A 144,179-nucleotide genomic window follows, 5' to 3' on the forward strand; every position below is an offset into this window, starting at 1 on the left:
TGGACTGTATGGGAAACTTTCTTTGGACTAAGATTCAAAGGGGAATTAACTGAACAAGGGGCTGTATTATTCTCTGAATAAATTTCCTTATTAACGGTGTTGAGCTCTAAATCGTCAAACTGTATATTTTCAGCAATAACTTTATCTTTTAGAGATACATGAGATTTTTAAGGCTTACCTAATCCTGATGCCCCTTTCTGTGATGCTTTCTTCAATTTGACAATCTTCTCAGGGTCAGACACTGATTCAGCTGGTGATTTTTGAGGATTTCTTCGAGTGTGTCTCACAAATTGAGCCAGAACTTCAATGTGGAGTCGCCAAAGGATGGTCTTCCTCTAGTGGAATCGCCAGATAGATGATTACAACCAAATTATGTACCCAGACCTTGTCTATCATCAAAATCTGGAACTGTGTCGTTCTCCCAGGGAAGTTGAGCTTCGATTCTCCTCTCCCCGGCAATGGCGCCAATTAATGTTATCACCCCAAGAAACTCTCCTAGGTTGTATCTCGGAGATGCTCAGGAACATTACAAACTCAACAAAAATTGTTGGAAAATGGTGGATGAATGAAAGAAATGTTGCATATTCAAGCTAGATAACCACTTCTACTATGCTTAACCCTAGACATGGGTGAACACCCCCAGACTACAAGGATTTAGACCACCAATTACTCACAATTTTAAAGAAAATGTGATGATGGAGAATACTGATCACACCAGTAGATGCACAGGACCCTGTGATGGCCAGCTGGAACCAGTTAAAAGGTCTGTAAATCTATTTCCTAATGCACAGATAGGATGACAGCTGTCTGGCATTAAAAAAATAGAAACCTGCATACATATTCAATAATACATGCTAAATTCTAACACAGAGGTGGGATGACAGCCCCTCTAATGCTAAACATCTACACCACATGAATAAATGCATAATAGGCACAACCTGGAACAAAGAAGAAGAAGTGGAAAGTGAGCAATTAACAGCAAAATAAGCTTGTATTAGCTGAAATGAAGACCAAATGCTGCAAGTATCACAGTAGTTACGGTCTCCAGAAGTTGAAGCTTACAACAAAATAACATTCATCCACCCTGTTTCATCTTCTATCTGGGTATATATGCAGGTTGAATACAAAAAATCTCTGCTAACCTATGCGTGGAGGGGTCATAACTGACCACCAACCGCATTTACAATTAGATATGGGTTTCTGATATGATCTGCTGTTTTAATAAATTCATTTGACATTCTCTGGTACTTAGGTGTACTCCTCGAATAGGTGGAATGTGGAATAAAAGACATTCCATGACTGATAAATGTGTTTATCTGCTCAAGGTTGTCCTTCTCGTCCTTCGGATGTACACTGCGTTGAATGCAGTAGTTGAAGCTTTAACTATGCAGAGAGCAGGTAGATCATCCCCTTCATCCTTAGGGAGAATTATACAGGTCAGGGGCACGAGAATAATATGGATGCTACATGAGCGGGACGGGAAGGCAATATTGGTCGTTGGATAAAGTAAACAGATGGCGGAAATCGACTCGAATTGGCTATCGGAAGGTATGGGAATAGGGATAATGCGGACAACCAGATTGTCTAAATGAACGGTGGAGATTAGATTACAGATCCCATCGGGGGGAAAACGCGAATGGAGGATCGTGGGCCATCGGATCGCAAGATGGACGATCAGATGGTCAACGAGTGGCTTCCATATGTGGATGATAACGCACGGGGGTCGTACAGGATGGCGAAAAGTGGTTTCCCCGCACCGCTTATTGGAGGCGGGCGGTTTCCTTATGCAGGGCGCGATCCAACAAATTCGTGACCCGTGGCGGAAATGACTCACGGGAAACTGCTTTCCCCGCTAGCTATTATGCATGCAGGTTCTCAGGGCGGGAGCAGTGAAAAGCGTCGGATCCTATGGGAAAAGATCAGACAGTGGAAGTAAAAGGCACGTGCTCCTTTAAAATTGATGTGATGGGGACAGAGCGCGGGTTTATGAATATGGTCATGTGGATTTAAACCTTGCGCCCGGGGGTTTGAAAAATATGGGTTTGGATAGTTATCGGGGTTTTATAATGTTAAAACAAAAAACACCTGGGAGCTAAACAAACAAGGCTTTAATGCCAAATGTGGGTGTAAAACAGGGTAGCGGGAGTTATAAGGAGAAAAGGGAAAATGAAGGAGGAAGCGGGAAAAATTGTTGCCAGCCTTATGCAACCAAAACCAGCACTGCCAAGCTGTCATTGACCCTCAAAAATGCTCAAACATGTAGCAGAGCTAACAAGTTGCATGCTCATCATGTGCTTGACGGAATGACTGTCATCGTTAGACCATGTTAGGTCAAGTCCTTGAGTAATTTTTTTGTTAGATGATGTGTCTCTATGTTATTTATCATTTCTGGAAGTGTCGTTAAGTTTTGGGCAGAGGTATGTGTCTTGGACATAAAGAAGAGGCTTAGACTTCACAGTCACTGTTACAAAACTACTCAAAAGAGATTGCATTCGGTAGGAAGCAAGCCTGTGGGAGTGACTATATGGTTACAGTCACTTTGAGGCCTTTTCATGGGAGTGATTGGGGGTTTAATCACTGAAAAAGAAAGTTATCTCAGGGGTTGGACACCTGGAATTGTTGGTTAGTTCCTGGTGGTCCTGTAGCACTTGAGTAAAGTGAGTGAGGTCTTGTTATGTCGGCTTCATTTCCTTAAGGTCATCTAGGAAGTTGAGTCATGTCATAGTAGCATCTCAACACATGTTTACCCCAAGAAAGACTGTGAAAGTGGGTAGACATGAGAGGAGGCATGTTACAACCATATAGGTGTCCAAAATAACAAACAACCTCCTCCTGAAGATCCTCCTTAGAATAATTGGCTTTACCCTCAGAATCCTTTAATTCCCAAATGGTGTTATCTCTTTTCCTTTGTGATGCATATTTATGAAAAACGTTAGTATTTTTTTCACCCACTTTAATCCAAATGGAGTGACTCTTGAGCTAGAATTCCCCCTCTTGCAGAGTTAAAATTATCCTCTTCCATTGCTCAATATCAAGGGTCAAATATTTATGAGCGTCAAAAAAGAAATCCATACCAAAAGGGTTAGACAATGACAATAGTTTTTTGTCAATCTCCATCAATTCTTTGATATTTTTTTACTTTTTTAACTTTCTCCCATTTTCGAACAACTCCGTTAAGGTCACTTAATTTCCTACACACCATGTTCATATGAGACATCTCTAGATTATAATCATCCTATAACCAAGTATAACGAACGAGATGTTCAAATTCAAAATCATGTAACCATTCCAATCACAATCCCCTTCCCAATGAAGAAAAATAGGATCACAATCATATATCCTTGCTAGAAAAACCCAAAATTGCATAAACCCCATCCTTTCTACCCATTTTTCATGGTCCAAGAATCAGTCCAACCTTTTTGCTATGCCAACCCTACTAGTGTGCCCATTCCTCCACGTTGGAATAAGAGGATCTGACACAATGTCAACAAAATTATTTACCCCAAAGAGGTCCAAAAATAAACTCCCCAAAGGATCCATTTTTCCTTTTGGACCCCATATATCCCCAACAACCATCATTATATTTAAATCACCAACAAGAATAAATGAACCCATTTTTAATATACTAGAGTTGTCAATTTCATTCCAAAACTCCCTTGTAGAATCATATGGAGCATATATGTGAAGGATATGAATATGAGACTGAGATCCCCTAGAGAAATCAAAGAGTAAAATACCTACAAAGGTAATTTTAGCCAAAAAAATAACAACCTTTGGATCCCACAAAGCACCCAAGCTACCCTGAAATTCCATGTTTGTCCGTCGCACAGAAATGCCACCCCAGTATAGTTTCAAGAAATAAAGTCTAGTCCTCTCCCACACAACCATAGTGGACGTTAATCATCATCATCATCATGGAGAATGGTAAATTCATCTCACACTTAATTCTATATTGATTTTCTTAGTAGGTTTGGAAGGGCATTGGTCAAGGGATGTGACAAGGAAATGTCTATCATGGTTTGTTAGTTGAGTATTTTCACTTGTGGTTTTGGAGACATCAATAAACGCTCTTGGTACCAATGGAATATCTAGCTTGTTTGAATTTCCTTGATATTTGAAAATGTATCTATGCAAAAAATTCCAGGTTGTTCCACAAGCTCATTCTAATTTCAATTAGATAGACAAGAATAGAAAGAGAAACTTCTAGACAAGTTACAAACTTATTCATATATGGGTCAAAAATTTAGGTATTTTCACTATAATTACAAGAAACCCTGTAGTATTTGTGGTATCAATGGTATTGGTAATTGTTTAAAAGATTATTTTATAAAATTCAAAATCAATATTAAGAATGAGATACATAACCATGTTGAATGTGTGGCCTCAAGAGAGCTAATAAAATTAGTTGTAAGGAATTTCAACAAAAAGATTCACAATTAGTCGTTAAGTGCATAAAAAGTGAAAATAAATTACTCAATATAAGTCTTCTTTTGTTACTCGTTTAAAAGAGATTATAAATTTATACTTAATTATATATCTCATTTTCAGGTGTACAAAGAATTGAATGGTAAAGCTAGTTAACCATTTGAAAAATGACTTCAAATATTGCAAAAAAGAATTTTTTAGATATAAGTTCTTTGTGTATATTAGTTTCAAAATATATATATATATATATATATATATATGAAATTTTAAGTTAGAGTTTATTTTAACATTATTAAAACAAATATTATATTATGATATTTTTTAATTGAAATATTATTAATTAAAAAACAAAAAATAACGAAAGAAAATAGTCATCAAACAAATTTGAATAATATTAATAAAATATATATATATATATATATATATATATATATATATTATTTAGTACAATATTTAGATATTTCAAGTATATATTATAGTGTGTTTATTTTTTTTACTAAAATGATATACTATTTTTAATTCATATTAAAATATTAATAAATAAAAAATTGTAAATTAAACCATTATAAATATATATTTTATAACTAAACAAATAAATAAAGACCAAAAACTTTAGCTGAAGAATTTTTTAAACATTCATCAAATTTATTAAATTTATTATAAGAAGGGAAAAAAACGCATTATGTAATGTTTCAATGCATTATGTAAATTAGAATTTTTTAACAAAAAAATCCAAAACCTTTAAATAAAAAAATTGAACTTATATTTTAAATTTAAATAAAAATGAGATACATTAAAAAGAAATGAATGATTTCAATTAAAAATGGCGAAATGTCTTTATATATAGAAATATAGTGTTCCACACACAATCAAGATGCATACCCTAAGGCCAAGAAACATTCTAAACGCTAAAACAACTTAAAATGAGGAACGTTACTCTTCAACACTGGTCAGTATTGAATCATCATTGGCTTACCTCAGCTGAGCTGTTGAATCATCATTGGTTGCACTGGATTCTGCTGAGTCATCACTAGCTGAGTTGAGTTGCGTTCTTGCTGAATCATCATTGGTTGCACTGGATTCTGCTGAATCATCGTTAGTTGATGTTTCAAAATTAGGTATGTTACTCTTAGCACTGGCCACAATTGAATCATCATTGGCTAAGTTGGGTCCTTGCTGAATCATCATTGGCTGAGTTCGGTTCTGTTGATTCATCATTGGTCGAGCTAGGCATTGCTGAATCATTATTGGTTGAGCTGGGTTCTGCTGCATCATCATTGGCTGAGCTGGGTTGTGCTGAATCATCATTAGTTGAGCTAGGTTCTGCAGAATCATCATTAATTGATTTGGGTTCTGCCGGATTAAGGGTTGGGCCTCGCTTCCACTATCTACATCATCAATATTGAACAATTTTTCCAATTCAACCAATGTTTCTTTCCGACTTTCTTTACCACCTTTGATGAGTTGTTGGATCAAATTCTTTGCTTTGTCATTTGGAAGCGTTTGAAATAATTTTACAAATTTTTCTCCCCTGGTTGTTATCAAATTTCCATTTTCATCCATAATGACCATCCATAAATAGGCAGGGTGCCTTATATCCCTTAATGTAGTAGAATCTAAAAGCATTTTCATTTCATTCAATTGTTCATACTTATCATTTATTTCTTTCATTCCTTGTTGTAAAATGTAGAAACGTGCCCAAAATCTCATAGCCTCATGCTCAGATAAATCTAGCAAAAACATCTCTTGCATTTCCACTTGTAACATCTTTGGTTGTTCCAAAGGCCAATACCTTTTAACCTTCGTATTTGTGTATTTTACAAAATCATAAACTTTCTTACCAAATTTTGGAATATAAATGATTTCAATGTTATCCTTCAACTCAGTCAACATAATCTTTATAGAATCTGTAAAGTCCTCTGGATCGAAAGTACATAAACAAATAATTTTTTGCTGATGCAGTGCCCTTTTCACCTTTTTCATGATCAACAGTAAAGAAAAAAAATAGTTAAGACTAAAAACCAATAACAGCCATTTTCCTCCTAATTTATACCGCACGAGAATGAATAACGAAGTTAAAACTTGAAATCACTAACATAATTATTTTCCTTCTAACCAAAAACAGATAATTACTGACCTGCTCCGACACCCTATCCAAATGCTTCAGAAGAAACATTAAAGGAGGCATATTCTTAATTTCTTCGACTTCTTTTTCTATTAATTCTTTACTTTTTTCTTCCGTAAAAGGAAAAGCTTCAATCCCCCATGTGTTCACCATAAGCAATAGTCCCATTGGGTTTTGCCCTGCAAATGTCCCGTTGCTTTGCAATATCCTCACATTATTCGGGTACCATCTGTCCAACCCTATTGGCCATCGTTGCCAACCCCTTGACCATGGTTTCCAACCCCTTGGCCGTTCTTCCCAGCACCCTTCAACGAGGAAAAACTTAGTTGCATTTGTCAGCTGCCACGGATTTTGAAGGACCAACCACGGAACTTCTCTTGAAAACTTCTCAGATGCATCCCACCAATTTGTATTGCTCTGCATTATTGGAATTGTTATAATTTCAAAATCAAATATCCCTTTGTCCTTCACCTCAGTATACATCTCCACTAATGACTGAAGAGGAACATGATAAGAGAGGTTGGCCGGCTGGATGTCTAATAAAATGGTTTTCCCTTTCACTTCGTCGACTCCGACCTACAATTTTTATATCAACAAAAACATAATAAAATCAATAGCCAATAAAGGGAATTTGAATTTTTTTGTTTTTAATGAAAAATTATCAACAAAATATAGAGTACTTGAATACCTGCGTTGGCGCACCCTTCTTGAAAAAGGCAAGAGAACTTTCATTTTCTCCACTTTTGAATAGCTCTCTTAGCAACTCAATAGGACTCTCTCGAGGTCTTTCTACCAATTGCTTCAATTTAAGGTACCTTCCGCATTTTTTCAGTATAAATTCCTCCATCGACTCGTCTTCTAAAAGTTCCCAACAAGAAAGGTATTTATCACCTTTTTCGTCATTGACAATCTCCGCGCTCAATGTCAGGAAACCCATGTCAGAGGGCCGCCTGCTAATGTCCGACGTCTCCTCTAGATCTAATGAGAGCAACTTTTGAAACAATGCTTCGGCAATACTGTCAGCAGGAGCATGGCCAAGAACTCTATACAACAATTTCTCAGGCAATTCATTAAAATGGTTGCCAAAATAAACTATTTCGAAATTTGTTTGGATATCATCTATATTCTCCTCAATTGAAGAGAAAAGAAGATCCTTTCGGAAATCCTCTTTGGCAGCATCAAACATAACAAGTAGCGGTGTGTTCAAAGGAAAATCAGATATATGGAATGGCTGTCCTCCTCTACCAGTGAGAATGCTATCAAAATTTGGCTGCAACTGTTTAGCAATATTCTCCTTATTTGATAAACCCTGAAGAAAAAGCTAAAGTGAGTAGAAAGGAAAAATAAAGTATGATTAGCAATTTTTTCCCGCATGATATGTTTTAGGATCTAATAAACATTCAGAGAGTGAACTATAACGTGGGCAAAGAAAACATATTTGAAAATGTTAATCACCTGCCCTGTATGAACTGCAAAAGGCCATGATGGGTCCCATTGTTTTTCAATTTCACCCCATCTCTCCTCCGACAACGGGCTTCCTCCAATCTTCACAATGTGTAATGTTTTCATCTTTACCATGCTGTCCATCCATTTGCCTTCCAACACACGGCAATTACGTACATCTAGAACTTCCAATTTGACGAGGCAATTAATATCTTCAGGGAGCTTCTTTAGCATCTTGCAGTCATTCAGTCTTAGAACTCGCAGTGATGAGAGATCTTTGAAGTCTGTACATAATTCTTCAAGAATCGCGCAATCTTCTAAACTCAAGCGCTCCAAGCATTTGAGTTGGCTGAAACTTTCTGGGAGCTTCCTTAGACTTTCACAACGATCTAGCATTAGGCTTCTTAAATGTGTAAGTTGTCCAAATCGATCTGGAAGTTTCTCTAGATGCTGGCAATCACCCATATCACAGTATGTTAAAGAGGAGAGGTTGCAAAACCCGTCGGGTAGTTCTTTTACCCTGGCAGATAAGCAGATTGTGTTCAACGACTTGGACTGCCCAATGCTTTCAGGAATACTACTTAGTTTCGAACAAGATAGATAAAGCCTATCAAGGGATGTTAACTTTCCTATGCCAGATGGGAGAACTTGTATGCTTTGACTGCTTATGACCAAATCTTTCAAAGATGAAAGTTTCTCAAGACTGTGAGGAAGAGTTTCTAGACTATCACAATTGTCCAAATAAAGTTCTTGCAATGATGTCAGCTTCCCAAGACTGCCGGGAAGCACTTTTAGACTTTCACAGCAGAACAAATAGAGTCTTTGCAATGAAGTAAGATTTCCAAAACTGCCAGGAAGTGCTTCTAGACTTGTACAGTAACCCAACACGAGCATTTGTAGAGAATTCAATGAACCAAAATCTTCTGGCAGGCTCTTCAAACCAGGACAGTATCTCATTTCCAACGTTCTTAAAGATCCAAGCGTTGAAATAGATTCCGGTAATCCCTGCAAACCGTTTACCCCATGTCCCAACTCTTGTCGCAATTTTTTAAACTTTGCATTCTCCAGCCTCAGTACTCGCAAATTCCTGACTTGCTGAAGACAATTGGAAGTGATTTTAAAGGCAGGCGAGTTTAATTCGAACTCGATGTGTCTAAGACTGGAGGGCATCTGCAATTTATGCAATGATTCATATATGAAAATAATAAGTCAAATCATTAAAGGTAATAAAAACTGCGGATGATACCGTTCTAAGATATTCGAAGAAAATTGGGAACTTTGAAGTGAACTTGCCTGACTTAGATCTGGTAAATCTTCTGGTTTGTAACATAAATGTCTCAATTCCTTGAACCCCTTTAACTTTGATAAATCAAAAGGAAGTCGGGAAACGTTCGCGCTGAAAAGAACCAGCTTTTCAAATACTCTTGTACATTTGCCCTCCACGAGTGTGAAGGGTCCGAGTGCTAGAACTCTTAAAGATCCAGACATTAAGTCCAGCTTTTTTGCGGGTATTTTCACTGCATCTCTGTTGTCGCTCGACCATATGCATTTGATTTTTCGAAGGTCCTACATTATTAATCGATATTATTGAGTCGATCATAAGAATCAAGATAGACATATTGTGAAACAAAAGCGTGTATGATATACTTTTTAGTTGAAAGATTACGTACCTCATCTTCTTTGTCTAACAACTCTTTTATTTGAGTTGCACTGGTCAATCTGAATCTTTCTGCCTCTGCCTTCTGGAGACCAATTGCCAAGATGACATCGTGTACCCTTGCAGTCTTTTTTGTTACGTCTTGGGTGACCAGCGCTCTTTTTTCTAGCATTTTCAGTTGCGACTCTCCCACAATATCTGAAAGTTCTTCCCAGTCCCAGTCTCGAAACAACAAACAAATATCGAGAAATGGATCTTTCAACTTCTCGTCAAGTTTGTCGTAGGCAAAGACGTAATCTATATCGTTCCCTATTTCACCCTTCCAGTTGTTTCTGCTGTCTTCCAACACTGCACTATAAGCTTGTTGTACATTTTCTTCCGAACTGATGAATCCTGCCACCACCTTCAGAAGCTTCGGGACTCCTCCACATATCTTGACTATCTACTTCAACTGGTTAGGAGGTAGTTGCTTCTCACTATCATCATCCATTGTTTTCTTGAAAAGATGCAATGCCTCTTCTTCCGGAAGGCTTTCAATAGAGTAGAATTCTGGTTTTACTCCACTTATTCTCACTGCATCTTTCTCCCTTGCAGTGAGAAGCAACCTCAATTTTCTCGCCTTCCCCATACTGTTAGGAAGAAGCTGTTCAAGTGCATGTCGGCCGTGTTCGACTTTTTCTGGAAGCAAAACATTGTCTATATAAATAAAAACTATCTCGTTCTCTAAAATGCTCTCAATTTGTTGTTGTCCTTCCTCGTACCTCTGGAACTCTTTTGGCTCTTCTCCCATTTTCAAAGCTTTTATTATGAATTTTTGTAACTCTACTATATTTGGAGTTGATGCTATAGTATCAAACAATCTAACATAAGAATATTTATATCCTTCTCTGTTTGCATCAAACAGCCGTGCAAACACAGCATCGGCAAGGGTAGTCTTTCCCATGCCACCAAAGCCATGCACGATTACTGCTACAGCATTTTTGTCACTTCCCATTTCTAGCCGTTCAATAACTTTTCTCAATGGATCTTCGATGCCAACTGTTGTAACAATTTTTGAAGGCAAAAAAAAGATCACAAACTTCGATATACTCCACTACAATAAAAATATTTAAAATAACATTTTTGCACAAATTATCACAATTTACCTGCGCCTTTAGGATATTTTGGATATTTTAGCTCTTGGCCTTTTCGTAGACGCATATCGATCTGGTTAGTTACATCGAATTGACATAAACCCATTTCAGCCTGCATATGGGTGTGCGTATCCGCTAACCTTTTCTGAAAATTAGCCAGCGCTTCTTCGTTCACAGTAGTGGAGATAAACCTGCATTAACAAAATTTCTTTACAAAGCATATTTCATAAAAGGGCTCTATGTCCCACATAAATCACAGACTAAAGAAGTATGTAAATTTATTTGAATTGGACGAGGAGCTGGTTCCCACGATCTAGACGACACTGGAATTCAGAATCCATTTACCCAGTGTTAATAATACTAAAGTGTGTTGAGTGAGTAGTCACCTGGATAATTTTGAAGCACCAACTTGAGTGCAACAATCGATAGAGGCTTCAACTATCAACGTTGTTGCTTCTCTGATTGAAGCCTCCATCCCCTTCTTCAACATAAGCCGTTGTTGGAGTTGTTGAACATGGTCGGCCAATATTTTCATCTGCTTCAATAGGTACAGACAGGCTTCTTTATTCGCAGAGACTGCTTCGTGTCGCTCCAAAATAGATGCCGCTACAAGAAAGCCTGTGGTAACCATGTGTGCCATTCCCATGCCGTTGAAAAAGCCCATAAGGAATTTCTTGCCGTCCACTGTTACAATATCTTTCTGAATACCAACAGAGAAAAGCCAGAGCACTTATGATGATTGAATATAAAGAAGGGTGAATATTGGCAAACATCAAATTCTTTATCTATCCCTTTTATTTCACCATTTCTCTGTTTCATAGCAACAAAACTCAAATTCGAATTCGAATCTATCCCTTTTATCTCACAATTTTTCCATTACTTATCTATCTATCCCTTTCTCTATTTCTCCAATCTATCCCATTTATCCCAGTAGTTATTCTTCGCACAAGGATTGATCCGGAGCATTACTTCATTCATTGCCTCTTAAGCCTTTCCACTTAAAAAAATAAATTAATCTTTAATACGTACCACCGCATTGACTCCTTCAGAGACCACTTCTTTCAATCTCAAAAAGTTTTTTGAAGCGAGACAGGAACCCACAACCGCCTTTGGCATTGACGGGTTCTCTCCCTTCTTTTTCTCCTGTACCAAAAATAGAAGAAATGAAAACTAATCCTCTTACATGTTTAATGTAACAACATAATAAAAATATGATTTATAATAAAAATAACATAATAATAATAATAAGTAGAAATATAATTTATTAAGCTAAATTTAAATTTTCTAAGCTAAATTTAAATTCAAATATTAATAAATAGAAATTATCTAAACCAAACTTAAATTCAAATATGGATCACTGCCATTATAGTCCCAACATTAATATGGATGGATGTTATTATAATCTCAACATTAATATTAATAATTTATAAAGTCGGTTGTATTGTTTTTTTAAGTTTTCAAATAATTAGGGAGATAGACCCTTTTTTTCATCAGTCGATCTCTAATTTTCGTCTACCTTTTTCATCCTTTGATGATATATGTCTCGTAGTGTGAGAAAGACATATGTCCCTATCTTTGGCTGTGAAGCATCCTCCATATTGCATGATCGTTGTATCCACAGATTTCTACGCCAATAGAACACAAGTTGTTCGAATTTTCGAGGACAAGAGCTGAAGACCGCCAACTGGGAACACTAAAACCACTAGCTACGAGCAGAAAATCGCCTAGTAGAAGCTTATCTTCTTCTTTAACAGTGAGTATGACCCGCCCCAAGTAAATATCTCTCCAGATAGTTCCACATGGCGTGATTTCTATGAACATATGCCGAGACGTCCTTATCGGTTGCCTACTACAAAATGGCCAGCACGATCACTAGCAGGAGGGAAATTTCAGTTGTGCAAAAGGAAAGAAACAAGAAAATTGTGACAAAAATTCAAGATCTAGAAACCTTATTTTCTTTATGAGCACTCATGGTGCAAGAGCGCTTCATATCGAAATTATGAGATTTATCTTCATCTTCTACTTCTTTTTCTGTTTCTTCAGCCTATTTGACGACCTCTTCGGCTTCCTTGGACAACATGACAGACAACGTCAATTCTTCATGGGGTTTCTTGCCTCCACTGAGACCCCATGGCAGCCCTCTCTTCCACATGAAATCTATCAAAGATAGCCTTCCCTCTCGCAAGTAAGTCAACAGGCGACAATTTATTAATTAAGAAAATTGCTTCATTTGCATTTCGAACAGGGGATGTTGCAATATTTTACTAATTTTAGTTGTTTGTTTGAGTAATTTGCAGGAGGGGTTTGTCCAAAATTTTTCAGCAGCAAGTCGTAATCATTCATGTGTCTAGCAAATGTGAAATGTGTGGAAGACCTCGCCAAGCCAGTGAAAAATCTCAAGGGCTCCCGTAGCTGGGAACTCACAGTAAAATCATCATATAATAATCAAAGAAGTCGAATGTCAATATTCTCAGCAGGCTCAAACGAATCCATGAAAATACCTCGAAAGAATTCCCATAGATCGAAGATGGGCAAGAAAAATGGTCGTTTAATTCCCACAAAACTAGACAACCTATGGTTATCACTTCCCAAATAAATAATATACAGTAGACAATACAGAAATTTACAGATCCATACCCAACATATAGTGTTGAAAGTTGTACATAGGGCCCACCCCTGCACAACCACTTTTTGGTCAATTGTAAATCAGGGAAGATTTGAACGGAAAACCTTTTCATTTCCACAAAAGAGGCAAAGCAATGATAAGGTAATCTCATTTAGCTCATTACATAATAGTTTTTAAGGTGATTCCATTTAACTCGTTTAATATTTTTGGGCTCAGACTGGCTCTCAAGTCTAGTATGGTAGAGATGTTTTAATGTAATGTAATATCCTACAAACATTTTAACTTGTCAAAATAAAATAAAATAAACAAAAATAATTAATAATTATAGTTATAATTATCAATAAAACATTTTGATTGGGTCAAATTACATGAAAATAAAAATAAATATTATAATAATAATAATAATCATTAAATTAATAATTATATTAATAATTAATTATAATTAATAATTAAATTAACTTAGATTTATTTAACTATGGATTTACCAAAAGTCTAGAGAAATTGAATCTCTTAATATGCAAACCTCTTATTTTAAGAAGAAATTGAAATTGGAAAATAAATTAGTATTATATCATAATATGAATTATTTAAAAAAATAAAATTATATATATATAATTTTCAAATATATTTAGGCATATAGGCTTTTCTTTTGAATCAATTGACCTCTGATTTTCGTCTACACTTCTTGTGTTTGTCTGACATATGTGCATAGATTTTTACGCACCCTTCTTCTCTCCACTTGTAGTGCGCACCATATTTACGTCAGAGTCTTTTATGCTGAAGTTCCAAGAGAGTCAGTTTGAATTCTTCATGGCGTTTATGGCACTGAACATGAGTTTTATGGTGCACAGTCACATGAGGAAGACTATGTTGATGGCAGCGATTGTCAATTCTGGTCTCCTCCGATTTTACTACATATACAAGACATCTCGAGTGCATCTTAAATAAACTCGTGCGTAGTTTTTGTTGTCGAATTGTGGTTGCTTTTCTCAACGCTTATCTGAGAAATTATTCTGCAACTTTCAATGACCTTCTCATTCATCCCTCGCATGCCCCAGTAAAGCTTGAGTGCCCGCATTCTTTTGTCCTGAAAGTTGAACATAAGTTAGAAGAATCTATGTTGCGTCAAATAGTTTAGTTCATCTCTTCCATTCAAGCATGACCATGTGGCTTGCCCATATCCATCTCTTGCAATTGTTGTGGGGCTTCTCTATCTCAAAAGACTTGCAATATCACAGTAGATAGCCCTACATTTTTATTTAAATTTGAAACTGGATTTGATTTATTTCACACATGTCTATTCTTCTATACCTCTATGTTATTTTATAAACAAGAAAAACATTACACATATTACGAGAGAAAGATTACAAATGGCATCCCTAGGTCTGTAGGTTTTAACCCCATACATAAATTACCTGCATACGAATTCTAAAACACAAAAAATAAACAATAGCAAGAGCATAACACATAAAACAAATATACACAAAGATTTTCCTCTGGATCCCAAAACTGGGACTACCATATTGATTTTTCATTATGTTACTTTCAATGTTACAATACATATATATACATGCCGAAGCATCCAATACCATGGACCGAAAACCATCGCGCCCAAAACCATGTGCGAAAAACATGTACAAAACCACAGGTAGGTTCGTCCCACCTAATATAGGGTACAAAAAAAATTCCCCAGGGGGCTGCCCCGAACCCCATAGAGGGGGGCTAACCTCCCCCATCAAACCCCCTGTGATCCCTTGCTATGCAATCGGCGCAACAAAGGGGGGGCTCCGCCACCCTTATAACCCCCCAGTTAACTAGGCCATCCAGTCATGGAAATAATATAACACAACCCAACATTCTCTCACTTGTTGTTTTCTTTCCATAGGGGGCCACAAGAGAGCTTAGTCATTTATCTAACCCTGCAACACCCATTGTTTCTCTATACCAAGAGAACTTCTTAGAGCTCATATATTTTGTCAATGCATTTGCAGTATTCTTCAAAGTGTCCACCTTTACCAGTAACACCATTTTGTCTTCTATCATATCCCTCACAAAGTGATATTGAACATCAATGTGCTTTGTCTTTGAATGGTAAGCATGATTCTTTCCCAAGAAAATTGCACTTTGGCTAACACAGTCTATATTTATAGCTCCCTGTACTAACTCCATACTTGAACACAATCTCTGCACCCAAACTGCTTCCTTTCTTGCATGAGTGGCTTCCATGTATTCGGCTTCTATAGTTGATAGTGTCACTACAGATTGTTTCTTACTCATCCAACTGACTGCACCTCCAAATAGGTTAAACACATACCCACTTGTAGATCTTCTCTGATCCAGATCTCCAGCCCAGTCTACATCAACAAAGCCACGAATATCCAAAACTCTCTCCAATCCTGGTCTTCCTTGGTAGCACAAACCATAATCACTAGTGCCATGCAAATACCTGAAGACCCGCTTCACTGTTGTCCAATGATCCTTCCCTGGTTTTGACATAAACCTGCTCAATACTCCCACTGCATGTGCAATGTCTCATCTAGTATGGACCATCGCATACATCAGGCTACCTACTGCACTTTCATATGGAACACGGGAAATGTCCTCTTCCTCTTCTTGTTTCTTGGGACACTGTTCAACAGATAACTTTACACCTATAGGAATAGGAACCTTCACCGGTTTACTATCCTGCATGTTAAACCTTTGTAGTATGTTATGGACCATCGCATACATCAGGCTACCTACTGCACTTTCATATGGAACACGGGAAATGTCCTCTTCCTCTTCTTGTTTCTTGGGACACTGTTCAACAGATAACTTTACACCTATAGGAATAGGAACCTTCACCGGTTTACTATCCTGCATGTTAAACCTCTGTAGTATGTTCTCGACATACTTCCTCTGGTTTAACCAAAGCTTCCTCTTTGCCCGATATCTTTTAGTTTCCATGCCCAAAATATAGTTTGCAGCACCAAGATCTTTCATGTCGAATTTGGAAGACAATTGGGTCTTCAAATCCTGGATAATTTCTTTGTCATTTCCAACCAACAACATATCATCCACATATAAGACCAGATAAATAACACAGTCACCAATTAATTTAAAATACACATAGTGATCTGCTTTGCTTCTGGTGAAGCCAAGTCCCCGTATAAATGTATCAAATTTCTGATACCACATCCTTGGTGACTGTTTTAACCCATACAAAGACTGATTTAACTTGCATACCAGTTCTTTCTTACCCTTCACCAAAAAGCCTTCAGGTTGCTTCATGTAGATCTCTTCTTCTAAATCCTCGTGAAGAAATGTTGTCTTCACATCCATCTGTTCTACCTCAAAATCAAAAGCAGCCACAACAGATAAAAGTAATCTGATAGAAGCTGCCTTGGCAACACGTAAAAAAATATCACCAAAATCAATTCCCAGCACCTGGGAATAACCTTTTTCTACCAACCGAGCTTTGTATTTCTCCACCTTTCCTTCTACATTTGTCTTTTTCTTGAACACCCATTTGTTGCCAATGGATTTCCTTCCAGCCGGCAACTCCACCAGATCCCAAACCTTATTTTTGTGCAAAGATGTCATTTCATCAACCATGGCCTCTTTCCAAAGTTTTCCATCCTTTGAATCTAGTGCTTCCTTCACAGTTATGGGATCATCATCAATAATAGATAAAGAAAAATTTGAACAGAAAGCAGATGGACTATACCTTTCTCGCTGCCTTCTTTCTCAAATTGATCTTCTCACAACTGGAGTTTGTGGCTCTTCATCTTCTAATTCCTCTTTTGCTGTAGAGTCTGATTCATCCTCCTTAAGCTCAAACTCTATCCTTTCAGGTTCCTTTGGTTGTAATTCACGTTTAATAACATATTTCACCTCTATGAACACCACATCTCGGCTATACACAACCTTCCTTGTTACTGGGTTCCAAAGCTTATAACCCTTTAAACCATCCCTATACCTAATAAAGATGCACTTTTCAGATTTACTATCCAAGTTTGTTCTTTTCTCCTTTGGAACATGTACATATGCATCACATCCAAATACCCTCAGATGTGAAAGAGTGGGTTTCTTACCAGTCCATACCTCTTGTGGAGTATTATCCTCCAATTCTAATGAAGGTGATCTATTGACCAGGCAACATGATGTCTCCACTACCTCTGTCCAGAATTCCTGTCCTAACCCGGCACCCATTGAACATGGTTCTTGCCCTTTGCATCAACGTCTTTTTCATTCTTTCTGCAACTCCATTTTTCTCAGGTGTGTATGGAGTATTCTTCTGTCGTGCTATACCACACTTCTTACAAAATTATTCAAATTCCTTCTTGTAAAAATCTCCACCATTATCTGTCCTCAGCACCTTTATCTTCTTTTCTATCTGGTTTTCCACCAGAGCCTTAAATTCTTTAAACTTGTCAAAGACTTCAGATTTCTTCTTAAGGAAATATATCCATGTATTCCTTGAGAAGTCATCTATAAATGACACATAGTACAAAACTTACTCAGTGATGGAACCTTCACAGGTCCAAACACATCATTGTGCACAAGCTCTAATATCTGTTTCGTCCACTTACCACCAAGGGGGAAACTCACCCGATTCTGCTTCCCATATACACAATTTTCACAGAAATTAAAACCTAGAGATCTATTAGTCATACATTCTACCATACCTTTACCATGAAGTATTCAAAGGCCCTTCTCTCCAATATGTCCAAGCCTTTGATGCCATAGCATGGTCTTTTCTCCAGAGACCACTAGATTTTTTTCTCCACTTTCAGGAACCACGAAATTGTTGCACCCATCAACAACAATTTTACCTTGCATCTTGTACAGAGTTCCAATCTAAACTCCCCACATCAATACTAGTGCTCCCCGAACCATCTTGTAGGTATCCTTCTTGAACATTGTTTTTACACCTGCATCATCTAGCTTGCTTATAGAAATAAGGTTTCTGGCCAATGGAGGAATATGTAGAACACCAGGAAGCGTTCTAATCCTTCCACCTTGCAAATTCAACTTAACTTTTCCACGACCAACGATTTTAGCCTTCCTTTCATCCCCCAAGAAGACATCACCACCATCATATTTCTCATACTCGCAGAACCACTCTCTATGGGGAGTGAAGTGAAAGGATGCACCTGAGTCAATCAACCATGCCTCATGATCTACATGTGTACTTGAAGAAACCAAGTACACATCTCCACCTTCATCTGAGGTGGTTTTTGCCTCTGCAAAAGGAGCATCATCAAATCCCTTTCCTTTGTCAGGAGCTTTAGATTTACAATCCCCTTTGTAGTTCCCTTCCTTTCCGCATTTCCAGCACACCTTTACAGGTTTTCCTAGAGATTTAGATCTCCCACTAAATGAATTATTTTTGTTTATGTTCTGGGACATTCCTCGTACAAACAAGGCATCACCATTTTGGCTCTCCATATTTTTCCATCTCATCTCCTCCGTGAGTGAGGATGAGACTATTTCATCAAACTGCAAGGCAGTTGCATTGCTACCTATTGCAATAACCAGACTATCCCACGAATCTGATAGAGAACACAACAAACTGATACACTTATCTTCATCTGAAATTTTAATATCAACAGATAATAATTGACTTACCACAATATTAAATGTGTTCAGATGCTCTGTCACTAAGTCTCCATCTTTCATCCTCAGGTTATATATCTTTTTCCGTAGGAATAGTTTATTCACCAGAGACTTATATTGGTACAAAGTCCCTAACTTGTCCCACAAAACCTTCGTCGTAGCATCCCCTGGTACATTCAATAATACTGAATCTGAGACACACGATCGTATTGTGCTCTTTGCCTTCTGATCCAACTTCTTCCATTCTTCATCGGACACTCCTGTTGGTTTAGTACCAAGATCTACTGCGATCCACTAATCTTTGTCCACCAACAGATCCTCCATCTTGAGTTTCCACAACTCAAAACTTTGACCATTAAATTTCTCGATCTCTATCTTTCCATTGCTTGCCATCTTCTTTCACCACCAGAATCGATCTCGCATATCTCCCACTAAACAGGGTCTACCATAGGCCTGAGCGAAACCCCTCAGCAACAAAGGCGTTCCCTTGAAGCCAAAACAGCTCTGATACCAAATGTAGGTTTTTAACCCCGTACATAAATTACCTGCATACAAATTCTAAAACACAGAAAATAAACAATAGCGAGAGCATAACACATAAAACAAATATACACAGAGATTTTCCCCTAGATCCCAAAACCAGGACTACCAGATTGATTTTTCATTATCTTACTTTCAATGTTACAATACATATATATACATGTCGAAGCATCCAATACCATGGACCGAAAAACATCACGTCCAAAATCATGTGTGAAAACCATGCACAAAACCATAGGAAGATTCGCCCCACCTCATATAGGGTTCAAAAAAAATTTCCTCGGTGCGTTGCCCTGAACCCTGTAGAGGGGGGCTAACCTCCCCCATCAAACCCCCTGTGACCCCCCCACTGTGCGATCGGCACAACGAAGGGGGGCCTCCGCCCCCCCTCTAACCCCTCGGTTAACTAGTGCAACTAGTCATGGAAATAATATAACACAACCCAACATTCTCCCACTTGTTGTTTTCTTTCCGTAGAGGGCCACAAGAGAGCTTAGTCATTTATCTAGCCCTACAACAACCATTGGTTCTCTACACCAAGAGAACTTCTCAGAGCTCATAGGTTTTGTCAATGCATCTGAAGTATTCTTCAAAGTGTCCACCTTTACCAGCAACACCTTTTTGTCTTCTATCATATCCCTCACAAAGTGATACTGAACATCAATGTGTTGTGTCTTTGAATGGTACGTAGGATTCTTTGCCAAGAAAATTGCACTTTGGATATCACAGTTTGTTCTTATAACTCCATGTACTAACCCCATACTTAAACATAACCTCTACAACCAGACTGCTTCCTTGCTTACATGAGTGGCTGTCATGTATTCTGCCTCTGTAGTTGATAGTGCCACTACAAATTGTTTCTTACTCATCCAACTGACTGCACCTCCAAATAGGTTAAACACATACCCACTTGTAGATCTTCTCTAATCCAGATCTTCAACCCAAGCTACATCAACAAAGCCACGAATATCCAAAACTCTGTCCAATCCTGGTCTTCCTTGGTAGCACAAACTATAATCACTAGTGCCACACAAATACCTGAAGACCCGCTTCACTGCTGTCCAATGCTCCTTCCTTAGTTTTGACATAAACCTACTCAATACTCCCACTGCATGTGCAATGTCTGATCTAGTACATACCATAACATACATCAGGCTACCAACTGCACTTTTATATGTAACACGAGACATGTCCTCTTCCTCTTCTTATGTCTTGGGACACTGTTCAGCAGATGAATTTACACCTACAGGATTAGGAACCTTCACTGGTTTACTATCCTGCATATTAAACCTCTGCAGTATTGTCTCTACATACTTCCTCAGGTTTAACTAGAGCTTCCTCTTTGCCTGATCTCTTTTAATTTCCATGCCCAAAATATAGTTTGCAGCACCAAGATCTTTCATGTTGAATTTGGAGGACAATTGGTCTTCTAATCTTGGATAATTTTTTTGTTATTTCCAACCAGCAACATATCATCCACATACAAGACCAGGTAAATAACACAGTCACCAATTAATTTAAAACACACACATTGATTTTATTTGCTTCTAGTGAATGCAAGTCCCCGTATAAATGTACCAAATTTCTAATACCACATCCTTGGTGAATGTTTTAACCCATACAGAGACTTCTTTAACTTGCATACCAGTTTTGTCTTACCCTTCACTGCAAATCCTTCAGGTTGCTTCATGTAGATCTCTTCTTCCAGATCCCAGTGAAGAAATGTTGTCTTCACATCCATATGTTCTACCTCAAAATCAAAAGCAACAACAACAGATAAAAGTAATCTAATAGAATCTACCTTGGCAATAGGAGAAAAAATATCACCAAAATCAATTCCCAGCACCTGGGAATAACCTTTTGCTACCAACCGATATTTGTATTTCTCCACCTTTCTTTTTGCATTTGTCTTCTTCTTGAACAACCATTCTCTGCTCAATAATAACAAAAAAAAGATACAAAACCTCTCTAGTCATAAATACAATCAACAACATGCCAAGACACTCTCTCCCTACTCAACAATGCATCTAACTATGAACCTGAGCAACAACAATAACTTTGCTCAAAACCCAACAACACTCAATTACACTCTTTTCTCATCAATAGCATCAAACCCTAGCAGCAGCTTACATCTCACTACATCAAAAATAGTAGTAATACATACACATGACAATAACAATATACTCTCAAGACAATAGTGTCATCTGCAACACTTTGTCCTCATACTCACTCAGCCATACAAACACTTTCACCCTTGCACATAACAATTAGATTAGTGTTTCATTGGATCAGACTACTTCAAGCTGATAATGATCTTTGCTCAAACATATTCAATAGCTATAATCACACTTCCATTTCCACTAAATGATACATATGCATTCGATCTCAATACACAAGCGATCAATCACACCAACAATCTTTCAAACACACAATTGAGTCAACATTGCCATCACTAATCCAAGAGATAAAAACAATGTTCAAAACTGAAAGTGTCCGACAAAGCTTGGAACCTTTACGACTTAATAGAACTCAACAACCTAAATCCAACGCAACTCATATCACTCAAATCTGACATCAGATGCTCCCAATATTGCGTTCTGATCGATTTGGGAAACAACAAAAAATTTGAAAAATGGTTTGCAGGGATGCCTAGTCAGTAGTCTGTACACTAACTAGGCCATGACTTGGCAGGATTAATGGGTCCTTGATTGTCTAATGGTTGTTTGACATTTGGCATCAACTAATTAGTTTAGGCGTGGCTAATTTTCATTGGTTGAATGTTTTTTTTTTGTCGCCCAATGAGTGAGTGCCACGTGGGCCAACCAGTGGCTGCCACGCTGCCTCCTCATGGCTGACCAAAACTTTGTATGAAGGCCGAACAGCCCCCAAGGAATCACACACCAGACCTCACATCGACTAAGCAAGGCCTCCGCCAACTCTGCTACAATGGTACTTGACCTATATAGTTGCACGATTGTATTTAAACTTTAACCGTTGGCATGTTTGGGGGTAGGGTCGGGGCTAAGCCCCAACCCTAGTTATCATGCCCAAGAGAACCAAGGAGCGGGACCATGTTTCAGGGCTTAGCCCCAGCCCCGTGGTAACCACCCTCCATAAAACACACTCGACCCATGGTTGAAAATGGTTGGTGGATGAAAAGGGGGCCAACCTAAAAGAGCCAGCCCCAGGCCATATGCAAGTATACGACCACCAACGGAAGAGGAGGAGGAGCTAGCAGCTAGGCGCTTGCAGCGGGGGCCAGCCCCGATCCATATAGCCACCACGTGACCTCACCGCCAACATATGGATAGCGTAGTCCTCAGTGTGAAATTTAATCTCCAAGGCCCGGATTTTATGGAGCACGATATGACTGCATGTCAAGCGATTGGGGGCCTAAAATTGGTCCTGACCCATGGTCTCATGGCCCGATGTGGCTGTAATTTTCGGAATTGGGGGCTTGATGGCAAATTTATCCGTCCTACAATTTTTCCTGCTAAGCGGGAATGTAGGCAAATTGTAGGATCACTAGTCAAAAAATTGGAGAAAAGAGGAAACAAGCATAACTTTCTCAGTTTTTCGCCAAATGAGGTGCAAAAAGAACCAAAATGGGGGTTTTTGACTATTCTGGATCTATTGGAGACATATTTTTATCATTTTGAGCACTATAACATGATGTAAACACATATTTTGGAACATAATGAAAGAGGCCCAACATTGGAAGTTGGACCAGGAGATGTAGCCCGGGATGGGTGAATTCCTTCATCGTTTGATGTCTTGTGTATGCTATTATGGTATTGATGTCTTATTTATTTTCTACAATACTGAGATAAAAATCATCTTTTATGTGTTTAGTAAATTGATCCTCTACCTAAAACACATAATTTTCACTTGAAAATTTGTTAAAAATCTTCAAGTTTACACATACATATCATTTTGGTATCAGAGGTCAAGGTTTTTGTTAAGATCTGATTTGTTTCCAAGTGTTTTCTGATGCTTACAAGGTTGAAGCTCAAGATAGGAGAGGGAGAATTGGTGGATCCAAGCTCTCATATTATGTCAACGAGAACACAAAAACCTCAAGCTTCAATAGTCATGGCACATGACGAAGAACCTGAAAGGATGTCTGACAATGAGAGAAATTTCAAAAAGTATTTCTTTGAAATGTCTGAGATATGGAAGGTTTTGTATGAGGAGAGGAATTCCATGTTGCAAGGAAAAATCTCGAAACCTCATGGAGGAAAAGGAGACAAACCTCCAAAAGGGAATGGAGGAAATGGTGAGAAGCCACCACCTTCACATCCATCCTCACCTTCATCTTCATCCTCATCTTCTTCTACTGCTACTACTCTTTCAAAAACACCTCCAAGTTCCCCAAGGTGTCATGATAAAACTCCTCTGCTTAAGCTTGATATTAAGTTTTAATTTCCTATGTACGATGGAGTGGTAAATGCAAAGAGATTGGATAATTGGATTCGTCAAATGGAAGTGTATTGTAGGATACAAAGAATCAAGGATGATAAAACCAAGATTCAACTTGCTTCTCTTAGATTAGAAGGTGGAACACTAATTTGGTGGGAATCCAAAACTCAAGAGGACATCAAGAAACATGGTAAAGTTTTATCCTCTTTTAATGATTTTGTTGTTGCAATAAGAAGGCAATTTTATCCATTAGCATACATGCAGAAAGCTATTATGGATTGGCAAAAATTTAGACAAGCTAAGGGGCAAAATGTGCAATCTTATTCTCAAGAATTTAGAAAAAGGGCTTTGATTTTGGGTATATATTTGTCCTCAAAAGATACTTTTCTCAAGTACAATGGATGATCGCATAGTTATTTGAGACACACAATTCTCATGTTTAACCCTACAAAACTAGATGAAGTTTGTGTACATGCAACTCATTTAGAAGAAAGAGGGAAGAATGTTCCTCAATAGGGCAGCAAAAATCCATTTAAGAATGGTGACAAAGGAAAGGGGGAATTCAAAGGAAAAAGCAAGAAGAATGCTTCAATCAAAAAGGAGGGAGAAAAAATTACATGTAAACATCGTTCCAAAGAAGATCATGATGAAGACCACTGTTGGAAACTTCATCCTAAAATGAGACCCAAAAAGTTTAACAACAAAGGCAAATAAAAGACTACTACAACTACCCAACATGATTTCGGATCTGACTCTGGGCATGAAACAAAGATCACAACCATGGGATTCAAAAGTAAGGACTGTATTGCAAGTACTAGTTCTTCAAGTAGTAGCCTTAATGAAACTCAACATGAAAAGGAAAGAATAGAGCTTTCCCACATTACAGTCATTTCAAAACATACCAAGATAGATACAATGTTTAATTGTGGTTCACAAGCAAACCTCATTTCTCAAGACACTGTCAAGAAATTGAATTTGGGAACAACTCCTCATCCTAAACCATATCCTTTAGGTTGGATATGTGACAATGCAAAATTGCATGTGACAAAAAGATGTAGATTAATATTTTCATCACTGCAAACTTTATAGATGAGGTAGAACTTGATGTCATTCCACTTGATATTTGTGGTATTGTTTTGGGAAATCCATATCTATATGATAGGAGAGTCATCTTTCATCGCCATGAGAAAAAATATCACTTGTTTAAAAATGGAGTTGAGTACATTATTAGATCACATAACAAGAAGTTCAATTTATCTCTTGTAAATGCTAGACAAATGAAGAGGTTAGTCAATGCTAGTAAGAACTTTGCACTCTTGATTATCAAACCCAAAGAGAATGTTGAAATTGAAGCTTTCCAAGGATGTGATGCAAAGTTAAAATATGATTTGTATGAGGTTGTTAACACATATGATGAGATGGTTCAGGAGCCCAAGGGACTGCCTCCTAAAAGAAGTATCCTACATGAGATCCAATTGTAGCAACATTGTCCTCTTCCAAATATTGGCATGTATAGGATGTCAGTTATGGAGAATGCAGAGATTAAAAGACAAATACAAGATTGCTTGACAAAGGGGTCATCAAACCAAGCACATTGCCATGTGGGTCACCAATTGTGTTAATACCAAAAAAATATGGCACATGGCGCATGTGTGTATATTTCAGAGCCTTAAGCAAGATAACGGTAAAGAATCATTACCCTTTTCCTCGAATTGATGATTTGATTGATCAATTGAACGATGTTGTTTATTTCACTAAGTTGGACTTGAGGAGTGGTTATCATCATATTATGATTGTTGAAGGAGACACATGGAAGACAACTTTCAAAACAAAACAAGGTTTGTTTGAATGGTTGGTTATGCCATTCAGGCTTTGTAATGCTCCTGCAACATTCATGCAGATTATGAATGATGTTTTAAGACCTTTTCTTGATGATTTTGTGATTGTCTACTCAAATGATATCTTGATATTCAACAAGTCTTGTGAAGAGCATGTCATGCATGTGAAACAAATTTTAGATGTCTTGAAGAAAGATAAATTGTTTTTAAAGATGTTAGGGTCCCACCCTAACCCCCTTATTTATGTAATGGGATCACGTCATAGTCAAGAGTCAATAAAGCCCATATTAATAATTGTAAGTGGTTAATCCACAATTAATGACGGAACCACAGTTAGTTGCAAATGGGCCGTAGTATTAGATAGATGGTATTAATAAAACCCACGGTATTGGCCCGTGGTATTGCATGTATGAGTCATATATAAAGGATAGAGACTCCCTGCGAGGAGCATCGTGTCTTGTTTTTGTAGTCGAGCCCTGCTCTATTGGAGGTTGCCCCCTCGAAGAGGCAAGTGAACATTACTCTCTGAATAATAAAATCATTGCTATTCTGTGTTCTGGGTATCTTTTCTTCGCATATTTTGTATTTGGGTATCATTTTGCAGGTTAAGAGCATAACAAGTGGTATCAGAGCACTTTCCAGGGCCGGTGGGATCTCCATTTCTTAGCAATTTTTTTTTTTTTTTTTGGCTAGAGACGTGTTCCGGCGTCTTTAATCCACGGGATCTATCGTTGAGCGCATAAACCTACGGATTTGGGGAGGCATGCACGCAGGAAATACAAGAGGTGATCACGTCTGTTGGACTCCCTTGTAACCCCTGTGGGTACCCCTTCGAGTAGTAGCGCATTAGACAGAACCGTGCACGGATTGTCTTCCACGTACCCTCTGGGTATATTGGAAGCCCCCTAGGCTCCCTTGAAACCTCGCCATAGATAAACCGTCGGCCGTCTTGTGGCTACAGTACACCGAGAACAGCACTCGGGGAGATTACTCGCCCGTACGATAGGGTAGTCGGGTTGTACGGCTAAGGGTATGGTCGATCCTCCTTAGTTAGAGCCCTGAAACATTGGGTCGAGTACTACTGCCAGACCCTTATGTATATTGCGATCTATAGCACCTGACACTCCTCAAGACCATAGTTCCCTTTTTCTATCAGGGGATCACACAGCATCTCTTCCAGACCCGCTTGTGCAAAAGGGTGCAGCAGCAGCAGACATCAGTCCCGCAGTCTCGAGTTCGCAGATCAGCCATTCCGATCTATTAGATCCATCAGATCCGCAGAAGCAGTCTGTTCCGCCATTCAGATCTCTCAGATCCACCAGATCGGAGTCGTTGTGAAGGGTTCCTATACCGGGGTATAATTCTCGCAGGACTTTTGGCCACATTGACATTTTGAGGATTTGGCCACTGCAGTATTGATAAGGAAGGAGTAAAACTCTGTTAGGAGTCTTCCGGGGTGCTTATTGATATCTAGCCCATCAGAATCAGGACGACGAGCTGAGCACGGTGGTACCATTCAATTATTAGTGAAAATTTCTAGGCGGTCCCAAATTTTCATCAAGTTGTTGTATGGTAGAAACTAGAGCTCAAGCGATGGCCAATGAAAGGATCGACAAACTTGAAGAATCCATGCATTCCCTCACCCTTCAGCTTAACGGACTAAGTAGCCAGGTCGCGCAACTCATCCCGAAGGACAAGGAGCAAGCCCACGAGGAGGCGTATAATGGCAATGGATACAATGAGGGTGAGTGTAGCCACTCTCCTCACGTTTGGCACACCCACCAACCACCTAGTCAGCGACCTCCCAAGTTGGATATGCATAAATTTGACGGTTCTCACCCATCGACATGGATAGCACAAATGGACCAGTATTTCAAACTGAATCGTATCTTAGATGATGCGACTCAGCTTATGTTGGGGAGCATGTACTTGGACAATGAAAGGTGGCAATGGTGGGAATGGCATCAACGTTGCAATGGACCTTTTAGGACTTGGACCCAATTTACAAAAGCTCTTCAAAGCCGCTTTGAACAGGAGGACTCTTTTTTGGGTCATCTTACTAAGCTCCGACAGACTGGTACAGTGGATGAATATATTACAGCTTTTGAAGCCTTAGCCTTCTGCACTTGGGGTCTCTCAGATGCGTTCTACACGGAATGTTTTATCAGCGGTCTTAAAGAAGCCATCAAAGCTCAAGTCCTACTGCACCACCCTCCCACATGGACGGAGGCTTGCAAGGTAGCTCGTAACATGGAACGTGCATTAGGAGCCCAATACAGTCGCCCAAATTTCTCTGCTAAAGGTCGCCCCCCACAGGCTCACAACACGACTCAAACACTTAAGGTCCAAAAGGTGTCACCTACGGAAATGGCCGAAAGAAGAAAGCAAGGACTATGTTACTACTGTGATAAAAAATACTCCCCAGGTCATAAATAAAAGGAGCCCAAATTTTTTCAAATAGATGCCACTGACTACAGCTCAACAGAGGAAGATCCACCACTTGAGGACCATGAGGCGCTAGAAGAAGACAAGCAACAGGACAATGTCCCTGACGAACCAGTTATTTCGCTGCATGCGTTGGCAGGTATTTCTTCCCCTCAAACTCTCAAAATCAGAGGTTTTATTAAACATCGCCCAGTAGTAGTTTTGATTGATAGTGGAAGTACACATAATTTCATCCATCAAAAAGTCGCAGAAGCAATGCATTGTTTTGTACGCGCAGTTTCTAACTTCCAAGTTCAAATTGCGGATGGAGGCACAATGAAATGTGAAGGCCGCCGTGAAAATGTCAAACTTCAAATGGGGGATTATCAGTTGAAAACCCACATGTTTGCCATACACATGGGGGGTTGTGACATTGTCCTTGGCGCTGAATGGCTCCGCACTCTTGGGCCAATCACAATGGATTTCCAGGAATTATATATGAGTTTTAAGCAGAACAACTACACACATACCCTCCGTGGACTCCAGGCGGGAGCCCCCTCTATCATCAGCTCGCATAGAATGGAAAAATTGTTAAAAAAGGGAAATCATGGAGTTGTAGCTCAATTTAATGCCATCCAGGCAGTCGAAACAAAGCCTCTGCCAATTCATCCTGAGATGCAACAGATTTTAAATAACCATCTGCCGGTCTTTGACAAGCCTCATGAGCTTCCACCCTCGTGAGGGGAACATGATCATAGCATCACCTTGGTTCCAGGGGCCCAACCCCCAAATGTGCGCCCATACAGATATCCGTTCACCCAAAACAATGAAATAGAAAAAATCATCAAGGAACTTTTAGAAGCAGGCGTCATTCGTCCCAGCATTAGTCCTTATTCATCCCGAGTGGTCATGGTGCTCAAGAAAGATGGGGAGTGGCGGATGTGTCCCGACTTCAGGGCCTTCAATAAGTTGATAGTCAAAGATAAATTTCCCATCCTGGTGGTTGATGATTTGCTGGATGAACTCAATGGGGCTCAATTCTTCACTAAGCTGGATCTTCGCTCAGGCTACCACCAAATTCGCATGAAGGAAGTCGACATTCCCAAGACTACTTTCAGAACTCATGAAGGCCATTATGAATTCCTGGTCATGCCATTTGGTCTTTGTAATGCCCCCTCTACTTTTCGGAGCCTTATGAACCACATTCTCAAACCATATCTCAGGAAATTTGTCCTTGTCTTCTTCGATGACATCCTCATCTATAGTTGCACTTGGGCCGCACATCTTCAGCATGTAGATCTACTCTTGCAACTGCTCCGCAAGCATAAATTATTTGTCAAGATGTCCAAGTGTTCGTTTGGCATGGCAGAAGTAGAGTATTTGGGCCACATTGTGGGGCATGAAGGTGTCAAGGTGGACCCCAAAAAGATCCAGGCAATGCAGGAATGGCCTCAACCTAAGACCTTGAAGAGCTTGAGAGGATTTTTGGGTCTCACAGGCTATTATCGTAAATTTGTCCGCAACTATGGTCGCATAGCGAAGCCCCTCACCCAACTCCTAAAGAAAAATTCATTCTTCTGGAATGAGGAAGCACAACAAGCCTTTACAGCTCTAAAAAATGCCATGTGTTCCACTCCAGTCTTAGCACTCCTTGACTTCACCAAATCTTTTGTCATTGAATGTGATGCTTCGGGTACAGGTATTGGGGCGGTTTTAGCAGGAAGGGCGACTGTTGGCCTTCACAAGCCAACAACTCAGTGGGAGGAATCTGGGCCAATCTACCTACGAGAAGGAAATGATGGCCATCTTACATGCAATCGAGACCTGGTGACCTTACTTATTGGGGCGACATTTCCAAATCCGCACAGATCATCACAGTCTTAAATATTTTTTGGAGCAACGCCTATCCTCCCCACAACAAAATAAATGGCTAGCCAAAATGATGGGATATGATTATGAGATCATTTACAAGAAAGGGAAAGACAATAGTGTAGCAGATGCATTATCTCGCCAATTTGAGGAGGAAAGTACTCTGCTAGCAATTTCCCTCCCCCTTCCAGAATGGATTGAAGAGGCTCGCAGGGAATGGTTTTCACACCCCGGGCTCTCCCAACTCATTGCTCAATTGCAGGTAGATCCAAATTCCACCAAGGGCTACTCGTGGCAGGATGATATTCTTCGCTACAAGGACAGAGTTGTAATATCACCAACATCCACCCTCAAAAGTCGCATTTTGGCAGAATTGCACTAATCTCCCATTGCAGGACATTCGGGCTTTCAGAAGACGTATGCTCGCACCAGAAGATCATTTTTTTGGACAGGCATGAAAAAGGACATCTTTACTTTCGTAGCAGAATGTGATGTCTGTCAACGCCAAAAAGGGGAAACTGTCAACACACCAGGCACATTACAACCATTGCTCATTCCGGCATCAATTTGGACGGAGGTTTCTATGGATTTCATTACAGGTCTTGCAAAGTCAGGGAACAAGTCAGTCATCATGGTGGTTATGGACCGACTGTCGCAGTATGCTCATTTCTGCGCCCTACCCCACCCGTTTACACCAACTTTGGTTGCTCAATCTTTCATGGATCAGATCTTCAAATTGCATGGCATGCCCACTTCTATTGTGTCCGACCGCGACCCGATCTTCACCAGTAATTTTTGGCAAGAACTCTTCAGAATACAAGGCACTCAACTCAAACTCAGTACTTCCTATCATCCGCAAACAGATGGTCAAACCGAAGCCGTCAACAAATGTCTAGAAACCTACCTTAGGTGTTTCACTTCAGAAAAGCAACACCTTTGGGTACAGTGGTTACCTCTGGCAGAATGGTGGTATAACACCAACTATCATGCCACCACCAAAATGACTCCCTATGAAGCAGTATATGGTCAACTCCCACCTTCACCTACTTCGTATCTCAAGGGATGCTCAAAAGTACAAGCAGTGGATCAACTCCTACAACACCGCGCAACCATGCTCGCCCATCTTCGAGAGAATCTTCATCAAGCTTAGAACAGCATGAAGCAACAGGTAGACCAACATCGCTCAGAGCGCCAATTTCAAGAAGGGGATCAGGTCTTTTTACGGCTACAACCATATAAGCAAACATCACTCAAGGACAAGGGGTGTCAGAAACTCTCTCCCAATGTTATAGACAATTTTGTGCCTTACAGCAACAGGCATGAATTGTCAATAATCCAAGGGATCCAAAGTTCCCTAAACATGATTTTCCTACCCCTAGAGGAACAAGGTCAGCAAACCAATAGCTCTCAGATCAGTTCTCCACCTGAAAACACTCAAAAACAAGCAATCCTGAAATCAAAGCAGGTGCTCCACTAGGCTTTTGCGCTGAAACACAACTCCTCCATGGTGTACCTGCGTTGCAAAGCAGGTAGAACAAAGGCCACCTGTGTTGAGCGAGATTGGACAAGTGGCACACTGAGTCATTGCTCTGGAATCTTCCAAAAATGACACTTGGATCAGGGATTTCGCCTTGTGATGAGTCAGAGGCTCTGTTTCTCCAAGTGGAAGCATGGTTCTCCAAGTGGACTCAAGAACTGAAGATCAACTGAAGAGAGAGAGGAAACAAGGCAGCTACACATCAGTTGCAAGCTGACTCATCCTTTCTCAATTCCTCTATATATTGAGATCTCTCCTATGAGCTCAGGAGGCTGGAATTTTGTGCAAAGTAATGCTATGCTGTTGGTTTCACTATAGAGCTATTGGGTGATTGCTTGAGGGAGGTGAAGAGGAGAAATTCTTTCTGCTGGGAGGTGTTGCTGGATTAGGATCTTCAATGGTTGTAACACTCTCCGAACCTTTACTTCTTCATTAATAAAAGCTATTGAGGTTCTTCTATATGCATTTGTTCCAATGATGTTTTGTGATAATTGTATATTTGGTTTATGCTAATCCGTGAATCAGTTATGATTGCATGCCTCTTGTAGTCTCCTTCTTTGTCATTTTGCAGGATCTCATTGTAGCTGGGCCGGCAAAAGAGCAAAGAGCTGGGAGCAAGCGGCCATAGAGAAGAGTTTGGATTCGACATTAAGCGCAAGGCAACGGTTAGTGCATTTATCCACTCTCTTTTGCTTTCATAAAGAAGTAAACCTTAAGTAGTTTTCTTTACAGTTGTTGCTGAGGTACTATCGCCCTTAGAGTGGGATAGGGTCATCCGAGTCGGATACTTTTCCCTACAACAAAATGGCGACTCCGCTGGGGACCGTATCTGTTTGATTGTTTGTAGTATTTTGCTATTCATTTCCTGAACGAAAGAGTACCAAATCGAAAAGCTTTTGACTATATCAAAAGCAAAGTAGAGGGCAGCTACTCTAGCTCATTTCTGAGCAAGTTCATGGTTTGAAGAGCTGATCTACAAGGATCCTTGTAAGCTCTTAGTGATAGCTTCATCCTCCTAATCATCCCTTTGAGTGTGCTTGACTGATTGCTTCTGATTTGAGCAAAAACTGTGCATTTTTGAGAAAATTGTGACCCGGAAACTGTGAAAACGCAACTTTCGTTTTCCAAAGCAGGTAGTACACAGGCTACCTGCTTTGCAACGTAGGTCCCGAAGGGGCTACCTGCGCTGAGAGCCAGACTGGCTGAGCAGCACCTACGTTGGCCCAATTTTGCCTAGTGCAGTTGGGGTTTCCTCCCTTTCTCTTGCCTGTTTTCACTATAGATTTGGCAGCCAGTTACCAGTCTTGTACCTGTTCTGAAACCAACCTTACTTGCCATCATTCCGCCTCTGTTATATAACGAAATTGTACTTGTTCTTTGTATTTCTTACTTCATTTACAATTTCCCATAACGAAGAGTAAACTAGTCTTGCTTTTGGCCTCTTAGATCTGAACCTGTGTTAGGCATTTTGCTGGTCTAAAGAGTTAGCTTGTTTGTTGTCCATAGCTGATTAGTCATTTTACTTTCGTCATTATGGTTTGATTTCATGCATTTCCAGTGATTAAGCAAGTAAATCTTAAGGTGTCTTTTGATTTTGGACAAGCTTGTTTGTTTTCACTTTAAATCGAAATCAAAGTTATATAACAACTTTCTTTTTGTAACCCATCTACATTAAGAAAGGGAAAAGAAAATACATGCATTGTGCATTTTGCATTTGACTGTTTGCTTGACGATTTAGGAAAAATTTGCATTTAGTGTGTGCTCTATGATCTGTGTGAAAATATTTGCCTTTCTTTTCCCTCAGTAGTTAAGGTTTTCAAAGTTGAAAGATTGAAAAGTTTGCTTCTCATCTTAGACTGCATTCAGGAATTTGTTACATACATCTCGTGGTGATCCTTAAAGGCAAACTGCTAAGCAAGATCAACATTAAAATAAATCCAATTTACATAACAACGCTTTGTAACATAACGCAAACACATAGAGGTCTAGGTAGAGACGTGTTCCGGCGTCGTTAAACATAGTGACTGTCGATCTCTACGAAGGTGGGTGATTCCTCCTGAGAGTCGGTGGCACTAATACGGACTTGTGCTCCCACGTACCATCGCATATATATTGGGAGACCCCTATAGGAACAAAGCCTTTATCCATAGGAAGTCGTGTCAGCCGCCCTACTAATCGCGATGCAGTGAACACAGCATTCACGAAGATCGACCACCCGTACCGTAAAACGTATTCTGTGGTTTCGCGAAAAGTTTGGCACACCCTCTGCCTAGAACTCCAGAGTAGTTTCTTTTGGCCTTTTTCAAACTCTATAACTGAAAAAGTCCATCCGAGCATTTGTCACTTCGGGCTCATTAAAACATCGAAGGAGACTAGAGTCATCTTTAGCTTTTTCTCGACTCTTAAAACATGAAAAAGCAAAGTTGTGTCTAAAGCGTCGTTAATAAAATTTATTTTAAATCGGAACATAATCACCTGTTATTCCCATGTTGATCTTTCAGTTGAAAAGTATGGAGCCCACCAACCAAGGAAGTAACCTTGGCGGAAGTCCCAATCCCTTCTCCTCTTGGGGAGATGTTGGTGCGCCTCATATGGCCACATTGTCACTTCCAGGATTGACAATTGGCCTACCCGTATGGCTCTTTTCAACTAATGTAGTGCAGATCACCACTAATCCTGAGCAGTCGAATCAACAGTCAGACCAGTCTAGAACTACCCACCAGCCTTCCACTTCTTACAATACTTCCTCTGATCCTTCATCTTCGCAAGGTAGAGCCGGCAAAAGTCAGCCTCCCATGGAGAAGAAAGAAAAGAAGAAGAGAGAAAAGAAGCAGAAGGGGCCTATGACGAAGGCGACTGGGGGCAAGCAAAAGACATCTGACAAAAATCCACACACTTCACCGACCGGGCCTAAATCACCATGTGTCATTTGCAAAGGGACCCACTTCCATCGTGATTGTCCTTGTATTCCCCGGATACTAAGGGACTGGTCCCCAAGGTTGCACAATCCGGTAGCATCAACCTCTGGTAGTCATGTTGATTGCAGTCCGTCAACTAGCGAGAGTGAAGGACGAAGAGGGAAACCAAGATCACCCTGTATGCTGTATGAAGGCGATCACGCCATCCACCGATGTCCATTCTTAGATGAGGCGAAGAGAGTTTTGGAAGATCGTCCGGTATCACCGTTACGACTTCCTCCTGGATACCAAAAACTCGTGCCTAATCCCTCGATAGTTGAAAATCCAGCTGGCCCGCTCAAGTGGTCAGCTAAAGTGTCGGTCATTGAGAATGAACCTGCTGAATCCAGACCAGACGAAAGTCTAAAGGTCGAAGCGACAGTTGACCCGGTTCTTCCTTCAGAGGTTTCATCCTCAAATGACTCCGTCATTGAAGACCCATCTTCAAATGACACCCTCACTGAAGAGGATAAGGATGACACCGTCCATATTCTTTTCATCAACACAGACTCTGATGAGCATCAGGGCAATGCGCCCATTCCTTTATTGCAGGAAAGAACATCGTCAGGGTCGTATCCGGCCGTGTATTCGGTCCCACCACCAAGCAACCTAGTTGTATCCTTTGATTGGAATCAACTAGGCAGACCCCGGTTACCAGCCAGTATCCCATTCAGAATCATAGTCCAAATCTACAGAATGGTGATGGCTGGAACTATCATTGATGAAGGGGCATCTGTGAGCATCCTTTCCTCTATTGCTTGGAAATCACTGGGTTGCCCGGCGCTTTTACCTGAGATAAGAAATCTATCAGGTTTTGATAAAGGAACCAGTCACCCATTAGGGATTCTCCCCAATGTTCCAGTTACATTGAAAGGGAAGACAGTTCATATGAACATCATGGTCGTCCAGGGACCCTTGGTTTATAACTTACTCCTTGGACGAGACTATATATATTGCATGGAGGCAATAGTGTCCTCGCTCTTTAGAGTCATGTGTTTTCCGCACGAAGGAAGAATGTTCAAGCTCGTAGACCAACTTTCATTTCCAGGATCACGCATCGCAAATAGTCAAATACCATCCCTTAACGGTTTATTCACTCAAGGAATGCCACCTCCCCCGGTTCTACTTCCCGATGAATGTGAGTAATTCGGAAAGAAAGAACTGGGACCTAGGGGGCATGCACCCTGGCCTGCCTTGGGCAGAGAAAACCTTGGGTATAAAGTTAATTTCCGCAGAAGAATGGACTAGTCCGTACCCCGTCCGAAAAAGGAAGAGAGGGTTGTTCTAGGATAAAATTATTTTGTCAAAGTTATGTGAGCGAAAAGATTGTCTCCCTTTGTCTAAAAAAGTAGGCTCTCCTAAGGAGGAGATCCATTTGTGGCAGCAAGTAGCCACCATCTTTGAATGTCAAGCCTCACCCATTAAAACAATATGTTTTGAAGGATAAGTAGGGGCAGTCTCCAAAGAAAGAGATGAAATTGCTGAAACAAGTAGTCACCATCCTTAGCAACCTAATGATAGACATCGCCGAAAAGAGAGTTTAGTTTGTGGCAGCGAACAAACCATTTTTCGGATAATAAGTAAGAGGACAGAATCTCGAAATTATACTTTATACCTGGGGGCATGCAAACCTTTTGGAGTTCAAGCACGGGACGACTATTTATTTTTTAAATTTTTAGGTCCTCCCTTTAAACCTGTAGGTCTAACCCGTTAAACTCGTAGGATTAGCCGTTTCCAGCTTGCATAAAGAAAGGATGAAGGGCAAAAGTTAAAACCTGCCAAATTGGAGTAATTAGTGAGGTATCGCTCCTTAAATAAGATTACCTCACCTAAGGCATTCCTTGTATTAAGACTGGTAAATCGAGCAGTTTTAGCACACAGTTCATGCTCGTTAAAAAATAAACGCAAGATTCGAGCAGTTTTTGTACAGAGTTCATGCTCGTTAAAAAATAAACATAAATTGTGAGCAATCTTTCCCTACAGTTCAAGCTCATCCAGAAAAAATGAACCGGTAAATAACCTTGAGAAATGTAACCTTTGATAGCCATATTAAAAGCCCTTGGTCGTGTTTATATGCCATCACCTCCATCCGTTCATTTGGCCAATCGTTCATCTCCATATGTTTGTTTACCCATTTTGAGGAACAGCTGCGAAGAGTGATTTCACTTAGCCATCCTTGTGACACTGCCGTGATTGGAAAATTCCAACCTGTACCTGGAATCTGCTGCTATCCCTGTTTATCACTCGTTCCTCAAAAGACGAGTCTTCTTTGAGCTCTTTTCACTGACTCGTAAAATATGAAAAGTTTGTCGAGTTTTGGCCTTCCAGCTCGTTAAAAGGACCGGAAGAGCTATCCCTCCTCTAGATTTTAATCTTTTTGGACCTGAGGGATTATTGCACAAAAAGATCGAGCGCTTGTTTTGTTCGGCTCGTTAAAGAAATCGAAAATTCATCCCTTTTGTATTGTTTTATACTTTTTCGGACTTAAGGGATTAGATGACGAAAAAGGAATTTTGGAGTTAACTTTCCGTACCTTTTCAGACTCTCTAAAAATGAAAAGGACCGAGTTTTCCTTGTCGTTAGACTCGTTAAAATGATTAAATAGCGACAAACTTGTCTTTAGACGAGAACGAGTTTCCCTATCGCTAGGCTCGTTAAAACATAGCGATGGGCTTGCCCGAAGGGCAGGTTATAGAACAAGCATATGTTATCCTCCTCAAGCTTGACAAAAATAAAGAGGTACTCGTCAGCAATGACTGGGGAAAAATTGGGAGAACCTCACAGCATTAATGGTAGCAAGTCGCTCTTGAACATGACACTTTGTCCTCCGTATCACATCGGGTTGGGTTGTTTCATTCACCGGTCTCATAACCATGGTCCTCGCCACACCATCCACAATTGGGGTAATGCTACCAATCCATCACATCAGTGTCGTTATATGTTCAAGAGATGTGGTTCTGCAAAGAGTCAACCGTGTCCCATCCACTGCCATACATTATCCTTCTTCCACTTCATGGCCGCCACCCTGAATCATACATCACAGTTTGTTTTCACCTCATCACAATCACTAGCTCCGTTCCGTGTCACTGATGTGGGATTCATTAACGCCCTCCTTTGACGGATCGCTCCTTGTCGACATCAGCTCATTATCCAAGGAGTTGATCTAGGAACAACCCCTTCAGTACTTTGAAGCTTGCATGCCTCAATGGCAAGTTTCTCACTTCCGGCGACAGGTATACATCAATGACCTTCGACCAGAAGATTTTGCATGGTGGTCGACGCCAAGTCCTTTATTCCCACCATGTGAATTGTACTGCCGTACCTTGAGGGTCATCATCCTTATCGGTGATTCCTCTCGCGTTTGTTAACGGTTTACATCATTGACCGGTAATCAAGCGATGTCTTTCCATGTTCGACTTCAAGAAATTCTCACATGGATCGACTTGTACATCGAGTGAAGATCGGAAGAGATTGAAGACCCCGGATCTAGTTTCATCCATTCGGGCTGCGATATATATTCAGGACATAAAGACATTTGATATGTACATCGTTACAGCAGATGATCATCCTTCTCAAAGGATGATAATTTCAGCAGAGAATTATCGGTCTACAATCAGACGATCGTCTGTTCTATGTACGAAAATGCATTTATAAAGCTGAGCATGGGAATGCCCGCCTCAGCTAGATCATGAAAATGTATGAAAAATAATGTATTGTATTGTATATTATTACAGGACACTTCTCAGCAGATTGAATGAACTTCGGATCCTCTTAATAAAGCATTTCACCCGATAAACGACCTCATACTTTAGGGGGCATCTGTTATAGACAATTTTGTGCCTTACAGCAACAGGCATGAATTGTCAATAATCCAAGGGATCCAAAGTTCCCTAAACATGATGTTCCTACCCCTAGAGGAACAAGGTCAGCAAACCAACAGCTCTCAGATCAGTTCTCCACCTGAAAACACTCAAAAACAAGCAATCTTGAAATCAAAGCAGGTGCTCCACTAGGCTTCTGCGCTGAAACACAACTCCTCCATGGTGTACCTGCGTTGCAAAGCAGGTAGAACAAAGGCCACCTACGTTGAGCGAGATTGGACAAGTGGCACACTCAGTCATTGCTCTGGAATCTTCCAAAAATGACACTTGGATCAGGGATTTCGCCTTGTGATGAGTCAGAGGCTCTGTTTCTCCAAGTGGAAGCATGGTTCTCCAAGTGGACTCAAGAACTGAAGATCAACTGAAGAGAGAGAGGACACAAGGTAGCTACACATCAGTTGCAAGCTGACTCATCCTTTCTCAATTCATCTATATATTGAGTTCTCTCCTATGAGCTCAGGAGGCTGGAATTTTGTGCAAAGTAATGCTATGCTGTTGGTTTCACTATAGAGCTATTGGGTGATTGCTTGAGGGAGGTGAAGAGGAGAAATTCTTTCTGCTGGGAGGTGTTGCTGGATTAGGACCTTCAATGGTTGTAACACTCTCAGAACCTTTACTTCTTCATTAATAAAATCTATTGAGGTTCTTCTATATGCATTTGTTCCAATGATGTTTTGTGATAATTGTATATTTGGTTTATGCTAATCCGTGAATCAGTTATGATTGCATGCCTCTTGTAGTCTCCTTCTTTGTCATTTTGCAGGATCTCATTGTAGCTGGGCCGGCAAAAGAGCAAAGAGCTGGGAGCAAGCGGCCATAGAGAAGAGTTTGGATTCGACATTAAGCGCAAGGCAACGGTTAGTGCATTTATCCACTCTCTTTTGCTTTCATAAAGAAGTAAACCTTAAGTAGTTTTCTTTACAGTTGTTGCTGAGGTACTATCACCCTTAGAGTGGGATAGGGTCATCCGAGTCGGATACTTTTCCCTACAACACCCAAATTCCACGGACCATGTCAAGTACTTCAGCGCATTGGAGAAGTTGCCTACAAGTTGGCCTTGCCACCTACTGCAAAAATCCATCCATTTTTCCAGGTCTCATGCCTCAAAAAAGTGATTGGGAACAATTGTAGAATTCAGACCAGTCTACCTGAATTGGACGAAGAAGGGTCCATCTGGCTTCAACCCGAACAGGTCCTAGACACACGAGACAAGAAACTACCCGGCCGCATGATTAAGGAAGTCCTCGTCAAATGGAAAGACACCTCTCCGGAAGATGCAACTTGGGAACCAGCCACTATTCTTCAACAGTTTCCGCAGCTTCAGACTTGAGGACAAGGCTCGTCTTAAGGGGGAGGGCATGTTAGGGTCCCACCCTAACCCCCTTATTTATGTAATGGGATCACGTCATAGTCAAGAGTCAATAAAGCCCATATTAATAATTGTAAGTGGTTAATCCACAATTAATGACAGAACCACAGTTAGTTGCAAATGGGTCGTAGTATTAGATAGATGGTATTAATAAAACCCACAGTATTGGCCCGTGGTATTGCATGTATGAGTCATATATAAAGGATAGAGACTCCCTGCGAGGAGCATCGTGTCTTGTTTTTGTAGTCGAGCCCTGCTCTATTGGAGGTTGCCCCCTCGAAGAGGCAAGTGAACATTACTCTCTGAATAATAAAATCATTGCTATTCTGTGTTCTAGGTATCTTTTCTTCGTATATTTTGTATTTGGGTATCATTTTGCAGGTTAAGAGCATAACAAAAGATGTCTAAATGTGAGTTTGGAAAGACCTCATTAGTTTATTTTGGACATATTGTTGGAAGGGGTGAATTGAATATAGATCTCTCAAAGGTCAACGTCATTGTTGATTGACCTAAGCCCACTAATGTAACTGAGGTTTTTCAATGGGGAGGAAAGCAACAAAAATCTTTTGATGCATTGAAGGATAGAATCATTACAATTCCAGTTCTTTCACTTCTTGATTTAAGATAGGCATTTGAGATTCAAACAGATGCAAGTGACTATTCCATGGGAGCAGTATCGAGGCAACATGGTAAGCCCATATGTTTTCATTCTGAAACTTTTAATGGTGTTGTTGACACCTAATCCTCTGTGGTTGGGTGAACCTGGAATGTGAACAGTCATCAGAAGATGAACTAAGCAGTCACATTCTTGTATATAAAAATAGCTACCTAATGTAATAAATTGAATCAGTTTTCTGAGTTTTATGCCAAACTGGAGTTACTCCTAGCCTGACATGGTATCAGAGCCTGGTTCTAAAAATAGTTGTAACTCCCTTCATTTTTGCCACTGCCTCTATCCTGAGTGCTGCTTTGCCTCTGTCCTGAAATAGTCTGCCACTACATCAGATCAGACCTGTCCGTCATATCTGATTTTCACACTTATGCCCTGTTGGGCATTAAATTGTTTTGTCAGGCATGTGCAGATTCTCCATGTGTTGTAATGCTCGACCTGACCTCTACACTTCCGCATATCCTCTGCTACATCAGAGGCCCACATCATTACCTTAATCTGTACCATAACGTCCCTATCTATGCTCCTGTTCTCAGCTTGGGCTTTTCCAACACCTGTCACCTGGGCTCTCTCTACTCGGCTTGATTCCCCCGAAACACTATTCTGCGCACCCATTCTGCCTTCAACGCTATTAACCTTTATTATGCAAAATAATGGAGATTCTTCTTAACAACAAAGCATTTTTCAGCTGTCACTGTCATCGAATAAGTATCAGTTTTTATCGTTCGACCTCCTTATGTACCTCAATTCTTTGTGCCGTTAAATGAATTTTTAAACTCTTAATCTAAGTCACTGGGTTCGACAGATTGAGAGCTTGAAGTTCGAATTATGGTGAATTTGAAAGCCGTCTAAAATAGCATCCAATATTTATACTAGTTCGGCACTGTCTTCAGCCTTTTCAAAGAGTAGAAAACAGATATTGTCTTCATTGTTTTCAAAGAGTAGAGGGTGGATACTGTGTTCAACGTTTTCAAAGGGTAGAAGATGGATTAGTGAAGTATTTGCGAGCGCCGAGGACCTGCAAGTTAAAACTGTTCTAATCAGGCATGCTATTGTTCCGTGCGTTTGGCTATACGATGTTTGTGTAGTGAGCAGTGGGGTTTTGTCCATATGTGTTGAATGGTATACACTTTGAAGGTCATTAAATTTGAGTGTCGTTCCTTTGTTGAACTCGGGTATATGCGTTGGACCTTTTCTCGTTTCATTCGTGCAGTTGAAGTTCATGTCGAAGTTCATCCATTACATCTGTTGTTCAGTATATATGCGTGTTGGTTGATTATATGCTGCAGTCAACGTTATTTGTATGCCTTATTGGTGTAAGGGTTATGCTGCATTTGCTTGAGAATAGTTCCATTCATATGCTTGTTACCTTGCATTGAACACCGTGTTGATGTTGTTGACTGTGTTGTATTGTATGCTGGAGAGTGTGAGGTATGTGTTGTTTATATCTGCAGTGAGTAATATGCCGAATTATTCATAATCTCACGAGGTATCGTGTGAATGGTATATGGTGCGTTACGATATTGAATGGTTTTCTTGTTTAAAAGAAAATGAAAGGGGAGGATATTTTATAAATTTTGGAGACATTTGAAGAAAACTTAGTGCATAAAGAATTTGAAATCTGTTGCCCTTTTGAGTACAACTTCACTGTATATCAGCAGAAAGTTTTTTTTTAATCAGTGTTTGGTCAATTTAGTGTCATCTAAATTGCTATTTATAATGTCAACCCGGGGTTCGTAAACTGATGAAGTGAAGTGTACTATATGTACTAGATAACCATTTCCTTAGTCTTTTGTCGTTTTTAGTTTTTTTTTGGATTTATCTTTCCCTAATGTGAGATGATGAAAAGGTGATAAAGCAAGTGAAATATGGATGATTATGGTGATCTCTAAGTGCTTTTTCAAAACTTAAAAGAAAGAAAGCTTTTAAATAACTGCAATGAAATCAATCCTTCAAAAGAAATAAAGACATCAAACAATGAACTATGACATCGGCCCAGTATCTTTGTTGCTAAATGAAAATGAAAGTGAAATCTACACTAAATTCAATTAAAAGTAAGAACAACTAATCCACACTATTTCAACTCTTCAACTCAAGCTTCCTTGTGAAAAGATATCATGAAATGTTAAGCAATGTGAAATCTAAAAGTTAAACTGCATAAAAGAGACTAATCACACTACTTTAACTTTCTTGACCTTTTGCCTTTCAGTTTAATTTACTCTGTGAGAAACAGTCATGAACAAGTCAAGCAATGTGAGATCTAAAGCAAACTAAATCAAGCTATAATGAGTGATATTCTGGTTCCCAATAAAGTTATTCAATTATAGAAAGGAACCGTTTAACAGATGAATAGCATGATATCTAAGAGCAGAAAATAAATTTACAACTTAAGGAAATGACAGTACTGGAAATCAAACTTCAGAAAACAAGAGTCAGCGACAAAGACAAGATGATCTCGTATGCCAATAGTTATGAAAAGAAAAGGTGAAAAATTGCCCCAGGCTGCCTAAGAAAACCTGCAAAAACACTGATCAGTGGTAACCATAAAAGAGCAGTAATGAAAATGTAAATCAACAGAAATCAAAAAGCTTTGTTATGTACAGCTAATATACATGATGAAATGAAATGCAGCATTTAAATGACAACTGTACAGCTAATATACATGAACAGGAAAAAGTAATGCAAGAGTTAAAAGACAAATGTACAAGGCTTCAATAAGCAGGGGCCCTCTGCCACTTCAACCGATTCAACGAACAACTACAAGCTTAAGTTTAAACCAGTCTTCTCATATATTAAACAGCAACATAAAAGTGCAGTGGGGAAATACAACAGCGTCAGATTACATTACCAAAAAGATTAACTTTTACAGCGTTCATGGATGCATTATTTATAAGGAAAGAAAGCTAAACAGATTAACTAAATCTACGCTATTAACCACGCTGCTAGAGACACGTAAATCCTCTTCAGCCCGGATCTAGGTAATTGTCATCATGTTTATTAAATCTGAGAGGTATGGCTGTTGGATTCACGCTATCAGGATGTCTTCGTGGCTAAGGACTGTGCCACGTAGCTTCACGTGCTAAAAAATAGAGCTACGCAGAGTCGTGCCACCGCTGAACACTTCCGTTGACTATCCTTTGCCCCTTGGTTGACCGCGGGCTTTTATGGCCGTGCTGGATGATCTGGAGGGACACGTTCCATGTCCTTGACTCCTGTAACTTTCCCATGTGGCTCATTTCTTGAGAAGACACCTGTAGCATGGTGTTTGAAAAAATGGCTGCAGAATCCTGTGCTGGCTGCAGAAACCTGGGTCAACTATGGAAACCTGTGTCGGCTGCGGGAACTGAGAAGCTTCCGCAGCTGTCTGAACAAAATTCTAAACCAAACAACAGTCATCAGCGTAGTTAGAAAACCATGTCAAAAGCTCTTTTTTAAACTAAAATACAATGATTTAACCAACCTGGTGGATGAAATGAGTGGAAAAGAAGGCTGAGAGGGTGTATGGGAAGGTGCAGGTTCGAGGCTCAACATACCCCCACTGTGAAGGTGTTGCATGTCCAAATGCAACCAAAACTTAGTTATTTTCCCTCAATTCATATGCTCTGAGGCTTCTGCAAGAACATCTAGCCCTCTTCTCTTTCTCTTTGATGCTAAAATGGTCCTTGGTTTCCTGACTAGACATTTGAACTTAAGATTAATCAATGCCCTGCTCAACTTTTTACACTTTTTCTTCAGCTTCCTGTTCTTCTTTTGCCACAGTCCTAAATGGAGCATGGTATTATCATGGACAATCTTGTCTACCTTACTCTGCTCTTTGAGTGCTTCGTTTTCATGTTTCATGTGCCTATTTAGGACTTCCAATTCAAACACTTCCTGTAACTTTAAAGACTGTACTTGTGCATCAAGTGGCAAGGTGGTGCTTGATCCTGCAGCTGACTGTTCCAAGGACTCTAGGTAGTTATATGCTTCTTGCTGGTTGGAATCTACCTCAGGTGTCTTTCTCGGCCTGAACTCAAATTCTGGTGAAGGAGGACTGCTTTCTCTTTCCAGCCGAAAAGGGCTTTCCTCACGTGGAGGACTTGGCTCAATGCTTGGCTGAGTTGGGGATTTCTCAAGTGTCTCTTTATCTAAATCAATAAAGTGAGACTGTTTTTCTTTGGTTTTATTCCCCTTCCCTTTTAGCCTAGTGCTCCTTCTTAGGTATGAACTAGTACTCTTTCCTTGTGCAGTTTGTTTTCCTCTTTGCTTTTTCTTGGTTATGGCAGCAGCTTGAAGATCTATTAATCTTTGTGACAGACATTGATAATCTTCTTCTATGGATTGCTCAGGGGATGGATAGGTTTCTTAATGGTTATTTTGCCTTTGTCCTTCTTCTGTTTCTTGTTTTTAGCTCCCTCCTCTTCTTCTTTCTGAATAGTTTCCTGAATGTCTATTGTAGGAGAGTCTTGGGCTGTAATATTCTTTTCTTTCCTTCTACTTCTCTTTGGAATTTTTGGGGAACTGCTTCCAGAGGCTTTAGTCAGTTCTTGGAAGTGGTTTCTTGTCAAAAACTTTTCCCAAGTATCCTTAGTGTTTTTCAACTGCTCTTCAATAAGGATTTTTATGAACCCGTGATGGTAAAGATGGGGTTCAATATTGCCTACGTGTTCTTGAACAGTAAAGAACATTTTCTTCAAGCTTGATAACAGAAAATAAGGCAAATTAAGGGTATAACCTTCCATAAAATTCATCATTAGCCTGGCATGATACATGTACATGGTGCCAAAACGACCCTCGCATGTGATAAATTTATGGACAAGTAATAACAGAGTGGACCATTCTTCTTTTATTGCATGCACAGGGATTCCTTTGGTAAATACAAAGGTATCCATGCCTGGGTTTTGTAGCATTGTTTTCCATATTTGATCTTCCACGCTTCTGTTTTTGAACCACCTTTCACCTTCTTGTGGAAGACTTGTTGCAGCTGCTATTGTGGCCTCGGTCACTGTAAATTTCAAGTCTCCTATCTCCACTGCATGTCCATTAAAGGACCTGGCAAAAGCTTTAGTCACTTCTTTATTATAGCCCATGAACTTTTGAATGAATCTCAGCCACTTTGCTTTCTTCAGCGACTCCTTTGTTTGAGGATAACCCTCCAGGTACTTTGGTCCCTCCGGTTCAGCTCTTAGTAGTTTTCCCATTCTCAGCTTTAAATTCTGACTGAAAATTCTACTGCATATGAAGGTTCAGGAAAAAAATGGGCTGATTGCGGGATTTTTAGGGTAACTGGAATAGCCGTAATCAAAGTTCAGGATGTATGTGGTGACTGGAGCCAGGGTTTGGAGCAAACTGTAGTGGATGTAGCGGAAATGGAGAACAGGGAATGGTATGCGTACCGAGGGAGTAAAGGGTAAGCAACAGTAACAAGTTTAACATCGAATGCATGCGGGAGTGAAGTGATAAATGGGCAGAATAACGGCTGAGTCCTTTTGAATCGGATGATTTTCGCACACGTCTCAGCAGACGGCTGCGGAAATTATGGTGAAGGAGAGCCGTAGTTCAGTAGGTCACGTCTCAAAGTACGGCCAATAAATAGAAGAGCGGTCCATAAATTTAGAATGATCATGGAACCGTTAGAAATGAATAGGGTGTGTGGAATGACGTCGGTGGAAGAGGAGTGGTATGGGCTTGTCGTATCAAATCATTGCATTTAGTGGAACTTGCCATGGTTTAAATAACTATGCATAATAATGACATTGAATTGTTATTTGGTAGAGATTTTTGATCATACCTTTGGAAGTTTATCATTTCTTGATTAAGGCTTCGGACCCATGGTTGTTCTTTGATCTTGAAGATGCCCCATGTCTTTGCTGCACTTGGTGATGATGACACTAACCTTTGACTGTGATTTTTTTGAAAACAGAGTGATGTTGGCTGTACAGACAGAGTGATGCTGGCTGCGGAAATCGTTTCTGGCTACGGAAACTGGTCCTAGCTGCGGAAACAGTTTCCAGCTGCGGAAACTAAGACAACACCCCTTTAACTGCACAAAGATAGTTAGAGAAGAACTAACTAAATAAAATAGTCCTGAGAGGGACTTTTATTGATGGAATGAAATGAAATGAGTGGAATGAGATGGAAATGAAGTGGAGTGAAGTGGAATGGAGATGAAAACGAGATGGAGGTGAAGTGAAATGGCAAGTGAGGTGGAGTGAAGATGGAAAGAAAGAGAGATTTTTTTTTGGAAAATATAGTGTCAGGTACCCCTGATTTTCACTCTACATTTTTTGTATAAGACTGCCAATGTATGATTGGTTTTCAGGCTTATACAAAAGATTTTTTTTTTTTTTTCTTTTTTTTTTTTTTTTTTTTTTTTTTTTTTTTTCAACTGAAAGAAACAAAGACTAGGCTGATGGAGGAGAAGGATTCCTCTCCACCAGCTTCATTGCAGAATTTTCTTGAAACATTTTCACAAATTCCTCTTTTGAGAGTGGCTTATGATAAATTTTCAATCGGTGGCCATTCACAATGAGAGGAGTTTGAAACTCATCAATCGTCTTGACTCGAACTGCTCCATTGCTAAATACTTTGTCAATCTCATATGGTCCAAGCCAATGAGTCTGAAATTTTCCTTTGAAGTCTTTAAACTTGGAATCAAACAGTAACGCCCAATCTCCCTTTTGAAACTTTTTCTCTTTGATATATATGTCATGCCACTTAGTTCTTTGGTGCTAAACTAGATCAGTCCTTAAAATTGCATCTTGTCTTATTTCATCTAGCTCATTCAGCTGCTCCATTCTGTGCTTTTGGGCTTCTGATAGATTCATCCCCAACTGAACTTCCATCTTGAAAGTCTTGACTTGAAACTCAATGGGGAGCAAGACTTCTTTCCCATAAACAAGTTCATAGGGAGAATGTCCTGTTGTGTTCCTCCATGTAGTTCTGTAGGCCCATAAGGCTTCAGGAAGCCTTTCTGCCCAATCTCTTCTATGGAGATGAACAGTTTTGGTGATGATGCTCTCAAGAACTTTGTTTGTAGATTCCACTTGACCATTTGCTTGCGGATGGTAAGGAGTAGATTTTCTATGCTTGATTTTATATTCTTCCATCAGCTTCTCCATCAAGTTAGATGTAAATTGACTTCCGTGATCTGTCACAATTTCTCTTGGGACACCAAAACGAGTAAAAATATCCTCAAAAAGAAATTGAACAACTGAATTTTCAGTGGCAGAAGGCAATGACTTGGCTTCTACCCATTTAGTAACATAATCAGTGCAAACCAATATATACTTCTTTTGTCTAGATGGTGGATTAATAGGTCCAATGAAATCTAAAGCCCATTTTTCAAAGGGTTCGATGAGTACCTGTGGCTGTAATGGCATTTCATTTGAAAGAGTTGGTCTCCCAACTCTTTGGCAGCTGTTACACCTTCTAACATATTGTTTTGTATCTTTGAAGAGAGAAGGCCAATAATATCCTAAAGTAAGGATTTTATAGGCCGTCCTCTTGTCAGCAAAGTGTCCACCGCATGGTTCATCATGACATGCCTTAAGGATGTCAGGCATTTCATCTTCCCGAACACATCTTCTGATCACACAATCTAGCCCTGTTTTAAACAATTCATTAGAAATCCATGAATAATTTGAACTCTCCTGAATAATTTTCCTTTTCTCATTAGGAAATAAGTGTGGAGGTAGCTTCCCTGTAACCAAATAGTTAGCAATATCTGCATACCAAGGAGTTTTAGTAGTTACTGCAAACAAATATTCATCTGGAAACTTATCCTCTACAGGAGAATCTTCGTTAGTATTTTGGATTCTAGACAAGAAATCAGCTACTGTATTTTGTTTCCCTGGTCTATCTAACACAGTAATATTGAATTCTTGTAAAAGTAAAAGCCATCTTGTAACTCTGCCATTAGTAACAGGTTTGTTTATGAGATATCTAATTGCAGAATGATCAGTATCGACAAAAGTTTCATAGCCTGTTATATAGTGTCTAAATTTATTGATTGCATGAACAACAACTAAGAACTCTTTTTCAGTCACAGTATAATTTAACTCAGTAGGAGTCAAATTTTTACTGGCGTAGTAAATGGCATAAGGAACTAAATCCTTTTGACCCAACACAGCTCCTAGAGCTGTATCTGAAGCATCTGTAGAAATATGGAAAGGAAGTTTCCAATTTGGCCCTCTCAAAATGGGTGCTTCAGATATTCTTGTTTTCAAAGTTTCAAATGCAGATTGACAGTCAGGATCCCAATTGAATTCACAGTCTTTTGTAAGTAATTTGAAGAGCAGAGATGCTATCTTGGTGAAGTTTTCAATAAATCTTCTATAATATCCAGTAAATCCAAGAAAACTTCTAACATCTTTTTGACAATTTGGAATAGGTAACTTGGAGATGACTTCAACTTTTGATCTATCAACTTTAATCCCATCTCCTGAAATATGATGTCCTAAAACAATCCCTTCAGTAAACATCATAAAACATTTTTCATGACTTAATGAAAGATTTGTTTCTTTAAATCTTATAAGGACTTTTTCCAAATTTTCTAATGCCTCTTCAAATGAATTACCATAAACTGTAAAATCATCCATATAGACCTCTACACAATCATGAATTAGATCAGAAAAGATTCCTAGTACTGCCCTTTGAAATGTTGCAGGTGCATTACATAATCCAAAAGGAAGTACTCGGTAAGCAAAAGTTCCCCATGGACAGGTAAATGTGGTCTTGTCCTGATCTTCAGGTGCTACCTGAATCTGATTGTAACCACTAAAACCATCCAAAAATGAGAAATACTTTTTGCCTGCTAAAGTATCTAATACCTGATCAATAAATGGTAAAGGAAAGTGATCCTTCAAAGTTGCTTTGTTCAATTCCCTGTAATCAATGCAAACCCTCCATTTACCATTATTTTTAGGTACTATAACCAAAGGAGAAACCCACCGGCTATCTGAAATGGGGTAAATGAAGTTTACATTAAGTAACTTTTGGAGCTCTTCTTTCACTATCTCCCTAAGGTTTGGATTCATACTTCTTTGAGGTTGTCTGATTGGTCTACTGTTTTCCTCAATGTAGATGTGATGAATGCAAGTCTTAGGATCAATACCTTTCATATTAGTATACTCCCATGCAAATGCAGTAGAATGTTTTTGCAAGATTTTGGTTAGCTCCCCCTGTTGTGATTTTTCCAAGTTTCTGTTGATATTCAATGTCTTTCCTGGAAAAATCTCAATGGCAGAACTACCAAACTCTTCCATAGAGAAAAGAGACATTTGTCTAGATGATAGACACTCAATGTCAGAATCCAACTGAAATTGTGTGTGGTCATATTCTGAAGATGGTTCAAAGTTTTCTAATGTGTTCAGAATTTGACTATCTTCATTGATCTCAGAAATGGTAAAGACAGGTTGTATAGTATCTTCATCATCAACCCACTCATTATCTCCTATTTTTGTAATTGCTTTTGCTGGAGGATAGAGATTGAACTTCTTTGTCGAATTACCATAAAAAATATACATATCCCCAGACCTACAACTGATAAAAGCATCAGCTGTCGCTAGCCAAGGTCTTCCTAAAATAAGAGGATGTCCTCCTAGATTACTCTTGGGAGTTAAAATCATGAAATCGACTAGATATTCCCAAGAGTCTAAGGAGACTGGAATGTCTTCTAATATACCATCTGGTTTAATAATTGATCGATCTGCAAGTTGCAATAAAGTAGGTGTAAAAAGAAGATTAGGAAGTTTTAGCTGTTCCATAGTCTGTCTACTCATGATGTTGATAGTAGCCCCTAAATCAATCAAAGTATTTGGTATTTCTACCCCATTGATATGTGTTTTGACAATTGGACTACCGGGATCTACATATTTTTGCATAGTAATTTTTCCCATCATAATATCTACAATTTTCCCTACCAGGTGGATTCTTCTTGTATCTCTTGGTTTACTTCCTGGTCTTTTAAGACTCAACTCCTTTATTGTTTTTGCTAGAATAGGAATCTCTTTAATGGCTTGTAACAAGGGAATCTTGATACAAACATTCTTCAATTCATCTAGAAAATTATAGTCAGGCAACCAAATTTGTTTTTCCACTCCTTTGTCAATTTGTAATCTTTCAGGAAAAGGAGGTGTGGAGAAAGATGCAGGTTGCTCAACTATGGGAGTTGTGGGGGTTAATTCTTTTTCTTTTTCTTTTTGAGTGTTTGGGTTTTGAAGAGATGCTTCAGAACCCTTATTGGCTTCAAGAGAATCTTCCTCAAAAATGCTTTGCTTTTGAGCATTTATAGAAGGCTTATCTAGGACTCTACCTGATCTGATTTGTACTTCATTGAGAGGAACAATCATATAGGTAGGAAATTGTTGACCTTCCATCATGTAGGCATTTTGAGGGTTTTTATTATTGGGGTTTGGCAATGGCTGAGAAGGAAGTTGATTTGACTTCTGTTGGAATGGAAGCAAGAGTTGAGAATTTGGATTCTGTTGAGAAGGTTGTTGTTGTTGTGGAAATGGCAATGATAGTTGTGGATTTTGATTTGGAAGTTGTGGAGCTTGTTGGTTTTGAAAAGATGGAGGATATTGGTAAAATTGAGCAAATCTCCCATAAGGATTTTGCATGCCTTGTACCCATGATAGAAAAGGATTTTGAGGTTGGGACCAAGGTTGTTGCCAAGGATTCAAATTTGGTGGGGGTTGAAAGTTCATAGAGTTGCTAAACCCTTGATTTTGTTGCCCCTGCCAAGGTCTCCTTGCAACAAAACAGAGAGATTCGATTGTATTTGGATCTTCTTGAAAGACAACTTTGAGCCCAGGAATTGAAGGACAATCCTTGGTCTCATGATTCTCTGAACAAATTACGCATGTTTCTACAACTTTTGCATCCAAGGGACATTCCCTTAGAGCATGTTTCTTCCTACACTTTGGGCAAAAGATGGCCAAAGCCTCAGCTTCTGCTTTCTGCTTATTGTGAATCTTAAGGGTGTCTAGTTGCTCGCTAAGACTCCCTAAGATGTCAGTTTTGAATTCATCAAGCATGTTACCAATCTCAGCCCTACTTACTGATCCAGTTGCAGATTTGTTTGTTCTGATGAGAGAAGGATCTCTAGGCCCTTTTTGAGTTTTAGATTTCCCCCTTGAGAGATGGACACATAGCTCTGCTATATCATTGAGTGAAAGTTGAGATATATCTCCCTTCCCTATCATATTCAAAATATCTATCCATTCATCTCTAATGGCTTTTAATAGAAGGGATTTCAAGGTCTCCTCATCTAAGTTACTCATTTTTGCTCTTTTCAGGTTGTATTGAAATCTTTCAAGTAAATCCTCCAAGTTTTCATCTTCTCTTTGCATCATTTTGAATACCTCATCCTTGTGATTGGTGGGCATACAATAGTCCAGGTACCTATCCAAAAATGTTTGTTTCATATCATTCCAAGACCTAATGGATTGGGTGAGTAATCCCATGAACCATTTCAAGGCTGCTCCTTTCAATGTTGAAGGAAACAATTTGAGTTTTTGAGAGTCTTCCAGATAATCATAAGTTCGACACACGACTTCAAACTCAAATAGAAATGTTTCAGGGTCCTCATTCCTTAACCCATGGAAGTTTGGGAGGACAGATGGTGAGATGTTTTTCATTGTGGCTCGGGAGTCCTCATCGACTATAGGAAATCCAAATGAGTTATCTCCATCCCTATTTCTCCCAATGTTACCTCTACCTCCTCCATTGTTTCCTCCTCCTCCTCCTCCTCTACCTCTACCAAATCCAGTTGCTCCTTCCTCTGTCATGGTAGTTTCCATGGAGACTTCAGAGTCTTCTGGTTCTTCTACTAAGGGTGAACGAGAAGGAATTTCTCCCTCTTCTTCTTCAGATGATTCTACTTCTTCAATTACAATATGTCTCTTTGTAGAAGGAAGGAAGGGATCTCTTTCTAATTCAGATTCGATGGAAGGTGTGGGAGAGTCGACTCCTGCCTCTTGAATTTCAGGAATCCTAGGGCTAGGAGTGTAAGTTGGAGATGATGGAGGTGTCTCTTGTCTATTCCTTGAAGTAGATGGACTTGTAAAAATAGAACTCTTGGCTCTAGCTAAAAACCTTCCCCTAGAATCTCTTGCTCTATGCATGTCATTTTTTATTTTTCTTCAAGTCGGGCTAGTAATTCTCTTTCTGATCTTCCAGGTCACTCTAGGTGCAAGAAGAGAGCATACTCAAGAAACTATTTAACCAATAACTTTCTCTTTTCTGATCCTCCAGATCACACTAAGTGCAAGAGGAGAGCATACTTTGAGAGGTTATCAATTTTCCTTGCTTGAAATTTTCTTGTTTTTTTTTTTTCTTAAGAATTTGGCTACCTAATTTCACTTCCCCGGCAACGGTGCCAAAATGTTTGGTCAACTTAGTGTGATCTAAATTGCTATTTATAATGTCAACCTGGGGTTCGTAAACTGACGAAGTGAAGTGTACTATATGTACTAGATAACCATTTCCTTAGTCTTTTGTCGTTTTTAGTTTTTTTTTAAGTTTGTTTTTGGATTTATCTTTTCCTAATGTGAGATGATGAAAAGGTGATAAAGCAAGTGAAATATGGATGATTATGGTGATCTCTAAGTGGTTTTTCAAAACTTAAAAGAAAGAAAGCTTTTAAATAACTGCAATGAAATCAATCCTTCAAAAGAAATAAAGACATCAAACAATGAACTATGACATCGGCCCAGTATCTTTGTTGCTGAATGAAAATGAAAGTGAAATCTACACTAAATTCAATTAAAAGTAAGAACAACTAATCCACACTATTTCAACTCTTCAACACAATCTTCCTTGTGAAAAGATATCATGAAATGTTAAGCAATGTGAAATCTAAAAGAAGTTAAACTGCATAAAAGAGACTAATCACACTACTTTAACTTTCTTGACCTTTTGCCTTTCAGCTTAAATTACCCTGTGAGAAACAATCATGAACAAGTCAAGCAATGTGATATCTAAAGCAAACTAAATCAAGCTATAATGAGTGATATTCTGGTTCCCAATAAAGTTATTCAATTATAGAAAGGAACCGTTTAACAGATGAATAGCATGATATCTAAGAGCATAAAATAAATGTACAACTTAAGGAAATGACAGTACTGGAAATCAAACTTCAGAAAACAAGAGTCAGCGACAAAGACAAGATGATCTCGTATGCCAATAGTTATGAAAAGAAAAGGTGAAAAATTGCCCCGGGCTGCCTAAGAAAACCTGCAAAAACACTGATCCGTTGTAACCATAAAAGAGCAGTAATGAAAATGTAAATCAACAGAAATCAAAAAGCTTTGTTATGTACACCTAATATACATGATGAAATGAAACGCAGCATTTAAATGACAACTGTACAGCTAATGTACATGAACAGGAAAAAGTAATGCAAGAGTTAAAAGACAATTGTACAAGGCTTCAGTAAGCAGGGGCCCTCTGCCACTTCAACCGATTCAACGAATAGCTACAAGCTTAAGTTTAAACCAGTCTTCTCATATATTAAACAGCAACGTAAAAGTGCAGTGGGGAAATACAACAGCGTCGGATTACATTACCAAAAAAATTAACTTTTACAGCGTTCATGGACGCATTATTTATAAGGAAAGAAAGCTAAACAGATTAACTAAATCTACGCTATTAACCACGCTGCTAGAGACACGTAAATCCTCTTCAGCCCGGATCTAGGTAACTGTCATCATGTTTATTAAATCTGAGAGGTATGGCTGTTGGATTCACGCTATCAGGATGTCTTCGTGGCTAAGGACTGTGCCACGTAGCTTCACGTGCTCAAAAACAGAGCTATGCAGAGCCGTGCCACCGCTGAACACTTCCGTTGACTATCCTTTGCCCCTTGGTTGACCGCGGGCTTTTATGGCCGTGCTGGATGATCTGGAGGGACACGTTCCATGTCCTTGACTCCTGTAACTTGCCCATGTGGCTGATTTCTTGAGAAGACACCTGTAGCATGGTGTTTGACAAAACGGCTGCGGAATCCTGTGCTGGCTGCAGAAACCTGGGTCAGCTGCGGAAACCTGTGTCGGCTGCGGAAACTGAGAATCTTCCGCAGCTGTCTGAACAAAATTCTAAACCAAACAACAGTCATCAGCGTAGTTAGAAAACCATGTCAAAAGCTCTTTTTTAAACTAAAATACAATGATTTAACCAACCTGGTGGATGAAATGAGTGGAAAAGAAGGCTGAGAGGGTGTATGGGAAGGTGCAGGTTCGAGGCTCAACAATCAGCAGAAGTTATTTATCAGCAGAATTTTTTTTATCAGCAGAATTATTTTTTACAGAATGCATTCAATCATCTCTATGGTAGGAATAGTTCTCACTGGCAAGGAGAACTATCCTGAATGGTCTCGGGTGATAAAACACACCCTCATCTTCAATGAGTTGTGGAAGGGAGTGTGTGTCGGAGAAGGCGACAATGACCCAGTGCAGCCTACATCAGACAAAGAGCTCGTCATTTGGGAAAACAAGAACAGCAAAGCCTATGCATTAATCACAGCATCTGTAAATGAAGAAGTAAGTCACCATATTTCATCATATTCAACTGCCTTTGAAGCTTTACAAAAGCTAAAAGAACTCTATGACTCACACTCTGCACTTGAATTTGTTCAGCTCATGATTAAACTCTTCACTCTTGAACTGAAAAATAATGATCCTCTTGCTCTTGCATCTGAAGTAAAGTCTATAATGCATGATATTAAATCCACTAAGGTTGAGCTGGATATCCCTCTTATTTCTTTTCTCAAGGCACTCTATTGTACCTACTCCAATTATCTTGAGTCTTTACAACCAAATGGAAATCTTAAAGATATAACCTTTGACTCTCTTGTGAAAAAGTTTGTTGAAAGAGAGAAAGCCTTTGGAAAGAAGACAGCTCCTGAATCTTCTGAAAAGACTGCGCGCCTTGCTCATAAAGAAAAGCATCCTACTCAAGATTCTACAAGAGGAAGAGGTGGACGAAGAGGAAGAGGAAGATACTTTAGAGGCAGGGGGGTAGACATTCTCAAGGAAAGGCAGATCTGCATTGCATTCGCTGCAAATGAAATGGATCACATGATGCTTCTACATGCAAGCTACCATGGGACAAAATTGAGCAGAAAAGAAACCAGCAGAAAGGTAAAACTAATGATACAGACAAAGGTAAAGCACCTGAATCCGCTCACTATATTGAGGCACAATGTAACATTGGAGTAAATGAAGATTTGTTTAATGCTCCACCTGCTTCTTCGAAAAATGATTGGTTGCTTGATTCAGGAGCAACCTCTCATATGACTCATAGAAAAGATTTTTTTGAAGATTTCACTGACAATGTTGGTGGAGCAGTATACTTTGCAGATCAGTAAAAAATCAAGCCATCAGGGCTTGGCACAATCAGGCTTAAATTGCTTGGTCTTCCAGACTTTCTTCTGGATCATGTTCTATATCTCCCACAGCTCAAGAGAAACTTGCTGTCCTTGGTCCACATCCGCCAGCAAGGTCACTCCATTCATATGTTTGATGGAAAGCTTGAGGTAAGAAAAGCATATGACCACTCACTTGTCATGAGGGGAATAGAAGAAGAAAGACTTCTCAAACTGCAAGGAACCTCTGCTCATGCACAACATTTCTCATATATTTCTCATCATGAAGAAGGTACACTTCCATCGAGTTTATTATGGCATGCTAGATTTGGACATTTAAACTATGACAGTCTCCGCTTATTGAAGAAAAATGGTGTTGCTGGTTTGCCTACAATTCCTAGGAAACATAAGCAATGTGATGCTTGCATTCTAGGAAAGCATAGCAAACCGTGTTTTCATGATTCACATTCAAGAGCACATAGGAAGCTTGAACTCATTCATTCAGATTTATGTGGTCCAATGCCTGTTCCTTCTGCAAATGGAAATAAATATATCATGACATTTATTGATGATTACACCAAAATGTGTTGGGTTTATTTATTGAAGAACAAATCTGATGCTTTTCAAACATTCAAGAATTTTCATAAATGGATTGAAAATGATGCACAATCTCATATTGGGTCTATTCGCACTGATAATGGAAAAGAATATACATCAAATGAATTTGAACACTATCTTCGCCAACATGGGATCAAACATCAAACAAGTGTGCCTTATAATCCCCAACAGAATGGTGTAGCTGAAAGAATGAATAGAACAATCTTGAATATGGTACGGTCCATGCTTTTCTTCAAAAATGTAAAGATAATGTTTTGGGCTGATGCTGTTCTATGTGCTGCATATATAAAGAATAGATGTCCATCTAATGCTATAAGAAACAAGACTCCTTATGAATTGTGGTATGCACATGTTCCTTCGGTAAAACATCTCAGGATCTTTGGTTCCACCTGTTATGCTTTGATACCAAAGGTACATAGAAACAAACTTGGTGCTAGAAGTCGTAAGTGTATCTTCCTGGGGTATTCAAACACCTCTAAAGCATACCGCCTCTATGATGAAGTAAATAAAAAGTTTGTTGTATCTAGAGATGTCATTTTTCTTGAATCATCCAAATCTGACAATGTTGTTGAGCGACAACTTGATCGCTTGGATAGATTTGCAAAAATGAAATCATTTCAATAATTTGATAATCAGATTCCACATCTTGAAGGGGGGATTCCTATACTAGAACAACATGTGGAATCTTCTTCTGAAGAACAATCTCCTTTGCATGAAACTCCAACAATGGATGATGCTTTAAGTGATGTAATTGATAGAATTGGGAGACTCAATCTTGATTCAGTCCCAACTCAATCAACAGAGCAGCCTGGACCATCTCAGAAAGGTCCCCCAAAGTGGCTGACAAAGACACTTGAAACTGTTCATCCTGATGAAATTGGAAAAACAGGAACCAGAAATTCAAACCGACAAAATGGAGGTGATGTAGATGACTCTAATTCACCTGTTGATATGGATGTTACTTATGATTGTGAATTGAACTTGTCTACAGATTTTGAACCAACTTCCTTCAAATAAGCTGCTTCTCATGATGAATGGAAAGAAGCGATGCAAAAGGAGTATGATGCCCTCATAAAGAATGGCACTTGGAAGCTGGTTGATCCTCCATTTAGAACCAAACCAATTGGGTGCATGTGGGTCTACAAGAACAAGTACAAAGCTGATGGCTCACTTGACAAGCACAAAGCTAGGCTTGTGGCAAAAGGTTTTGCACAGAAGGAAGGGGTCGATTATGAGGAAACTTTTGCCCCCACAGCAAAATGGGCCACCATCTGGACACTCTTTGCACTAGCAGCTCAGAACGGTTGGAAAGTCCATCAAATGAATGTAAAAATTGCATTCTTGAATGGAGATCTAAAAGAGAATGTTTTTATGTCCTAGCCTGAATGATTTGCTGTGAAAGGACATGAACAAAAAGTATGCAAACTTGTGAAGTCCTTGTATGGCCTCAAACAAGCACCATGAGCCTAGTATGAAAAACTAACTGAGCATCTTCTGAAACTCAACTTCAATCATTTTGATCTTCATGATGCAACTTTATTTGACAAGAAAGTTGGAAAAACAGTTGTATATCTTGTGGTATATGTAGATGATCTTTTAATTACAGGGAACAATGAAAGCTACATTGCATCCATAAAGAAGGAATTGGGGAAAAGTTTTGAAATGACTGATTTGGGCTATATTCATTACTATCTTGGCATTGAAGTAACCCAACATCCAAAATCCATATTTATTTCTCAAAAGAAATACATTGGAGATTTTTTAAACAGATTTGGCATGAAAGAGTGCAATCCTCTTTCTACTCCAATGGAACAAAACTTAAAGCTCACATCTATTGAAGGAAAGGAATTTGAGGATGCAACAAAGTATAGACAACTTGTAGGAAGTCTCATCTACCTCACTACTACCAGACCAGACATTTCATTTGCTGTTGGAATCCTCTCCAGGTTTATGCAAAAGCCTTGTGAGGGACATTGGTCTGCTGCAAAAAGAGTTCTAAGGTACTTGAAGGGAACTCAAGACCTTGGAATCAAGTATACACAGGTGGACGACTTCAGCTTGATTGGATACTCTGATTCAGACTTCGATGGAGACAAAGAAACTGGGGTATCTACTTCAGGATATATTATGAGTCTTGGATCAGGAGCTGTCTCTTGGAGATCACGCAAACAATCAGTTCCAGCAGATTCCACAACAGAAGCAGAATACATGGCAGCAGCTGAAGCAACAAAAGAAATTGTGTGGCTCAGGAAAATTCTTAAAGATTTGCAGGTAAAACAAGTACAATCAACTCCACTCATGATTGAAAACACCTCTGCAATAAAGTTGGCCAAGAATCCAAAGTTCCATGATCGTACAAAGCACATCAATACTAAATATCATCTGATCTGACATCATGTTGAGGCCAAAACAATCCATCTCCGTCATTGTTCCCCAAATGAGCAAATTGCAGACATCTTCACCAAAGCGCTTGGAAGAGAAAAGCTTGAAAGATTCAGAATGATGCTTGGACTCACCAACATCCCTTCAGATTAAGGGGGGGAATGTTGACACCTAATCCTCTGCGGTTGGGTGAACCTGGAATGTGAACAGTCATCAGAAGATGAACTGAGCAGTCACATTCTTGTATATAACAATAGCTACCTAATGTAATAAATTGAATCAGTTTTCTGAGTTTTATGCCAAACTAGAGTTACTCTTGGCCTGACAGGTGTGGTAGTTAACTATCCTATTTGTGACAAGGAACTATATGCATTGGTGAAAATTGTGAAAAAATGGAGACATTATTTGATGTGAAAGGAAACTATCATTCACATTGATCATCAACCATTACAATACTTGTAATCACAAACAAATCTATACCAAGCGAGGCACTTCAGATGGATGGGTTTCTTGTAGTAATTCCACTTGGTGATAAGGTATAAGAAAGGTATTTATAACAAGGTTTCTGACATGCTTTCTAGACCAATTGTTAGTGCTTCAGTTATTCTTAAGCATAATTTTATCATGCATGAGAGCTATGTTGAACAATATGCTTTAGATGGAGACTTTAAAGATGTATATGCAACTTTATGTCAAGGAAACCAAGTAGAGGAATTGGATTACCATGTGCATGATAAACTTTTGTATCATCTTGGCAAGCTATGCATTCCATGGGGTGAAAGAGTCAACATCATAGGGGAGACACGTACTTATCTTATTGTTGGCCATTTCAGTGTAGGTAATACAGTGGCACAATTAAAAATGTATTGTTATTGGCCTAGAATGAATGAAAGTGTATCACAATATGTAAGAGGATGTTCTTGTGCTATAAGTAAGCATAGCAATAGAAATTTAGGATTGTATACTCCACTTCCAATTCCTTCCGTCCTTGGGAAGTGTCTTTATGGAATTTGTAGGAAGAGTTCCTATGTCTAAAGGAAATCATGATTATCTTTATGTTGTGGTGGATCGTTTCAACAAGATGTGTATTTTGATCCCTTATAAGAAGCAGGTTACAACGGAACAGATTGCTCAAATGTTCTTTCAAAATGTTTGGGTGCATTTTGGGTTGCCCAAATCCATTATTTCAGTTCGAGATTCTCGATTTGTTGGGAAGTTTTGGTCAAGTTTATGGGGACTCATGGTCACCAATTTGAAAAACATCACAAGATTCCATCCACAAACAGGTGGTCAAATAGAAATGGTGAATAGAATAGTAGTACATCTTCTTTGTGGTTATTGTAGCAAACATCCCAAGCTTTGGGATGAACACTTACACTACATTCATCATGTTTATAACTGGGTAAAGCATTCATTGAATCAAACATCTCCATTTGAGGCATGTTTTGGTTACTTACCAAAATCTCCTTTAGATTTTATCTTTGGGAAGGATGTTCCTATTGATGGCCATAGTGACATTGACAAGGCCAAGTGGTTCATTGAGAAAGTTCAATTGACGCATCAAATGGTTCAAAAAAAGTTGGAAAGGAGCCAAGCCAAGTACAAGACAAGACATGATAAGCATCGTGTTGACCATAGTTTCCAAGTTGGAGATGAAGTATGGCTTTACATTAGCAAAGAGAGGCTTAAAGGAGAAGGTAAAAAGTTGAAACCAATAAGGTATGGTCCTTTCAAGATTGTTGAAAAGATTGGTAACAATGCCTTCCATTTGGATTATATGTAAATGTATGTAGTTGTTAATGTTGATAATTTGAGACTATATGAGCCTCCTTTAATTGATGATCAAAGAGAACATGTTCAGATTCCTTCAAAAGAAGATTTCTCACCAGAATTTCTTGAATAATTGCAACATAATTCCATCATTGACAGAAGGACAAGAACTTCAAAACGAGGGAATGTGGAATACCTTTGTGTTGGTCTCAAAGGCACAAATCCAAGAAAAGCTAAGTGGATTAAGAAGGGAAGGGTGAGGGAATTGTACCCTCCTCTATTTGTTGACTGAAAAAATGTGCTTTTGGAGTTCCAAAAGCTTCCAATATGGAGTGATCCAAGGGATCAAAAAAATGCTCAAAATTGAAAGTGTGTGACAAAGCTCGAAACTATACAATTGGATAGATCTCGACGACTTGAATCTGACGCAGCTTGTTTCATTCAAATATGACATCGAATGCTCTCGATAGGTTGTTCTGATCAATTTGGGAAACAAATAAAAATTAAAAAATGATTTGCAGGGATGCCCAGTTAGCAGTCCATACGATGACCCTGCCATGACTTGGCAGGATTACTAGGTCCTTCAACAGCCAATGGTTGGTCGATATTTGGCATCAGCTGATTGTTTTAGGTGTGGTTAATTTTCATTGGTCGAATGTTTGTTGTGGTGGCCCTATGAGGGAGTGCCACGTGGGCCAACCAGTGGCTTCCACATCGCCTCCTCATGGTTGACCAAAATTTTGTATGGAGGTCGAACAACCCCCATGGAACCAAACACCAGACCTCACATAGGCCAGGAAAGACCTCTGGCAACTCTGCTACAATGATACTGGACCTATATAGTAGCGCAATTGTAATTAAACTTTAACCGTTGCCATGTTTGGGGGTAGGGTTGGGGCTAAGCCCCAGCCTTGGTCACCACGCCAAGAGAACCAAGCAGCGGGACCGTGGGCTAGGGCTTAGCCCCAGCCCCATGGTCACCGCCCTCCATACAATGTGTTGGACTCATGGCTGAAAATCATCGACAAATGAAAAGAGGGCCAGCCCTCGGTCATATGCAAGTTTATACGACCACCGACGGAAGAGGAGGAGCTAGCGGCTAGGAACTTGCAGCGGGGGCCAGCGCCGGGCCATATGGCCACCACGTGACCTCATTGCCAGCAAATGGAGAGCATAGTCCTCAACGCGGAATTTAAGCATTAAGCCTCGGGTTTTATGGAGTGCGACATGACCACATGTCAAGTGGTTGGGAGCCCAACCGGTGGGGGCGAGCAGTTACCCCCGACCCCTGGGCACGTGGCCCCCATGTGGCCTAATTTTTCGGAATTGGGGGCTTAATGGAAGAGTTATCCATCCTATAATTTTGCCCACAGAGCAGGAATGTAGGCCAAGTTTTCACATTGTTTCCATGTTTGGGGTGCTCAAGCCAGGTTTGGGGCGAATTGTAGGATCACTAGTCATAAAATTGGAGAAAAGAGGAAACAAGCATAACTTTCTTAGGTTTTGGCCAAATGAGTGCAAAAAGAACCAAAATAGAGGTTTTTTACTATTCTGGAGCCATTGGAGACATTGTTTTAGCATTTTAAGCATTGTAACTTGATGTAAACACATATTTTTTAGCATAATGAAAGAGGCCCAACATTGGAAGCTGGACCAGGAGATGTAGCCCAAGAGGGGTGAACTCCTTCATCATTTGTTGTCTTGTGTATGTTGTTATGGTACTAATGTATTCTTTATTTTCTACAAAACTGAGATAAAAATCATCTTTTATGTGTTTAGTAAATTGATCCTCTACCCAAAACACATATAATTTTCACTTGCAAAATTGTTAAAAAATCTTCAAGTTTACACATACATACAATCACACTCTGTTATAGGTGTCTTCATTATTGACTTGCCAATTGCTCAGCTTCCAAACTTAGAATTATTAGCTTGATTTTCTCTATTCCAAGGTTGTCGCACATTAACATACAATGAAGTATACATCAACTCTAACTGCATCAATGCAGAGGGTTACACTTTAGGCTCTAATATGCACTGTGACCAACAAAATTAGATCCACAGCCAAGACAATTTAAACTTATTGCCCCATTCATTAAATCAACCTTCTTAATCATTTTCCATTTCCTTGGTGACCAAATCAAATGGTTCATGATGTTTTGCAGACCAAATAAAAACTAATTAAACACCATGAGCATACCAACACAATAACACTCAGAACAAATCAACATGACTCCAAAACCATGGGAAACTTCATTGGGAAAGCTTGTAGATTTCTTTTTGCATCTTACAAGACATGTCCATGGGTTTTACATTGGCGATTTGAGTTTTCAACAATGAAAACACCAATTGCTCCCTTTCAATCTGTGTGCATACATAAACTTGGGGAAAAATCAAAAGTCATATGCCCAAATCTGCAACCACTAGTTCAAACCATCTTCAGACATTCTACCAATCACCTTTAGCATTGAAACACATAAGTCAAACCTTGTGCACACACATCCACAACTATTACACCAATGTTAACACAGGTTGACTGATTGTTGACATCAATGCCAACATTGTTGCCAATAGTGACTTGCATTGAGCACTAAATGTTTAAATACGTTCCTATTCAATCCCCTTCTTAATATGAAATATGAATTTAATATCTTTAAAAAACCAAAGTATTTTATAATAATTTTCAACATGGTTGTAAATGTTTGCAAAACCTATTAAGAAGTGAATAGCTATTATGTTTAACATAGTTATCATTAACAAGAATTAGCTTGAATTTAATCATATGTTGAATCATTTATTTGAATATTTATTCAATTATTCAATTATTTTTAAATAAAAATAAATTTATAGTATCAAATGTTATTGTTATATCCTCTATTAATATAGAACATAGTCATCATTAACAAGAATTAACTTGAATTTAATCATATGTTGAATCATTTATTTGAATATTTATTCAATTATTCATTTATTTTTAAATAAAAATGAATTTGTAGTATCAAATGTTTTGTTATATCTTCTAATAATATAGAAGAACCTAATATGTGACTACATCATCATGTGTATCTTGAAAAAACTTGACCACCTAAAACACTTATCTGATAGTTTTTAAAGGGGTTGAACTTTCACTCAATTTAACACTAAATTGAATTCATTGATTTTATTTAGTTTTTAAAGGGGTTGAAATTTCACTCAATTTAAAGCTAACTTAAATTCAGTGATTTTATTTTAATTTAGCTATATTTAAACTAAGCAGCAAGGACTAGCTACTACATTAAAATTAATATCCCTCCAACTTTACTCTTATGTCTTGTTGAGTTTCTTCACAACTCTGAACTCAAACCCACTTACAATTTAAATGTCTCCATCTAGCTACAATGCCCACTTACAATTCAAGTGTCTAGACCCCTCCAACGTTATTCTTATGCCTTGTTGAGTTTCTTCACAACTCTGAACTCAGACCCACTTACAATTTAAATGTCCTCCATCTCGCTACAATGCCCACTTACAATTCAAGTGTGTGGACCTCAATCTCGCTACAATGCAAGGTATGTGGTTACCGGTTGTTCGAGTCCCAAGTCCGAAACAAAACCTATAAATGGATTAAGTATGTTCAAAGAACCTTTTTCTTCCACTTTCTACTTCCACCTAAACGATTGTTGTTAACCAGAACGAGAGTTTTTTATTTCCATTCATTTCACTGCATTTTATTTTTTATTTTAAGTGAGCTATATTTAAATAAAGCAGTAGGGACTCGCTACTATGTAGAATTTGTTGGATTTTAAGTGTGTCTATGCAGTGATATAGGCTAAATTTTTAAAAATGAGTACATATATGTTAGAGATAGCATTACATTATCGTAATTAATCCCCACCTTTACCATTTCATATTAAAAAATATATGTTTTTATTAAATTTTAAGTATATTGTCTTTGTGTGGTGATATAGCTTATTTAAGCTCAGATCAATTTTTAAAGTAGTAACATGTCTAACCAGGCTTCAAATTTGCCCAGAAAACAACGGAAATTATGGCAAGATTTTGATAAAATCTTACAGAAATTTTGGGAAATCCAGATTATAACTATGAAGTTTCAATATTTTGAGTGCCCTAAGATTCTTTTGATAATGTTAAATCTATTTCCACCACTAAAAACAATATTAAAAATAAAATTTAAATACTCATGCTAAAAAAATTCCAATGATTTTTTAAGAGTTTTACCCTTCAAGAAAATTTACCGCCTCCGTAGACAATGCCATGATGATTTCACTGGGCGGAAGGAATCATATTGAATTTGGAGACGATACGTACCCTTGTCCAAATAAGCTTGTGAATACTTGGCTTTGGGTCAAAGTATCCTACTCTGTTTCTATTGTTTTCGTTGTTCGAACATTGACCTAAATTATGTTGACTATAATTTTAAAAGAAATTCCATCTCTGTGACTCGTATTGAAAAGAAAGTTTATATATGCGGCTAGTATTCTAATTATCTTTGCGTTTTGTATTCAAAAGAAATTTCATCTGTGCGACTGTATTTTAATTATCTCCGTGGCTCGTTTTTAGTGATATAATCTGTGGCTCTAATATAATCTCTGCGCTCATTGAACTTTGCACTGAAAGCATCTCTGCGACATGGATGAATTTGATATCTCTGTAGCTTTTCGGTGAATTTAATCTGGGTGAATTTAATCCTCAGGCTTAGGGTAACTTTATTTTTACAAATATGCCATGAGTAAGTTTTTTTTGTTTGTTTTTTTTTTTTTTTAATTATAAATACTATCCATATGTCTAAACATTTATATGGTAAAGGAGGCTAAACAAAATCACCTTAAAGATGGAAAAACAAAAAAAATAACCTAAACTAAAATTATCTAAATACTTACCATGAATAAATTCAAATTATATACAATGTTTATATAACATAATCTAGAAGTAAGTATGTATATATATATACTTTCAATTAACTATGGAAAGTGGTATAATCTTGTTTTTTAATTTAATAATACAATTTTCAAGTAAGATGGTCGATTTTAGACATTTAAAAAATAACTTTTAATATATAAAAAAAATTATAATTGTTTAAAATGTATTTTTAAATGTATAAATATTCTTAAAATTCTTACCACACTTATTTGTACATTATACTGTAAAAATTTAAACTTTTAAAAAATCTAAAAATAACTTAAAAAACAAAAACATCTAAAAATTAGATTACAAAAAGAAGATTCAATTTGAAAAGAAGATCCAATCTGCGTCCGTTAAAATAGTTCGTAATGGGAAACAAAAAAAAGTAAAAATGACCAAATATGGAGACAAGAGTATTTAATGAAGTAATTTGTGGTGGCACATTGTAGTAGGCACTTGATGAGAAAGGTGTGAAAATTATTATGCATGCAATGTTTATTGTTTTTGTCAAACATTCATAAATGATAGATAATATATGATAAGTTATAAGATGCTTTCTATTTTCAAAGATTTACATAATAATACATTGTCTTATGACCCTTGGTTTTCATATTTTAAGTGGTTTTTTTTGGACTTTTCCAACTTTTCACATTCCAAACAAGAACCCTTAACCGATTAAATGTCCAGCGTTCTCCCCCTTATTCCGAAGGGGTATATATGAGTCCAAGAAGAGAGATAAAATATAAAAAATGCATAAAAATGCATAGCAACAAGTGGCTAATTGTGCTCTTTGAAATGATGGTTTAAGGTGGGAGAATTTGAGGCCTCAATCAAAGGTAGTTTAACGCTGACCACCAACTATGGAACACCTGGTGCAGCTCCTAGAACAATTTCAAATCTTGCTAGGAACTGAAGTCTTTTTCTAGTGGAAGTGCTCCCTAATGTTCTAAAAAGGGAGACCATTGTGGTCTCAACTTGGAACACTTATGTAGTTCCTAGAACAATTTCGAATCTGGCTAGAAGGTGAAGTCTTGTGCTAGTGGAAGTGCTCCCTAATTCTTGGAAGATGGAGACTATTGGAGTATGCATATAGATATAAAAGGTTCTCACACAATCTTGTTAGTTCTACTTGTTAAAATTGTAAGTACTCCTCATATGTCTAAACATCCATATAGCAAAGGGAGACCAAACAAAATCACCATAGAGATTCTTTATGATCATATTAAATATTTCATAAGCAAAGAGAAGAAAGAGAAAGATAACATAAACTAGAATTATCTAAATGCTTACCAAGCATAAACTCGAATTATATACAATGTTTATGGAACATAAGCTAGAAATATTCAATCAATCAATATATATATATATATATATATATAAACTATGTTCTCTACACATCACACAAGGAGCGCATAAAAGGAAAAAAAATGGATAAAAGGGGAGTGGTATAATCTTATTTTTTAAATTTAGTAAAACAATTTTCAAGTAAGATGGTCAATTTTAGTTATTTAAAAGATAAGTTTTAATATATAAGAAAAATTGTGAATTTTAATTGTTTAAAATGTATAAATATTCTTAAAATTCTTAGAACACTTATTTGTACATTACATAGTAAAATTTTAAAATTTTAAAAAATCTAAAAATGAATTAAAAAATGAAAAATAAAAACATCTAAAAAGAAGATCCAATATGCATCGGTTAAAATAGTTGGTAATGGGAAACAAAAAGAAGTAAAAAAGACCAAATAGGGAGACACTAGTATTTAATGAATTACTTTGTGGTGGCACATTGTAGTGGGCACTTGACGAGAGAGGTGTGAAAACTATTATGTGTGCATTGCTCATTGTTTTTGTCAAACACTCGCAAATGATAGACAATATATTATAAATCATAAGATGTTTTATATTTACAAAGATTTACATAAAATACATTGTTTTATGACCCTTGGTTTTCATATTCTAAGTGGTTTCTTGGACTTTTCCAACTTTTCACATTCCACACAATAACCCTTAGCGGATTACATGTCCACCATTCTCCCCCTTAATCTGAAGGGATATATATGAGCCCGGGAAGAGAGATGAAATACAAAAAATGCATAAAAATGCATAGCAACAATTGGTTAATTATGCTCTCGGAAATGATGGTTTAAGGTGGGAGAATTTAAGGTCTCAATCGGCAGTGGTTTAACTCTGACCACCAACTATGGAACACCTGGTGCAGTTCCTAGAACAATTCCAAATCTTGCTAGAAACTAAAGCCTTTTTCTAGTGGAAGTGCTCCCTAATGTTCTAAAAAGGGATACCATTATGGTCTCAACCTGGAACACTTGATGCAATTCCTAGAACAATTTCGAATCTGGCTAAAAGGTGAAGTCTTATGCTAGTGGAAGTGATCCCTAATTCTTGGAAAATGGAGACTATTAGAGTATACAGATAGATTTAAAAGGTTCTCACACCATCACACTATTACATCAACTTCGAGGGAAATCATATCTAGAGCTCATCTTATATGCTAGAATTTGCTCATATGGGATTCAAAAGAGTGAAATGTCAATAAAACCTTGGAAGGAGAAATTTCCAATAACACTAGGCTGAGGACACCACATTCTCGTTCTCTCAATTCTGGGTTAACTTCGCCAACAAAATTTATTTGTTTGTGATATTTCTTACATAAGCGAATGACACTAGGATTTACATGAGCAATATAAAAAGCTTTAATGAAGTAGAGGAGTGGCAATGGTACCTCAAATCTGTTGGGTTGTGTTATATTCTTTCTACGACTAGCCCACGTAGTTAACTGGGGGGTGGAGCCCCCCCTTGGTTGCACCAATTGCGTAGCGGGGGGGGATCACAGGGGGTTTGAGGGGTGCAGGTAACACCACTCTATGCGTTGCCCCAGAAAATTTTGTTTTTGGACCCTATATTAGGTTGGGCGGACCTACCTATGGTTTTGTGCATGATTTTTCGTACATGGTTTTGGACGCGATGGTTTTCGGTCCATGGTATTGGATGCTTCGGCATGTATAAATATGTATTATAACATTGAAAGGAACGTAATGAAAAATCAAGCTGGTAGTCCCGGTTTTGGGATCCAGGGGAAATCTCTGTGTATATGTGTTTTATGTGTTATGCTCTCGCACTGTTTATTTTCTGTGTTTTAGAATTCGTATGCAGGTAGTTGTTGTACAGGGTTAAAACCTACATTTGGTATCAGAGATGTTTTGGCTTCAAGGGGATGCCTTTGTTGCTGAGGGGTTTTGCTCGACGTGTAGTAGACCCTGTTCAGTGGGAGATCTACGAGATTGATTCTGGTGGTGAAAGAAGATGGCGAGCAACGGAAAGATAGAGATCGAGAAATTTAGTGGTCATAGTTTTGAGTTGTGGAAACTCAAGATGGAGGATTTGTTGGTGGATAAAAATCAGTGGATCGCAGTAGATCCAGGTACTAAACCAACGGGAGTGTCCGATGAAGAATGGAAGAAGTTGGATCGGAAGGCAAAGAGCACAATACGATTGTGTGTCTCAGATTCAGTATTGTTGAATGTATCAGGGGAAGCTATGGCAAAGGCGTTGTGGGACAAGTTATGGACTTTGTACCAATCTAAGTCTCTGGTAAATAAATTGTCCCTGCGGAAAAAGCTGTATAACCTGAGGATGAAAGATGGAGACTCGGTGACAGAGCATCTGAATGCATTTAATACTATGGTTAGTCAGTTATTATCTATTGATATTGAAATCTTAGATGAAGATAAGTGCATCAGTTTGTTGTGTTCTCTACCAGATTCGTAGGATAGTCTGGTTATTGCAATAGGTAGCAATGTAACTGCTTTGCAGTTTGATGAAATAGTCTCATCCTTGCTGACGGAGGAGATGAGACAGAAAAATATGGAGAGCCAGAATGGTGATGCCTTGTCTGTACAAGGACGGTCCTAGAATAGAAACAAAAATAAGTCATCAAATCTAGAGGGAGATCTAAATCTTTAGGAAAACCTGTAAAGGTGGTGTGTTGGAAACGCGGAAAGGAAGGACACTACAAAATGGACAGTAAATATAAAGCTCGTGATAAAGGAAAGATATCTGATGATGCTCTTTTTGAAGAGGCAAAAACCACCTCAGATGAAGGTTGGGATGTGTATTTGGCTTCTTCAAGTACACATGTAGATCATGAGGCATGGTTGATTGACTCAGGTGCATCCTTTCACTTCACTCCCCATAGAGAGTGGTTCTGCGAGTATGAGAAATATGATGGTGGTGATGTCTTCTTGGGCGATGACAAGAAGGCTAGAATCATTGGTCGCGGAAAAGCAAAATTGAAGTTACAAGGTGGAAGGGTTAGAACACTTCCAGGTGTTCTACATATTCTTGCATTAGCCAGAAATCTGATTTCTGTAAGAAAGTTGGATGATGCAGGTGTAAAAACCTGCAAGATGGTTCGGGGAGCACTAGTATTAATGTGGGGAGTTCGGATTGGAATTCTGTACAAGCTGCAAGGTAGCACTATTGTTGATGGGTGCAACAGTTCTGTGGTTCCTTAAAGTGGAGCAGAAAATCTAGTGGTCTCTATAGAGAAGACCATGTCGTGGCATCAAAGGCTTGGACATATTGGAGAGAAGGGTCTTCGAATACTTCATGGTAAAGGTATGGTAGAAGGTATGAGTAATAACTCTCTGGATTTTGATTTCTGTGAAAATTTTGTATACAGGAAGGAGAATTGGGTGAGTTTCCCCTCTGGTGGTAAGAGGGTGAAACAGATATTAGAGCTTGTTCATAGTGATGTGTTTGGACCTGTGAAGATTCCAACACTCGGTAAGTGTGTATAGTATGTATCATTTATAGATGACTTTTCAAGGAATACATGATATACTTCCTTAAGAAGAAATCTAAAGTCTTTGACAGGTTTCAAGAATTTAAGGCTCTGGTGGAAAACCAGACAGAGAAGAAGATAAAGGTGCTGAGGACAAATAATGGTGGAGAGTTTTGCAGCAAGGAATTTGAAGAATTCTGTAAGAAGTGTGGTATAGCATGGTAGAAGACTACTCCATATACACCTCAGCAAAATGGAGTTGCAGAAAGAATGAACAAGACGTTGATGGAAAGGGCAAGAAATATGCTCAGTGGTGTCAGGTTAGGACAAGAATTCTGGGCAGAGGCGGTGGAGACTGCATGTTACCTAGTTAACAGATCACCTTCATTATCATTGGAAGATAAGACTCCATAAGAGGTATGGACTGGTAAGAAACCTTCTCTTTCACATCTGAGGGTATTTGGATGTGATGCATATGTACATGTTCCAAAGGAAAAAAGAACCAAGTTGGATAGTAAATCTGAAAAGTGCATCTTTATTGGGTATAAGGATGGTTTAAAGGGTTATAAGCTTTGGAATCCAGTAACAATGAAGGTTGTGTACAACCGAGATGTGGTGTTCAAAAAGGTGAAAGATGTTATTAAACATGAAGTCCAACCAAAGGAACCTGAGAAGGTAGAGTTTGAGCTTAAGGAGGAAGAATCAGACTCTACAGCAGAGGAGGAATCAGAAGATGAAGAGCCACAAACTCCGAGTGTGAGAAGATTAGTTCGAGAAAGAAGGCAGCCATAAAGGTATAGTCCATATGCTTTATGTTCAAATTTTTCTTTATCTATTACTGATGATGATCCCAGAACTGTGAAGGAAGCAGTAGATTCAGAGGATGGAAAACTCTGGAAAGAGGCCAGGGTTGATGAAATGGCATCTTTGCACAAAAATGAGGCTTGGGATCTGGTGGAGTTGCCAGTTGGAAGGAAATCCATTGGCAACAAATGGGTGTTCAAGAAGAAGACAAATGCAGATGGAAAGGTGGAAAAATACAAAGCTCAGTTGGTAGCAAAAGGTTATTCCCAGGTGCCGGGAATTGATTTTGGTGATATTTTTTCTCTTGTTGCCAAGGTAACTTCTATTAGATTACTTTTATCTGTTGTTGCTCCTTTTGATTTTGAGGTAGAATAGATGGATGTGAAGATATCATTTCTTCACGGGGATCTGGAAGAGGAGATCTACATGAAGCAACCTGAAGGTTTTGCAGTGAAGGGTAAGAAAGAACTAGTATGCAAGTTAAAGAAGTCTATGTATGGGTTAAAACAGTCACCAAAGATGTGGTATCAAAAATTTGATACATTTATACGGAGACTTGGCTTCACTAGAAGAAAAGCAGATCACCGTGTGTATTTTAATTTAATTGGTGACTGTGTTATTTATCTGATCTTGTATGTGGATGATATGTTGCTAGTTGGAAATGACAAAGAAACTATCCAGGATTTGAAGACCCATTTGTCCTCCAGATTCGACATGAAAGATCTTGGTGCTGCAAACTATATTTTGGGCATGGAAATTAAAAGAGATAGGACAAAGAGGAAGCTCTGATTAAACCAGAGGAAGTATGTCGAGACAATATTGTAGAGGTTTAATATGCAAGATAGTAAAGCGGTGAAGGTTCCTATTCCTGTAGACATGTAGGTGTAAAGTTATCTGTTGAACAGTGTCCCAAGACACAAGAAGCGGAAGAGGACATGTCCCGTGTTCTATATGAAAGTGAAGTTGGTAGCCTGATGTATGCGATGGTCTGTACTAGACCAGACATTGCACATGCAACGGGAGTTTTGAGCAGGTTTATGTTGAAACCAGGGAAGGAGCACTGGACAACAATGAAGAGGGTTTTCAGGTATTTGTGTGGGACTACTGATTATGCTTTGTGCTACCAAGGAAGACCAGGATTGGACAGAGTGTTGGATATTCGTGGCTTTGTTCATGCAGACCGGGCTAGAGATCTGGATCAAAGAATATCTACAAGTGGGTATGTGTTTAACCTATTTGGAGGTGCAGTCAGGTGGACGAGTAAGAAACAATATGTAGTGGAATTATCAACTACAGAGGCAGAATACATGGTAACCACTCATGCAAGCAAGGAAGCAGTTTGGTTGCAAATATTGTGTTCAAGTATGGGGTTAGTACAGGGAGCTATAAGGATAGACTGTGACAGCCAAAGTGCAATTTTCTTGGTAAAGAAACCTGCATATCATTCAAAGACAAAGCACGTTGATGTTCAGTATCACTTTGTGAGGGATATGATAGAAGACAAAAAGGTGTTGCTGGTAAAGGTGGACACTTTGAAGAATACTGTAGATGCATTGAAAAAATATATGAGCTTTGAGAAGTTCTCTTGGTGTAGAGAAACAATGGGCATTGCAGGGCTGGATAAATGACTAAGCTCTCTTGTGGACAGAAAAAACAAGTGGGAGAATTTTGGGTTGTGGTATATTCTTTCTATGGCTATACCATAGTTAACCGAGGGGTTAGAAGGGGGGCAAAGCCCCCCCTTCGTTGCGCCAATTCCGTAGTCGGGGGTGGGGTCACAATGGGTGTTTTTGGACCCTATATTAGGTTGGGCAGACCTACCTATGGTTTTGTGCATGATTTTTCACACATGGTTTTGGACGCGATGGTTTTCGGTCCATGGTATTGGATGCTTTGGCATGTATAAATATGTATTGTAACATTGAAAGGAACATAATGAAAAATCAAACTGGTAGTCCCGATTTTGGGATCCAGGGGAAAATCTCTGTGTATATGTGTTTTATGTGTTATGCTCTCGCATTGTTTATTTTCTGTGTTTTAGAATTTGTATGCAGGTAATTTATGTATGGGGTTAAAACCTACAAAATCATCGGTGTGGTCGGTGTTTCAATGGTCAGGGAAGGAAGAGAAGGCAAACTAGCTCAAGAGTTGATTGATTGGGTTTGTTCCAAAATAATTCCAAGCATTTGTATGAATAGTCTTTATTATTCCATCGCTTTTAATCTTCTCATGGGACATACTGGTTTGGTTCATTTTCAAACGTTCATTCTTGTTTTTGATATCCCACACAATTTTAATTTTTACAATCATATCATAATCAGCTTGAAAAAAAAATTCTGCCTTCACGAACTCCACCAAATGAAATCATAACAGATAACTCAAAAAAAAAAAAATCACCATAATGGAGTTATTCCAAACCAAAAATTGGCTGTGAATGTCAAACACACAAATCTCTCCATGTATACATGAGATTTACTCAACAGTACCTTGCCATGCCTAGTGCCTTGATCATGTGTGAACATTACAAACCCTTCACATAATGGTTGGCAAAATGTTCACGATTATCTCCATAAATATGTTATATCACTTTTAATACAACACCACAACATAAACACATAATTAAGTACTATTTTGTTGGGTGGTTGTGAAAGTCTAGTAGGTTACCACAACCATAAAAAAAATTCAACTCGTTGGACCAATCACTAAACTCGATGCCACATTACTCCAATCAACAAATTTTGTCACTTGGTTTTTTCGTGTGTATTTCTCTACCACAAACACGCCAGAACACCTTTGTAACTCGCTTCCTTGTACTGTTGTCTTTTTAACAATTATTTCTCGAATGACTTTATCTTTTGATGGATATAATGGAACAATAATTCCACTAAACAACCTCTATTGATTTCTATGGTACTGAGTCAAGGGTTACAAGAACCCTACAACATAGTTACCTATCAAACAGGAAAATTACTTAGTACCTATTTCTTCGAGGTAGCAAAAAATCATCCGATTTGAAAAGTGATGATTCAGAATACACCATTTTTTTAGATCATATTTTTGGCACTATAAATTTTCTTATGTAGAAGTATGAACAATTTTTTTTAAATGTAATTGATATTCATGATGATTTTGAAAAGTGTTAATGCAGCATCAACACATTTTTTTAGGGCTTATTTTTTACATTTCAAATTTTTTTATATATCAAGTATGATTTTTTTTTAAATATTAGTGATTTTCATCTTCATTTTGAAAAGTGTTGATGCAGAATCAACCCTTTTTTTTTACACTATAAATTTTCTAATGTATTAAGTGTAAATAAATAAATGAATTAGGGCCTCCTCGCCCAGGTTGCCGCGGGGCATTGCCCTGGGCAAAATACTTAAAAATTAAATTAGATATTAAAAAAACAAATTAAATAATTCAAAAAAAAATTGGGGTAACAAAAAATCACCCGATATGAAAAGTGGTGATTGAGAATACACCTTTTTTTTGGAGCATATTTTTGGCACTTTAAATTTTCTTATGTATCAAGTATGAACATTTTTTTTAAATATTAGTGATTTTCATGCTAATTTTGAAAAGTGTTAATGCACCATCAACACATTTTTTTAGGGCTTATTTTTTACACTTATAAATTTTTTTATATATTAAGTATGATTTTTTTTTAAATATTAGTGATTTTCATCTTGATTTTGAAAAGTGTTGATGCAACATCAAACCTTTTTTCTACACTTCAATTTTTCTAATGAATTAAGTGTAAATAAATAAATGAATTAGGGCCTCCCCGCAGAGGTTGCCACGGGGCCTAGCCCCTGCTCAAAATAATTAAAATTTAAATTAGATATTAAAAGAAAACGAACTAAAAGAATTCAAAAAATTAAAAATTAAAAATTAAAACTACAAATGTTGGTTCAAAACATGTCAGCGAAAATTTTCTCTTGTGTGATAAATACTTTTCTTAATGCATTATGGATCACAGAAACCTGAATTCAACAACGAAAAGAAAAAGAAAAATGAATTAGGGCCTAGTCCCTGGGTGAAATAATTAAAATTTAATAATAATAATAATAATAATAATATTTAATAATAATAATAATAACAACAACAACAACAGTTAAAATAAAATAATTAAAATAAAAAATTTAAAAATAATTAAAATTTAAATTACAAATAAATAAATAAATTTAAAAAGCCAATTTAAATAATTCAGAAAATAATTAAAAAATAATTTTATTTTATTTTTTAAATTAAATTTCAAAAAATTTAAAAATTTAAATTTAAAAAATAAAAAATAAAATCAAAATTTTAAATAAATAAAATTTTAAATTTTAAAAAATAAAAAAATAAATGAATTAGGCCCACCCCGCAGCCACCTAGGCGGGGAGGCCGATTTCCGGAATTGATCTCCCCTCCCAGTGGCCACGTGGCCTAACCCTTGGGCGAAATAATTAAAATTTAAATTAACTATTAAAAAACAAAATTAAAATAATATATATATATATATATATCTATATATATCTATATATATATATATATATATAACTACACTTATTGGTTCGAAACACATCCACCAAAAATTTCTCTTATGTGATTTCTACCGTAAGACTTTTCTTAATTCATCATGGATCACAGAAGTCTGAATTCAAAAACAAAAACAAATTAAAAATAAAAATAAAAATGAATTAGGCCAGCAACCAACTAGGAGGGGAGGTCGATTTCCAGAATCGTCCTCCCCATCGAGGTGGCCGCAAGGCCTGGACCCTAGGCAGGTAGGGAATTGAGCGCAACTCCCCCCAGAGGCTAGGCCCCATGGCCACCTGGGCGGGGACGCCGATTCTGAGAATCAGTGTCCATGCCCAAGAGGCAGCTCCCCACCCGCCCAGGGGCCAGGCCCCTCGACCTCTTGGGAGGGAGGCCGATTCTGGGAATCAACCTCCCTGCCCGCTTAAAGGCCAGGCCACACGAACACCTGGGTGGGGAGGTTGATTTTCGAGTATCGACCTCCCCGCCCAGGTGACTTCATTTATTTTTCTTAATTTTAAATTTTTTTTTTAATGTATTTTTTGGTAAATGAATTTGTTTTTTTAATTTTTAATTTTATTTATTTTTTAGTGTGTTTTTAAGGAGTTCGCAACCCATGGAACGAAGGCTTCTCGCCCTAGTCGACATTAAGTCAAGTCATAGGCTTGAAGCTCAACAAGTCGTAACTCATAGCTATGCAAACAAAGACAACTGGAAACTAAAGTTGCAATCATATAAATAAAGGGAAATTGCAACAATTCACATGAAGGTTTCCATTTGAAAGGCATCACAACCACTTTAATGAAGTTAGATTGCAGTCTTGGGTATTATTCCAAATCAGGTTGCTTGTTGGGTGGTCATGAAAACCCATGTGGAATGGTTTTTTTCTTGATTCTAAGCATGGGATTAGTTACTGGTGCAGAGTCTAGACCGCGAATTTTCTAGGCAAGTGAGGATAAAAATGTGGCTTAAATCGTGAGATTGTAGCCATGTAAGATCTTAGGTTGTAAGGAATTATATATGTTTCTAATGAGATTTGTGTATAAGATAGTACCTAATTGTCTTGACTAGTGGTTACAGTATCGCAGTGACTGAAGTTAGTATTGGTCTTTTTTTAATGACAACCTTCACATTATGTATTTTCCCTCTTTATTTTGATATGGCCTTCATAACTTACTACTTTCCTTTCCTTTTGTGGTCCTTGTGATTAATATATATCTCATTTTATTTTTGGTGATACAATATCAAAAATTTTGTTGTTGATTGCATTCATTGTGTCAAAGAGTTTTGTTGCATAAACTAAGCTCGGATCTCGACATCCATCAACCTTGTTTTGTGCTCCATGCAAAGAATACTTGTGTTAGAAAGTTGAGACTAATTAAACCACAAAAAGCCTGAGCTAGCAAGAGAACAGGGGGTAAAGAAATCAGATGAACTAATGGTAAGTACAGAGCCAAGTGGATTGACCCAAAAATATAAAGAAGACACTAGATGGAGCAATCAAAGGTTATCAACCCAAGAGACTCACCACAATGAAGAAATAATTGACCATTCAAGAAACTGAAAATACAGTATAAGACCCAGAATTGAACAAGACCTCCCCAAAACCAACACCAAAGGCCGAATAGTAAGCTAATATAAAATTTGATAGAGATTCAAATGGAGTAAGGAGCTACCCAGGACCAGTTGGTCGAGAGGGACTCAAACTTAGAGGATGGAGTTTTGCAAATGAATCTAGAGTGTCGAAAGGTCGAAGTTCACCCGAGAAGTTGTGGCTCACTTTTATAATGTACCCTTCTCTCCCAGTTTCCTTTAGGTGACCATAACTCTTTTCTTCCAACTCAAAGAAATCAATAAAACAGACGACGAACAAAGCCAAGGTGGTGGCATTTCCTTTGGAATTGACTTCATAAAACAAACCATAGATTCCCAAAATTGATAGCATCAAGATGTTAACAGGATGCACTCTACTCCACCCTTCCTCTATCCATGCCTCCTGTAGCAAGGGGCCTAGTTTCCCCAACCCCCTCTCTCAGTGTTGCAAATGGATACTCAAAATACATAAAGCATCATATGCCATAACTCCAAGCTTAAAAATTAGTCGCATGTGTGTATGGCCACAACACCTCTGACATTTATTGTGTTTTCCGTGGCAAGGTTGTGGGCTCATTCCCTAATCCCACCATTTATCTCCAAGGTCACTCCCATCCAAGAATAATATTATTTATATTTATACAAATTTTACATAGTTATTAATAAAAGTATTCTTATTTTTACTTATATTAAAATTCTCATAATACATTATTTTATAAAAAAATTAATGTGATATGCATAGTATTCAATATATATATATATATATATATATATATATATATATATATATATATAGATATATATATATATATATATATATAACTTAGTAAAAAGGTTTTTTGTTTTGTTTGTTTGTTTGGTAGTTATTAAAATTTTATATATTTATTAATTAAATTTATTAAGTTTTTATCTGTTTTAAAATAAGAATAGTTAAAAATAGATTAATGTGCTATGTATATTATGATTTTTTTTTTTTAAAATGGTTTGTAAATTTATTAATAAAAAAAAAATTACAATAGAACAAATTGAATTGAATAGATTTATTAATTTTATAATTGTGCATTATTCTTATTATTATTATTATTTTACTATAACATCTATTATATATTAAACCATTTAAATCTTTATACTCATTTACTAGTGCTACAATATATCTCTCATATTGAACCAACATTTAAATGTTTATAATCATTTATGGACACTAAAACATCCACCCCATACTAGGTTGTAGAGTGCTCTCCACAATTATATATAATTTTTATATGATAAATAAAATTGATAAATTAATAATTAATTAATTAATTTAAATTATTAATACATTTTCCACCTAGATTAATTAATTAATTAATTAATATTTAATTATGATTAAATAAAAGTTGTTATCACTCAAGGTACTCATCCTTACCCTCTGATGCAGGAGCATCCGACCACCCTTAATCAAAAGTCAAAGTCAAAGTTATGGAGGGGCAAACATGGACAATCATGTAAACTGGGAGAAAGTTTCTGTTAAAAACGAGCTAATTTGAAGGAATTGATAAGTCTCGGGAAGACTTAATTTAATGTAATTATCTGCCATGTATGTGTGTTGAGACATTTAAGCGATTTGTGAGAGGAAATCGTGGATCTGAGATGATCCACAACTTTGTAATTTTCTCTATAAAGAGTTTATGTTGTGTGACAGAAAAACAGAGAGTGATAGAGGGGCAGGAAACATTTGTGTAAACAGATTGTGGATTCAATGTAGTCGAGAGGAGAATTTGTGACTAAGGCTAAAATGCCTTAGACTGGAATTATATTGTGTATAATATAAATTGTCTGCTATGTGGAATTCGTATGTCTATGTGTTTATGTGTTATTGAGTTAATTCCCGTGTTATTGGTTCATTGATCGACCATCAATCACTGTAAGGATTAATGGCGATCCAATTTTAAAAAGTTAACTGTTATATGAATGTGAATAGAGTATGGCAGAGTTCATGGGTGGAAATGTGAATTGCATCTTCAGTGAACAAGCGCAGAGGGAGCAGTCAGATCGTTCAGACCGACGGATATTAATAAAGGAAGAAAAATGGTGGAGGGATAAACAGCGGGAAATAAGATTGTACAAATGTATTGATCATGGATGAAGCCCTGTACTAAATCCTGGCCATCGATCTCATTTTCAAATGCTTACGTCACAGTCAACTGCGGGGCTAAGCTGTTTGGTAATCCGTGTGTTAGTTGAAGACCCGCAGGCCGTAGATTTTATGAACTCGTATATCCAACGGATATCGGGTCATAAAGTGATCGGACGTTAATCTCAGAACGAACTCGAACATTTAAAGATTAAGGATTTATAATCCTTATCGGCTCTATAAGGGCGGTTAAACGTCATGCAAGTGGTTCGTGCGATATCATTACTGACCATTGGATCAAGCGTGCCTTGGTAAAATGGTGGAGGATTAGCGATTAGTTTCATTGATCAGGTGAACCATCAATTGTCAGATTGGGTAGAAGATCAACGGTGAAGAATTTATCCAATACGATTTGTGGGAAAGGCAGAACCGAGAAGTTTATGGACGTGGGTTTAAATCTATTTGAGGTCTGGTCTTGTGCATTCAGGTGGGACTGGTGTTTGTTGGTGGGGTTTATTGTTTTCCGCTGTTTGGTGATTGGTTGGTTTCTTGTTTAAAACCCACCAACGTAAACTCTTCCAATTTGTATAGGTGGGCCATAACCCATAGGGTCACGTAAGGTTATTATGAAAATAAGGGAAATTGCCTTTAGGCTGTTTTCCCTGCATCAAAGTGGTATCAGAGCAGGGAAAGGTTTCCTGAGAAAAAGAATATTTTGCGTGCAAAAGGAGGAGGTACAGTTATGTTGAAGACTGGAGAGTTTATGATCTTGGTACTGTCGATAGCGGCGACAAAAGGTGAGAAAACTTGCAGCAAACTAGAGCATGAAATGCTCATATGGTTCCACAAAAGAGAGAACCAGAGAGATGCCGAAAGACTAAGCTCGAGGAGAGAAGCTTGGTGAGGTATCATGTAGGAGAGAAGACTGTTACTGCAGAGGTTTTGTTGCAGCTCATAGAAAGATCATGAAGGCAGTTCCACTGAGGAAGTGGGTAGAATTGCTATGGGATTAGGGAGAAGCATATGACCAGGAGGTCATAAACTTTTGTGCCTTGGGAGTCTAATGCAGAGGCATCTGACCAACCTTAATCAAAAGTCAAAGTCAAAGCTATTGAGGGGTAGACGTGGACAATCATGTAAACTGGGAGCAATTTTCTGTTAAAAACGAGCTAATTTGAAGGAATTGATAAGTCTCCAGAAGACTTAATTTAATATAATTATATACCATGTATGTGTGTTAAGAGATTTAGGTGATTTGTGAGATGAAATCATGGATATGAGATGATGCATGACTTTGTAATTTTCTCTATAAAGAGTCTGTGTTGTGTGACAAAAAAATAGAGAGTGATAGAGGGGCAGGAAACATTTGTGTAAACAGAGTGTGGATTCAATGTAGTCGAGAGGAGAATTTGTGACTAAAGTTGAAATGCCTTATACTGGAATTATATTGTGTATAATATAAATTGTGTTATGTGGAATTCGTATGTTTGTGTGTTTATGTGTTATTGAGTTAATTCCCGTGTTATTTGTTCATTGATCGACCATCGATCACTTAAGGATCAATGGCGATCCAATGTTAACAAGTTAACTGTTGTATGAATGTGAATAGAGTATGGCACAATTAATGGGTGGAAATGCGAATTCCATCTTCAATGAACAAGCGCAAAGGGAACCGTCAGATCGTTTAGACCGACGGATATTAATGGCGGAAGAAAAATGGCAGAGGGATAAACTCTAGGGAATAGGAGCGTACCGATGTATTGATCATGATTGAAGCCTTGTACTAAATCATGGTCGTCGATCTCATTTTCAAACGCTTACGTCATAGTCAACTACGGGGCTAAGCTGTTTGGTAATCCGTGTGTTAGTTGAAGACCCACAGGCCGTAGATCTGATGACCTCGTATATCCAACGGATATCGGGTCATAAAGTGATCGGACGTTAATATCAGAACGGACCAGAATATTTATAGATTAAGTATTTATAATCCTTATCGGCTCCGTAAGGGCGGTTAAACGTCATGCAAGTGGTTCGTGTGATATCTCTGCTCACCGTTGGATCAAGCGTGACTTGATCAAACGGTGGAGGATTAGCAATTAGTTTCATTGACTGGGCGAACCATCAACCATCGGATTGGGTAGAAGATCAACGGCAGAGAATTTATCCGATAAGATTTGTGGGAAAGGCGGAACCGAGAAGATTATAGAGGTGGGATTAAATCTACTTGAGGTCCGGTCTTATGTATTCATGTGGGACTAGTGTTCATTGGCGGGGTTCATTGTATTCCGCTGTTTGGTGATTGGTTGGGTTTTTGTTTAAAACCCACCAACGTAAATGCTTCCAATTTGTACAGGTGGGCCATAACCCACAGGGTCATGTAAGGTTATTATGAAAATCAGGGAGATTGCCTTTAGGTGTTTTTTCCTGCATCAAATCGGTATCAGAGCAGGGAAAGGCTTCCTGCGAAAAATAAGATTTTGCGTGCAAAAGGAGGAGGTACAGTTATGTTGAAGACTGGAGAGTTTATGATCTTGGTACTGTCGATAGTGGCAGCAAAAGGTGAGAAAACTTGTAGCAACCTAGAGCATGAAATGCTCATATGGTTCCATAGAAGAGAGAACCAGAGAGATGCCGAAAGACTAAGCTCGAGGAGAGAAGCTTCGTGAGGTATCATGTAGCAGAGAAGACTATTACTGCAGAGGTTTTGTTGCAACTCACAGAAATATCATGAAGGCAGTTCCACTGAGGAAGTGGGTAGAATTGCTATGGGATTAGGGAGAAGCATATGACCAGGAAGTCATAAACTTTTGTGCCTCGGGAGTCTGATGCAGGATCATCCAACCACCCTTAATCAAAAGTCAAAGTCAAAGCTATGGAGGGGTAGACGTGGACAATCATGTAAACCGAGAGCAATTTTATGTTAAAAATGAGCTAATTTGAAGGAATTAATAAGTCTCAAGAAGACTTAATTTAATGTAATTATCCTCCATGTATGTGTGTTGAGAGATTTAGGCGATTTGTGAGAGGAAATCGTGGATCTGAGATGATCCAAAACTTTGTAATTTTCTCTATAAAGAGTTGGTGTTGTGTGACAAGAAAACAGAGATTGATAGAGGGGCGGGAAACATTTGTGTAAACAAAGTGTGGATTCAATGTAGTCGAGAGGAGAATTTGTGAGTAAGGCTGAAATGCCTTAGACTAGAATTATATCGTGTATAATATAAATTGTGTGTTATATGGAATTCATATATATGTGTGTTTATGTGTTATTGAGTTAATTCCCGTGTTATTTGTTCATTGATCGACCATCGATCACTGTAAGGATCGATGGCGATCAAATGTTAACAAGTTAACTGTTGTATGAATGTGAATAGAGTATGGCAAAGTTAATGGGTGGAAATGCGAATTCCATCTTCAGTGAACAAGTGTAGAGGGAGCTTTCGGATCGTTTAGACCGACAGATATTAATGGTGGAGGGATAAACTGCAGGGAATAGGAGTGTATAGATGTCTTGATTGTGGTTGAAGCCCCATACTAAATCGTGGTCGTCGATCTCATTTTCAAACGCTTACATCACAGTCAACTGCGGGGCTAAGCTGTTTGGTAATTCGTGTGTTAGTTGAAGACCCGCAGGTCGTAGATCTGATGACCTCATATATCCAACGGATATCGGGTCATAAAGTGATCGATCGTTAATCTCAAAACGGACCAGAACATTTATAGATTAAGGATTTATAATCCTTATCGGCTCCGTAAGGGCGGTTAAACGTCATGCAGGTCGTCCGTGCGATATCGTTGCTGACTGTTGGATCAAGCGTGCCTTGATCAAACGGTGGAGGATTATCGATTAGTTTCATTGATCGGGTGAACCATAAAGCATCGAATTGGGTAGAAGATCAACGGCGGAGAATTTATCCAATAAGATTTGTGGGAAAGGCGGAACCGAGAAGTTTATGGACGCGGGTTTAAATCTATTTGAGGTCCGACAGTGTGCATTCAAGTGGGAACGGTGTTCATTGGCGGGGTTCATTGTACTGCGTTGTTTGGTGATTGGTTGGGTTTTTGTTTAAAACCCGCCAACGTAAACGCTTCAAATTTGTATAGGTGGGCCATAACCCACAGGGTCACATAAGGTTATTATGAAAATCAGGGAAATTGCCTTTAGGCGGTTTTTCCTACATCAAAGTGGTACCAGAGCAAGGAAAGGTTTCCTGCGAAAAAGAATATTTTGTGTGCAAAAGGAGGAGGTACAATTATGTTGAAGACTGGAGAGTTTATGATCTTGGTACTGTCGATAGCGGTGACAAAAGGCGAGAAAACTTGCAGCAAACTAGAGCATGAAATGCTCATATGGTTCCACAAAAGAGAGAACCAGAGAGATGTTGAAAGACTAAGCTCGAGGAGAGAAGCTTGGTGAGGTATCATGTAGGAGAGAAGACTGTTACTGCAGAGGTTTTTTTGCAGCTCATAGAAAGATCATAAAGGCAGTTCCACTGAGGAAGTGGGTAGAATTGCTATGGGATTAGGGAGAAGCATATGACCAGGAGGTCATAAACTTTTGTTCCTTGGGAGTCTAATGCAGGGGCATCTGACCACCCTTAATCAAAAGTCAAAGTCAAAGCTATGGAGGGGTAGACGTGGACAATCATGTAAACTGGGAGCAATTTTCTGTTAAAAATGCGCTAATTTGAAGGAATTGATAAGTCTCCAGAAGACTTACTTTAATGTAATTATCTACCATATATGTGTGTTAATAGATTTAGGCGATTTGTGAGAGGAAATCGTGGATATGAGATGATCCACGACTTTGTAATTTTCTCTATAAAGGGTCTGTGTTGTGTGACAAAAAAATAGGGAGTGATAGAGGGGCAGGAAACATTTGTGTAAACAAAGTGTGGATTCAATGTAGTCAAGAGGAGAATTTGTGACTAAAGCTGAAATGCCTTAGACTGGAATTATATTGTGTATAATATAAATTGTGTTATGTGGAATTCGTATGTTTGTGTGTTTATGTTTTATTGAGTTAATTCCCGTGTTATTTGTTCATTGATCGACCATCGATCACTATAAGAATCGATGGTGATCCAATGTTAACAAGTTAACTGTTGTATGAATGTGAATAGAGTATGGCACAGTTAATGGGTGGAAATGTGAATTCCATCTTCAATGAACAAGCACAAAAGGAGCCGTCGGATCGTTTAGACTGACAGATATTAATGGCAGAAGAAAAATGGCGGAACGATAAACTGTGGGGAATAGGAGTGTAAAAATGTATTGATCATGATTGAAGCCTCGTACTAAATCCTGGTCGTCGATCTCATTTTCAAACGCTTATGTCACAGTCAACTACGGGGCTAAGCTGTTTGGTAATCCGTGTGTTAGTTGAAGACCTGCAGGTCGTAGATCTGAGGACCTCGTATATCCAATGGATATCGGGTCATAAAGTGATCGGACGTTAATCTCAGAACGGACCCTAACATTTATAGATTAAGGATTTATAATCCTTATCGGCTCCGTAAGGGCGGTTAAACGTCATGCAAGTGGTTCGTGTGATATCTCTTCTCACCGTTGGATCAAGCGTGACTTGATCAAACGGTGGAGGATTAGCGATTAGTTTCATTGATTGGGTGAACCATCAACCATCGGATTGGGTAGAAGATCAATGGCGGAGAATTTATCTGATAATATTTGTGGGAAAGGTGGAACCGAGAAGTTTATGGAGGTGGGTTTAAATCTATTTGAGGTCTGGTCTTATTTATTCATGTGGGATCGATGTTCGTTGGCGGGGTTCATTGTATTCCGTTGTTTGGTGATTAGTTGGGTTCTTGTTTAAAACCCACCAACGTAAATGCTTCCAATTTTTATAGGTGGGCCATAACCCACAGGGTCACGTAAGGTTATTATGAAAATCAGGGAGATTGTCTTTAGGCGTTTTTTCCTGCATCAAAGCGGTATCGGAGCAGGGAAAGGTTTCCTGCGAAAAAGAAGATTTTGCGTGCAAAAGGAGGAGGTACAGTTATGTTGAAGACTGGAGAGTTTATGATCTTGGTACTGTCGATAGTGGCAGAAAAAGGTGAGAAAAGTTGTAGCAACCTAGAGCATGAAATGATCATATGGTTCCATAGAAGAGAGAACCAGAGAGATGCCGAAAGACTAAGCTCGAGGAGAGAAGCTTGGTGAGGTATCATGTAGCAGAGAAGACTATTACTGCAGAGGTTTTGTTGCAGCTCACTGAAAAATCATGAAGGTAGTTCCACTGAGGAAGTGAGTAGAATTTCTATGGGATTAGGGAGAAGCATATGACCAGGAGGTCATAAAATTTTGTGCCTCGGAGTCTGATGTAGGAGCATCCGACCACCCTTAATCAAAAGTCAAAGTCAAAGCTATGGAGGGGCAGATGTGGACAATCATGTAAACCGGGAGCAATTTTCTGTTAAAAACGAGCTAATTTGAAGGAATTGATAAGTCTCAAGAAGACTTAACTTAATTTAATTATTTTCCATGTATGTGTGTTGAGAGATTTAGGCAATTTGTGAGAGGAAATCATGGATCTGAGATGATCCACGACTTTGTAATTTTCTCTATAAAGAGTCTGTGTTGTGCGACAGAAAAACATAGAGTGATAGAGGGGTGGGAAACATTTGTGTAAACAGAGTGTGGATTCAATGTAGTCGAGAGGAGAATTTGTGACTAAGGTTGAAATGTCTTAGACTAGAATTATATTGTGTATAATATAAATTGTGTGTTATGTGGAATTCGTATGTCTGTGTGTTTATGTGTTATTGAGTTAATTCTCGTGTTTTTGGTTCATTGATCGACCATCGATCACTGTAAGGATCGATGGCGATCCAATGTTAACAAGTTAACTGTTGTATGAATGTGAATAGAGTATGATAGAGTTAATGGGTGGAAATGTGAATTCCATCATCAGTGAACAAGTGTAGAGGGATCCGTCAGATCGTTTAGACCGATGGATATTAATGGCGGAGGAAAAATGGCAGAGGGATAAACTACGGGGAATAGGAATGTACGGATGTCTTGATCGTGGTTGAAGCCCTGTACTAAATCCTGGTCGTCGATCTCATTTTCAAATGCTTATGTCACAGTGAACTGCGGGGCTAAGTTGTTCGGTAATCTGTGTGTTAGTTGAAATCCTGCAAGCCGTAGCTCTAATGACCTCGTATATCCAATGGATATTGGGTCATAAAGTGATCGGACGTTAATCTCAGAACGGACCTAAACATTTCTAGATTAAGGATTTATAATCCTTACCGGCTTCGTAAGGGCGGTTAAATGTTGTGCAAGTGGTCCGTGCGATATCGCTGCTAACCGTTGGATCAAGCGTGCCTTGATCAAATGGTGGAGGATTAGCGATTAGTTTCGTTAATCGGGTGAACCATAAACCATCATATTGGGTAGAAGATCAACGACGGATAATTTATCCGATAAGATTTGTGGGAAATGAGGAACCTAGCATTTTATGGACGCGGGTTTAAATCTATTTGATGTCCGGTCTTGTGCATTCAAGTGTGACTGGTGTTTGTTGGTGGGGTTCATTGTATTCCACTATTTGGTGATTGGGTGGGTTTCTGTTTAAAACCCACCAACATAAACGCTTCCAATTTGTATAGGTGGGCCATAACCCACAAGGTCACATAAGGTTATTATGAAAATCAGGGAAATTGCCTTTAGGTGGTTTTTCCTGCATCAAAGTGGTATCAGAGCAAGGAAAGGTTTCCTGTGAAAAAGAAGATTTTGCGTGCAAAAGGAGAAGGTATAGTTATGGTGAATACTGGAGCGTTTATGGTCTTAGTATTGTCAATAGCAGCAGCAGAAGGTGAGAAAACTTGCAGCAACCTAGAGCATGAAATGCTCATATGGTTCCACAGAAGAGAGAACCAGAGAGATGCCAAAAGACTAAGCTCGAGGAGAGAAGCTTGGTGAGGTATCATGTAGTAGAGAAGACTGTTACAGCAGAGGTTTTGTTGCAGCTCACAGAAAGATCATGAAGACAGTTCCATTGAGGAAGTGGGTAGAATTGCTATGGGATTAGGGAGAAGCATATGACCAGGAGGTCATAAACTTTTGTGCCTTGGGAGTCTGATGCAGGAGCATCTGACCATCCTTAATCAAAATTCAAAGTCAAAGCTATGGAGGGGTAGATGTGGATAATCATGTAAACCGGGAGCAATTTTCAGTTAAAAACGAGCTAATTTGAAGGAATGGATAAGTCTCCAGAAGACTTAATTTAATGTAATTATCTACCATGTATGTGTGTTGAGAGATTTAGGTGATTTGTGAGAGGAAATCGTGGATCTGAGTTGATCCACGACTTTGTAATTTTCTCTATAAAGAGTCTGTGTTGTGTGACAGAAAAATAGAGAGTGATAAAGGGGCAAGAAACATTTGTGTAAACAGAGTGTGGATTCAATGTAGTCGAGAGGAGAATTTGTGACTAAGGCTGAAATGCCTTAGATTGGAATTTTTTTGTGTATAATATAAATTGTGTGTTATGTGGAATTCGTATGTCTGTGTGTTTATGTGTTATTGAGTTAATTCCCGTGTTATTGGTTCATTGATCGACCATCGATCATTGTAAGGATCGATGGTGATCCAATGTTAACAAGTTAACTGTTGTATGAATGTGAATAGAGTATGGCACAGTTAATGGGTGGAAATGTGAATTCCATCTTCAGTGAACAAGCACAGAGGGAGTCGTCGGATCGTTTATACCAACGGATATTAATGGCGGAGAAATAAAATGCGGGGAATAGGAGTGTACAGATGTCTTGATCGTGGTTGAAGCCCCATACTAAATCCTAGCTGTCGATCTCATTTTCAAACACTTATGTCACAGTCAACTGCGGGGCTAAGCTATTTGGTAATCTATGTGTTAGTTGAAGACTCGCAGGTCATAGATTTGATGACCTCGTATATCCAACGGATGTCGGGTCATAAAGTGATCGGACGTTAATCTCAGAACGGACCTGAACATTTATAGATTAAGGATTTATAATCCTTATCAGCTCCGTAAGGGCAGTTAAACGTCGTGCAAGTGGTCCATGCGATATCGTTGCTGACCGTTGTATCAAGCATGCCTCGATCAAACGGTGGAGGATCAACGATTGGTTTCGTTGATCGGGTGAACCATCAACTGTCGGATTAGGTAGAAGATCAACGACAGAGAATTTATCCTATAAGATTTGTGGGAATGGCGGAACCGAGAAGTTTATGGACGCGGGTTTAAATCTATTTGAGGTCTGGTCTTGTGCATTTAGGTGGGACCGGTGTTCATTGGCGAGGTTCATTGTATTCCGATGTTTGGTGATTGGTTGGGTTTTTGTTTAAAACCCACCAACGTAAACGCTTCCAATTTGTATAGGTGGGCCATAACGCACAGGGTCACCTAAGGTTATTATGAAAATTAGGGAAATTGCCTTTAGGTGGTTTTTCCTGTGTCACCCTCCACCAACCACCTGCAATGACACACATTTTCATGAACCTCCACTCACAACCTATATGCTCGAGTATGTTTGGAATTTCAAATTTATCTTGCTTGTAAAGAGAAAATTTGATAACTGTTATTTGTTTTTATTCGCTTTCTATTTTATGTATATTTGTGAAATTCAAATTATTTAGTGTCATATGTATATTTTTTATAACATTTGGGGTTAGGTTTGAAGGTAGTTATCCTAGGGAGAAGAAACACAATATCTCGCCAGTGTAGTCTAGCTCTATGACACCCAAAAATCGTTTAAGAAATGTGTTTTGACAAACACTGTCTAACTAATGGTGATAAAGAGGAGGAGTTGTAACTAATCAAATTGTCTAACTTAGCCTCTATTTAAATCACTCATTAAAAAATATAAACTACTCATTAAAATTTATGACTAATTAAAATTTAAAGTAAGATAACTTAATATTTAAATAGTCTTGAGAACTAGTTAAATTGGTTGGGTTCTTTAGCTTAATTGGTTAGGTTTTTGTTGCTAGCTATAATGATTAGCTTAATTGGTGGAAGTCCTTTCACTAAAGCACTTTCCCATTAAAAAGTCACAAATTATACTTAAAAAAAAAAAACCAAAAACCTTCTTTACTAATAAGCCTCAAAATTTTGAATTTTCAAAGGCCCGCGGCTCAAGTCTCGACCCTCACCCTCATGCATGTCATTTTTTACATAGTGTGCATTTGGATATGTTCATGGACATTTTACAACCCTCCTACGTCATATTTAAGCCGGTGTGCTTTCCTTTTGAATCAGTTAACTTCCAAATTTCGTCTACTTTTTTCATTATAATTTGACCATGTAGTCGGCGGAGGAGTTGCCCGGAAAGTTATGGAAATTCTGGTTATATTTAGAAAAATTCTCGCAAGGATTTTTGTAAATCCAAGTTATAGTTGTTAAACTTCAAAATTTTAGGTGTCCTAGATGTTTTGTATGGTGCTGAATCCATTTCTACCATCAAAAACACCATTCAAACACTGCCTCTACAAGATGTTTTGAATTTTTTTACTCGGATTCCGGCTATTTTTTGCCATCCGGGCAATTCCTCCGCTTCGTTAGGTGACTCCTAATTTGAAAAACTGAGAGTGGCGCGGCGGTGCGATGAGACAAATCGACTATTCGTCATGGTCTTCAGTTACGGTCGGCGGAATGGTGGGCATTTCGGTTATGGGTAGAGAGTTTGAAAAAAAAAAGAAACTGCTAAGCTTTTCTCTGCAATTCTTTTTCTCGGGGTTTCTATGGTGAAATCGTCTGCACGGCAGGAGGCAGGGCTCAGTTTGGCAAGAGTTATCTTAGGGTTTTTCTTTTTCTTTTCTGTGCCTTCGGACTCTGGCTTACAGTGGAAGCATTCAGAAAATGCATCACAGGAGAGCTCAAAAATGCAAGAGGAAGGGAGTGGGAGACAAATGTTGGAAGGGCCGTTCATTGGTTGAACAATGATGGCTTCTTCGAGAGTGCAACCACCATTAACTTGTGCTCCAACTTCCAAGTTCTACAGAGAGCTTAACGCCAAACAACCTTTTTTTTCTTCTCACTTGAAACCCCATCAACCGATGCTTGGGCAGCTAAAACCCCAGCAACTGATGCATCATCGGTGCCCTCAAGTAGCGACGCCCCGATGGTGGAAGTAGTCACAATGGTGGAGATGGCCATTGGCACAGCCCCATCTAGCTCAATAGAACATAAGGTGGAGAAACATGAACAAGATGAGGAGGAACAACCGAGGAAGAGCAAGAAGAGGTGTTTTGCGTGTAATAGGCGGGTGGGGCTAACGGGCTTTAAGTGTAGCTGTGGTGACCTTTTCTGTGCTCAACACAAGTACACTGATATGCATGACTTCTCTTTTGAATACAAGACGGTCAACCCCTGCGCCATTCTCAAGGTCACTTCTGTCGTGAAAGCTCCAAAAATCGATACAATATGAGTGTCCATTTAAAAAAATCCATTAAAAATTGAGGATGCAGATCAAATATTATATCAGTAACTGTGCTTTCACTGTTCCTTATTTCAAGCCCGTATTATCTCTCTGTGCAAATTTCATCGTGTTTAAATATCTTCATTTCAGATTGGAACGTTGATAGCAGTATATGCACAATGGGGATTTGCTTCCATAAAAGGCATTGGCTGGGGAGGGGTTGGAGTGATCTGGCTTTACAGTGTGGTATTCTATGTTCATTTAGATATAATCAAGTTTGTATTGCGTTACACTCTTAGTGGACAAGCTTGGGAATTGCTCTTTGAGGGGAAGGTCTGTTTCAGGCGTTCTCCACTCTTCATAGGTTTTCTATGTTGTTGTGTCAGAAACGTTTCCTTGTAGCATATATTATTCTCTTGCAAATACTCATTTTGGTAACAATGACATCATGCAAATGGTTTTCAAAACAAAGAAATATTACAGGAGAGAGGACAGAGAAGCCAAATTGGCACTTCCTCACAGAACTTTACATGGTCTGATTGCCCCTAATGCCTAGACTTCTATTGGGCATTCATCCATGATTGCAAAGCAAGCCAGATGACGTGCAGAAATTGCAAGGTAACAAATCATGGAAATGCATAATGATTTCAGACTTTCTGTTATCGCCCTAATCCTATTTCATGAGAAAAACCAAATTGATTTGAGTCTTTGCATTTTGAAAATGATTTGAAGGTTATAAATACCATGCCCTGAGCAAAAAGTGTGCTCTTTGTGTTTTTGCACTAGTTTTATTATTTATGAAAATCTAGATGGCTTGCATTCAATCCCATTTCACCAATGATCTGAAGCAAGAAAAACTTGTTTTTAATATTTGCAATTGTTTGATGATCTGTAAAACAAAAAATTCAATCCTCATGCCTATTCAATTATAGGAGAAAAAAATTTGTATTTTGGAAACAACGTTGGGAAAGAACCATTGTTTTAAAACACTGCACACGAGTGATCCCTTCCATTTGCTTCATGCAAGAAAGTATACTCAAGTTATTCATCTAGAATATCTGAATTCTGCTTCACTTGACCATTTTGTCGGGGATGGAAAAACATGTTGATGCTAATAGTACTTGTGCAGGTTGAGAGAACTGCATGCATTGAAGGGACACATGGAATCAGTTTAACCTTGTGTTGGTTTAGAGAACTGCATACATTGAAGGGACACATGGAATCAATTGTTCGGTTAAAGGGATTAGACATCAATGCCATTCAACGAACATATACCGTTTAAATCATGCCAACTACATTCAGAGGATTATATACTCAAGCGGATTCACCTTGAAATCTCGGAAGACATCTGAGCAACACTGGCTTGTTTCATAAAAGCATCTTGGCAAATCACTAGGAGAGAGAAATCATCAATCGCAGAAACAACGAGAGGCTGAATTTGCCTGTCATTACGACAATGTTTGTTTCTACTTGTATTGGCTTTCAAACAATTTCAGAGTTTAGATTTTTGAAGCCCATTGTGAGATTGAAATGAATCAATTCTTGGGAGACAAGTTGTAGAGCTTTTTATGGGTCCATAAGATTTTTTTTTTACTTATTCATTGCATGTATTTGTGCACATCTATTCAGTAAATTGTATTGTAGAGTCAATTTCTTAATGGTTCGAATGACGAAGAAAGCCTTGAAGTGTTGGATATGTGCAGGACCACACATGGTGAAGAATTGTCCTTCTAGACCAAAGGTGGCTGCTATTGCACAGTCTGATGTGAAGAATGAAGATGCTTCTGTGGGGATGATGCAGATACTTGGTGCTTCTACTACTACGGAGGTGGCCTCTAGGAGGGATCCTGAGAGGAATAGATTGGAGTATGTTCGAATGAAGGTTGGAGGTGCTGATGTACTCACTATGGTGGATAGTGGGGCTTCTCACAACTTCATGGGCGAGGATACTGCGAGAAGAATTGGGCTGAAATTTGTACCGGCAAAGGCACAAATGAAGACAGTGAATTCTCCTCCTATTGAGATTCTTGGTATAGCTGAGAAGGTGGACACTACACTTGGTGAATGGACAGGGAAGGTTGACTTCACTATAGTGCAGATTGATGACTATGAAGCTGTATTGGGGATGGAATTCATGAAACAATTTGATGCTATGATTGTTCCACATTTGAAGAAGCTCTATATTTACAATGGAAGGGAAGATGTACCCATTGGTGTGCCAACCATTGGTGTGACAAGGCCTGATTGTAAGTTGGGAGTGATGCGAATGGAGGATGAAAAGAGAATGGGAGACATGAGTAAGCAGTTGTCTACTATTGAGGCAAAGCTTACCAAGCAGTCATTGGTCACCAGGTCACTTTCAGATAGCATCTTGGACTTATCAAAAAGGCTAGAGTTGGTTGAGGATGATGATGATGATGAGGAGGTGTACGTGAGGTCGGATGTACAGAAGGAAGACTAGGTTGCTTATCTACAAAGGATGGAGATTGAGGATCCTGATAGGTGGATCGAATTGATTAGTGAGGGAGAGCCTTTAGGCTCAACTCCCTCCACATCTTCTTATATGGACGAGAAGATGGGTCTCATTGTTAGCTGCTCATGGAAGTGAGTCCTTAAACATGTTGAGCAGGTACGACTGATGATGCAGGGATGGTTTGGCATCAAGCATCATGACATGTTACAGATGAGATGGATGGAGTTTCCATGGACCTGAGAAAGGATTATGGAGATAGATTCTTGATGAGTCAAGAATGTGGCAGGATGTTTTGAGGAACAACTGATGATGGCATGAGGATTTTCACTCTCATGGTTTGAGCGTGACAGTTGGATTAGCTACCCAACTAGTTCAAACATGGGGTCGCGAAGTGTGCAGAGATATGTTAGCATTGTGTTAGAGAATCATGACAGAGGCTCACATTGGGGACACATGATGAGGTCGACACGAGATGTTGCGGTGGAGATTGTGGCAAAGGGGTCAATGATCATGGATCGAAATGATATCTGATGGAGGACATACCGTAGAGGTGTATACCTTCGTATGGTTATCTTGACGGCAGTTGGTCACTAAGGTGAGACATGATGGAGACGGAGTTCTACATATGTTGCAGGGATGTTTGTCTTATGTGGAAGAGTTGACATCATGGATAGTGATGATCTTGGTGGGTTGCTACCAGGATGGTATGTTGTCGAGGACGACAACGATTTTAGGTGGAGGAGGATGTAAGGTCCTCGAGCGCGGGCGCGTTTGGGCGCCGGGCGAGTCGACGTGCACGACGAGCGCGGTTGCGGGCGACCGGCGAGTCGGGCTGCACGATGGGTGCGCGGGCGGGCGCGCAGGCGCACAGGCATGCGCAGCTGCACGACAATGCGACGAAAGGGTGAGTTCAATGCGACGAAAGGCTGAACGATGGCAAAATGAAATGCGATAAACGATGGCAAATAAACAATGGTTTATACCCCCGGTTGGGAGCGTTTGCAATAAGAGTTGGCCGACCTACCATGAAAGGGTAAGGCCGACTTAAAACAAGCGTGCAAGGGGTGTGTATAGCGTTTGTGGGGCGGTCGGCTGGGCAGCCCACCCACACGCTATGGTGACTATAAACATGTAATGCGATGGAGCTCAAATCAATCAATTCGACAAGCATCATTCACTCAAGTGAAGTGCGCAGATCTAAAGTGCGCAGAAGGGACAAGAGGTGAGCGCATAGCTCATGCGCTAGTCTTGGAGGACGCACAGAGATAGTTCGTACTTGGAGATTGGGTGAAGGCGTGGGCAAGGTGTGCCCGGTGTTCGGTCGAAGTGTAGATTTGTGTTGGACTTGGCGAGGGTGTCTTGGTGGCTCAGGTGAGCACCCGCCCATCGTGCAAGGTGTGCACAAGGTTGTAAAAGGCAGGGTTGCCTTTGATTGTAAAAATTGGCTAAGTATGAGACTTGGTCTTGCCAAGACATACTTGTATATTGTAAATTGATGTTCTTAATATATTATCGGGCAGACTCATATTACAGGGAGTTGCCCCTCCCTTTATACTGTGCAATTGTTGTTCTCTTTTATAATTGCTGATGATAATGAATGAGTATGGGTGTTCATTAGTATAAAGGATAAACATAATATTGCTTGGTTGCGAAACACAAACTAAGTAAGGAAAAAGTGTAATAGGCGTAGTCCACGAACATTAGTATTGGTGAAAAGAAAGTGTTCGGTGGTGCCGCACCTCACTATAAGCGGTTGGAAGACTACCGCAGGTGTAGGGGCGTGACACTAACGGTGGAGTTAGTCATCATGAAACACGTTAGTCACATGCCCTCATCACAAGAGGAGCATTAGTGCGTAAGACTTAAAAATCATTCACATAAATTATTCGAAAGGCTTATGTTACGAAGAGTGAAATACATTGTGTTATATGTTAAGTGGGCCTTTCGATTTTATGGTGAAGTAAATTTTTTTTTTAATGTATTAAAGTTTTTTCAAAAGGGCTTTTGAAAAAGGTTTTTTTTAAGTTTTTTTTTTTATATATAAAATAAAAGTTTAGGGTTTTATTAAAAGAAGCTTTGCAATGCTTATAAAAGAAGAATTTTAGGGTTTTTTAAAAGAGAAATTTTTTTGGAGAAAGATGGCTTTCTCAAATTTTCAGCCTTAGTTCCCACTGTTTACAGGGAATGATTATGATGTGTGGGAAATTAAGATGGGGAACACGTTGCAGACACATGATGTTTGTGATTATATCTAGTTTGGGTTTTCAGAACTAAAAGATGAAACATCAAAAAGAGATCTCAATAAAGCAGAGAGGGAACAATGGAAGAAAAACAAGAAGAATAATGCACAAGCGTTGCAACTTATCCAGCAAGGAGTGGATCGAGCAGTGTTTCAGAAAATTATGATCATGTCTTCAGCAAAGGAAGCATGGGATACTTTGGCGACAAACTATAAAGGTATGACCAAAGTCAATATTTTTAAGTTGCAGAATACTAAGAGAAATTTTGAAAGTCTGCAAATGAAGGAGACAGAGGACATCGATTCTTTCATGAATCAGGTCATAATTGTCGTAAATCAGTTAAAGATTTATGGTGAAGAAATTAAAGATCAAACAGTGGTTGAGAAGGTCCTCATATCTTTGTCTACCAAATTTGATGTTGTGGTAGCAGTGATAGAAGAAGCCAAGGATTTGGCATCATTAACAATTGATGAGCTGATGGGATCACTTCTATTGCATGAGGCAAGGATAGAGAGAAATAAGGATTCCACTTTAGAGACCGCCTTCAAAAGTCAGGTTTCTATTTCAAGAGATAGAGGTCGAGGTAGAAGTAGATCGAGAGGCACAGGATGAAGCAGAAGATATGGTGGTCAAAAACATGGCCCAAAAGAGCATGAACATGAAAGTGGAAGCAACTACAGAAGCTTCAAAAATAACCAAAGAGTTGACAAATCAAATGTGAGATGTTATTATTGCAATAAATTTGGTCACTATGCTCGTGATTGCAGGAAAAAGATAGTTGATCAAGGGAGCCAAAGAGCTAATGTCACTATAGAGAGTACTAACTTCATGTTCCTAGCTTGTCATACCATGCATGAACCTTCTGCTAGTGTGTGGCTATTAGATAGTGGTTGTAGTGACCACATGACAGGCAACAAGAATTTGGTTGCAAATTTCGATCAATCCGTGAAAACAAAGGTAAAGTTGGGGATTGAAAAGACTGTGGAGGTAGATGGAAAAGGAGTGGTCAACATTCTGACCAAGCAAGGGGGCGAAGACAATCTCAGAGGTATATTATGTTCTTAGTCTCAAACATAATTTGACAAGTGTTGGTCAATTGACATAGGAATTATACATAGTTATCTTTCAGGGTCAAGAATGTGTTATATATGACAAGCCCCCAAGCAAGCAGCTGATAGCCAAGGTGCAAATGACGAGGAAAAAACTCTTTTCTCTCATAATGAATTACAGTGATCAGGTCAGTTCTTTTACATTTGCATGTTCTGATGATTATTAGTTATGGCACTTTCGGTTTGGACAGTTGCTCTTTTCTGGTTTAAGATTGTTGCAACAAAAATAGATGGTCAGAGGATTACCTCCCATCAAAGAACCTGCAAGTACTTGTGAGTGATGCATCTTTGGAAAGCAACACCATGAAATTTTTCCAAAGGGAGTTGCACACAGAGCAAAGAAACCTCTTGAGCTAGTGCATATAGACTTGTGTGGACCTATGAGGACACAGTCAATTGGTGGAAGTTGTTACTTCATCACTTTCATTGATTATTATAGCAGAAAGACTTGGGTTTACTTCTTGAAGCAGAAGTCTGAAACTTTTACAAAGTTCAAAGAATTCAAAGCCTTAGCAGAGAACCAAAGTGATCGACAGATCAAGGTATTGAGGTCAGATCATGGTGGAGAATATGACTCAAAGGCATTCCATGATTACTGCAAACGATATGGAAGCAAAAGACAGTTTACAACTAGGTAAACACCGCAACAGAATGGTGTAGCAGAGAGAAAGAACAGAACAATTATCAACATGGTAAGAAGCATGTTGAAAAGCAGAAACTTGTCTAATGAGTATTGGGAAGAAGTAGTTGCATGTGTTATTTATGTGATCAACAGATATCCTACAAAGAGTGTGATAAACAAAGTACCGGGACAAGCATGGTCAGGTATGTCTTGCAACGTATCTCATCTCAGAGTATTTGGATGTGTATCTTATGCACGTGTGCCTAAAGAGTGAAGAGGCAAAGTGGTTGATAAAAGTGAAAAATGCATATTTATTGGTTATAGTGAGCAATCAAAAGATTACAAATTGTATAACCCTTTCATAAAGAAGACCATAATTAGCAGAGATGTTGTGTTCAAAGAATAAGAGGCATGGAATGTAACTGTAGACAAAACAGTTGATGCACAAGTGCCATTGATAGAAGAAGATGATGTAGCAGAAAAGGAGCAGCTAGAATCACAAGTGAAGACACCAAACAAAAACACACCAACAAGGACTCCAAGATTTTCAAAGCAACATGGACCTTCAAGCAAATTAACAGATCAAGATTCTCCCAGCAATCAATCAGGTGATGAGTCAAGAAATGGTAAGAGAAAAATGAGAAGTCCGAAAGATATTTATGATGATTTGGATGCTAGTTCAAATTTTGCATTGTTTTCATTCCAACCTTCTTCATTTGAAGAAGCAATCAGAGATGAAAATTGGGTGCAAGCCATGGATGAAGAAATTGAAGCTATTGAATATAATGATACATGACATTTGATTAATTTACCAAAGGACAAAAATCTCATTGGTGTAAAGTGGGTGTACAAGACAAAGTTGAATGAGAAAGGTGAAATTGACAGATTTAAAGCTAGATTTGTAGAAAAAGGATTCTTGCAGCAACCAGGAATAAACTTGGGAGAAACATTTGCTCTGGTAGCTATATTGGATATTGTAAGAGCAGTTCTAGCCACAACAACGCAAAACAAGTGGAAAGTATATCAGATGGATGTGAAATCAACCTTCTTTAATGGAATTCTAGAAGAAAGTTGAAGGTAACGAAGAGAAAGTTTACAGGTTGAAGAAAGCGCTCTATGGACTGAAGCAAGCGCCTAGAGCTTGGTATAGTAGAATTGAAAACTACATGATTAAGAATGGATTTTACAGAAGCAACATTGAGCCTACCTTATACACAAAGGTAAATGAGCATGGACAAATTTTGATTGTTTTCTTATATGTTGATGACATGATTTTTATAGGTGATTTTGAGATAGATGAATCTAAAGTAGTCATGATGAAATAATTCGAGATGATAGATCTTGGTCTCATGAAATATTTTCTTGGCATAGAAGTTGAGCAATCTGAAAAAGGGAATTTTTATTTGTCAAAATAATATGCCAAAGATTTGTTGAAAAGATTCAAGATGGAAAATTGCAAACCTGTCCCTACACTAGTTACAACAGGTACAAAGTTAAGCAAGGATGATGAAGGATCATATGTCAATCCAACTCTATTCAAAAGATTGATTGACACCTTCATGTATCTCACAGCTACAAAACCAGATATCATGCAAGGAGTGAGTTTGATTTCAAGATTTATGGAGACTCCAAAAGACACACATTGGAGTGCAAGAAAAAGAATTATGAGATGCATAACACGAACTAGATATTGTGGCATAATGTATGCAAGCACATAAAATAAGGATTTGATTGGATACATAGTGATTTTGCAAGTAGTTTGGATGATAAGAAGAGCACTTTTGGTTATGTGTTCCATCTTGGTCCAGGTGTGATTTTGTGAGCATCTAAGAAACAACCCATTGTGTCACTTTCGTCAGTAGAAGCAGAATATGAAGCAGCAACATCAACATCATGTCAAGTAGTGTGGTTAAGAAGAGTATTTTATGGAATCAAGCAAAAACAACAAGGATCAACAACAATATATTGTGAAAAAACCTCAACAATTGCATTATCCAAGAATAGTGTGTTTCATCATAAGAGCAGGCATATTGATATTAGATATCACTTTATTAGAGAACTTGTGAGCAATTGAGAAGTTCACTTGAAGCCTTGTAAATCTAGTGATCAATTGGTTGATATATTTACTAAGTCATTAGAAAAATATGTGTTTGAGTTTCATAGAAGAAACTTGGGTGTTGTAAGCCTAGCTGAGACATAGACCAGCATGCATGTTTGAGTTGTCATGAGTCAAGTTTTAGTTTAGCGGTCGTAATTAAGGCGGAGTGTTAAAATAAGCTAATTACTCCCGCATGAGGAGTTGGCTAAACTTAGAGTATCAGTTAACTAACTGTTGAGGGTTGAGTGTTGGAGTGTTGAGTCAAGTCAAGTTAAGTGATAGACGAATCTTAGTATGTGGTTGCATGTCAAGATGTTTTTGGCAAGTTTCTAGTTGGAAAAGGTTAAATACCCTTCATTGGGTTCATCGTAAGTATCAAGTTTTTGTTGAAAATAGCAATAAGAAATGCTATAAATAGAAATGCTATAAATAGCATTGCTATAGATAGCATTTTAGGTACCAGTGTGGAAAATAGAAACAAGGAATGATAAAATAGAAATGCTAAAAATAGCATTGCTATAAATAACATTTCAAGATATATTCCAATTTTGATTTGTCCTTGAATCAAATTGAGAATTAAAATCCAAATTTAATCTTAGCAGTTGTTTGAAAAATAATTAATTAATTAATCTTGAGTTAATTAGTTGGAGAAAATCAAACATGAAGTCTTTGTGAAGACATGCAACAATTATCCCTTTGATTGAGGAAGTTATCCCTTAATTAAGGAGATCAGGATGAGTTGTACTTTGAGTTGTAATTAGCTAGCTCAGTTAACTGAGTTAAGTCCAGTTAGATTAGTTCCAATAGTTTATGGAACTGATTGTGAGTTCAGATAGTTAATGCATGCATGCATGTAACTAGTGTAATTCAGATAACTGAATATTCTCTCATAAATAACTCATGCATGTCAGTTCAGTCAGAGACCCAGTTGAGATCAGAGGATGGGACAGTGTACTATCAGTTGCAGGAATATTCCCTTGAGGATATCTCTTGCATGCAGAAGGAATTCATCTCCTTCAAGATTGCGCAGTTAGTTCAGAGGTTAGTGAGTAGTGTGTGAGGTAATTACACACAGGTGGCAACTTGAGGACCCAGGAGAAACTGCGCAAGGAAATAGGAGGCTTGGAGGGAAGAGGAGAAGGTGAAGCCTTTGACTGTCTATGAGCAGCATTGAGGGATTGTACTGAGAGCTGGATAGCTTGTGAGCTAAAGCTTTGTGTAATCCAGAGATATTTCCACTTATATGCTAATACAAATAGCGGGGATTTTAGCTAAGGCTTTCCACAGAATATTCTTCTGTGTTCATGTGTGATTGAATATTCTTCTATGTTATATGTGTTCGGTTTGATCTTGCTCAAAATTGATTAAGCTTCCGCAAGTTTGATTGTAGAAGTAGATTAAGTATTTTGCTTTAGTACATTGCATACTCAGTTTAATCTATAGTGGGAATTTCCACAGTTTTGTATGATCAATAGAAGAGTCACAGGTCATGTATTTATGTGTGAATTTGTGTTTTGTCTCCTCCACCTTTCCAACAAACTGATCTGGCCAATTCCGTACCATCTTCCATCATTGTAATTTTAATTCTTGTGTGTTCATTTTGTTGTTCGTTGATGTATGTAGTATGAAGGGCATTTCTTTCTAGACATATTTATTAGATACATTGAGGTGATGATTTTGACCTGAGGGCCTCGTCATAATTCTGTCGATTTTTTCAAGAACTTTCATAGCAAATTGTTTTTATAGGTAGATATTGAAGTATTTTGTCGTTACTCTCGAGGCTACCATTGCATTGACAAATTTTATGTTAAATAAATCTTGATTCTAGATATTAAAAGTATTAATATTTAGCTCTATCTACTTTGAAGGCATAACCATTCTATGTAACCAGGGTCCACTGAATTTATATCCCTGTAACAGTAACAGTCTAAGCCAGAACCAATCTTGCATGGATATGTCTCTAGGATCGGAGTTGATCTGCACATATGCCAGAAACTCCTCCACCTCACAACCCAAGATTAGCCAGTATATCAATGAAAATGAGGATTATGTTAGGTTTACTGAGATATCATCTTGCGAATGATTTGACAAAAATGGAAGTCATGGAGGCATCGATCTCAACTTAGGTCTGGATTTAACATTGTGGATCAATCATGTTGAGAGCAAACATGCAATCCCCCAACCTAATTCGCCAAACTTAAGAGTGCAATCAGCTATTTTAGCAAGATGAATGGAGCAGGGAAGAATGTTGACAAGAAGAGATTTACAAACCCCAACTCTAAGCAGAGAAGACCAAAACATGTACTCTGATTCTAGGAATATGGTGGATGTAGTGGAATGGTTTGAAGATATCTACCAAGAAGTAATTGTATCCCAGCTAGGACCAATTCAGTGCATTGCTTTGGGAACACTAAAAGAAAATTAGCAGGAAACTCTTGTGAGTAACTCGAATGAAGCTAAGCATTTAGCTTTTTCTTGGATTACATCCAAACAGTTTCAGTAATTCTCAACAAATTATTCTAGGATGGATGACCTTTGCAACTCGAGCTATGATGAAGCATGCCAACCATATACCTTTGATCACAATTTGATATATCACTCAACAACTCTTGATGACTCTTCTATCATAAAGTAAGGTCATACTCCTTTCTATTTTTTGGGAAACAATTTCGGTATTAATCTTGTAAATTTATCTAGTAATTTCTAGTGCTTGTCCAACTTTTATCTAGCAATAAACTGCTCAGGAATGGGTAGAGTTTGCCCTCAACTTGGGGCACATAGAAGTGGACTAAGTGGATTAATGGCCACCCCTTTGGATAACAGTGATTGGAGACTGACTCTAAGCAAATATGACTTGGATAATGTTTCTTCATACAGTCAAATGACTTAGGATCATGAAAAAATTAGGCACAAATGACTTTGGTATGCTGAAGTCCAATTTCCAATCTTTCTGATATGCATATTTTTCTATTAATATAAGGTATCTTAGAGGGTCACTCTGTTCTGTTTGGAGTTTCGTATTTGACCACTTATACATCTTTTGGTAGCTGAAAATAACGGGAGATTTATTTGCGGCTCAAAAATTCTCAAAAAAGAGAAAGACTACTTGAATGCCAACACCCATCTCCAGGTCCAAGGAGATCACAGATCTCGTTTCCTTGCATCATCATTGAAGCAAAAAAGTTGGGGGATCACATACTTCTCCTAGTGATCATGTTGCAATGTGTTTATTATTAATTTCATTATTATTTTCAAACAATTCCATCTACCTGTCAACCATTGTTTCTGCCATTTTTGTTCCCTATTAATCGAACCAATGTTGCAGGTGTTCATTATTATTTTCCAACAATTCCATCTGCCTTTCAACCATTGTTTCTGCCATTTTTGTTCCCTATTGATCCAACCAATTTCTATCTGCAATTTGGACACTGTTCATATATAAGCTTCCAGATCGACAGATATATTTCCTATGTGCTTCATATTATCTTCCCCTCTTTAAGTTGCATTATTCACATTCATCTCACTGGCTTGCCAGAGTTTTACTCGTTGATTTTGTCTTCCAGAATGATTTACGAGATTAATTTGTACCTGTGAGATTCATAGGGTCACTATTATCAGCATTGGTTTTTGTTGGACTGCATTTTCTTGGTTATTTTGGCGGGCTATACATATACTGAAGGCTTGGACCTTGCCAGTTATATGAAAAACAAGAATTTTCTACACACCCCTGCATTTGTACTTAAATCTTGTTCTCAGCTCAGGTTTTATGGCTATTCAATTTTGACGAGTTAATTTCTGTAATCAAAGAAACATAAGATTTCCTCCCTGAAGTTGTATTTTCTCGTCATATAGAATTTATCTGACTGATGAAACATCAACTTCAGCGTTTGAATATGATTAAAAACTTTTGTCAAGGTGAACATGTAACACAAACCGCTATTTAATATCGTATCTTGGTAGATACATCAACAAATCGTTACATTGCTTACATATTTTTAAGATTTATATTTTTTGAATCCATGCTTAATTTGTCGTTTCTCTTTGTTGTTTCTCTGGAGTTCAGTCTCATCACCTCAGAGGTTGAAATTTCATGGGAGGGATTTGGAATGGGAGCTACTTTTCAAGAATTAAACCATTTTAAGGGGTCCCAGCTACACCTAGTGTTTCATAACAGTTCGTTTTTGTTTTTTTACCGGACATTCGGCTAGCCCTCTACTTAGGCTCCCATTGCTCCCATTTTCAAAGAAATATATATATATATATATATATATATATATATATATATATATATATATATATATATATATATATATATATATATATATATATATATATATATATATATATATTCATAGAATCATCTCACTAAGGAAACACTGACTTCAACATTTGAATATAATTAAAAACTTTTGTCAACGTGCGCATGTAACACAAACTGTTATGTAATACAGTATCTTGGTAAATAAACTAACAAATCTTTATATTTTTATATTTTAAGCTTATGATTAAAGGGTGTTTGTGGGGATTAGTCTTGTTAGATTTTAAGCTTCTGTGGAAGTTTTTTGTAGTGTCATGATCCGGATTATCCACAGTTTCTAGTTCATTCTGCCAACGTTTCAAACCCCAAAGGGGGTCCATCATCAGGACAAATCAGATAGAATATGAATGAAAGATTATTGAGAGAAGAGAGCCTTGCGACCTGGATATAAATAAACCAAGAACCCTAATTTTATAAAGGCCGACACATGATTTCTTATTTTTATTAATTATTATTTTATTTTTATTTATTATTTTCCTTTTTATAATAATTTTATAAATTTTTTATAAAATCTTTATAAAATTCTATTTATAAAAGTTTTATAAAAACTTTAATTAATTATTTAATTATTCATTATTAGTTCAGGTTTAATTATTTTAATCATGAACAAATAAGTTTAATTTATTTTATTAATTTTGTACTTCATTTATTAATTATTTTAGTTTTAATTGATTAATTCTTTTTTATTTTTATTTAATTAATTAATTAATTTAAATTAAATTATTAATTATTTTTAGCCTTCCTTTAATTAATCAATTAATCAATCAATTAATTAATTAATTTATCTAATTTATCTAATTAATTAATTTATTAATTTCTAATTTTTATTTTTATTCATTTATAAATTAAATGTTAATTTTTATTTGATTAATAAATAGACTAATATTTGGAATTAATATAATTAAATAAATTTGTTTTTAATTAATTAATTAGTCTTCATTAAATTTAATTAAAATCCAATTAAAATTGATAAAGAAATTAATTTATAATACTAATGCTCTAATTTTTATTTAATTTAAATTTTTTTTTTTTTTTTTCTGAATACGACTAATTCTATTATCATACAAAACAGAGATACATATAGAGTACAGTGGGCAAGGCTATGGAGATTTACCTATCAGCCTTCTTCTTGCCCTGATTACAGTTCCAAAATTGAGCAATATCAAAAATTGGAATTCGATACTCGGCCACTGAAGACACATAGACTCTGAACAGACACCAGGACCATGGACTGACCCAGACAAAGACAGACAGACACATGAACAATTACATCCGACACATTGACATAGATGCCGATGCCACTTGGCAGAATCATAAACAGAAAACCCAAGAAATGCAGCTGAGGTTACCGGGAGCGAGCTCATTCTTCATCGGTGGTATAGGGCACCTCTTCTACTCGGCACCCGAAACGGAGAGAATCATCAGAGCCTGAGAGAGGGATAATTTAAAAAATTTTATTTGATTAATATTTAATTTATAATTTCTCTCTTTTTCTAATATAATTAATTGACTAAATTAAATTAATTTATTTTATTTAATTAATTTTGATTTAAATAATCCTCATTGAATTTAATTAAAATCAGTTAATTCATCCTAATGCTTTGATTATATTTAATTCTAAAATTTTTATTTGATTAATATTTATTTGAGAGATCTTATTTAGATCTTATTCTTATTAATTAAATTTGTTTTCATAATCAAAGTTATTTTTTGGGTTATTATTAATCATTTGAGTAGTTATGTTTAATTTCATATTTTATTTCATTTTATTTTATTTTATTTTATTTTTTAAGAATTAAATCATTAATTTAATTTAATTTAATTAATATAATTAATTAAATTAAATTAAATTGAATTAATTAAATTAATTTGTTTTAATTAATTAATTAAACTTTCCAAATGAAAGACCCTCTTTTTTGATCCTATGCTTATTTTAATCATGAACAAATAAGTTTAATTTATTTTATTAATTTTGTACTTCATTTATTAATTATTTTAGTTTTAATTGATTAATTCTTTTTTATTTTTATTTAATTAATTTAAATTAAATTATTAATTATTTTTAACCTTCCTTTAATTAATCAATTATCAATTAATCAATTAATTAATTAATTAATTAACTAATTAATTAATTAATTTATATAATTTATCTAATTAATTAATTTATTAATTTCTAATTTTTATTTTTATTCATTTATAAATTAAATGTTAATTTTTATTTGATTAATAAATTGACTAATATTTGGAATTAATATAATTAAATAAATTTGTTTTTAATTAATTAATTAGTCTCCATTAAATTTAATTAAAATCCAATTAAAATTGATAAAGAAATTAATTTATAATATAATGCTCTAATTTTTATTTAATTTAATTTTTTTTATTTGATTAATATTTAATTTATAATTTCTCTCTTTTTCTAATATAATTAATTGATTAAATTAAATTAATTTATTTTATTTAATTAATTTTGATTTAAATAATCCTCATTGAATTTAATTAAAATCAATTAATTCATCCTAATGCTTTGATTTTATTTAATTCGATTTTATTTAATTCTAAAAATTTTATTTGATTAATATTTATTTGAGAGATCTTATTTAGATCTTATTCTTATTAATTAAATTTATTTTCATAATCAAAGTTATTTTTTGGATTATTATTAATGATTTGAGTAGTTATGTTTAATTTCATATTTTATTTCATTTTATTTTATTTTATTTTTTAAGAATTAAATCATTAATTTAATTTAATTTAATTAATATAATTAATTAAATTAAATTGAATTGAATTAATTGAATTAATTTGTTTTAATTAATTAATTAAACTTTCGAAATGAAAGACCCCCTTTTTTGATCCTAGGAGAGTTTGAATTTATGATTAATTAGTTTTTATGGGGATTAGTCTTATTAGGTTAGATGTTCAAATTTTATGAGAGAGGTTGAAGATGAGAATCACTTTTAGGAAATTAAATTATTCTAAAAATTTAAAAATTTAAAAAATCCAAACTAAACCTAATCTTACACAACAAATCATTTTTTTTTCTAGAGAACCATAAATAACCCTCTCCCTAAACTTAACCATTTTGGTATATATATATATATATATGGCATATTGAGTCATTTCACTTGTGACGGACCCCATGATGAGACAAGAAACAAAATAACAAATTATTACTTTAGTTTAATTAATTAATTAATTTGTTTTCATGCTTCCTAACATCTTGATAAAACTTGTCCGTCAACTCTATTCCCACGAAGGTTTGAAATTCGGTCACTGAAATAATAGTCCAAGACCTAGTTACCGGAGCATTGTTTTGAGGGAGAATGACTTGAAATATCTAAGTTTCTGTTGCTGGTTTTTCATGGAAACATAATTAATCTAAATAAATAGACCATTCATTTTTTAACAAATTTTTATTTTAATAATTTATAAAATATTTTAATATAAATCAAATAGAATTAAGAAAATTAAAAATTTTAATAAAATTATTTTTTGTTAAAAGATAATTTTAAAATATATATATTTGATTAAAATTAAAATATTTTTTTATTTTTAAATAAAATAAAATATAAATTTAAAAATTTCACATTATTTTTTTTTAGCTATATTCTATGTATTTTTTGTTTGCTAATCCACCGTGCATATAATTATCAAACAAGAAAATAATACTAAAATATTAAATTTAATAAAATTATTATTATTCAAAACCAAAGTATTTTTTTCCAATTGAATAACTTTATAAGCCTCTCTTGTACCAAAAGGTGCAATTGTTAGTCTTTATCATGTGTGAATTTATGCTCAGCTTAAAAACATTTTAAGCAAACAAGAAAATAATACTAAAATACTAAATTTAATAGGATTATTATTATTCAAAATCAAAGTAATTTTTTTTCAATTTAATAACCTTATAAGCCTCTCTTGCACCGAAAGGTCCAATTGTTAGCCTTTACCATGTGTGAACTTATGCTCATCTTAAAAACATTTTAATCAAACAAGAAAATACGTTGGCTCATCTTGAAAGTGGCATATGCATAACTTTATTATCCATGTGCCCTCTACCAAACAAACAGTAGTTATATTTGTCAATTGCGCCTTCATTAAGTCTGTTCAGTATTGTTATAAGGAGACGCTAATCGTTATCCCCTCTGTGTTTTCTTCTTTGTTGCATCATATTTCAGCAACACGTAAGAATTTAAAGGCATCTGATCAAATCAATTAGAAAACACAGAGTTTAACATTTGCTTGTAAACGAAGATAATGAACATATTTGCTTGTTAACGAAGATAATGAAACTGACTGAGTTTAATATATATTAGGCCTTTTTTCTTACTAGAAAAAAATATATTAGAGCACTGGGCTCCATGACAAGCCAAGTTAATGAAAATAAGAATAATAATCTTCTTTCAAGGTCTTCGAGACCCAACTCTCCATTTTCCGGAATTAAAAGTATAAAAACAACCAACAAACGTCTCAGGAGATGTAGAGCACTTAACGAGTTGAGGTAATACCCGCGAACTAGATTGGTCCAAAGAAAGTTTGATCAACCCCATGGTAACCTTGAGTATAGGTTATTTCAGTAAGCAGCCCCCTTGTGAAATGAAAGTTTGATCAACCCCATGGTAACCTTGAGTATAGGTTATTTCAGTAAGGAGCCCCCCTTGTGAAATGAAAGGAGAGTGATCAATGCTTAGAATGACCTCAACGCGTTACGGACTAGCTGATTCAGGGTTACCAGAGTTGTAGCATATTCAAGATTAGGTGATTCAGGGTTACCAGAGTATGCTAGCATCTTTTAAGGTTGTTTTTTTCTTTTTTCTTTTTCTAGTAGTTGTATTAATTATATAATATTAAAATAATCATATATACTAATGTGTGGTTGATATAAATATATTTATATAATTTTTATAAATCTATTAAGGTATAAGAAATAGAAAATATCTCAATAATAATAAATGTTGTTGTGTTAATAACCAGATTCGTTACTTATAATTAATCATATTTAACAAAAATTAATTAAAATTGACCCAAAACAAACTTGATCACCCCAAAAATAACTTAAATACATGCCTTTTGTGTAAGCAACCCTGGTTAAATAAAAAAATAGTGATCAATGCCTAGAATAACCTCAACCCGAAGAACTAGGTGATTCTTGGTTACCAGAGTTTTAGCATACCCAAGATTCTTTCTATTTTTTTCTACTGTAGCGCAGTTGTATCAATTACATAATATCATATCACAGGGGCCAAATTTACCCTCACCCTCTCCTCGCTAAATCGCTAAAACAGAATTCAATGGTCTATCCTTCAACGAATATTATATTTGGGATTCACGCACGAGCGTTTGTGTGAACACATGGCAGATGTTTCAACTTTCAAATGGCCATTCACTCGCTGTTATTTATCAGTAAAACTTGCACTTGCATGCAGTCAAACTGTTGAGATCGTAGTTTGTTGAGAGGAAGATGTTAAAAAATGCAAAGTTGGAAAATTCCATGCAGTGACAGAAAATGTTCAAAGAAAATAATATAGTTATAGCATAAATGTTTTGAGAGGTTCTTTATCCTTTTGGGAAGAGTAATGGTGTACAATAAATAAATCTAAATAATAATAGTTAATTATTTATAGTAAAATATAATTAATAAATATATAAAAATAATAATAAATTTAATCAATAAATATGTAATTAAAATCTAAATAATAATAGTTAACTATTTTTTTTTTTTCCCGAAGGTGGTAAAACCTATCAACTCAGGTGTCAAACCAACAGTGAGGACAGCCATCTCTGGCTGCTATCCGCGAATGCTGGGTTTGACTCATCACTGTTAAATAGGAAAACCACGCCACCTGGCATAACCCTGCTGGTAGTCCGTAATCGGGAGCAGGCTCTCACTCCTGCCAGATGCCTCTGGGTCTTGGGCCGTTAACCTGTTTCCTTACGTCCGAGGAAGACGAGCTCTTAGCCAAGCAGAATCAATTTTACGGCATACTCCAGGCCGAATAATAGTTAACTATTTATAATAAAATATAATTAATAAATATATAAAAATAATAATAAATTTAATCAATAAATATGTAATTAAAATAAGAATATATATATAATTAAAAATAAGAATATATGCATATATAAAATGTGAAATTTATATAAATATGAGTAAATAATTAAAAATTAACATAAATATATCTTAATTTTTTATTTATTAATTATTTAAAAAAATTATATTTATAAAATGTAAATTCTTATTCAAATTTTATCAAAAAATTAAGTCTGGAAAAATCTCTCTAAACACTTAATAATAAATCTATATTGAATAATTAAATATCTACTGTAAAAAAATTCAAACCCACAATTCCAATAACAATATGACCAGTGACAGAATTTAGAAAATTAAAATTTCAGTTTCAGGACCCTCTACCTCCTAAACACTGTTATAAATCTATAAAATTCTATTTCCTCTCTCGTAAGATCGGACTCTCTGCTTCTAGATACTTTGTCAGTAGATCTATAAAATTATATTTCCTCTCTTCTTAATCGAGTGTCTAAAGACTATTGTTTGTACTTGCCATGATTCATTATGCCTGTGATTCCCCTCTACCCACTTTCTTCCCGTATGGGTTTTAGGTTATAATTCTCTACCTAGGGATATAGCAGCCCCCTATTTGGAGAGAGATTCCAAACGGTGGGAAGGCCCAAAGGCAAATCAGCTGGGTGTCCTCGAATGGTCACCCAACCATCAAAATAATATGACTTGCTTCTTCCGAACAAGAGTCATGTCCAGGGGATTTCCAGATCACAGAGATCTATGAATCACAGAGGGTATATGGTTTCTTGGTATAAATTTAAGGACCAGATTCAGAAAGAAAATCTTCGACCTTAATGAAAATCTTCTCAGTTTCATCTGTTTCAAATAGAAAACAAAAAGAATCAAGATAGAGATGAACCTCGATGAAATCGAGAAGCTGCGATATGTAGTTGATAAGGTCACTGAAATCGCCATCAACATTTTCTTTATCAACTTCCTGAGCGGCTTCCTTTATATCCTTAGCATAATCCGACTCCTTTCGAACTCTGGAGGAGGAGGGGGTCGAAGAGGATGCTGGCTGGGTAGGTGGAGAAGCAGTGGTTTGGGAAGCCGTGGGGATGAAGGCAGAGGAGGAGGGGGTCGAAGAGGATGCTGGTTGGGTAGGTGGAGAAGCAGTGGTTTGAGAAGTCGTGGGGATGAAGGAGGAGGGGGTCGAAGAGGATGCTGGTTGGGTAGATGGAGAAGCAGTGGTTTGAGAAGTCGTGGGGATCAAGGAGGAGGGGGTCGAAGAGGATGCTGGCCGGGTAGGTGGAGAAGCAGTGGTTTGAGAAGTCGTGGGGATCAAGGCAGATGGTGTTACAATACCTCGAGAGGAGGAGGGCACCGCATCTGATGGAGCAATAGGTTGAGAGGCATTCTGCATTACTGTAGAAGCACTGACTTGAGAGGGAGCCGCCGCTGATGGAGGAGCACAGGAAAGAGTTGCTTCAGGAGAAGGGTTGGCAATTTCAGATGAATCAGGTTGTGCAGAAAGGGTGGATTTCTTATTAGAAAAGCATGGAAAGCATGAGAGTAAACCGCAGCCGCAACATTTCTTTGCAGACATGTTTGATAAAGATGCAACGATGCGCAGCTCTGGAAAAGTAAGGAATGAGAAATGACTCCAGTCACTGGCTCCAATTCGTCCCACAGCAAGTCAAGAATGTAAGATTTTGAACCTAAGAATATTAGATATAGCTGCAAGGGGCACCAGCTCAGATCACCTTCACTACACGCATAAGGATTGGATAGAGCTAATATAATTCGTATATTCCAGGGGCAAGTTAATTATCGGTTTATACGATATTACATTACTCTTATTTGATGTTAATTATTGGTTTATAAGATAGTACATTATTCTTATTTGATGTTAAAATGGAAAAATAATAAAATAATTATTATTAGTAATAATTATAATACAGTTCAGAGGTAAATTGATTATTTACCCATTGTCTTTTCCTTCTATTCATTCAATATTATATTATTAAATAAATAATAAAAGAACCATTATTGATTTAATATATTTGTTTAATTAACTAACTCACTAGACTGCACGCAGATTTTCGCAAGTGAAAGATTCCATGGGTCATATCAACCAGAAGTTGTCATCCACTAAGTTTGTCGAGTAAACGCATATCGCGTTATCAGCTGTAGATAAGGTTGTTCAGACCAAAAATTATATTTATGTTATATCAGTGACTCGTATTCCATGAAGTTTGCCTAATAATAAAATACATCACATTACCAACTACACCGAACTTGATTATTTACCCATTGTCTTTTCCTTCTATTCCTTCAATATTATATTATTAAATAATAAAAAACCATTATTGATTTAATATATATGTTTAATTAACTAACTCACTAGACTGCATTCAGATTTTCGCAAGTGAAAGATTCCATGTGTCATATCAGTGACCTGGATTCCATTACGTTTGCCTAATAATAAAATACATCACATTACCAATTACACTTCTTGGTAACGAAGTATATTTAATTTAGGTGGTCGTAAATGTAAGGCTTTTACGTTTCACTTAGGTTATAGGCTTTACGAAAAATAGGCTATGTTTATAGTCGTCCACTATGGTTGTATGTTCAAATCAGATGTAATTTTTTAATGGCCATTTTTATTTAATATTGGGTCGGTTCCCAATTAAATCCAGTTTTTAATTAAAAGGCCATTTTATTTAATATTGGGTCGGTTCCCAATTAAATCCAGTTTAATTAAATAATAATATCATAGGTTTTACAAAGATAAGGTTATGACGAGCAATAATACATAATTTTTATATACCATTTAAAATATAGATACCCTCCTTTATGTTACATACACATAATTGTTATGATGAGCAATAATACATCATTTTTATATACTCATTTAAAATATAGACACCCTCCCTTATATTACATCAATTCTTGATGTATTAGTTTAATTTACATATTAGTTCAAACTCATAATAAATATAAGAAATTTTTTTAATTAAAAAATAAAATAAAGGTTAATATTAAAATTGATCTAATTTCATTTAATTTAATTAAAGATTTATTTTAATAATTTTTAAATATAAATAATATTATGACACGTAAAAAAATATAAAATATAACTTCCCTTCGTTATATTATATCGATATAATTTACATATCAGTTAAAATATGATATTAAATACTAATTAAGTTATAATTTTATTTAAAGATTTTTTAGGTTGCATTGTTTTAACTACACTAAGAGCTTCTTTATGTTATGTCATCCATGTAAAATTGTTAATTTTATCGAACTAAAATTACAATTACAAATTGTTAAGTTAATCAAACTAAAATTATAACTATTCAAAGTATTTTTTTATTATATTATTAATGAGATTCTTTAAATTACATCACCATTTTCTTTCATAAAGCTATTGAAATTTTACTCTACATTAAATACTAAACTCAAAAGTTAAAAAAAATTAATTCCACATTGAATACAATATATTAAACTCATTTGTCTTCCCATATGTAAAAATATATCTTGCAACATGACTCCACAAGGGGAGATACTTCTATTGTTCTACATGGACCAATATTTGTTATAGTACTGGTCCCATGCAATCATTAAAACATGACAAAAATCATTAATAATTAAAACATAAATAGATAATATTAAGTCATATAAGTTATTCAAATATGTTCAAAATGGGCTCATATATTTATTGGGCTTACAATTGTCCAACGCTAGCCTTTACTATCGCAATTTGACAAGACATCGTGTCCCAAGTGCCTCCTGATCTGATTTAGAAAATAAGACAAAATTAACAAGAAAAACTTCAATCTCATACTATCCAACATGACACATATCACATCAGACCAACCCCAATAAATATAAACTAGAGCAGTTATGACCAAAGTTCATTTCTACCTACACAAGAATAGAGAATATATGTGTCAGCCATAACTGCATTTATGTTCATCGATGCAATGTGCTCAAAGCAATAAATGACACCAACACACAAGATTCAGGAATTAAACACGAGAAAGCACAAGGATCAACCATAAGAGTTTCTCAACCATTGGATGACATCCAAATCAATCCACAATGCACATTTGAATTTGGAAAAAAGAAATCCATGTCAATCCTCCCTTCCAATCAAATTCAACAACAAAAATCTATAAAACCACCTCACAGTTGCATCATAAAATTTCATTCTATTGATCTACAGTTGGATTCACTCTATCAGATACTATGCAAATTGTAATCAGGTTTAAATAATTCAAGTATTTTATTTCTGTTTTTTTTAATATTCCAAAATTGACAGTATAAACTTCATTTTTTTTCTTTATTTCTTTTGTTATTTTTAATCTTCCAAACCCTCAATTAATTTACCATATGAAAAAATTGTGTGTGCCATTTAGATTATGTGTGTGAAATTGCAAACAAAAAATTATAGCATCTGAGTAGAACAAATTAACCATGCTCAACATGCAATTTAACTTCTATGTGTCAAATTGCATAGAAAAAGTCATAGCTTTTGAGTCAACAGAGACAAAAAAGTAATCATGCCAAACAAAGACAAAATAGACAAAAATACCAGAGCATATGAGTCAAAACACATAGGCCTGATCATTCCTTAATCACACAACTGAGTTAAAACACATAGGCCTGATCATTCCTTAATCACCACAATTTGGCAGATTGTATGCAATAACTATCATGCCTCTAAGAAAAAATGAATAAATTTGTTTCAAAATTGCTTGGAAGTTTACAATCCATTTTAAAAGGAAACTGTAGTATGTTAGTTTTCAGCTAGTTGAGACACAAATGTAAAATGAACACAAGGTAGTTACAGTGGAGGACATCAAGACTAGGACATCCTTGGCATGCCAATAGGAGATAAGTCTATAATATTGTGCATGTTAGCATGATTAAACAATGTTAATTAGGAAGGGGAACAAGAGATTTCAATGCAAAGCTAGGTCATCCGGGTGATACTTTAAGAAATGATTTGAGTAGGATGATGAGATCATGTGCCATTATGGGAAATTCGGGGATCATTCTGTTTAAAACCTACACTATCACTAAAGATGTAGGTTCGTTCTCTTTATGCAAAAAATGTGGGTTGAACATAAGCACTTCATCCTATATCAAATTATACCCTTCCCTACAAGCGCCACAACACATCACTAGACAAATGTCATGAGAATATTTGTCAATTTCCACTATAGATTCTATATGGCAAGAAAAGACAAGGTGGCTAGCATCGAGTAGGTTTTCAAGTGAAAAACACAATAACTCTCCAAGGAATATCTAAAGGTAAATTTTAATGAATGGGCCTTGGGCACTAGTTATTTAAGAACCAAGTACACCAAGAGTTTTAAACTTATTGAGTTATATCGGTTGAACAAGACCTTTATTGCTCAAGTGGTGGAGGAAAAATGTAGTCAACATCAATCCATAATGTAAAAGAAGAATGTGATGGGCTAGAAATTTGATGCGTTATGCAAAGAAGTTTTTAACATCGATATCACAATCAATAGTTATTCAAAACCTAAAACAACACAATGGAAGAAATAAACCAAGTCTCAACTTCTAAAAGTACTCTCTCACATCTCTCTCGATGATTATAATGATACTTAAATTGACAAACATTATTAGCAAACATAATGGAAATGGCCAAGTTAAATCTCCATGTTTAACTTTTAAGAAATGAAATCACAACCTCCTCACAATGTTATCTATTCCATTTTTTCTTATCAATAGGACAATGAAGTATAATATAGGCCTATAGATACTAAAAAAACCTAACAAGATTCTTGTGAAGCACAAATTTAAACAAATCCTTATCTCTAATTTTATAATGCCTTGTGTAAACCAACCTAATAAAAAAATAAAATAAAATGTTAGTAGAATACGATAATGTATCATAGTCACAAGTGTGTGGTCTCTCTTTCACTGCAGATATTTTTCAAGTAGTTATGACAAACATTAGGCTTTTGTGTGTGAAATTTGGCTTCTATGTGTGAAATTGCATAGAAAAAACCATAGCATTTGAGTCAACAGAGACAAAAGAAATTATGCCAAACAAAGACAAAAATACTGATCCAGGTGGATGTTGGTGGCCACCCACAAACCCATTTGGACCCCCACAACTGTCTCTTTCAGTCTTTTCAGTTTCCTAAATTGTAGCACAGTTTACTATTTTTAGCAGTTTTTCGGGTCCTAAACTTCCGGAGCCGTTTTGAGGGCCTAAACGACGTTTTTTTGGGAATCTGGGGCAACATGGGTCCATGGACCGATGTTGCTTCCCAAAGTGGTAGTACTCGGATAGATCTTTCTAACGAGCTATCGTACGCGTCAAACGGAGATCATATGCCAAAGTTACGACCCCGGGAAATTGATGTACCAATTTACCCAAACGGGGCCCACAATTTGGCGTTTCATCTTCTAGGGTAAGGTTTTGGGATGTGAAGGGTTTTCCATTGTTTCTCAACAATAAATAGGCCTTCGAGCCTCATTGTAACACAGTTCGAAACAGTTCAGAGGCATGTAGCTGCACATCTCTTCTCAGAGATAAGCTACCATCGCCCTAGCTGGTTTATTTCCATTTCTGGTTGTACGCACATTTCGGTATTTTCCATTAATGAAATGAAGTATTATTTATGTTGCATCTCTGTATTTATGGTTATCGCATCTCTGTATTTATGGTTATCTTTGTAATCTATTGTGTTCCTGCTTAAATCCGGATCAGTGGTATCAGAGCGGTCTGCTTTTTCTCTGTTTTTCTTTGCATGTCCCCAACGAGGTCGAGATATAAGGAGTTAGGTCTTGAACTGGTCGAACCTTTGCAAGACCAGCCTCGCAAATCCCGACGGCCTCCCATGGCGGATGAGAAGAAAGACGAGGGGGCAGGAGATCCTATCAAAATCTTGCTCGAAGAAGCGCTCGAGCGGCAAAGGAACGCGATGATGGATAGCTTTGCACAGATCCTTCAGCGGCTACCCAGAGGCGACGCATCGGCTTCCAACAGCGACTCTGGAAACGCCATGCCGTTTAAGGTACAAGTTAATTTTGAAATCCCCATCTTTAAGGGTCAAATAGACGCAGATGCCGTAGATAAATGGTTAAATCTACTAGATGGGTATTTTTCTGTTCATGAATTTTCAAGTCGGGAAAAGATTGTTTTCGCTCTTCTCAAAGCAGTCCCCCACGTCAGGGACTGGTGGGAAACCTACTGCGAGTAGAAGGATGAAAGTAAAGGCTCACTATTTTCATCCGCACCCACTTGGAATGACTTCCGGGATGCCATCAAGGAGCAGTACTACACTGTCGGAAGCTATGAGGACAAATACATCAAATGGACCACACTGCGGCAGGGACGAGACCAAGATGTGCCAGAGTTCACAAACATTTTTCATACCCTTCGCACACAGTTGGGTATCAAAGATTCTGAGCTTCATCTGGTACTAAAATACCGTGGCTGCCTACACAGATACATCCAGGAAGAGATGGTGTTCTTGAACATCTCCTCACTTGGCACAGTGTACCGATACGCTGTCAAAATCGAGCAAAAGTTCAAACAGAAGAAGCGAGACTTTGGATCTGCAAATCCGAAGCCCAAAGGACAAAGCCAAGGCGGGGCAGCCCACGACAACCCGCCGAAGTCGCAAGAAAAGAACAACACCACGAAGCCGAAGAAGGACACAGGAAAGTGGTGTGAGTTCCACAAGAGTCCCACTCATAACACAAGTGAGTGTCGGACCAAGCAGTCGTTGGTGGCCTAGTTGAAGGCTTCCGAATCAGATGCATGTTCCGACCCTGAGCCAGAACTCGACAAGGGGAATGGCAAAGGGAAGCAGATCATTGATGCGGATCCCAGTGCCACTGTTGCCACCGCCAAAATCCAGAAAGATGAGCCCGAAAATCCAGAGGAAGGGGAGCATCTTTTCCACTCACAGATGTGGGTGAAGGGTTCGCCGCTGCAATTCATTGTCGACAGTGGCAGCCAAAAGAACCTCGTTTCAGCAGAGGTCGTGAAGTGGTTGGGCCTACCGACTACACCACACCCACAGCCGTACAGTATTGGGTGGCTTCATGAAGGACGAGATCTCAAAGTTCGCCAGCAGTGTCGCCTTCCCTACAGCATCAAACCCTTCACAGACGAGGTATTGTGTGATGTTACACCTCTGGATGTTTGTGATGTACTATTAGGCCAGCCATACTTATGGAGGCGACATGCTGTGTATGAGTCAAGGCCTCGTGCTGTCATTATTTCTTTGAATAATTCATTATACAGGATACCAGAGGTAGCCCCACCTACTGCCACATCCTTGATCACTACCAAGAAAGGCAGCAAGCTCATATCACAGACCAGGAAATTCATTTGTCTGGTTCACTCCCAAAATAAGGGGAAGATCGTTGCTACATCCATGACCCCTGCAAAGGGTTCCTACACGCAGCAGCAGCAACAAAGGGATACGGTCATGACAGAACACAGGAACAACTTCTCCTCACCCACAGGGGTACCACATAAGTTTCAGGTGGGCAACAAAGTTTGGTTACATCTGCAGAAAGAACGCCTTACAAGAGCCCATGAGAAGCTCCGACCACTCCGACATGGTCCTCACAGCAGTACCAAGGCTATGGGCAACAATGCTTTGAAGCACAACATTCCTCCATTCCTTCGCTTGCATCGAGTATTCAATGTGGGCCATCGTCGACCATGCTTTCCACCATCTCTGGACACATCAGAGATTGCAGAACAGCTCACCAGAGAACCAACTCAGCAGAAGCTTCCTCATCTCACGGAGGAACTCAACGCAATGGGGACCATTGCTTCCTAAGGGGGGAGGAATGATCCAGGTGGATGTTGGTGGCCACCCACCAACCCATTTGGACCCCCACAACTGTCTCTTTCAGTCTTTTCAGTTTCCTAAATTGTAGCACAGTTTACTATTTTTAGTAGTTTTTCGGGTCCTAAACTTCCGGAGCCGTTTTGAGGGCCTAAACGACGTTTTTTTGGGAATCTGGGGCAACATGGGTCCATGGACCGATGTTTTCTCCCAAAGTGGTAGTACTCGGATAGATCTTTCTAACGAGCTATCGTGCGCGTCAAACGGAGATCATATGCCAAAGTTACGACCCCGGGAAATTGATGTACCAGTTTACCCAAACGGGGCCCACAATTTGGCGTTTCATCTTCTAAGGTAAGGTTTTGGGATGTGAAGGGTTTTCCATTGTTTCTCAACAATAAATAGGCCTTCGAGCCTCATTGTAACACAGTTCAGAACAGTTCAGAGGCATGTAGCCGCACATCTCTTCTCAGAGATAAGCTACCATCGCCCTAGCTGGTTTATTTCCATTTCTGGTTGTACGCACATTTCGGTATTTTCCATTAATGAAATGAAGTATTATTTCTGCTGCATCTCTGTATTTATGGTTATCGCATCTCTGTATTTATGGTTATCTCTGTAATCTATTGCGTTCCTGCTTAAATCTGGATCAAATACCAGAGCATTTGAGTCAAAACACATAGGCCTGATTATTCCTTAATTACAACAACTGAGTCAAAACACAAAGGCCCAATCATTCCTTCATCACAACAATTTGGCAACTTATATGGAATAATTGCCATGCCTCTAAGAATGGCATAATTGGAAGCAATTGTAGCTGCAATGTAGAGAATTGGAATGTTTTAAGATACAGTCAAACACTGCAACTTTTAGTAACCTTTTTGAGTGACCTTAACAACAAATGAATTTAAAACTTATTTCAATTAACCAACACCTATTCCTAGCATTTGTAAGGAGACAATTTTCACAGTTTTAAGATATAGTCAAATACTGCAACTTTTAGTAACCTTTTTGAGTGACCTTAACAAAAAATGAATTTATGGATGAGGATGTTATGGATTTGATGCCCTGCTTAGGGTACATGATTATGTTCAAGCTAAATTTATTCCTCATATTTCTATTAGACACAGGCTAGTCCTCATATTTCTATCAGACACATAGGCATGACATTTCTATGAAACACATAGGCCTGATATTTCTATAAAATTAAGTCCTGATATCTGTGGATGGAGATTCAAGTCGATGCAAACACATAAATTTCTTATTCAAATATATGCAGGTTGCAAGTATTGATTAACCTGTTCATGTTTAAATTTTAGGAAATAAATAAGATTGAGTTTCATTATGAATGTTGCAATTATTGATTACCCTTTTCATATGTAAATTTCTTATTCAAATAAGACTGAGATTCTATTGATGAAACAACTTCCACTAACAAAAATAAATTTTAACAATATGCATGTTGTTGCATCCATGCCATGAGTTTCAATTGCAAATTGTATAAGGAAGATGAGGAGGCGAGGGACCAAGGGTGCCCAATTGTGATGCACTTCATTGGAAGAGGAAACAATCGATGATGTCAATGATGCCAATGCTCCATGCAATGATGTTGAGAATGCCAATGTGGTGGTAGATCCTATTATCTAGACATATAGCACAGAGCCACCCTCAACCACAATACAAGGTGCAAGATCAACTAAGAAGATCAATTCCATAAGAGGGTGGACAAAGGGAGATAAGCTAGGTGAAATTGATGACATAGAGTTCAAGGGATATTCAGTATGTGCATCTACAAAAAAATATGGAATTGCAACCTTAAGCATATATTATTGGATTAATGGGCTCACTAATACAAAGCGTAGAGGGCCTGTTACTGTTATGACAGAAGAGGAGGAGGCCAAGGTGGTTGTGTGGTGTAAGGAGATGGCCCAAATGGGACATGGGTTAGAGTTGATACAACTCAAATCCGCAGTGTTGGGTTGTGTTATATTCTTTCCACGACTAGCCTACGTAGTTAACCGGGAGGTTAGAAGGTGTAGAAATTCCCACTGTAGATCACCTGGTAATGTAATGTACTAAAGCGAAACACTTGATCTACTTCTACAAACAATTTAGCGAAAGCTTAATCGAACATTAGAAACATCAAGCATGAATATATATAACTGAGAATGAGAAGTAATTAGCCATAACAAAGAAGATATATCACTAGGGAAAGCACCAGCCTAAAGCCCCAACTCTGTATTATCATACAAGTGGAAATCTTGTTCAAGTTACAAAAAGAATCAAATCTCAAGCTATCGTGCTCTCTCTACAATCAAACAATACCACTCGCAGACTCAATAGACATAGAATATATCTTCCTCAAGCCCTCCAAGCCTCCTATTTCCTTGTGCAGTTCTGATTGGGGTCCAATGATATCACATGTGTGAATTGGCCTCATCACACTCACTGTATCCTCAGGTCCAACTGCGCAATCCATAAGGAATAATATTCCTTCTACATGCAAGGAATATTCACCAAGGAATATCCTAGCAACTGATGGTACACTGTCCCTCCATCTGATCTCAACTGGGTCTCTGACTGAAATGACATGCATGAGTTATCCATGAGTGAATCTTTAGTTATCTGAATTATAGTAGTTACATGCATGCAATCATTAACTAACTAAACTCTCATTAATTTAACAAATTGTTAAATTAATCTAACTGGACTTGACTAAGTTAAACTAAGTCAACTAATTACAACTCAATATTACAACTCATCCTTATCTCTTTAACTGAAGGTTAAATTCCTCCATCAAAGGAGTTGCATGTCCTCACATAGACTTCAAGTTTGATTTTCCTTAACTAATTAATTCAATATGAATTAATTAATTAATTTCCAAACTGCTATTGATATCAAATTCGAATTTTACTTTCTATGTTTAGTCCAAGGACTGACTAAAATAAGAAGGGATCCCGAAATTCTATTTTTAGAAAAGCTATTTTTAGCACTTTCACTTTTAACCCATTGTTTCTAAGATCTCCAATGGTTGAACTGCTATTTATAGCCCGACTATTTAGAGCAGTGTTATTTTTAGAATTTTCTATTTTTAGCATTTCTTGTTGCAAATATCAACACTCCCTCTCAACAAGAAAGGGATTATCAGTAACCCCATTCCTGTCTCTGTGGAACTCGAACTTGAATTTTGACAATGCCTTAGTCAAAATATCTGCATCCTGCTCCTCGGTCAAAACGTAATGCAACATCATCATCCTCTTGACCACACAGTCCCGTAGATGATGGTAACGGATATCTATATGCTTGGACCTGTCATGAAACACTGGATTCTTAGAGAGTTTTATGCAACTATGATTATCACAGTATATCACCGTAGGATCCATCATCTGACCAAACAATCCCACTAGAATCTTCCGCATCCAAATGGCCTCGCATGCTGCCTAACTGGTAGCCATGTATTCAGCCGCTGCTCAGCTAAGTGAAATTGATCTATGCTTCTTGTTGTACCAAGAAACTGCAGTTGAACCAAGGTTGAATATTCCTCCAGAAGTGCTCTTTCAATCTGATGGACTACCTGCCGAATCCACATCCATGAAGCTACTCCCTCTGTCCATCTGTACCATAATCCGTACTATGTAGTGCCTCTGAGATATCTCAGCACATGCTTCGCTGCCTTCCAAAACAACTTGGTAGGCTGAACCATAGCTTGATCAGCTGGTTCACCGCAAATCATAAGTCGAGTCGTGTGTTCACCAGATACATGAGTGAACCCACCGGCCACTGATAAACAGTAGCAGCTACTACCTCACCTGAAGTAGCATCCTCCTTCCTCCAATTCCTAGCTAGAGGAGTTTGCATGGGTTTGCACCTCTCCATATGAAAGCACCTGAGTATCTCATTGGCATACTTTCCTTGAGACACTAATACTTCAAGATCTTTCTGCCACACTTCCATGCCTTGAAAGTAGTGCATGATGCCCATGTCCTTCATCTCAAGCTCTCTTGCAAGATCCTCCTTGCAAGATTTGATCAACTGATCATCACCTGTCAAAATCAGATCATCAACATAAAGTACAATAATTAATGGCTTACCTTCTACCATGATGTGGTAAAGGTTCGCATCTGCTTCACTCTTGGTGAAGCCCAATCCAGTGAAATAGTTGTCGATCCTGGTATACCAAGCACGAGGTGCTTGCTTCAGCCCATACAGTGCTCACTTGAGTCGGCAAACATGTGACTCGCGATCGAAGGTCTCAAATATTTTGGACTGCTCAATGTATACCTCTTCCTCAATATTCCCATTGAGGAACGTCGTCTTCACATCCATCTGATGGATCTTCCAACCCATCTGTGCTGATAGAGCTAGCATCGATCTGATAGATGAGTACCTTGCTACGGGAGCAAAGGTTTCATTGTAGTCGATCCCCTCAACCTGTGAGAAACCTCGGGCCACAAACCTTGCCTTGTGTTTCTCAACACTGCCATTAGCTGCCTGCTTTACTTTGTAAAGCCATTAGGAACTAACCACTAACTTGTCCGCAAGTCTAGGGACAACATCCCACACACTGTTGCGCATGATAGAATCATACTCTTCTACCATTGCATCAACCCAGACTGGTTGTTGCACTACCTCCTGAGAAGAAGAAGGTTTGGTCGGTACACACTCCCCAACCAGGGCCATGTAGCCAGTTTATCTCTCGGGAGATCTCCTCTGTCTACGCTGAGAGGATGGCTACCCCACATTCTCTCTCGCATCCTGCATCAATATGTCAGCTTCCCACGAGCATTTCCACCCGTCTCTAGAAGACTCCCCAGGAGTGGTGATCTCCACTACTGGACCCTCTTCATGTGGTTGATCCACATCATCAGGAGGCTCCTCCTCCTTTGGAACTGAAAGTTCCTCATCGCCTTGCAACTTGAGCTCCCTCTCAAGTGACACTTGCATGGCTCTTTGCTCATCGAACTTCAGATCCCTGCGCACTACGGTCCTCTGACTGGCAGGTAGAAACACATGATAGTTGTGAGGTGTATCTGTGTACCACATAAGTATCCCCAACTCAGCTATTTGGTCTAGCTTCTTCCAAGCATCTTTGGTCACATGACAGAAAACTGGTGATCCAAAGATGCGAAAGTGACTCACATCTGGTCGCTTCCCAGAAAAAGCCTCCATAGTTGTCTTCATCCCCAAAATACGATGATGACTTATGTTCTAAAGGTACACTGTTGTATTGCATGCCTCAGCCCACAAATGAAGTGGTAGGCCTTGTTCATGCAACACCGCTCGAGTTTCTCCCACAATAGATCCGTTCTTCCTTTCGGCCACCCCATTCTGTTGTGGGTTATGGGGTGCCATCAGTTCCCATTTCATTCCTTCTACTGCACAAAAGTCTTTAAACTGTTGGGAAATATGCTCTATGATGAGCCCCAATTTTTGGTAACAAATTGGGCTCATTTGGCCTACTTACCTTGCTCAACCCTTCATCTTTTCTCACTTATGCATTCATTTCTTGGTATATTCGAGTTATTTGTAGGAAGAAGGGCAGGCATTATATCTATGTGGCTAATACATGATGATTTCAGGTTTTTTTGGCATTAAAGGGAGCAAAGACCACGCAGAAGGAGACAACAAAGGTGGCATTGCAGGTTTATAGGGAGGTTGTCTACAGCCTTAAATAACCTCCCTCGTGATCTCCACCCTAACTCCGAGCTCCAACAGCTCTCCCCACCGAGCTTAAAGGCAGCCAAAGGGTTCTACAGGAACAACAGTCTACATCAGTTTAACTTTTAGTTGGACAACCAAGCTCCATTAATTGAGGAAGCCAGCTTGATCCTCATCATGTATAAATATTAAGGCCGTGGACTTTGATAGGAGTTTTTTGAACTTTTGAACTACTGTTGCAATTTCTAAGCACGAGCTACAGCTCGGTTTTTGCTCTTTGTAAGCCAGTTTTGGCATGTCATTAGACTCATGATTATTCAATAAAGACAGGCAGCTTTTGATTCAATTCTGAGTTTTTAAGGGAGCTATAGCTCTCAGGTTAGGGCCCAACCTGAGAGCAATAGACCTCCTCTTCCTTGTATTGTTACTTGTCTTTCCTTTCAGCACTTTATTTCTTTGTTTTGCATTTAGAAATTACAGTCTGCTGATTTGATTTCTTTTATGTGATTGAGTAGGATTAGTTTACAGTTCAAGTGCTTTTGGTTGCTTAGATTAGAGTAGGAGGATCAACATTCACTAGAGCTCCAAGAAAAGGTTGACAGTGCACCCACTGCCATCTTTGTTTAGGGATTGGGGGTGAGGACCGTACCAACCACCAAAAACGCAGTCATACACTTTCATTCAAGTTGCATCATAGTCATTTCAATTGTAGATCCATCCATGCATTCTGATCTTGAGCAGTATTTCCGCATTCCAACTCCATGCATGATTTTTCTCTGAAGTTTACATTGTTGTTCGTTGATTTAATAACACAGTTAGGATAAATTGATGAATTCTCGGTTTTGTGCAGATTTGTTTCCTTTACACTGCGTTGCATCACTCTGTTATCTTCCTCTTCTTCTCAACCACGCCTAAAGCCACCTACCTAACCTCTGTTCATCTTGTTTGCCTTCCAACGCTTCTACTGTTCACGTAGCTCCATCTTTTTGGACTATTCATTGCTTCCACCCTCCTATCCACCAACCAACTTGACCCATTCTTTCCTCATCTCATATCTCTGTCCCTGAGCCATCATAAGCTTCCTTTCCATTCTACCTATCCCTCCATACAACTCCTCCACTCCTCCATCACCCAAAACCCCAACCACAGACCATCCTGTAGAAGTTAGCAGACTTCCTGTAGAAATCCCAAGCTTCCTGTAGGATCCCCTGCAGACATCTTGTACAAACCTGTAACCTCAGTTTCCGAGCACCTGAACGTTTTGGACTTCTATGGAATGATGTTTTGGATCCTCTGGAACCTCTCCTAGCCCTCCTAACCTTTCCCAAGCTTTCTTTCCTTCGAACTACCCCTGCACAGTCAAACCCTAATAAGAAACAAAATCGTAACGACTCCAACCACTTAAGCGGAAATCCAAAAACAATGTTCTTTTCAGTAGAAGTAGCTTAAATTCATGCATCTCATATCACTAGAAGTAATGGCATCATTTCTGGAAGTTTTCACACCCACCATTGCATCATAGAGATTAGACTAGTCAGATTAGGGTTTACTAGGGTTTCCCTATTTTGTTGGCTTTCAGTTCATCATTGCAAAGTAGGTTAATTTCCTTTGAGATAGTCTTCGTCCATCATTTAGAAAGCTTCTTCTGAGAGCATATAGAAGTTGGCTTGAGCCCTAGCGGACTTGTGCCAGCTGACCAAGTGACAGCTGCGACAAGAGCTAGTACTTGTGCATACAGCACCGTCGCTTCCAAGTTGGTTACGAACTACCGGGTTGATAAAATTAGAGATAGGAAGCTCCAGGAGTTGTAGCATTATTGCTACAATACTGGAGCCCACCATCTTTTTGGTGCCATTGCCGGGGAAGCGTCAGAGTATTAGTAATTGTTGTTTTTCTTCTATTTTCTTACTCTTGCCTTCTGCTAAGTAGTTTATTTCATTTCCATTCTACAAAAGTATCATAGACATTTCCTGCTTTCATAGATTAGCATTTCCTGCTTTCATAGATTAGCATTTCATTTCTGCAAGCGTAGATTAGTGTTTCAATTCTGCAAGCGTAGACTAGCATTTCCATTCCTGCAATTTCATTTGAGCAAAGTAGATTAGTTCTTTCCTGCTTTCAGTTTAATTTTGCATATTTATAGTTAGTTGTAGATCAATCTGTTTCAGTTTTGCAGGTACCACAGAAAAAAAACACAAAAGCAATCAAAAAAGTCTTTCCATTTCATGCCTCGTAGGAATCGAGATAAAACAGGCAAATTCTTACCCAACACCCCCACCACATCACTGAGTCACCCTTCTCTCTTCTTCGGTGACAGTGATCCAGAAGAACCTATAGGTGAACCTCCTGAGATATACGAAGATCCTATAGCAGAAGAAGAATTAGAGACCATCCCATCTGAAGCTATGGCTGACAATAGAAGAGAAGATGAGAGAATAGAAGGTGCCTTCCCCATCCGAGAGACCAATGGAGAGATGAAAATGAAGAACATTAGCCCCTCCACTTTACCTCACTTCCATGGACTGACTACTGAAGATCCTGATACCTTCTTGTTTGATTTTGCTGTCCTTTGTAGAACCTATGACTATACTGAAGATGAGCAGAAGCTGAAACTATTCCCTTCAACTCTTAAGGATGCAGCATTACGCTGGCTCATGGGCTTACCTGGGAATAGTATCACCACTTGGGCTCAGATGCAGCAAGCTTTCAATACCAAGTACAGGGATTACTGTAGGTCCAAGGAAACCAAGGGAGAAATCTTTCGGATGACCATGGGAAATGATGAGTCCTTAGAGGATTATGAGGAGAGATTCCAACTTAGCTATAAGCGAGCGAGGTGCACACTTGACCCTGAATCCCTCAAGTTGGTCCTGCTCCGAGGAGTCCCTGAAGACCTCTCAGATACCCTTCACATGTTAGCTGGGGGGGACATTTACCAACTGCCTTATGAGGACATCAAGACTGTGTTTAGAAACCACTCCAGGGTAGCTCGAAAACGAGGTAGAGGAAACCTCCTCTCAACTGGTGTCCCTTTCTCCAAACATGAGTTTGCAAATCAATTGGAAGATCTTAAGAGTGAGGTGAGGCAGACCATTGCCATGCAGCTGGACACATTCAGGATCCAGCAGAAGAAGGAAGAAGCTGAGAGAGCCTTGGCTATCTTCTGCCCTAGATGTACCAGGAGACACCCTAAGAACGAATGTCCATTGCATTCGGTTGAAGTGTGTTTCGTTTGTGAGGAGGACCATCCCACAAACCAATGTCCAACCTTACTTGGATTTAAGGCCATGTACCAAGGGACAGAAGCTCCCACTGAACCTCTCTATTACCTCAACCAAAGGAGGCCACAAGGACCTAGAACTCACCAACAAGGGATGCAAGGGGCACCTCAAGCTTATTACAGCCCCAACCAATCGACTCATATGCCTTCCTGGGGTCCCCCTGCTCATCCTTCTTGGTCTATGCCTCCTCCATGGTCTTATCCACCTCAGTACCCTACTCAACCCACTACTCATTCTTATCACTCACAGGCCCAGCCTCAGCCTCAGTGGAATGCACCTCAGTCGGGGTGGAGGCCCCCATACAACACTCCTCCTGCCATTCTACCTCCACCACTAGTTCAACCTCAACCATTACCTCCTGCTCCTCCAAGGCAACCTCAAATACCTGCTCAACCGAACCCGAATCCCAACAATAGACAGGCCCAGCAGGTATACACTGGGGAAACATCATGCCCTACTTATGCTGTGGAGATCCAAGATATCAATCTTCGATCTGGCAAGACTCTTCCAGATCGCCAACCTCCTCCCCCAGAGGATGAGGAAGATAAATAGGAAAGTGAACCAAAGGCTATTCCACCCTTTCCTGAGAGACTAACAGCCACCACACAACCCAACCCAGAGGAGGATGAGCTTCCGGGTGAGCTCAAGCAGTTGTGTGTGAAAATACCACTTCTCCAAGCCATCAAGGATGTGCCAATATACAACAAACTGGTTAAGGAAAAGTGTTTTAAACACCCAGGTAGGCGAAAGAGAGATGCTTCAACCATCAATGTCTTAGGACAACTGACTGACATTATGTTAGGAAAAGTCATCTGCCCAAAGTATCTAGATCCTAGGAGTCCTGTAGTAGATGTCCACATCAATGGCATCATCATACCTCACACTTTGATTGATTTGGGGGCTTCCATTAATGTGATGACCAGGGATACCATGCTCAAACTCAATCTTCAGGGTTCCTTGAGGAAGACCTCGACAGTTCTGCAACTTGCAGATCGCTCCACTGTGACTCCCGAAGGGATTGTGGAGGATCTCTTGGTCTTTGTCGACTCTTGGGAATACCCTGCAGATTTCTTGGTTCTGAAACCTAAGGCAAAGCTTACTGGATATCCTCTTATTTTGGGAAGGCCTTGGTTAGCCACTGAAGATGCTTACATAAGTTGTCGTGCAGGAAATATGACCATAAAAAATGGTCCTATGTCCAAGCAGCTAGTCTTATACCCTCCTGCCCAACCTTCCTTAGAGCATGACTTACCACTTTTGTTGGAGGAAGGAGAAGAGGATGAAGTATACTCAGCACCTTTGTGCACCCTAGACACCACCAGAAGAGACCCCCCAACCGAGGATGACTTGATTGAGACCTTGATCCAGAATCCACCTTCCAGTGCACTCTCCTTAGAGAAATTGGTGGAGGATGCCCAAGCCATCACCTTAGTGGATCTTTGTACGACCAACCCTGTCACTCCCAGAGTTAAGAATGTGGAGTTCGACCCTGAGAGAACGTTAAATATCAGCTCCTCCCTATCTCCTTCCTAGGAAAAGGAGCTGTGTAGCCTGTTGGCCAGTCACCTAGATGCTTTTTCTTGGAGCTATAAGGAGATGAAAGGAGTCCATCCCTTGGTCTGTACCCATCACATATACATCAAAGAGGGTTGTAAACCGGTTAGGCAACCTCAGAGGAGAATGAATCCAGCCCTTAAGGACATTGTCAAGGAAGAATTGCAAAAACTGTTGGATGCCGGATTCATTTACCCCATCTCAGATAGTGAATGGGTGTCCCCTCTGGTGTTGGTTCCCAAGAAGAATGGGAAGTGGAGAATCTGTGTGGACTACCGAGAACTGAACAAAGCTACCAAGAAAGACCATTTCCCTCTACCTTTCATAGATCAAGTGTTGGATGGACTGGCAGGAAAGAAGTTCTTCTCTTTCCTGGATGGGTTTAGCGTGTACAACCAGATTCAAATCAGCCCGGAAGACCAAGATAAGACCACCTTCACTTGTCTTTGGGGTACCTTTGCCTACCGAGTTCTTCCCTTTGGGCTATGCAATGCTCCTGCTACCTTCTAGAGAGCTGTCTTGAGCATCTTCTCGGAGCTGGTCCATGATGCAGTGAAAATCTATATGGATGACTTCACTCCTTATGGGGCCAATTTCCAGGAAGCATTGTCCAATCTGGGAAAAGTCCTAACCAAATGCATTGAGATGAACCTGTCCCTCAGTCCTGAAAAATGTGAATTCCTGATGACTGAAGGGACCGTGCTAGGCCATACCATTTCTTGCCAAGGGTTACAGGTGGATCCTAACAAAATTGCTCTCATCAAGAAGGTTCCACCTCCTCAAAAGGTAAGGGATGTTCGGAGTTTCTTAGGATTAGCAGGATATTACAGGAGATTCATTAAGGACTTCAGCAAGCTAGCCTCGCCATTGTTTGGCCTGTTGGCAAAGGATGTGGAGTTTAATTGGACTGATGATTTTCAGAGGGCTTTGAATGAATTAAAGGACAAGTTGGTGTCAGCCCCAATCCTGAGAGGTCCAAACTGGGCCCTACCTTTCCACATCCACACTTATGCCTCGAACAAAGCCATAGGTGCAGCTTTAGGACAAGTTGAACAAAAACTTCCATACGCCATTTACTTTGTTAGTAAAAACTTGTCCAAAGCTGAGCTGAATTACACTGTAACTGAGAAAGAATTTTTGGCTGTGGTCCATGCACTTAACAAGTTCCGACACTATATCACTGGCTATCAAACATTTGTACATACAGACCATGCTGCAATTAGATATTTAATGAATAAACCAGATGTGAATGCTCGTATTATTAGATGGTTACTTTTGTTGCAGTAGTTTGATTTGACCATTGTTGACAAACCAGGTAAAGAAAATGTTGTTGCTGACTTTTTATCTAGATTGGATTTGTCTGCAGATGAGGATGGAACAGTGGATGACCAGATGCCCGATGAACATCTGTTTGCTATCTCAGCACTCTCTCCATGGTTTGCTCATATAGCAAACTACCTTGTTTCAGCACAGTTCCCTCTGCACCTATCCTCAAGAGAGAAGAGCAGAATCATCAGAAAAAGTGCCTCATTTACTTGGATCGAGGGCAATCTGTTCAAGCTTGGCCCTGATCAGATCTTAAGGCGTTGTGTAAGGGAGGAGGAAGTCCTTGATATCCTCCTCACCTGTCATGATGGGCCTTGTGGAGGACATTTTGCATCAAAGAGGACTGCCTTCAAGATCCTGCAGGCAGGCTACTATTGGCCCACACTTCATCAAGATGTCAGAAGATATATCAGCCAATGTGACCAATGCCAAAGAATGGGGAAACCGACTCAAAGGGATGAGATGCCTCTCCAACCTCAAGTGACTCTTGAGCCATTTGAGAAGTGGGGCATGGACTTTGTGGGTCCAATCAACCCTCCTTCGAGGCAAAGGTCTTACATCATTGTGTGTACTGACTACCTGACAAAGTGGGCAGAGACTAAAGCAATCAAAGCAGCAACAGAAGAAAAGGTGGCCGAGTTCTTAAGAGAAAACATCTTCTACAAGTTTGGCTACCCAAGAGAGCTAGTCACCGATCAAGGGAGCCAGTTCACATCCAACTTAGTTGAAGATCTACTAGCTCATCACAAGATCAAGCATAGGACTTCCACCCCCTATCACCCTCAAGCAAATGGGCAGGTGGAAGTCACCAATAGAGCATTAGAGGGGATCTTGACTAAGGTGGTGAGCAGCAGCAGAAAGGACTGGGTAGATCGCCTGGTTGAGGCCACATGGGCTTACAACACAACCTGGAAGACCACCACCGGCTTCACACCTTATGAGCTGGTCTATGGGAAGAAAGCTTTGCTGTCCATTGAGTTCGAATACAACACTTTGAGGATGGCAGCTCAGCTGGACCTAGATCTCAGCCATGCACAACAAGAAAGGTTATTGCAGCTGAATGGATTGGATGAGCACCGAATGCAGGCCCTCCTTCACTCAGAAGTGGTTCAACTTCAGAGAAAGGTGTGGCATGACCAACATCTCCATGACAAGCAATTCCAGCCTGGAGATTGGGCCTTGTTGTATGAATCCAGATACAAAGATTTCAAGGGGAAGCTGAGAACCAGATGGCTAGGACCATATGTAGTGGAAAAATGTCATGACAATGGATCTGTTCTTATTCGGACCATTGATGAGGAAGCCATCCCCATGCTTGTCAATGGGCATCGATTGAAGATCTACAGGAAGCCTCTCTCAAGACAAGAGTTCATCAAAACTATGGAGAAATCAGTATTGGTCATAGCGAAGGGTTCTGCCTCTCCTTTGGGCGTACCCTGAAAGATAAAAAAAAAATAAAAATAAAATAATAATAATAATAATAATAAAGATCCTTGGGTGAAAACCTTTCTAAGGCGCCCAAGGCAGGTGGTAGGGGTGAAAACCTCTTTGAGGCGCCCCTATTGTCTTTCAAAAAAAAAAAAAAGAGATTGGAAAAAGATCCTTGAGTGAAAACCTCTTTGAGGCGTTCAGGGCAGATTGCAAGGGTGAAAACCTCATTGAGGCGCCCCTATTATCTTTAAAAAAAAAAAAAGAAAAAAAAAAAACAAGGATAGCAAATTCATAATGTAAAATTGCATGCAAGTTGCAGGTGTTCTATGGAGGAGAGGAAGCCTCTCAACTCAAAGCCAAGGATCCTTATCATGCAGTCAAGACACCTCACCAGCACCTCCTCCAAGAATACTCATTTTCCCCAAGGTATGTGCAATTTTATTACAGCTTGATTCTTCTACAGGAAGACACAGATTTTCTACAGGAAGATGCAGATTTTCTACAGGAAGGTGCAGACTCTCTACAGGAAACGCAACCTTTCTACAGGAAGCTCTGTATTTCTACAGGAAACTTCCTGTAGAAGCTCAGAACGGCCCAGAATCCATTTTGTGAGGAGATCTAACGACTAAGGATCGGTTTGGACGCATGCAAGCTATTGTTATCTCCCTTGCACATTGTTGTCACCTCGTCCTGCCCTCCTTGTCGACATGCAACGAAGTTACCTGCACAAGCAAAGCAGATCGATGAGTTATCAAGAAAAGCAATGGTCAAATGAAAAAACACCGAGATCTCCTACCATATCCATTCCAGTCATCTAGAAGCCCTGGGAGCGTGATCGGGCGGCCAGATCCTTCGTCGTGCAACATGCACCCAAGGAGGAAGAACTGTTACAAGACATCCCGCGGGAGTCCTATAACAGTTAAGCGCGCTAGAGTGTATACTATTCACAGCGCTGGCCATATGCAATGAACGCGGACGCATGCAGCCAAGCATCAACTCCATCGTCGGCAGCCTGTAAACGTGAACCTCCGGGCCTGTGCAAATTCACCAGTAGCAGATAGATCCATTCATCATCATCCAAAACCCGAAAAATCGTGTTGCAGCCGCGCAGGTAAGTGTCTCGACCCTTTCTTCCGTCAGATCGCATGAATTTTACTTTGAATTGTTTGCAAAGTGTAAAGTGAATGGGTTGAGCGGCTGTATGGCCAGTTGACTGGCCACGTCGACCGGTTAATGGTCCAGTCATATGTTTGGGTGGCGGCTGTGACAAAAGGAATGATCAACACACACGTGAGAAAAATCCCCGTCGGAAAAAACGGATTTAGCAGAAGAAACGACGGCGGATCTGTTGGAGGGATGATGCGGTAGTAAGTGAACGTGCAGTCAAATGATGGAACGACGTCATCCAACGGTCCGGCGGGGACAACTCACCTCCGCGCCACGGATTCCGCCGATTCAAATCTAATCGGCTAGATCGGCCGCATGCATTTATCATTCGCCGTTTGAACCTCGAGTGAACATTCAGATCTCTCTACAGTTCGAAACTCTGAGCCTTTGGCTATCAAAACGGCTGTGAAGCACCACCAAGAGCGCAGACCAACTGCAGTCTTCCCCAAGAATCACGCGCTGCTTCTACAGGAAAGCTGCTCCTACAGGAAAGCTGTTTCTACAGGAAGGCGGGTTCCTCACGTAAAAAGGTGGCAGATCAAAAGGTAACCCTGAACTCTCCATGCAATTGGTTTTTAAAGGTGGCAGGATCGTCATCTACAGTCTGGTTGTAGGAAATGGTTGAAATTGTTGTCTGCTGTGCATAGACTGTCGTTCAACAGTATGTCAGTGAATTAAACTGTGTTAAGGTCCTCAGGGATAAGTTTTGTGGATTATTTGCACGACGGAAGCGTAATTCTATTCTCTGTCCCAATAAGCTAAAATTATTCCGCATTCGCCACCTCTAGCAACAGTTTTATCATGCCGGGTGGGTTTATTAGACGGGAACCCACTGATTCATCAAAATTAAGAGAAAACCAGGAGGTGGTGGAGCTCTTCACACAAGCACAATGGATATCCTCTTGTGACAAGTTGCAGGGTTATGACGAGGAAGTGGCAGAAGAATTTTTACAAGCCTTGAGGCCGAAATCCAAAACACTGGCCACCGTGAACTTCAGGGGCCTAAGCCTCAAGCTCACCCCGAAATATATCAGTCGAATTACTGAACTCCCAATGGGTTTGCCATGGGATAAGGAAGAAAGGAAGTTGAGCCAGCAGGCAAAGAAAGAATTCTTTCCACCTGAGGAGGAATTCACAGAGGAAAAAAATGGGGTGCGAAGAACCAGCTTGCTGCCACCATGGAATGAAGTTAGCCTGCAAATCATGAAGTATATAACCTGTGAAGGCCGTTTTAGCATTTTGTACGGGTATCACTTTCGGTTTCTCACTGAATTGAGACACCAGATTGATCTTCCTGTAGAAAACAAACCGAACATTCCTTATTTCTTGCTACAGTCTCTAATTGAGTGTGCCACAAAGTTAAAAGAAGGCATACCAGATCAGGTAGCCCACCATGGATTGATCAAACTTCTTGTGGAGGATGCGCTTCATTCATATAAGGTTCCCCTCTCATGGGAATCATTCAGAAATTTGACAAGAGATGGAGACATAAGGATGCTGACCGAGGAAAGTGGTTCCTCCAGCAGTGAGGAAAAAAAGCAGTGGTCGCGGGAAAGAAAGAAACAGGCCAGAAGACCCCGACCACAGTGCAGAGGAAAGAACAAAGGAGGAAGCACGAGAAAAAGGATGCTGAGGAAAAAGGTGACACACCCATCTTGTCAGCAAGAGAGAGAAGGTTGCAGAGCAAAACGGACAAGGCTGAGAAGGTCCACATCAGCACAAGTACCTCATCAGCACCCGCAACCAAACCAAAAAGCAAAACCCATGCAGCAAAACAAGCCAAGGTGGCGACACCTGTGTCTCCAGGAAAGCAGAAACAGGCTTCTACAGGAAGCCCGAAAACAGAAAAAGGGTCTTCTACAGGAAGCCCGAAAATTATTGAAAAAGGGGCTTCTACAGGAAGCCCAAAAATTACCAAAACAGGGGCTTCTACAGGAAGCCCGAAATTGGCTAAAACAGGGTCTTCTACAGGAAGCCCTGAGGAGGTGAAACCCAAGGGAAAGAAAGCTGATATCCATGAAAGGGAGGCAGCAGCTGTGCTGGCCGCCCTCAGCACGCCACCTAAGCAAAAAGAAAAGAGAAAGAGGGAGACCCCTCTATACTTTGAAGCCCGAAGAAGTTCGAGAATAAAGGCGGGCAAGCCACAACCCCCATCCAGCAGCCAAGTCACTACAGGGGATGCCCCTACTTCACCCAGTGAGAGGTCCCCCTCGAAGATATCGGTCACCTATGAAAAGGGGAGCCCAAAAACAACTACTTGGAAAAGAAGGATAGACCAATCGGCTTCAAAAGCCCGGCTCCAGGTCAAGGAAACAGAGAAGAGGGAAGGAGCGGCACCCTCATCGCCACCAAGGGCAGAACAGGCAGAGCCACCAAGAGTAGGAAAGAAAGAACGTATTCCGGAGCCTATTTCTCGGCCAAGGACAAGGAGCTGGGGCAAAATTGCTCAAGGATGAGCAAATATTTTAGCTGGGGGGTGATGATGAGCCCCAATTTTTGGTAACAAATTGGGCTCATTTGGCCTACTTACCTTGCTCAACCCTTCATCTTTTATCACTTATGCATTCATTTCTTGGTATATTCGTGTTATTTGTAAGAAGAAGGGCAGGCATTATATCTATGTGGCTAATACATGATGATTTCAGGTTTTTTTGGCATTAAAGGGAGCAAAGACCACGCAGAAGGAGACAAGGAGACAGCAAAGGTGGCATTGCAGGTTTATAGGGAGGTTGTCTACAGCCTTAAATAACCTCCCTCGTGATCTCCACCCTAACTCCGAGCTCCATAGCTCTCCCCACCGAGCTTAAAGGCAGCCAACGGGTTCTACAAGAACAGCAGTCTACAGCAGTTTAACTTTTAGTTGGACAGCCGAGCTCCATTAATTGAGGAAGCCAGCTTGATCCTCATCATGTATAAATATTAAGGCCGTGGCCTTTGATAGGAGCTTTTTGAACTTTTGAACTACTGTTGCAATTTCTAAGCACGAGCTATAGCTCGGTTTTTGCTCTTTGTAAGCCAGTTTTGGCATGTCATTAGATTCATGATTATTCAATAAAGACATGCAGCTTTTGATTCAATTCTGAGTTTTTAAGGGAGCTATAGCTCTCAGGTTAGGGCCCAACCTGAGAGCAATAGACCTCCTCTTCCTTGTATTGTTACTTGTCTTTCCTTTCAACACTTTATTTCTCTGTTTTGCATTTAGAAATTACAGTCTGCTGATTTGATTTCTTTTATGTGATTGAGTAGGATTAGTTTACAGTTCAAGTTCTTTTGGTTGCTTAGATTAGAGTAGGAGGATCAGCATTCACTAGAGCTCCAAGAAAAGGTTGATAGTGCACCCACTGCCATCTCTGTTTAGGGATTGGGGGTGAGGACCGTACCAACCACCAAAAACATAGTCATACTGGTTGAAGGGAAAGTACCCCTAGGGTCCTTTGGGCTAAGACTCTACCAGACTGAAAATTGCTTATTCAAAGAAACACACACACACAGCCATCATTTTTACTTTTAAGCAAATTCTAATGTTTAGGGTATGTACCTAAGGTCCTACGTTCGAGAAGGCCTTTAGGGTCCAAACCCTTCTTGGAGTTCCCTTCTTCTTCCTTTGACCTGCAAGACAAACAAATCAAAGAACACAACAGTACATATACAAATACTTATGTATAAACCATCTTTATGCTATAAAGTTAGTTATAAAAATCTTTAAGTAACCACTTGCATAAGAATTCGAGACAAGAATCTCATAAGCATAAAGAAAGATTGTTTCGGGAACAAAGACGTGTTTCTTTATATATAAAGGCAAATAAAGTACATATAACGGAAAGATATCACCTGAACACCTTCAGCAGGCTCCAAGCAAAGCTTCCTCCCGGATTCGTTCCAGCCTCAAGCCTCCAACAAGAGCTCCTTCCAAGTCTTACTCAATGATGATATCAAGGATGAATGATCACCAATACACATGGAAACAAGGGTTTCCTATGCAAAATGGGGGAAGTGCAGAAAGAACCAAGGACTTCAGACCTGGTCTAAGGGAAAAACCTCAGCATAATAATCTTGCTCTCTTCTCTCTCCCCTTGGCCTTCCCTTTGATGTCTTTTTATACCCTCTCCAAAGTAGTTTTTTAGTTAGGAGTTGGTTGGGAACAGTTGGGCCACGGGCACTAACAGGTGATCCAGCAAGTAAAACTCGCGATCTTGGCCCGAAAAAGAGGAATTGATTATTTTTTTAAGTGTTTTAATAGATACACGCGGGTTGGGTATGATAGACCCGCGTGTACACGCGTTTAACTCAGGGCAATGTCGCGTATAGGGAATAAAACACTGTTTTTTAAATTTTTGGACCAGGTCTGGAAGGAGGGGTTGCCCTAGGCCATGAGTGCAGCATCACAAACCATAAGAGTGAGATTTGGAGCTATAACAGATGCCCCTTAATGTATGAGGTCAGAAGGGGAACATGATGGCCGAAATATATTAAGTAAGTACAAGGAAAGGAACTCTGCCGAAAAACCGAGGAGGACTTCACCAGAATTCAGCCTGCCAAGCCACCGAAAGGAGATCAGAAAGAAACACTGTCTGAGGCGGGCATACCCATGCTCAGGAAAAGTAAAGCATGTCCGCATATCGAGTACAAGCGGATCCACTAAGTATACAAGTATAAATGACTGGAAAATACATAATGGATCATCTGATCATAATGAGTAGGTACATGTCTGAATATCACATATAAGACTGTCAATGATGCTGAAAGATGCAACGAATCACTCATATCAAAGACTGATCCCAAAAAGGTACCAACTGAACATGATGGAATAGGATGGTACTACACTGCAAACTCAGGTGCCAGCATATAGAATGTCGTCGTGACTGACTGCAACATATAAGGTGGAGTGGTATCAACTAGCAGCAACAGGAGCAACTGTCAAGTGAACCAATGAATGCTGATACACCTGAGGTCTTCACCGACCGCCGTGGTACATTTCTACACCATGGGAATAAATGATCTGAAGTCGACCATGTGAGAAATCGTTTGATTACCGATCATTGATGTATACCGTTAACAAACGCGAGACTACTCACCGATAATGATAATGAGCGTCAAGGTACCCAGTACAATCTAACAAGTGTGAATAGATGAGCTGAAGTCGAACACCTGTAAGAATCTATCAATCAGGAGACAATGATGGTTTCCCACTGTCGATAGCGAGGAATTTGCCACTAATGACTGCAAACCCCAAGGTACTGCCAAATGGACTCTAGATCTTTGCCCCAGAGCAATGAGTCGGAGTCGATAGGGAAAGATCCGCTAGAAGGAAGGCATTAAGGCATCCTTCATCAATCTAGCGCGAGTGTAACCCGTAGGCCAATAATGTGGAAGGAATCGGACGAAAAAAGATGTAGTAACCCAACCGAAGTACGTTTCCGGCGTACACAAGATGTGGCTAGCGCACGGCAGAAACCCTCTGAACCAACCAATAATGAAAGCTGACACAAAGGCAAGGTATCCACCAATAGGGTCAAATGGAAACCAAGGTACTGCACGAATCCCAATGTGTGATAATGTATGCTGATGTCGAACACAAGGGAAACCACTCAGTCAAAGACCCATGATACTGATCGATGCTGAGCACAAGGTGACCTATCAATAATGAAAATAGGGCCAGGGTGCATCTCTAGGCCTGTCCTCAGAGCAAGGTGTCGTCGTCGATAAGGACAAGACCCGCCAACAAGAAGTCAATGGGGACCTTCTCAAACCGGCACGAGTAAAGGACCAATATAACTGATGTGATGATAGACATGAAACTGACAACCAGGGATGGCCGACTGAAAAATGAGTCAAGAGACACCGCAGAAAGGCCGACTCAGGCTAACTTCCCTTGAACAAAAGCACGACTCAATGTGACTATGTGGCAGCATATGATGAATCTGTATAAGCTCGTCATGCAGGAGGCACGAACGAACCCTCCATATGATTGGAAGAGATAACCAATCGGGGGAGAAATGACTCGATAACAAGGTTATGGCATACCTAAGTCAAACTAAATCCCACCCATGCGGAGGAGACTTTGTTTTGAGTGCTTTGTTCAAGGGCGACACGACTGACTCTAGCTGCCAAAAATAAATGGAAATAATGTCCCTGTTCCCGCTCTTTTTTGGAATATTTAATTTTTTTGTCTTTTTCTGATAAGCCGGAAAAAGAATAAAAGAATGCTATGGTACAGTGGAAAGAACGAGTGTCGGTGAAACAGATGATCTAGTTCCTGGGAAAGGAACGTTCCTATGCTCAATGCAGGGAGGTGAAAAACTGGTCAGTGACACTCAGAGGTAAGTTCCTTCCACGGATCTGGGTATGTCAAGCTGCAGAAGTCAAGGGTATGCAAGGTTGATTTTGTAGACGTCATGGTCAATAGTTGGCTTAAACACGAGTCCAAGTGAAGCCGACTATAGGCCAAAAGGTGCAAATGGTCAACATGCAATGCAAAAGTACAACTCAACACACATAGGAGCCTCTAGGGTATAAGGCCAGAACGAAGCGAAGAAGCAAAGAGGAATGAGTCTTCAATGCATAAGTCATGGCGGGACTACAGAGGACTCCCGAGCCTACTCAAAACGAAGCAGCATGGGCAACAAATGTCAGTGAGGTGCTAATTAGGATGCCCATGTAAAAGGATGGCTCTACCATCATGTCATGATTTAAAGAATCGGCGAGTGAAAATGGCTTACGAACCATAACATGATGGGGTCGACCCTACGGCTGATGTATCGGTCAAATGGAGGCTAGTATGCATAATGCAACGGAAAAAAGGGTGTCCCTAACCTATATGCCAGTGATAACACGATACCTGCCATGACGGGTCAGCAGTCATGGAACCGTCTCGAACTGTCGAAAAATGTCCAAAATGTCCTAAAAAACAACCCAATCTCGACATTCCAAGCTCCCAAGTTAAAAGTGACATGAAACCAAACAAAATAAAATTTTGAAAAAAATTTTGCATTTTCAAAACTTATAAAAAGAAATTTTGGACTTACCATTTTCACCGTTTGACTTGGAGAGCAAAAATTGTGGAGCAAAAGGAGCAAACTTCCCCGTGACTTATTCAACCGTTCAAACTTGCCGAAAACTTCCAGGTAAGCACTAAACTTGTCTTGCAATGAATTGTGATAGTTTTTAGGAAGTTCAATTAATGTTTCACCGTTAGACTTTTGCAAAAAATTGCTCTGCGGCATACACGCAGGTTGGCTGTATAGAACTCGCGTATACGATGGCCCTACACGCGACTGTATACAAGGGAACCCGCGTGTGCGCAACAAACAAATTTTATATACAAAACTAACGGATGAAAGTGATTTTTTCTTCCAGGATGACTGTCACATGGCGTGAAAGAGAGCACTCAGCTGTAGATAATGAAGTTATGAACAATGATGAGGCATTAGACGCCCTACGGGGATGCGGATTGTTGAAATTCTTCAAGTTTCCAAATATGAAAGCAAACGTGCGTCTGCTCGAGAGACTCATTGATTATTGGGATGTCGAGGAGGAAGCTTTTGTGATTGATCAGATGCCACTCAGGGTAGAAGTGGAAGATATATATTTCATCACGGGCCTTTCCCGAAGGGGAGAGGTAGTACACTCCCGGGGCAGGACCCGAAATAGTCTCAGTATAGACGACTATGTTCAAATTTACTGCCCAGGTCATCGGAAGGTCGGGAGCCAGATCTCTATACCACACGTGGAGAGTTTGTCACTGCGGATAATCTTGTTCACCATAGCTCGAGTGAACGGATCATCCTCACTACATCAGGCATCACGGGTCAACATGAGCGTAGCAGTGGACTGTCTTACCACGGTGTTTGACTGGTGTACTCCTCTACTTGCCAACATGAAGGAACAACTTACTTCTATCAGGAGGGGACAGACCAAGAACTTTGGGTACGGAACCATTTTATGCACTTTCTTCTTCGAGAAGGTTCCCGCACTTCGCCCCAGGGTAGCAGTTCCCATCAGTAGTCCACGTGATCCACGCATGGGCCGGTGGGCTGACTTGATGAAACGTCTGGGGGGTGGGGAAGTACCTAGGAATGCATTCGACGATGACTGTTTTGCTTGGTGGGAGCAACAGATCATCGCCATAGATGACTACCCCTATGCTGGGCTGGATTTCCGAGGAGATCCTGATCTAGTGTTACCACCGGATGCAGCATGGGGCGAGATTGGTAAGATTTTTGATTTTTATGATTATATAATTTTTTTGGATTTTTCAAATATTTTTTGATGAGATTCAAATGACTAATATGATGATCATGTTCCAGACATTGGGCCTGTGCGACCAGATGGATTCCTGCGGCATGGACGGCGTGGCCGAGGAGCCGAAGAGGCGGCTGCGGATGCGGAAAGGACCCTCAATAACGTCCAGCGACACTTGGCGAGACTGAGCTGCCAAGTACCGATGGCCGAGATAGAGGACCTTCCTCGAGATATGCAGCGTCATGTGGTTGGGATGCCACGTGACTGGGTTCGCATCTTTCGGCGCGTGGCCAATGCTATAGTTACTTATTTAGCTACTCATCTAGAGTCGAGGCATTAGATATGCCTGACATGATTATGGGCATTTGAGTCCCAATTTTGTATATTTTTGGACACACATATGTACACTCGAGATGCTTTGCGATATATATATATATATATATATATATATATATATATATATATATATATATATATATATATATATATATATATATATATATATATATATATATATATATATATATATATATATATATATATATATATATACAGTTTGACTTTTTGATGCATGATTTTATGATGATGAATGATTGATATGCCAGTCCAATGCTTGATTAGCGATAGAATCAGCTAACCAATTTTGAGATCTTGGAATGTGCAAATAATTAATGTAAATAAATGATCTTTGCAACAACCTCACCCTTAAATATTGGCGATATAATAATGGATCTCTAACCCGATAAATGTTATTTAACTGAGACACTATCAATTGAGAATCAAGATATACTACCAACGAGTCGATCCCATAAGAGATTGCCTCGGATAATAAATTGATAACAGCTGTATATTCGGCCATATTGTTTGAAGCAGGACCGATACACACGCCTCTCGATATCATCAACTGACCAGTTGGGTAATAAAGTACCCAAACTGCGGAAGCAAGATTCCGAGTGTGCCGACTAGCACCATCGGCGAATCCAAAATAAACCAAATCATCCATCAACACCTGCCAAGGCAGACCAAAAAGTGCTGATATCAGAAAACGCTCGATAATATATGTACAAATATACATAAAATACAAAGAAGCCATTGCCTGGTAAAACTAAGCAAAATACTTCTTTAAATAGAGCCCATTTCGGGGCTCCGCCAGCTTGTTTCCTTCGAAATCAATTAACTCATACGATCCTTTTTCTAAGACTCATTTGATAATGAAAGGACCGTACCACATAGGCTTGAATTTGCCTGCCCCCAAGGCGTCCTTATCTTGGTCATAGACCAAGACAAGGTCACCTTCAGAAAAGACACGAGGACGGACAGACTTATCATACTGAGTTTTGACCCTTTTCTTATGGGCCTCATTCATCGTGGCAGCATCTCGACGCTGCTCATCGAGATGTTCCAGGTGAACTAGGCGCTCCTCGAGACTCGAAGTCTCAGGAAGAAGCTTGACAGCCAATTTCAGAGATGGAATTTCACATTTGACCGGAAAAATAGATTCCATCCCGTAAACCAATTGAAAAGGAGTAAAACCAGTAGCCGTTTTGACGGAGGTTCGGTATGCCCAAAGAGCCGGATACAACATAATGTGCCAATTGGACCGATTTTTATCGATTGTCCGTTGGAGTATCGTCTTAAGAGTTTTATTGACTTCCTCGACCTGTCCGTTGGCCTGAGGATAGTAAGGAGACGAATGCTCCTGACGGAAACCTAATTTAAAAGCCAATTCGGACATTAGCTGATTTTGGAAATGACTGCCATGGTCAGTGACAATCTCTCTTGGGATACCGAATCTTGAGATAACCTGATTGAAAAGAAACAAAGTTGCCGTGTCACTGTCGTTCTTATAAGTAGGCATGGCCTCAGCCCACTTCGTGAAGTAGTCTACAGCCACGATAATGTACTTGTGATTCGCCGTTGAAGGCGGATTACAAGTCGTAAAATCAATACCCCACTTAGTGAAGGGACCGACGGTGACAACGGGAAAAAGGGGAGCTGGATGCGCGCGCATCTTGCGAGTAAAAATTTGACACGGGTGACAGCGTTTGACCGCTTCCACACAGTCCTTAAAGAGTGAAGGCCAAAAGTAGCCGGCACGTAAGATGTGCTAGGCTGTAGCAAGCCCGGATAGATGACCACCACAAGCTTCACTGTGGCAATCATTAAGCACAGACTCTGCTTCCTCTAAGGTTAAACAACGTCGAAGAATTGAATCAACCCCTCGACGATATAATGTGTCACCAATGATAACATAGTTTTTAGCCAGGTGACGTAACTTGCGACGTTCATCCTTGGAGAAAGTAGAGGGAAACTTCGAAGTCTGGAGATAAACAATGATATCTCCATACCAAGGGTCTTGTGAAGAGATGAGGAATATATGTTCGTCGGGTAAACTTTCCTCATAAACAATATCCTCTCCACAAGGAAGCTCAAAAATTAGCTCCGCGAAGACCATAGATTTCTTAGACTTGGCGGACAAGAACTCGAGGTCGAATTCTTCTAAAATGACTATCCATCTATTATATTTGCCCCCAATCACTCGCCTACTGAGGAAAAATTGGAATGGATTGACCGCCGCTAGGACAAACGTTTTGCATAGCAAAATATAATGACGGAGCCTCTGGACAACATGGACAGCTGCCAAGGCCAACTTCTCAACCGGAGAATAGCGGAGTTCAGGGCCTATTAAGCCTCGGCTCAAATAATAAATCACGTGCTCGACGAGAGCATCGTCTTCCTGAACTGGAACCATACCAATGGTAGATTCTGCTGCAGCGAGATATAAAAGGAAGTCTCTACCATAATCCGGTGGACTCAAAAGCGAGGCAGAGACTAATGCCTTTTTCAAAGCATCAAACGACCGCTGCGCAAAGTCGTCCCACACAAATGGAACTCCTTTTCCGTAGCAAACGCATGAACCCTTTAGTAATCTCGGCGTAGTTTGCTATAAACCGTCTCAAGAAATTGGCCTTCCCTTGAAGACTTTGAAGTTGAC

The 144,179-nt window shown here is 38.7% G+C and overlaps 2 protein-coding genes and 1 pseudogene across 2 annotated transcripts; 1 reads left to right on the top strand and 2 right to left on the bottom strand.

Moving 5' to 3' along the window:
• Window positions 1-5,397: 5,397 nt before the first annotated feature.
• Window positions 5,398-10,079, bottom strand: LOC149210517 (uncharacterized). The gene is made up of 6 exons (XM_089398983.1): window positions 9,664-10,079; window positions 9,287-9,559; window positions 8,006-9,163; window positions 7,239-7,859; window positions 6,563-7,126; window positions 5,398-6,399 (listed from the first exon to the last, which is right to left on the bottom strand). Exons 1-6 carry the CDS (start codon window positions 9,820-9,822, stop codon window positions 5,398-5,400), a joined length of 3,777 nt encoding a protein of 1,258 aa, XP_089255109.1. The 5' UTR covers window positions 9,823-10,079.
• LOC149210518 (uncharacterized) lies at window positions 9,832-111,431 on the bottom strand. Its single transcript, XM_089394436.1, has 5 exons — window positions 110,585-111,431; window positions 11,813-11,926; window positions 11,170-11,483; window positions 10,796-10,974; window positions 9,832-10,688 (listed from the first exon to the last, which is right to left on the bottom strand). The coding sequence occupies exons 1-5, from the start codon at window positions 111,269-111,271 to the stop codon at window positions 10,093-10,095; spliced, it is 1,890 nt and encodes a 629-aa protein (XP_089250562.1). The 5' UTR covers window positions 111,272-111,431; the 3' UTR covers window positions 9,832-10,092.
• LOC149210519 (uncharacterized) lies at window positions 90,487-101,960 on the top strand (annotated as a pseudogene).
• Window positions 111,432-144,179: the final 32,748 nt, after the last annotated feature.

The sequence above is a fragment of the Pinus tabuliformis genome, chromosome 1_2 (genome assembly GCF_031772625.1).
Source record: "Pinus tabuliformis cultivar Carrire ecotype Pingquan chromosome 1_2, CPIR1, whole genome shotgun sequence".
Lineage (NCBI taxonomy): Eukaryota > Viridiplantae > Streptophyta > Pinopsida > Pinales > Pinaceae > Pinus > Pinus tabuliformis.

Excerpts from the sequence above, each read along its gene's own strand:
- LOC149210517 (XM_089398983.1), bottom strand. The coding sequence starts at position 9,822 with ATGCTAGAAAAAAGAGCGCTGGTCACCCAAGACGTAACAAAAAAGACT. Across the intron at positions 9,164-9,286 it reads ATTTACCAGATCTAAGTCAG|ATGCCCTCCAGTCTTAGACA; the intron begins GCAAGTTCACTT and ends CATAAATTGCAG. Across the intron at positions 6,400-6,562 it reads TGGATAGGGTGTCGGAGCAG|GTGAAAAGGGCACTGCATCA; the intron begins GTCAGTAATTAT and ends ATCATGAAAAAG.
- LOC149210518 (XM_089394436.1), bottom strand. The coding sequence starts at position 111,271 with ATGTCTGCAAAGAAATGTTGCGGCTGCGGTTTACTCTCATGCTTTCCA. Across the intron at positions 11,484-11,812 it reads CTGAAGGAGTCAATGCGGTG|AAAGATATTGTAACAGTGGA; the intron begins GTACGTATTAAA and ends GTTGGTATTCAG. Across the intron at positions 10,975-11,169 it reads GGTGCTTCAAAATTATCCAG|GTTTATCTCCACTACTGTGA; the intron begins GTGACTACTCAC and ends TTGTTAATGCAG.